General features: G+C 42.7%; 4 protein-coding genes, 1 long non-coding RNA gene and 1 pseudogene across 5 annotated transcripts; 3 read left to right on the top strand and 3 right to left on the bottom strand.

The window, feature by feature from the left end:
* Window positions 1-23284: 23284 nt before the first annotated feature.
* On the bottom strand, window positions 23285-28441 carry LOC136527464 (uncharacterized). The gene is given in 14 exon segments (XM_066520211.1): window positions 23285-23511; window positions 24358-24455; window positions 25115-25208; window positions 25291-25343; window positions 25792-25861; window positions 25960-26030; window positions 26106-26196; window positions 26466-26519; window positions 26632-26718; window positions 26811-26939; window positions 27342-27428; window positions 27515-27585; window positions 27891-28088; window positions 28091-28441. Coding segments are annotated over 14 exon segments (1437 nt in total). The 5' UTR covers window positions 28341-28441; the 3' UTR covers window positions 23285-23427.
* A 3042-nt stretch (window positions 28442-31483) lies between these two features.
* Window positions 31484-36713, top strand: LOC136527159 (U-box domain-containing protein 70-like; annotated as a pseudogene).
* Window positions 36714-38522: 1809 nt separating this feature from the next.
* Window positions 38523-61543, top strand: LOC136525622 (U-box domain-containing protein 70-like). The gene is made up of 10 exons (XM_066518550.1): window positions 38523-38908; window positions 38998-39068; window positions 39899-40134; window positions 56546-56631; window positions 56891-57114; window positions 57197-57263; window positions 57804-57920; window positions 58637-59080; window positions 59260-59363; window positions 61129-61543. Exons 1-10 carry the CDS (start codon window positions 38732-38734, stop codon window positions 61541-61543), a joined length of 1941 nt encoding a protein of 646 aa, XP_066374647.1. The 5' UTR covers window positions 38523-38731.
* Window positions 61544-84032: 22489 nt separating this feature from the next.
* LOC136527319 (MADS-box transcription factor 5-like) lies at window positions 84033-89411 on the top strand. Its single transcript, XM_066520006.1, has 8 exons — window positions 84033-84603; window positions 86969-87044; window positions 87825-87886; window positions 87995-88094; window positions 88233-88274; window positions 88357-88398; window positions 88691-88824; window positions 89181-89411. The coding sequence occupies exons 1-8, from the start codon at window positions 84419-84421 to the stop codon at window positions 89215-89217; spliced, it is 678 nt and encodes a 225-aa protein (XP_066376103.1). The 5' UTR covers window positions 84033-84418; the 3' UTR covers window positions 89218-89411.
* A 2540-nt stretch (window positions 89412-91951) lies between these two features.
* On the bottom strand, window positions 91952-92836 carry LOC136529371 (uncharacterized). Its single transcript, XR_010777273.1, has 2 exons — window positions 92675-92836; window positions 91952-92228 (listed from the first exon to the last, which is right to left on the bottom strand). It is a non-coding gene; the product is annotated as an uncharacterized lncRNA (long non-coding RNA).
* A 566-nt stretch (window positions 92837-93402) lies between these two features.
* LOC136529756 (small ribosomal subunit protein uS15-like) lies at window positions 93403-94800 on the bottom strand. Its single transcript, XM_066522830.1, has 3 exons — window positions 94690-94800; window positions 94417-94603; window positions 93403-93554 (listed from the first exon to the last, which is right to left on the bottom strand). Exons 1-3 carry the CDS (start codon window positions 94787-94789, stop codon window positions 93521-93523), a joined length of 321 nt encoding a protein of 106 aa, XP_066378927.1. The 5' UTR covers window positions 94790-94800; the 3' UTR covers window positions 93403-93520.
* Between the last annotated feature and the right edge of the window lie 27745 nt (window positions 94801-122545).

Here is a 122545-nt window from a genome sequence, read left to right as displayed (position 1 = left end):
CTCTCTCTGCTCCTTCTGTTGCACGCTTCGCAGCACCACGTGACCCCTCCTCTGTCTCAACCCCGAGAAGGATGAGGAGGGATCGGGCTACATCAAGTATGACAGCCCTGATAGGGGTAGACACACTCCACTCACTCCTCGAGAACTGAGAGGACAACTATCCCCTCAGTCATGATAGATGCCATCCCTGCACCACGCTACGCGGACAAGACAACACCGTCAGGCGGTGACGACCAGTACAACATCCCACCGTCCAAATATGGCCCGACGAGATGGGCATACGGCCCCACCTACTGCGGGATGGGGCACACAAGCATGACTTTGACTTTCAAGGCCGGCCAAGCCACCACGGACCTCGACCCCCGCAGCTCGAGATCGAGGTCACTGGCACCACGACCAGCAAAAAGGCCGACGACCTAGGAGAAGCTACCTACTCTTGTACTGTCACCATGACGCCACTAGGAGAACAAGAGATGATGATTGTTCATATATATTAATGCACATAGGTTGTCACTCAATTAGTCCACCTAGGTTCATATATTAACACATATTAGTCCACCTAGGTTGTCACTCAATTACCAAAACCAAAGGACCTTTCAATCTCCCCCTTTTTGGTAACTGATGACAACTCTACAAAGATATGGAAATGAAGCTCAAATGGATTTGAGTTGCTTGCCCAAGCACTTTTACCATGTGTAAATGATTTTGGAAAAGTACCACAACCCTAAAATGGTAGTGTTGACGGTAGTTAACATTCATCATAAACCATCAATATAACTTGTATAAATGGCTAAAATGGATCACCAATATAGACTTATGGGTTTAAACTAATAAATTCCACTGAGTTTTGGGGAATCTATGTTTCTAGAAGGATTTAATCAGAAAACCAGTCAAGGAGGAACCTATTCGTCAAAAGAAATCATGGAATTCCACCAGCGTAATCCACGTGGGAAGACTCTAGAAGACTCTAGAAGGCGAATCACCTGAAGCGAGACATGTGGCTCTGACACAGTGCGGCCGCCTGGCCCCTATGGGCCCTACCTATCAGCCTCATTGTTATATCGGTTCTTCACCGCCTTAAGGATTGAATGTCCGCCGTTCCTTAAAGTCGGTTTGATCCAAGGGCTCATGTTGGATGCTCTGGGAATGCCTCATTTGATCCTGTACCCCCCCTCCAGGGCATGCCTCATTTGATCCTGAGAGCTGAGAAGCCAGAAACCCTAATTCATATGTCCACCAAGATCAAGACTAGCAATTAAGCGAAGATTAGTCCTCAATATGATCTAGTTTTGTATTAGAGATAGTGAGATAGAGTGAGAGGGAAGAGTTTGGAGGAAGTCTTGGCCTATCGATGCTCTCTCCACAGGCTTGTACCCTGGTGGAATCAAGTTCTTCTTGAGCTTACTTCTGAGATTTCTCTGGTGCTTAGACTCGGTTACTCGTGGATGTACCCTATTTTTTGGATCGGTGGTAGCTCACGAGGGTGACTTTTATAGCCTCATTGAATCCTTTGTAGTCTACCTCTCATTAGTAGGCCTATCAGGACATTATTACTATAGGAAACATACTCTGCCTGTGTTTTCTTTAGTAATTTCCCCATAATTGAACAATAGAACATAAAGCTTACCAAAGTTTGAACTAGAAGACCTTAGCAGTCTCCTCTATGCTCCTATTATCTAACCTTGATTACGAAGTTATGATAAGTTAGATTTGGTTATTCTCACACACGTTTCCTTGAGTTCGATATAAAAATGGGTACTCCCAGTGAAGTGCTACATCGGTATAATATTCAGTGCGCATGCGGATTATTCTATGTGCATTAATTTATACCAACAAGCATTTCTAGGTGCCAGTTGCCTGGGAGAAACGGTTGCCGACTTAACTTCGAAACCTAGCTTATCCTTGTATCATTATTCTTTTATTCTTTTATCTTTTATCTTTTCCTTTTTACCATGGATCTGTGCCTGTGTTTAATTAATAGACCTACGCAAGCCTATAGCCAAAAGAGTCTTCAAAGCCTATCCTAACACCTGCCTATGATCTATGCACCCGTGTTTAATTAACATGGTTCAGGATCAATCTTTTTTAGGGTGAAGATGATGAAAACCCCTATTCCCACCTAAATAAGTTTGAGCAAACCTAGTGCATGCTTGCGTATTGCAGGGCATGTTAGACGAAACCTATGGAAACTTTCTCCTTTCTCTTTGACGGGAAAAGCTAAACGTTGGTATAATCTCACCATAGGGAGTAGACAAGAAGATTGGGGAGCCCTATGCTCTAGCTTTTGCTTACAATTCTTCCTCATCTCTAGGGTAGTTAGATTTCATTCAGATGTTCTATCTTTTAAACAAAAGAAAAAAGAATCTCTAGGCATGACATGGGAATGCTTTAATACTCTTATTAATACTGGCCCTGACCTTGCCATTCAAGACCATATTCTTCTTCAACACTTCTATATGGGTCTTGATAGGAAAACCTCGAAGCTTCTTAATACTGACCTTAGGAGGCTCGTTCTTGCATGTCTCTACCAATACGGGGAGAAGCATTCTTATGAAAATCTTAGAGAACATCCCTGAGGAAGTAGAAGAGAAACCTGTTAGAGGAAGAATCCTAGATAGCTGAAACCCGAATCCTTACCATGACCTATCACCAACTTCAGCCATCCCTAAATCCTGAACCACCTGAAAAGGAGGAACTTCAATTTCGGACTTTATGCTTGAATTCGAGGATGAACTTTTCAATGAATATGGAAATACCTTGATTTACCATACCATGAGACCCCTAGAAGTCTAGAAAATCATTGCATGAAGAACCTCTAGATCCTTCTGAGGAAGCTTTCCTTAAAAATACTACGAAAGAGCTAGTGTCTATTATAAGCAATGAATGGTTTGAAGAATCAGAGCTTTCCTCTAATGTGATTCGTTTAGATTCACCTTCTATATCCATTCGTTGCCAAATTAATAAAGCTCCTTTCGATGCTCTTTACAATCCTGTTGTGGGTGTTAATATCATGTCTGCATCTTTTGCTCTTGATTTATTGAAACACATGCCATTGACCCCTAATAACAAAGTTGTTCAAAAGTCTTTTAGGACACATTCTCCCAAGTTGGGAATTTTGTATGTCCCACCCTATCTAGGTAAAAGGAAGCAAAGTTCATTTGAGCTTCTATATCTTTGATATTATGGAGTTTGACTTGTTGATAGCACAACCAATTGAAAGACTTATCTAAGAAGGACAAATAGAGAAGTTGAATATAAGACTCTAGAAAAACTTTAAACTTTTGATAGCCATTACTTATTCTCTAAATGCTGAGAGTGAGCCAATTCTTGAGGAAGACCCAATGGAAGAGGTTAAGGTTGCATCTCTTGACTATTTGATCGAACTCAACCTTGAAGATGATGCCTAGTTCTTCATCGAGGAGGAAGATAAAAATCCCATGGAGTCTGAACCTCTAGATGAATTGCTATAACCACCTAAGCCCACCATTGAGCTTAAACCCCTAGCCTTCTGATCTTAGATATGCTTTTCTTAATAATGATTAGGATTCTCCTTTGATCAAAAGTGATAAACTTTCTCAAAAAGAATCCCTTCGTCTGCTAACTGTCTTAGAAAAGCATTGTTCTACCTTTGGCTATTCACTCCAAGACCTCAAGGGTATTAGCCCTGCTCTTTGCACCCATTGTATCCCTACAGATCCTAACTCTATACCTTCTAGGGAGCCCCAACGTAGGCTTAATAATGCAATGAGAGAGGTTATTAAGAAAGAGGTTTTAAAACTCTTGCACGTCGAGATCATCTATCCTGTGTTGCATAGTGAGTGGGTTAGCCCTATTAAAGTTATGCCTAAAAAGGGAGGCATGACTATTGTTGAAAATGAAAAGAATAAATTAATCCCCTAAGGAACCATCACTGGATGGCGGATGTGCATAGATTATTGAAAACTTAATAAGGCAACAAAGAAAGATCACTTTCCATTGCTCTTCATTGATGAAATATTGGAGCGACTGGTGAATCACTCTTTCTTCGGTTTCCTTCATTGGTATTCAGGTTATCGTTAGATTTCGATCCATCAAGATGACCAAAGCAAAACCACCTTTACATGTCCATATGGAACTTATGCTTATCGTAGAATGTCTTTTGGACTATGTAATGCTCCAGCTTCTTTTCAAAGATGCATGTTGTCTATATTTTCTGATATGATTGAAGAAATTATGGAAATTTTCATGGATGACTTTTCGGTTTATGGAAAAACTTTTGATGATTGCCTTGAAAATTTAGACAAGGTTTTGCAAAGATGTGAAGAAAAGCACTTAGTCCTTAATTGGGAAAAATGTCATTTTATGGTTAGAGAATGAATAGTGCTTGGACACTTGGTGTCTGAATGAGGGATTGAGGTAGATAGAGCTAAAATTGAAGTAATTGAACAGATACCTCCTCCGTAAATATCAGAGGGATCCATAGTTTCCTTGGTCGTGCTAGCTTTTATCGTCGCTTTATAAAAGATTTTTCACATATTGCTAGACCACTAACAAATCTTTTGGCTAAGGATGTTTCCTTTGAATTTGATGATACATGCTTGAAAGCTTTTAATATTCTTAAGAAAGCACTCATCTCTGCACCAATCATTCAACCCCCTGATTGGTCACTACCTTTTGAAATTATGTGTGATGCTAGTGATTATGCTGTGGGGGCAGTTTTGGGACAAACAAAAGATAAAAAGCATCATGCAATTGCTTATGCTAGCAAAACTCTAGTAGGACCTCAATTTAATTATGCAACAACTGAAAAAGAACTCCTAGCTGTTGTTTTTGCTATTGATAAGTTTAGATCTTACTTAGTAGGAGCTAAGGTGATTATTTATACTGATCATGCTACTTTAAAATACCTGCTCACTAAGAAAGATGCTAAACCCAGATGAATAAGATGGATTTTGTTACTTCAAGAATTTGACTTAGAAATAAAAGATAAAAAGGGAGTAGAAAATTCTGTTGTCGATCACTTGTCTAGAATGCAATTTGAGAATTCGCAGGAACTGCCCATCAATGATTTGCTATGGGACGACATGCTCTTCAAGGTCACAAAATCCAACCCCTGGTACGCAAATATTGTTAATTTTATGGTTGCAGGTTATGTACCACCAGGGGAGAACAAAAGGAAGCTCATCTACGAAAGTCGTCTCCACATATGGAATGGACCGTACCTCTCCAGAGTCTGCTCTGACGGCCTACTCAGAAGATGTGTACCGGTGGAAGAAGGCATCAAGATCATCGAGCGATGCCACTCATCACCATATGGAGGACATTATGGTGCATTCCGTACTTATTCAGAAATCTAGCAAAGTGGATTCTTTTGGCCAACCGTGTATGAAGACATGAAAGACTTCATCAGGAGGTGTGGAGCATGTCAAAGGCACGGGAATATCAATTCAAGGGATGACATGCCACTCACCAACAACCTCCAGATAGAGCTCTTCGATGTCTAGGGAATCGACTACATGGGACCTTTTCTGAAATCAAAGAACTGTGAATACATCTTGATGGAAGTTGACTATGCCTCCAAGTGGGTTGAAGTCATGCCATGCAAAGCTCCTGATGCAACGAACCCCAAGAAGATGTGTCGAGTTCATAAACCTGGGGTCCCTCGTGGACCGGCTTCCCTGCAAAGGCTCAGCCCAAGCAGACAGCACGCAATTCTTGGGCCAGCCCAAATACCTGAGCGACAGGCCAAGGGAGAGATCCAATCTTTGACTGGAAGACCAGGCCGAGGAGGAACAGTGCCCTTTTTTCTGACTCTGGCCCACCTCTCCGACCGGAGCGCTCGCTCTGGTCTCCAGTCCACCTCCGGACGGCCTCTCCGACCGGAAGGCCTAGCCAAAAGCACCGCTTTTGACTCTAACCCCATACTCTCCGACCAAGGATACGCCAATCCCCTGCTCACCGCTCTTCTCCGACTGGCACGACTAGAGATGATTGGGACCAACCGACCGGGGACGTCCGCTCGGTAAAATCTAGGAAACGTTCGTAGAAAGTAAGACAGGGCTTACAAAGTCAAACCATGACACCAGGATCATACCCTGTACAACTGTAGAAACAATACTCTATAGCCTCCCTAACACAAACAATGTTGTAGGCGCCAACCTTTTCCCTACAGTATTGTGGGCGCCATTGACTCCCTTACAGTAAGGCACCCCCCACATGCCTCTAGGCATCGACAGTGTTGTGGGTGTTAGGATTTACCGTATCGAGTGAACATGGTGAAACCCCTCACGTGCCTCTAGGCATCAACATCATATGCAGGTACCGACATCTGCCACACCTGAAGAAGGTGACACAACCTCCCACATGCATCTAACATTCTACAGTGACATCAATAGTATCGTGGGCACCTACAATCATCTTGTACCCGCCGGCATGGGCGACAAGGCTTAGAAGCAAATATACTCTCTCCCTCTCACTTGTAAAACCATCCCCTTCATCTATAAAAGGGGATGCACTCCCTCCAACATAGTTTAGTTCTCCCTAGTTAGCCCAAGTTGATTCAAGTCCCTTTAGATTCATTAGATCAACTAAGTTCACTAGCTCACAACCACAGAACCGCCAGGTTCGGACCTCGAGCACACGCTTAAACACTTAGCTCATAGTGGAGCTCTGGTCGCTCTCGATCCTTCCAACCAGAGCCCAACCAGACCCCTCATACACCCCATCTTTCTCCTTCTCATTTATAACCCCACTGCAAACTTCGAGCACCTAGGCTCAGGAATAAAGTCACCGACCGACTCAAACTAGACGTAGGGCATGTTGCTTGAACTAGTATAAACCCTGTGTCATTGAGTGCTAGGCCACCTCCGATCACAACGTATGGCAAAACTACAAATATTTACATGTTGGTCACTTTCTGCACCGACAAGATGTTTGAAGAAACAATATTTTCAAGATTCGGAGTTCCAAGGATGGTGATTAGTGATGGAGGAACTCACTTCATTGACAAGAATTTTCACAATTACTTGTCAAAACATGGGATCCGTGACAATGTCGCTACTCCATACCACCCTCAGACAAGTGGCCAAGCAGAAGCATCAAATAAACAAATCGAGAACATTCTACAAAAGACAGTCAATGAGATGGGGACTGCATGGAAGGATCGACTACCTAATGCACTATGGGCTTATAGAACAGCCTATAAAACACCACTTGGAATGTCACCATATTAGCTGGTCTATGGGAAGACCTGTCATCTACCTATTGAGCTAGAATTCAAATCTCACTAGGCCATCAAGCGATGAAACATGGACTTTGAAGCCGCATGAACTAAGAGGAAGATACAACTCTCTGAGCTTGATGAATGGCGTGAAAAAGCATATCACAACGCCAAGATATACAAGGAGAGAATGAAAAGATGTCATGACAAGAGGATTAAGAAGGAGTTCGCCCTAGGAGATAAGGTATTACTTTTTAATTCTAGGGTTAAATTATTCAGGCATAGAAAACTTCGGAGCAAATGAGAAGGACCATTCAAGGTGATAAGCACTTCATCGCTTGGAGCAGTAAGACTTCAAAATGATGAAGGTACGTTATTCAAGGTAAATGGCCATCGTCTCAAGATCTTTCTAGAACTTGAAAAAACACTTGGGGATTTGGATGAGGTAGATTTTCTAATTTTACCATAGATGTACACATCTGCCATCCCCTTACGTTTCCTAAAGGAAAAAAGTCTACTTAACCCCCCCCTAATCATACTTGGTCTACTTCACCCCCCACTATAAAACCGTCTGTTTTACCCCCTGAACTATCTAAAACCGTCTGGTTTACCCCCTGGGCGATTTTTCAGCGGCGGTTTTGCTACAGTAACAACAGTTGCTACAGTAGCGATGGGTTTGTTGCAGTGCCCGTGGTTTTTAATTTCCTTTTTGTATTTATTTTTGATGAATTTTTGAAAAATCATAGTAAATCATAGAAAAATTATAAAATAAAAAATCTAATTTTATTGGACTCCACATGAGTAGATCTACATAGTGAATATATAATATGGTATACTTTAGTACAAAATTTTTACTGTAGCCTTAGATTAATTGGAAAATCTAATTTTGTCTGTAATTAATTAGAATAATTCATAGCCGTAGCTTATATGGTCTAATTGTGGTGAAATTTTTATGGTACGCTAATTATTGTATGCTTGAACTATAGTAAAAATTTTGTACTCATTGGACTATGTATAACTTAGTTATAGATAAATTCTAATTAATTACAGACAAAATTGGATTTTCCAATTAATCTAAAGCTACAAAAAAAATTGTACTAAAGCATACCGTATTATATATTCACTGTGTAGATCTACTCATGTGGAATCCAATAAAATTAGGTTTTTCATTTTATGATTTTTCTATAATTTACTATGATTTTTAAAAAATTCACCAAAAATAAATAAAAAAAAGGAAAGTCAAACCGTGTGTACTGTAGCAAACCCATCGTTACTGTAGCAACCCGCTGTTACTGTAGCAAAGCCTCCGCTGAAAACCGTCCAGGGGGTAAAACAGACGGTTTTAGATAGTTCAGGGGTAAAACAGACGGTTTCATAGTTGGAGGGTGAAGTAGACCAAGTTTGATAGGTGGGGGGTTAAGTAAACTTTTTCCTTTCGTAAAGTGAAAATATACTTTTCGTGATTAGATAGGGATTAGAATCTGCTGCGAGAAAAATCACCATGAGAGGATGACATATGAGGTCACCCGGCCCCACCTAGAGGTCGCCTGACCCACTTGTCATCCATCTCGCGCTCGGTCAACTCTCTCATGCCTTTTAGATCCTTCCTTGTTAAAATCCCATAGTTTTTTAATGCATTCGGTTTTTCTTCATTACGAGACCCCATATAGATAGATCTTGACCCCTGCTGCAAATTTTCCCCCTATATAAATGAGCCTCTGCTTCCTCCATATCCATCCTATCAAAGCATTCTCTCTCCAACAGCAGCAAAGCTCTCCACCTTTCTAGTTTTCATGGCCAACAAGGAGATCATCCCCTATGGTTTTGATCCTAGCAAGAAGCCCGACGCGCTTGCGTTGACCGTTGTTCCTCCTAAAGTTACCCCCATTCGCTTAAGCCAATCTTACTTCACCCAAGCCATCCGTCGTCCAACCCTTGTTCCACCACCGTCGCGTCCACTTCTTGAAGACAAGCCACGTCAACAAGAGCCTCATCTCGACCTCTAGAAGCTGATCAAGGTGATGAAGGAGATCAACCTCCTTCCTACGAAGGGACATGAGGTGCTGACCAGAGTGAAGACCAACAAATTTGGAGACGTTATATGTGCAAAATACAAATCGGTCACCCCTCATAGCACCATTGATGGAGTTCGTGCTATGCCGGATCAAATCAAGGTTGTTCTACCGAAGGAGAAAAAAGAGGAAGGCGCCATCACCACCTATCCCAGAGGCTGAGAAGCATCCAAGGATGACTATGGCTCTCCTAGAGAAGAAGATTGAAGACCTCTCTGATGTCATCTATACCCTAGAGCAAAGGATCGATGAGGAACACGTTTATCGCAAGAGCCTACAACGCGATCTTAATGCTTGAAATCACTTTGTTGCTAAGATAAAGAAGCGAGAATTAGATAGTCGATAATAAGGCACGAGTGTTTAGGTCCCATGTTTAAAGATAGTATGTTTAGGTTACTTGCTTAGCTCAGATCATTAGAATATTAAAGATTGTGTTAGGTCATCAAAAGTTTATGTTTAGTTTGTGCTTGTGTAATAATGTGCCTTATATATTAATGGAGTATTATTATTATTATCTACTCTCTATTTCTTTTTGGATATGTGTTTATCTCCACATGTTGTGCATAAAGATATATAGGAAAACAAGTGAGGGGGAAGCACACCGCAACAACAAGACGAGACTCGATCGTGAAAATCACAAAATTCAGAAAGCAATGGACCAAGAACCAAGCTCACCAAAGTTGGACCAAAATAGGCCCGAGAGTGGGCCGCCCAACCTCCTCTATGGGCCGGCCAGCCCATCACTATTCCACCTCGTCTCGCGCTTTGTCCACAGTCAGGTTTGAGCCTAATACACTCTATTTTTATATGTTTCACTTTCTGTTTCGAACCGAATTAAGAATCCATTGATAAACAACTTTAAAACATGAGGAAAGATTATTTCAGTCATGACTTAAGGATAGACTCACATAATACTTTTCCTAGAAGTCATGCTATTGTTGAGAACTTATTATTAGGGACCCCATGTTACTTAAGTTGTTGTGGAATACGATATAGTAGAATAATGAGAACTAGATTCTTGATGTCTTGTTATTGGAGAATGTTATTTCAAAAAGTAAAAAGAATAGCTACACCTCTCCTTTGTCATAAGCAATGTCCTACTAGAGCCAAATATAGACTAGAGAAACCTTCTACATATACTATTTATCATTGTATTAAGTTTGGTCAAACCTTGTGACCCTTGTTGAGAAACTTATCATGCTCTCAAGATCAAGATCACGTACACTCCACATATATCTGCTGCTCCTACACTGGGAGTACGCAACAACATGTTTTCCATCCACCCAAAAACATTCTACTCCTACACTGGGAATAGACACAAAATATGCTTTATAGGATAAATGCTCCAAGTTCTTGTAAATGTCTCTCTTGACAAGTTTCAATTGCGGAAAGAAAGGCATGGGCTATGCAAAAGTTATTCATAAAAGAAAGAAAAAGAAAAAGTATTGAAAAAATAGACAAGTGTCCGAGATAAATAAAAAATGGGTACTCAAATGCCCGCTTGAAAAAGAGGGGAAAAAGATAGCGATGAATAAGATAGCCCATGTTTTCTTGCAAAAAGTTTTTCAAGTTTCAATCAAGAGAGATATGTTTCAAGGAGCATAATATAATTAGGTTAGCCACCATATATATCCACACACATGCACATCTCGATCCAAGAGTATGACATCTTTTTCCTTAAATCCTTGTTTTGACTTTACAATATATGCAATGCAAGTATGTTTTCATATTCATCCCTACCTAAGTTCCACATAAGCTTTTACAAGTAGGTAAAAAGAAGGCAAAGTCATCAATGCCTTGGTGAGGATCCAAATACCACATATATAGAGTGATTTGAGAGTACTACAAAAGGAGAAGGTAAGCTATGTTTTGTTTTCAAAAATCTTAAAATGTTTCTCCAATTGACTTGACTGAAGGAAGATGGTGATCTATTTCAAGCTGTTCCATTCATCAACCACCCAAAGTTTCATGGTAGACACTTTGAATCCTGCAGTACATGCATGACTAGGAATAGTTTTATGTTGATGCCTTGTCCCAAGGTTATGTCTTGAGTAATCCATCCTTTTATCGACGACGAGTAAAATCCAAAGTGTGGGGGAGTTTGTTGATGGCAGTTAACATTCATCATAAATCATCAATATAACTTGTATAAATGGCTAAAATGAATCATCAATGTAGACTTAGGGGTTTAAACTGACAAATTCTATGAGTTTTGGTGAATCTTTGTTTCTAGAAGGATTTAATCAAAAAACCATCAAGGATGACCTATTTGTCAAAAGAAATCATGGAATTCCATCGTGTAATCCACGTGGGAAGACTCTAGAAGACTCTAGAAGGTGAATCACCGAAGCGGAACATGTGGGGCCACCCAGCCCCTATGGGCCCCACCTATCAGCCTCATTGTTATGTCGGTTCTCCATCACCTAAAGGATTACATGTTCACTGTTCTTTAAATTGGTTTGATCCAAGGGCTCACATTGGACGCTCTAGGCTATATATACCAGCCTGCACCCCCTCCAGGGCATGCCTCATTTGATCTTGAGAGCTAAGAAGCTAGAAACCCTAATTCATATGTCCACCAGGATCAAGGATAGCAATCAAGAGAAGATTAGTCCTCAATAGGATCTAGTTTTGTATTAGAGATAGTGAGATAGAGTGAGAGGGAAGAGTTGGGAGAAGTTTTGGCCTCTCGGTGCCCTCTCCACAGCTTGTACCCTGGTGAAATCAAGTTCTTCTTGAGCTTGCTTCTAAGATTTCTCTGGTAATTGACTTCTAATTCAAGTAAGCATCTTGTTCATATTGTTCTTCAGGTTTGTGACTCTCTTTTGAGTACTTTAATCCTTGTAGCTTCTGGGTTAAAGTAGTATTCATAGTGTAAGCATGGTACTTAGACTCAGTTACTCGTGGATGTACCCTATTTTCTGGATCGGTGGTAGCTCACGAGGGTGACTTTTATAGCCTCGTTGAGTCCTTTGTAGTCCACCTACCGTTAGTAGGCCTAGCAGGACATTGTTATTATAGAAAACATACTTTGTCTGTGTTTTCTTTAGTAATATCCCCAGAATTAAACAATAGAAGGTAAAGCTTACCAAAGTTAGAACTAGAAGACTTTAGCTGTCTCCTCTATGCTCCTATTATCTAACCTTGATTGTGAAGTTAGGATAAGTTAGATTTGGTTATTGTCACACATGTTTCCTCGAGTTTGATATAAAACTAGGTTATCCTAGTGAAGTGCTACATCGGTATAATATTCGTGCGCTTGTGGATTATTCTATGCATTAATGTATACCAACAGGTAGTATTATCTCTCCCTACATATGTGCTATAGAGTTTGGTTCTAAGCTTGCACATATGCATAGATTGGGATTGTGGGAGAATAATTACTACCAAATGATGCTAAGGTGTATAGAATAAACCTTTGAAGCGTGATACCAATCGGAGTTGCACTTTTAACATCATCCGTAGCACCATGGTTAGCTAGACATCACTTGAAAACAAAAATACTAGATACCCCATAAGATCAACATTAGAAGCAACGTACTAACATTACTTGAAAGCATACCAAGTGTCTAGCTATCATCCTATGCATGCTAGTATTCAAATCATCATTCAACTTCTATTACTAGCATACACCACACAAGCATGCATATTAAATTTAAAACTTATGCAAATGCAAGTAAGCATATAAATATGCCCATATCAAATGCAATCGATCAAAGTTCATGAGCTTGCTCACCCTACTTGTGTGCTTCTCTTATTCAAGAATTTTGATCCCCTTCCATTTTTTAATATTGCTCCCTCTTTGTCCACGTCCAACTTCTACTTCTCCCCATGACGCATCTACATATCTTTGTTCCAATTTCTCCCCCTTTGTTATCAATTTTTATAAAAGGTGTGCTTCTTATTGATACAAAGAATTGCATCAGGGTAGATGGTTGATACTTAAATCTTGCATTTTTTTATGGACAGCACTTGTATATCCCTTGAGATACCTCATGTAGGATCTTTGACCTTGATACCAATTGTTGGGGCACCTCCCCCTATGTCATATCATGGGTCAGTCACTTGATGAACTTGAGCTCTTGTTAGTGAGGGAACTATCTTCTTTTGATGACCACTTAAAGTTGAGGATCACTTGTAGAACCACCATTCAATTTCTAGATACCACTTGTATGAACAATCATGGAATCACTTGAAGGATTTGTCAATTATATCCATTTCTTGAACACTTGTCATCTTCATGAGCTTCTATGTTTGACTTGAACTAGATTGATTTACCTAAACTTCCAAGTCTAGTTTGAACCCTCTCTAAGATTCTTCACACACATTAAGCGGTTATCTTATCAAGGTTGTACTTGTCACTTATTGGCGATCCAAAATAAGTCAAGTACTTAGGTTCACTAGCTCATAAACAAACTCACATACTACCACTAGATCATTTAATCATTCAAGCAATAGTGATAGGCTATGAATTTAAAACTTTTATTTGTTATGCATGATCCTAATAAGCATGTACTATATGTACTAACCGCATACTAGTAAGGAATGAAATGATCATGCACATTGCAATGATACCTTTGCTATGTTGATGAAGCGGATAGTCACATAGATTCTAATTTGTTTCTTCAATAGCAATATGAAGTCCAATTTATAAGCTTGGTCAAGAACAATATCAATAATTGAATTCCATTCTTCACCCATATGATTTGAGAACCACTAATGATCAAGTGCACTATCTTGATGTTGTGGTTGGCTTACATCTTTATTTAACCATTGCTTGCTTGAGAGCATCATTTATGAGAATACCACTTGAATTTTCATGATTTGCTCTCTTTTGGGTGTTGCATGCTTTCTGGATCAACTCTTTTGATTTTCTTCAACTGAGCATCTCAAATATCCCTGGATCATCATCCTTGTTTAGCCTTCCAAGCCACATGCTCGGTTCTCCCACACATTGGGCGGCATCCCACACATGGGCAAAGACGGTCTCTCCAAAGAACTATTCTTGACACTCCCTTTAAATGACTTGATTAATTGATTCTAGTGATGGACTTAATTTGATGAGTAACCTTGCATCATTCTTTAAGTTTTTTTCTTTCTACTTGTTTAAGTCCTTTTTGTTCTAGCAAATGATCTCCAATTATCACTAGAACTTGAACTTTATCTTCATCTTGAGCTTGATCTTGATCTTCAAATTTGAGTACCAAATGTGTGCCAAGTACACTCCACAGTCAAATTGCCTTGTACTCTTTGCTTGTCATGCTTCTAGCTCATCTTAAAACCAAATTTAGGTACCTCAACCACTGATAAACATGTTTTCAACTTGGGGACCTTTCAATCAAAGTGACTCCAAATCAATCCAATAATTGTCACTTTTTTGACAGATTTTGTACCCTTCAATGAAATATATATATCTCCCAATGTACAGATCTAATTTCCATGAAATTTGGTGGAGATGTGCTTCACTACGTAATCTAGCATCTGTAAAAATTTAGGCTTTATTTGACTTCTATATTGCAACCAGATTTCAAATCTTTTCATACTACTACATGCTGAAAACTGCTGCACTATAGCTGACAAGATCCACTCGAAAACCAAAACAATTCTTATCCAATTATCATGAAATTTCTACAACAACTTATTCAATAAGTCTAGAGCATGCATACCAAAGTTCAAGCCAATCCTAATAGATTTGTCACTGAAACTCAGACTTGATCTCAGTTAGCTCAGATTGTCAATTTAGGACAGATTTCAATCACTTGAGCTATACTTCATCAAATGTGAATCAAACTTAAAACTAACTTGTTTAAATACTTTCACAAAACATATATACATTCAATCCACTTATTAAAATTCATCTTATGAACTTATCCATTCAAACCAACTCAAATTTGATTACTAAGCAATTAATTCATTCAATCATCTTATGGCAAGCAACATATGCATATATATCCAATTCAATCAACTCATATGCGCCCAAATGAATTAGATCAAATAGAGATATACATTGATAGCTCATGACCTTTGAACTAGCAAGCTTCAACTCATATATTTGCAAACCATGAAGTATATCCAATAAATCATCCACAATATGAATATTGCACTTAAATGTTGTAGCACTTGGACTTCACTTGTTTTGACATAGCGTTGGAATGGGATATGGAATAAGCTTCATACCTTGACTCAACTCATGATGAATAATATGAAACCAATTGAATTAAGCCTCCAATGCCAATGGTACCTACAATCAATTATCCACTTTTTGATAGTACCCAAACTAGTTTGGATCCTCTCAAGTTAGGGGCAACATACCTAGGCATAGTCTTAGTATAAATAGCGGGATGTTTTGCAATTGCAACTAATGAGGTACCATTGTCATCTTTTCTAAGCATAGAATCATTATCAATTAAAATAGGCTTAGGAGGACATGAATTAGACATGTGTCCTTTTTCCCAACATGAGTAGCACTTTCTCTTTGTTTGAGTCTTCTCTTCCTTGATCATGTTGTGCTTCTCATTGCCTTGCTTCTCCTTGTTTGCTTGAGCCTTCTTCTTAAACTTGTTTGGGCAACCCCAAGCTAGGTGACCCAATTCATCACAACTATGGCACTTAATGTGAGCGACTTCCTTCATCTTCTCTTCTTTGCTCTTGCTCACTTTCTTTGTGTCTTGATTCATCCTTGGACGTATTGCTCTTTCTCTTGCCTTTCCACCCCTTCTTGTTTTCTTCTTTTTTATCATCAAATCACCACCATCTTCATGGTTGATCTTGATTTGCTCTTGGGGTGTCTTCTCTTCTTGCTCAACTTGTAGCTTTGATTGAGGCTCTTCTTGTTGCTTCACCACTTACTTGGTTGGACACATAAAGATGAGATGACCCCATGTGCGGCACTTGAAACACTTGACATGCTTTAGTCTCTCTTCTTCCTTCTTCAACTTGAGCTTTTCTTCATTGGGGCAACCATTTGTAAGATATCCCACTTCATGGCATTTCAAGCACATGAAATAAGATAGCTTCATTTGTTCTTGCTTCTTCATCTCTCTTTTATATCTTTTCTTGCCCCATCTCTTGCCTTTGATCTTGCTCTTGTTGAAGCCAATGCCACTCATATCACCAAAGTTTCTTTGACTCTTTAACATATGCTCAAAGGTGACTTTAGAGTTGTAGCACCTCTCTAACTTGTTGCTCAAATTCTTCATTTGTTCATTAAGCTCATTGTTCTCCTTCAAAAGGTTAGTCTCACAAGACATAGAAGTAGAACAAGCATCTATTTATGAAGAACATGGCATAGCTAATAATTTATCACAAGAGGTGGATACATTCTTCTTGCCTACATCATAAGGGTTAGCAACATTATGTGATTGATCATTTGACCCATGTGAAGAGCTCTCACTAGTTTTAATTTCTTCATTAGAAAACATCTTAGTGAGAAAAACATGGTCTTGTACCAAGTTATTATGAGCAACACTATGTTCCTCATGAACCAATTCTAGCTCCTCATGTGAACAAATAGTAATATAAAATAGATACTTTTGTTGTTCACATGTGCTCTTTAGAAAATAGTTTTGATTTTTTAATTTCTTGGTTTTAGCCATCACTTTTTCTAAAGCTTTGATCATGTAACCATATCTATTTAGAAGCTCCTTATATGAATCAAAATCAATCACATTTGCATTAGATACCTTAGTATCACCTTGTGACATGAAGCAATGTGATGTAGTTGGAGAGCTTGAAGAAACATCACTCTCATAGCCCAAACATGATCCATCATCATCACCATCAATCTTGTCAACTGATCTTGTGGTAGAATCATCATCATCATCATCACTTGATCATGAGGTGTAGCAATCTTCCACAATCATTAAATCATGATCATACTCAACACACTCAAGTGTCTCCTCCTTGGGCTCATCCTCATCGTCGGAGACCGTCCCATATTTCTTATTGAGATAACTCCAAATCTCATAGGCAGTCTTCATATCAATGATCTCTCCGAATATGCTCTCATCCAAAGATCTATACATGATGTCAATAGCTTGGGTGTCGAGATCTAGGCATTTCTCTTGTGCTTGAGTTAGATTATTTTCATCCAACACATGAAAAAAGTCTACATCTACCATCCACCACATTGGAGGGCAAATAAACTTAAAATTGTAAATAATCTAATTTTTCCACCATGCAAAGTGTGTGCCATCAAAAATACGTGAACAATCAACATCTAGCCCATAAGTTGCCATCCTCTCAGGTCAGTAAAGACTACAAATAAGAGACCAAGTTCTGATACCACTTGTAGGGTCGAGATAGCGGACTAGAGAGAGGTGAATAGTCCTTTCTAAAATTAATCACACCGGCTAACTGAAACAAATGTAGAATTAAAACTAACAGTCTAGCCAAGACTATACCCTTCTATCTAAGTTCTCTAGCACCTTATAAAGATACTAATTAAGCAACTAAGGTGTCAGGCTAGCTAGAGCTCACCTAACCAATTCTAGAAGCAAGGTCACACAAACCTATGCAACTAGTACTTCAAGCACAGGAGAGCTCCTACACAACTATTATACAAAAGCACAAAGCCTAAGCTCACTAGCAATGCTCAATAACAAGGCTACACAAGCCAAATTAGAGAGCTCAAAACACTTTGCTAAACAAACTAAGCAATGTGACTAACAAGGTTACTCGAACCAAATTAGTCACACAAGGAAGCTACTTCTATGCTATACAAGCAAGAAGGTAACTAGCAAACTACACAAGTCAACCAACTACAATAGCAACTACACAAGCACAATATATGAAAGGTAAATACAAGCTTGTGTCACGAGGATGCAAACCAACGGGAAGACAAGTTGACACGGTGATTTTTATGCCGAGGTTCATGTGCTTGCCAACACGCTAGTCCCCGTTGAGACAAGCTTCAAGGTTGCCACCGGTCCTCTTGCTAGTGGTGACCCGCAAGTCACACTCTCCCACATGAAGTGCTTACCACAAGCTCTAGCACTTGACATGGCTGGACCACTTGTCGCCCTTCGCGTCTCGCTCAACTAGAGTTGCTCTTCGCGACTCCCGTGGGGTGAGCACAACACCCTCACAAACTTCTTTGGAGCATCGCACAACCTTCCTTGCATGCTTCGATGGAGAACACACCACCAAGCCATCTAGGAGGTGGCAACCTCTAAGAGTAACAAGCACCACTGGCTTGCAACATAAACACCTAGTGCCACTCAATGCAATCTCGCAATGCAACACACTAGAAATCGCTTACTCACGCAATCGGATGATCACTATCAAACATATGTAAGTTAGAGGGCTCCCAAACACACGTACACAAGCCACCAAGGCTCAAGGGTGCTCAGCTACTAGCCCAAGGCCGGCCAATGTCACTACTTATTGCCCCAAGGGCTAAAAGAGTCGTTGCACGAAAACAAGCTTCGGGGAGGTCCGGACCTAGGCTTCGGACCCATGGCCCGGACCATCTACAGTGAAGGTCCAGACCCTCGGATCTCGCCATGTGTCCCCACATTTAACCACGCCCGTTAGATCCTAACAGTCACTATTTACCATATTGTGTGCATGGAACCGGACTCTAGATCTAGGGGTTGTTTGGTTCCTACAGGAACTCCTAAAATTCCTGTCACATCGAATGTTTGAACACATGCATAGAGTATTAAATATAGACTAATTATGAAACTAATTGCACAACTTGCGACTAATTTGCGAGACGAATCTTTTAAGCCTAATTAGTCCATGATTTGACAACGTGGTGCTACAGTAAACATGTGCTAATGATAGATTAATTAGGCTTAAAAAATTCATCTCAGAAATTAGCCTCCATCTATATAATTAGTTTTGTAATTAATCTATATTTAATGCTCCTTATTAGTATCTAAACATTCGATGTGATGTGAATTTTAGGAGCGACTAAAGAACCAAACACCCTCATTGACCAAATCCCTTTGGGGTTCAGATCAACAAAGAGAGGTTTCAGAGAGGTAAAAACCCTCCGGACCTAGTCTGGACTAAACTTCTAGACCCTCCCTCAGGGTCCGACGCTCCCACCAGGCGAACCCGCGAGCACCACGCGTACCGGCTCTCCTGCGCACGCCCAAGGGAAGCCACGCCTCAAACCAGATGCTGCCTCCCAAGTCCGACGTCGTTGCCTAACAGGGTCTGAGGCTACGGTGCCCTTGGTTCAGAAATGACGCGCGCATAGCATCGAAGCCGCACTGCTCCGATCGACTGAGCCTATGCCCCCCGCGCACTCGCTGCCTACCGATGCCGCTCTGCCCTGCTCGATCCAAAGTCGAGCCGCCAATGCTGCTCGCCACGCCTGCCGCTGTCGCTCGCCCTGCTCGATCGAAGCCGAGCCACCAACTAGAGTGTTTGGCTGAGCTGAAATTTTCACTGTTCAGGCTGGGAACACTGTTTATGCTAGAATGTTGTGAGAGAAAAATACTGCTTCGGCTAAAAAAATAAGCCAAATTTCAGCTCAGCCGAACAAGCAAAACGTCGCTAGGGACGGACTCCACTCCGTCGGTTCGAGAGACAAGTTCGGTTGGCTGGTTCGTATCGTTGCTGGTTCATGAAGAAATACTGCTGGCTGGTTTGTGTGAGAGAAAAATATTGTTCCGACTGAAAATTTACGATCGTTTACGACAAGCCACAGCCAAACGAACAACCAGAAGACCGCAGCGCGTGCCTAATGAAGAGCTACGAGGAGCCGGAGTCACGCCGTGCAGGGTCCGAAGCCACCGTGAACCAGCATGCATGTCAGCCTGCAGCCTGTTCGGTTGGCTGGTTTGTATCGTTGCTGGTTCGTGAAGAAGTGCTGCTGGCTGGTTTGTGTGAGAGAAAAATACTGTTTCGGCTTAAAATTTACGATCGTTTACGATAAGCCATAGCCAAACGAACAGGTTGATGGTCATCTTCTATTGATTAACTTGATATGTGTGGTCATCTTTGACTTCCAATATGGATAATTAGTGCCATCAAATTGGGGTGGCTTCTTGGTGTTGTTGATTTGAGCTATTTTTGCACCGAAGGTTGTTAAGCCTCAAATCACGGTGACCTCGGCTCTGATACCACTTGAAAGGTCTTAATGGCTAGAGGGGATGAATAGTCTATTAAAAAATTCTACAACAACACTTAACAAAACAGTTAGACAATTATGAGGTGAAGCAAGTGTTGCGCTAGCTACACAAAAGGCAAGCCACATATCACAATTCTAGTTTAGATAGTGTCTATTCACACAATAGCTATGACACTACTTTATGTTAGTGTGCTCTCAAATGCTAACTAAAGAGTCACACCAACTAAGCATGCAAGCTCTCACAACTAGCTACACTAAAGAGCTTGACAACTAGTTTGCGGTAATGTAAAGAGAGTGATCAAGAAGATTATACCGCCGCGTAGATGAAGGAACCAATCAATCATAAGGATGAATAATAATGAAGACCAATCACCTCGAAATCAATAATGAACACAATGATTTTTTACTGAGGTTCACTTGCTTGCCGGTAAGCTAGTCCTCGTTGTGGCGATTCACTCACTTGGAGGTTCACGCGCTAATTGGCTTCACACGCCAAACCCTCAATAGGGTGCCGCACAACCAACACAAGATGAGGATCACACAAGACACGAGCAATCCACTAGAGTACCTTTTAGCTCTCTGCCAGGAAAAGGTCAAGAACCCCTCACAATCACTACGATCGGAGCTAGAGACAATCACCATCCTCCGCTCGACGATCCTCGCTGCTCCAAGCCGTCTAGGTGGCGGCAACCACCAAGAGTAACAAGCGAATCCCGCAGCAAAACACGAACACCAAGTGCCTCTAGATGCAAACACTCAAGCAATGCACTTGGATTCTCTCCCAATCTCACAAAGATGATGAATCAATGATGGAGATGAGTGGGAGGGCTTTGGCTAAGCTCACAAGGTTGCTATGTCAATGAAAATGGACAAAGGTGTGAGCTTCAACCGGTTATGAGGCTTAAATAGAAGCCCCCACGAAATAGAGCCGTTGTACCCCTTCACTGAGCACAACGCGGGGTGACCGGACGCTCCGATCATGTTGACCGGACGCTGGACCTCAGCGTCCGGTCGCCCGACGACAGCCACGTGTCCCGATCTCAGCGGCCACTTGAGTTGACCAGACGCGTCAGTTAGAAAGTGACCGGACGCTAGACCCTAGCGTCCGGTCGTTTCCAGTAAGGTTCCAAACATGAATTTACACGACTGGACGCGTCCGGTCATGCCCGATCGGTCTCACCCAGCGTCCGGTCATTCAACGTCTCCTTTGGGCGCCTCACGTTAGCGTATGTCAGCATTGACCGGACGCACCCAGCCAGCGTCCGGTCGCATAGCGACCCAGCGTCCGGTCGTTTGATCGACGCCAGCATCTTCGCTGATACATATGACCGGACGCGTCAGTCCAACCATGGCCAGCGTCCGGTCACTCCCAGTGACCTCCATCTTTTCTGTCTAGAGCGCCGGTGGAGTTTCTTACCCTTGCTCCTAAACTTCACCACCCTTGATCAAATGTGTCAGCCACTAAGTGTATCACCTTGTGCACATGTGTTAGCATATTTTCACAAATATTTTCAAGGGTGTTAGCACTCCACTAGATCCTAAATGCATATACAATGAGTTAGAGCATCTAGTGGCACTTTGATAACCGCATTCCCATATGAGTTTCACCCCTCTTAATAGTACGGTTATCAATCCTAAATGTGATCACACTCTCTAAGTGTCTTGATCACCAAAACGAAATAGCTCCTATGGTTTATATATTTGCCTTGATTTTTTGTTTTTCTCTTTCTTCTTTACAAGTCCAAGCACTTGATCATCATCATGGTATCATCATCATCATGCTATGATCTTCATTTGCTTCATCACTTGGAGTGTGCTACCTATCTCATGATCCCTGATAAACTAGGTTAGCACTTAGGGTTTCATCAATTCACCAAAACCAAACTAGAGCTTTCAGCCGAGCAGGGGACCGAGGACGGCCGCCGCCCAGAGGGGCCCCACGAGGAGCGCCGTCTTCCAGGCCACCCTCGACGCCGTGGGCTGCTCTAGCACCCTCGCCACTGCCGACAGCACGTACCCCATCGGAGCTGGCCAGTCAGGCTGCGACGGGGTAGGGGACGGACGCAGTAGTGTGTGGGTGAGTGGGGGAGGAGATGAGACGCGCGACGTGGCGCGGTATGGAGCACGACCCAGGAATGGGGAGCCAAACATTGTGGGCAGGCACGCGTGTCGTGGGAGGGAGCGAGTTGTGGGGAAAGGCGGCAACAGCGAGGCGAAGTTCAGGCGCGGCGGTGATTCGAGAACGGGTACGGTCATGATGACAATTCGAGAGGAATGTAAGCAGAGATTTTTTTAATATATTTTTTAGCAACACGAGCGACCGTGCGATTGATAGTGTAAAGGTCTTTCGGGCGGACGAGGTCCACCAACGTGGGCGTGTGGATGTTCAAAACTGCTGCCTCCTGCGTCGCCAGCCGCTCGCACGATCTAGGGGATGTTTGGTTCCCCCTTCTAAACTTTAGTCGTTGTCCCATCAAATATTTGAACACATACATCGAGTATTAAATATAGACTAATTACAAAATTAAATGCACAGATTGAAACTGTTTTGCGAGACGAATTTTTTAAGCCTAATTAGTCCACGATTTAACAATATGGTGCTACAGTAAACATATACTAATGATGAATTATGTACTTTACTTTTTTACTAGTATCCAAACATCCCATGCGACGTTCCCATATGACACGTCCCCACCGGATCAAACACCCCGCTAGTCGAAACCGTCATAAGCTACGAAAGCCGTACCAAGGAAAAGCTTCGCCGAGCTGCCCCTGACCTGTTCCGTGCTTCGTCGTCGTCTACTCTCCTCGCAGCCGGAGCTCGGCCATGAATGCTCCAGCCACTGTGATCTTCACCTTCTCTGACCATTGTCGTTTCCGTTGGCTCTGTTGCGTCTCAACCGTTGATGAGAAGGTATACAGAGGACATACTTTAACTAAGTGATGCTGTTGGATTAGGAGTTCCAGTCACAATCGATAAAGAGAAATTATTACAGGGGACTGTTGTGATATCATTCCATCATGAAGCATGGTAAACGATGGGCGACAATATTGCTGCATTCACGCAGGGCTCACTAGAGGAAGCGATCGAACCATTCGCTTGCTGCCTTCACCATGTCGATTGTCATTTGATGGCCGATCCCAGGCTCTGCAATGAACTGACCAGTACAGATAAAAAAACGTTAGTTGACCCAAATAGTGAAAGTCCATATTTCAGAGAGAAACTAGAGCTGTCTGTTCATCCAAACCAGTGCCCTTTATGTGATCAAGTGCAGAAGATAATTCAACATATCTTTGACAAATTGTGTCTTCTCTAGAAAAGTTTGGTATATGCTCTTACGCTCTCACCACGAGTAATATACTACTACAGCACAAGAGGCACCACACTACTATAAGAGTCGTCAGATATGATGATTGCTACATTCTTCAAGTGTCGAACTTGAACCTGCCATCATCCACCTAGTACGGTACTGCACGGACGCATAAACACCATAGTCCCCACAACTCAACATTCAACTGAAGCTGACTCATCTTTAAGACGGAAAACATATATGGGAGTCAGGACTACCAGTAGTAGTTCCTAAACTGCTAGCAGAGTCAGTGCTACTTCTCTGTCAGTCGCCAGCAATAATCAGTTCTGAACCAGGCCGAGGCATTATTTCAAAGAATATTCTGGCTTGCATTCATAAGATATATGAAGATATCGAAATGCTTGATAGTTTTAGTTGAACAAGCACCGACATCCCTCCTTGTAAATGATGAGGATTATAATAATTTGCATGCATAGGCCCTCTACTGGGAGAAAACTCCCAAAGTCCATGATCTTCTCTTGGGTGGCTTTTAATTTGGGCCTAGATTTAGGTATGCTACAACTCTCCAAACTCTTATTTAAGATTATAATAGTGTTAGATGATGATTATTCAAACCAAAATTAAATCTTAATGATTCTAAATTAGTAAAAGTGATGTAAAAAAGGTGGGAAGAGACAGTAGTATGCACGGTACCATGAACTTCTCCGCAGAACCAGATTCTTCATAAGCCTTAGCAGCTCTTGAAGTAGCTTCTTCTAAACCACCTATTGGGCAGCGAGGGTCTTCAAAGCCTATGGACAAATTAAGTACAAACATCAGAAGATATACTACTCCCTCTACTTCAAATTGTAAGTCATTTAGGTTTTTTCCTAAGTCAATTTTTTCTAACTTTGACCAAGTTTATAAAACAATATATCAACATCTACAATATCAAATAAGTGCACTATCAAAATATATTTCATGGCGTATCTAATGAATTTCGTTTGATGTTATAGATGTTTGTGCATATTTCTATAAACTTGGTCAAAGATAGAGAAGTTAAACTTAGGACAAAGCTAAAAGACTTGCTCCTTCCATTCCTAGTTATAAATTGTTTTTGCTTTTATAAGTACATAGCTTTTGCTATGCACCTACATATGCACTATGTCTAGATACATAGCAAAGGCTATGTACCTAGAATTCTAGAAAAGCCAAAGCAACTTATAATTTGGAATGGAGGGAGTATGTATTAACTACTGAGTTATGCTAGTTTTGGGGGCCAAGCGCTAAATATAGTTCTCTGGCCCAATCATGAAACCCAAACATAATGCAGATCGATGAGATGTTCCAACTTTCAACCCTCACACAAACAGGTGGTGACACATGGAAGAAAGGTGAGGACTGTCTTAATAGTTATGGAAGTAGTATTGGTCAAACAAAAACATACAGCAACAAATATGTTGGCACTTACCATTTAGAAGGAGCAGCGGCCGTGGTGCAAGCAAAGGAAGTGAATAGGGGGCATCAATTTGCGAGTCCAGACCTGGTGCTATCTTTTCCCAAACCTGGTAAAATATGTAAAACAATGGTAAAAATGTTCATAAATTACACGTCAGAAATAATGAGTCAAATAAACTAAACACTCACCTTTTCAACAACTTGTGTATCTATTTCGCTCTTTCCTAAGTCAATTCTTGCTTCTACAAGAGCAAATAACAGAAAAAACAAAATAAACAATCACATGCAAATGGTTTGAAATAAATATAACAAATTCCAGCCATAATGCTACATTCTTTTGAACCATAAATACAACAGGTGAAGCCCCCACTATAAAATTTTATTATAACCAAAGAAACAACTGTACAAACAAAAGGAAAAAGGAGAGCATTATGACTGGCTACATTATTCAATGCCTAGAATGCTACATTATTCCAATGGCACAAGCATCAACGCTCAAATAGGTGATACAAAGAGATAGTGCATTCCTGCTATTTTGACTGGCTACACTTGCTGTAATATATTCATTTTCCTTTTCCTTTTTCTCCTTCCTTTCACAAAGTGATGCTATTTTATTTACATTAGTCAATAGGTGCCTTGCACCTCCTGTTCCCTTAAAAAAAGAGAGAGACATAGTGCATAGAATCCCACCTTCAAATAAAGGTTTTATGCTATTCACCCTAGCCTGCCACTTGTTGTTATCAATGGCCCACCGAAATCCCTAGCCATAGAAAGGATACAGCTTTACACAGAGGAAATCATAAAATTATGTGCAGTATTTATACCTATAAATTTATACACAATAAGTTGTATTTGAACCTGAACACCGATTATAGGAACAATGACACTATACCGTGTGTCCACAAAAGCAGCAAACCATGCGTGCATTCCTGTATGCTGCTAAGGTTAGTTAATGAAGTTAATAATCTTATTCAATATAAAGTTGACATCATGATCTGCAATACCTCCAAGCGATTCACCGGTAATCCCAATCCTACAGGGATCGATGTCCTCCCTCTCACTAAGGTGGTCTCCAAGCTTTATCAAGTCCCACACCTGCAGATGTCCAAATTTGGTTAAGATTCCTCTGTCGTCATAAATTCTATATCAAATAAAAAGAACTATAACATTTTAAAAAGTATGATATAAGTGTTTGTAAGGCACGATACAGTTATGTTACGAGAACCAGGACAAAAGAACAATTCCAGAATTACAAAAATCCAGAATCAAACTAACAAGTTCATAAGGCATGATACAGCCATGTTGACTTAAGGGCCCAGAGATGGCCTAGAGATTAGCTTTAAGAGCTGCTTTAAATATAGTACCGTGTCAAAAATAAAAGGCATCGTATCCCCATTCCGCCAAGCCGATTTCAGTGCCTGATTTTAAAAGTAAAAGTAGCAGGGTCAAGCCGAGCGAAATAAATGGATATCACTGTCAAATTTAGTGGGCACAATATGATGTAAGATGGGCCCATGATAAGTAGGTTACATCTATATAAGTGGTTTCATTGCTGGCCCTTTCACCATGATAGCGAGAGTCAATAGCAACACAAATGTAACCCCTGGAGGCATATCCCTGCAAAAGCAAACTGATCAACTAAAAGATAAAGCTAATACATTGTATAGGGGTATGCACTTCTTAGCAGAGTTCGAAAGAGGTTATTTTACCTCAAGCAGAGGGCGCAGCCATTCTTTGCATTTGTAAGAGCTGTGCAAGAATACAATAGCTGGTTTTCTTTTAGGGACAGGGTCATTAAGTTTCAGCAGAAGTACAGGTACTCGTCCTTGTTCACCTAGCTGTTTGGAAAAAAGTAATAACAATTTTCTGGTTAGGAAAAGAGAAGGAAAATAAAAAATAATAGTGATGCGTTGATTCTACATATTAGTGCAGGAATGCATGTGAGTCTGGATCTGAGAACCTCAAAAAAGATACCAACTATCAAGGTATGCCCAAGTATTCAAGAGAGGGGTGAGGAGAACAGGAACTTGTGTGCTTGTGTGTAAGTGCCTTGTGACCCCCATGTGCAGTAAGTGTGCACTATTTATCTATTATTGCTCTTCTCCTGCCTCTTAAGGCTGCTTCGATGTGATTGGCTCCTGTAGGCTGTAGCTGACAAGTTTCTATCTCAAGCAAGCAAACTGACGTTTGATATTCGCTCGCAAAGAAATTAGGACTGTTGGACTAATCTGGCCGCTTACCTCAGTGATTAAGTAGAAATTTTCTTCAACCAGCTTCTCCTTGAAGTTCTCCACTTCTTTACTGGGGCACGACTTCATCGGATTTGCCTGAAATATCCCAGAGATACAACAGGCAATCAACCGGGGGCATGTCGGTCTCACAAAACATCTTCGTTGAAATCAAGGATCCTGACCTCATTGGGCGACAGAGGCTTTTGGTACAACGGGTTCTTCACTGGACTCCCTTTCTCCACCGAGAGAGGCACTGACGAAAATCAACCCAATCGAAAGGCACAAGTTTCAGATATGGCATATCGTTTGAAGAATTCAGTGTGTAGCATGAACTGTGATTAATTGACTGTTAAGCTTATGCTTGCTGCATCTCAAAAGGTCACACTTTACTCGCTAATTGCTTCCAAGAAACACTTCAATCGCTAATAAGATCCTACCCAGATCAGCGATGTTTAACCGAGCTGCTTAAAGCACTACCAAAGTGTAGTTTGATTCTGAACATTCAAATTCCATCCCCAGCAGAGCGCTGCTCGCGAGTTGGGCGGGAGAGAGCCTGACCTTGGAGATCGCGGCGGCGGCTGAGCAGGACCTGGAGGAACTCTGACCTGAGCCCCGCGCCGGCGGCGGCGTCGGCGTCGGCGGCGGCGCTGGCGGCCATTTCTCTCCCCGGAAACGCATCGCCCGCGGCTGCTGTGGTGGCGTCACGGCTGCTGGGAGAGGGACTGGGTAGTCTGGGCTTGTTGTACTTGGAGCGGGCCCCTGCTGCATATTCAAGTACCCGCCCCGCTCCCTCCCCGAGACGGGCACGTGCGCGAGGTCATCGACGGAGCCCGCGAGGAGGCGGCCCGGACGCCACATGGCAGCCAGCGCGAGTGCGGCGGCGAGCGTGGGCGCTATGATGGCCCTCCTCGGGAGCATCGGCTGTGCCTGTGCGAGCCGCGCCGCGGTGGGGAGTGGTATCGGATAAGGTCTGCGGGCGGTGCTCACGGCTCGCCGGAGCGTCGCCATCGGAGCAGCGTGGCGTCGCGTGTGGAGTGGAGCGCGTGCCGTACAGTGAGAGCTCGTGTAGACAGCAGACCTGCAACTGCGATGTGACGTGCACCTCGGACTCCGACGTGGCGTTGCTGCTGGGTTACGTGTACCTCGGACTCCCGTGGCTTTGGCTGCTAGCGCCTACGCTGTCTCGATCTGTCCACGCCAGTCTCCAATAACAAACACAACACTCATCAATCGTCAAGACAAAAAGAGAAACAAACAAAGTTGCTGACAAGCTGGAAGGAGACTAGACAAACAAGCATGAGTCCCTCACAGTGTGGAGGCGATGCCAAAAAATGAATGGATCCCACGGTGTACGGTGATCAAATGGGCATCGGTTTGTGGAGCTGCAACGCTGAAAAAAGTTGGAACCGAAGCCATCAGTACACGTGAGGACCGCAAGAAATAAAATAAACTTCATCTTCTCAACCTTAGAGAAAGTATAATAGCAGGCGGTAAGCTGATTAAATACTAGGTGAAGGAGAGAAGAGAGGAAAGAGAGGAGAAGTTGGTTGTAAACTTATAGCCGGTTTGGACACAAGAACTAAAAAAAATTATGAAAAAGATAAGTTGATTATATATTAATAGTGATGAACTAACTACGCTGTAAAGAAACCTTATCGCCAGCAGCTGGCTATATTATTATCTTGCTCTTTTCCTTCAAGCGGCAAGACTAGCGCCTGGTTTGGAGAACTAAAATAGTTTTTTAATGATTTGGCACCAGAGCTACATGCTTTGCTCTCGGTTTTTCTGGCACCACTCTGAATTAGCATCACTTGCTGCAGTGGCTGAAGTGATGCCTCGATCTTCTACTCCTCTTAAAGCACGAAGTGGAGTGAGCCTCGTCTGGAATTAGAGAAGTCCGTCATGAAAGATGGCTCCGGCGCTCAGGTAGATACTGCTAACGAGGCTCCTCGATCGCTATTAGCAGGTGATCAGTCCATCCTTCACGCGCAGGAAAATTTCCAATGGATTCGAGTGGATGTTTCGTTTCCTTCATTTTGCGTAGGAATCGAAGCCTTTCTAGAGGAAAGTGACGGCTGGTTCCTACGATCCAAACGCAGGTGACGCAAAGTAAAACAGAGGAATCTTGTTTTTTTTTAAATTTCTATGGAAAAACTCCAATTCAAATAGGCCCTTAACATGATATGATTCGCCGGCTGTAGTGTATGACATGATTTGCTTGGGGCCCATAAATGGAAACACTTCTTTTTCTAGCTTGCTCATTCTTTTCTTTTTTTCTTAAAGCATGAAGTGGAGTGAGCCTCGTCTGGAATTAGTAAAGTCCATCATGAAAGATGGCTCTGGCGCTCAGGTAGATATTTCTAACGAGGCTCCTCGATCACTATTAGTAGGTGATCAGTCCATCCTTCACGCGCAGGAAAATTTCCAATGGATTCGAGTGGATGTTTCGTTTCCTTCATTTTGTGTAGGAATCGAAGCCTTTCTAGAGAAAGACGACTGGCTCCTACTATCCAAATGCAGGTGACGCAGGTAAAACGGAGGAATCTTGTTTCTTTAAAATTTCTATGGCAAACTCCAATTCAAATAGGCCCTTAACATGATATGGTTCGCTAGCTGTAGTGTATGACATGATTTTCTTGGGGCCCATAAATGGAACACTTCTTTTTCCGGCTTGTTCATTTTTTTTATCAGGTACAACTTGGATGCACATAACACACTCTCCACACTCACACCATACGCACACACACGTGCACACATACGCGTACGTGTCCGTACACACGTAAAGAAGAGATTGGGAGACGACATCGTCTCCAATGCACGGGAAATGCACACGCGTGCGAGTACCCTGAAATTTCTGTAAATTTTCCAGAAAAAGGTGTGATCACCAGAATTGGAACCCTGATGGGTAACGTCCCACTGTACCATTGGACCACAGGCCCATTTGCTATGGCTTGCTCATTCTGCCACTCGTAGGCCCCGTTCGGTTGGCAGAATTTTGACTGAAACTGTTCTGGCTGAATTGTTGGGAGAGAAAAACACTGTTCCAGCTGAAAAAAGAAGTCGAACAAGTCGAATATGGGGTAAGCCGAACGGGTCATAAATGCTCCACCGACCCCTAGTGTGATGGTGTCGAAATTCAGCTCGAACACAAAGTTCGACCACAATAGTATGTATTGTTCGATTAGAACGACTCACAGTTCTATTTGAAAACACACCGGAGCTGCTCTAACAAAAAAAAAAAACGTTGAAGTTAATGACCATTCGCTCAAAACTTCAGGCATGTTTGGAATATTTTTTTCTATAAGATTGAATTGATTTCTATAAATTTTCTAAGTGGTTTATGTGAAATTTCTACATTCCAAACAGTTAAAGAGAAACAACCAGTCTAGGAAAAAGGAGAAGATGAAAACAAGTTCAACCTGCAGTGACAACTTTACGATTCCCATGCATAAAGTCACGTTCTAGAGAAGTGGATTAGTATTTAGGTAAAAGAGTTAAATTCATATTCTTCAATCCATCGAATAAAAAGAAGTTGTCTAATATCCAACACTCGTGTTTTACTAATGCTGATCATCTATTTTTTTCTCCGTACCTTCTTTCTCCTCCAAACGCGCCACCACCACCCAACGCCCATTGCTCCGCCGTGGCGAGGTCGGGTCTCGTCAGAGCTCCACGACCACGCCTCGCCTCCCCCCCCCCCCCCCCCCTCCCGCCCCGCCCCTCTTGCTGCTGCCATGCCCATGGGCGCCTCTGCCCCGAGGTGGTCCGGCCACCTCCTCTGTCGTCGGAACCATAACACTGTCCTTCCACTGTCCCATCATCTGACATGCCTCCCTCGAGCCCTTTCTAAGGCCAACGAATTTGGAAAATAGAAGATAAGGAGAGGCAAGAGATGAAAAAGAAAAAATTCAAGCGTCGGATATTATCTCTAAAGCACTCGATTATTCTATAGCATTTCTTAATAAAAGAATAATATAAAAGTCAAATTCTTCCTCAACCGCAGCGGGCCACGAGCCCACGACTCCAGGAGGCGCTCGTGGCAGTGGCACTGTGAAGGCCAGGGCGGGGTCAACCTTCAACCAGGGTGTCCTACTTGGCAGAGAGACGGAAACCAAACCGCTGCACAGAGGAGAGACAGAGAGAGATTCTCGTCAAGTCGTCCACTCGTAGTCGCCGCCGCCGCCACCCGCCACGCACTACCACAAGCCACGGGCGAGGACCAAATGCGCTCGCAGTCGCTGTAGCGCCACCGCATCACCCATCCGTTGGGGCCTTGTGGGTGTCACGCGATGGAGGCGGACGAGCCGGCGGAGGAGGCGCGGCGCGCAAAGGAGGCCCGGCGCCACGGCGCGCTCCTCGACCCCAGAGACATCTCCTTCCTCAACAACCGCGCCGCCGCCTACCTCCACATGGGCAAGGTCTCTCTCGCGCAACCGCACCCCGAAGGCCCCAACCCCCTCTATTCTATACCCTCGCTGGCGACGCGGTGTCTGATGCTTAGGACATCTCCAGTATAACGAGTGCGTGAGGGACTGCGACGAGGCGGTGAAGCGCGGCAGGGAGCTCAGCGCCGACAACAAGTTGATCGCGAAGGCCCTAACGAGGAAGGCGGCGGCGCTGATCAAGCTCGCGGATTGCGCCAGGGACTACGCGCCGGCAATTAGGGCCCTGCGGCAGTCGCTGGACGAACACCGCAGCGAGGAGACGCTCGAGAAGCTCAACAAGGCGGAGAGTGCGAGGAATGAGCTAGAGGCGCAGGAGCAACTGCATGAGGCTGCCGACCACCATCGTGAGAGAGGTTTGCGTGTTGCTCGATTATGGCATTGTTTAATATGGGTATGGGAAATGGTTCCCATGTGACTGAAGACCATCATTAAAGAAAGGGATGAGTAGATACTGCTTCTAGCAACCTATGTTTTAGCATCATATATTTGATTGTGATATACATATAATACAAGGATACAACTGCTTAGTGCTCACAAACCCTGCAGGCAATGAATTGTTCAAGCAGAAGAAGTACCATGAAGCAGCAGTACACTACACTCAAGCTATGAAAATGAACCCAAAGGATCCTAGAGTAAGCATTTTTGGCTATTCCCCTGTTTTTCCTTCTCAAATAAATAGAACTAGATATTCTTGGTAAAGTCATACTCATACCTCTTTTGAATTTAGAGTGATTTCTTATAAACTAAATTTGCATCAGTAAATATGCCGTCTATGATCAGGCACATTTGGCATGCTTATTCATTCTAAAGTCATGTTCTAGGGCTTCCTCTTTCTTCCTTGGCACACTTAGCAATGGTATTTTTTTGGAAAGATCTTGGCAATGGTAATTTGTTATTTTGTTTTGATGTATATGACTGATGTTTCAGGTTTTTAGCAACAGAGGTCAATGCTACATCTATCTGGGAGCTTTACCTCAAGGCCTCGAGGATGCAGAGAAATGCATCGAACTGGATCCTACTTTTCTGAAGGGTTATGTGCGCAAAGCTAAAGTTCAGTTCCTGATGGAAGATTATGAAAATGCTATGGCAACTTACCAAGAGGGTTTGAGGTGTGACCCAAATAACCTGGAAGTACTTGATGGCTTAAGGAGGTAGTTTTCCAGCTCTCTTTTAGTCTTCTGGACATGATTATTTGAACTGACATTTTGTTTGTTGTTCTAGATGTGAAACACACATTAAGAGGGGTCATGGGGGCGCTGGTCGTGAGTTCTTTAAACAGATGTTGGTAAGTCTAATTTCTTTGAAAGAGTATTAACGATTACTTGGTTTTGTTTTGATTCTTGCAAAATTAGCATGCCTTCTTTGTATACTTTAATGTGACCTGTACTCCTTAGTGCAACAAATGGTACTTAACACATAAACTGTACCTTGACTATTAAGGTGCTTATCTGTAATTAATCTTAAGAAGTTGCACTTAAAAACTGTGAACAGGCTATATGGGGATTGTGAAATATAGTCAATGAACACCTAACTAATTATGAAATCGGGAATACCATCAACCCAATTTAGCCAAAACTTGGTTAAATAAACTTGGTATGTTATGAGGTCCAGACTCCAGTAAAATTTTAACTGGTCTGGTAGAGCTCAAGTCCTGTGCAGTTAGTAGTTTAGATTTGTGGTTTCATGCCCTGTGACCCTGTCTAGATTTCTTCACTGTGCCTTGACTTCCATATGGAATTTATATGCTAACAAAGTGCAGCTAAGGGTATTTAGAGGGTACATTCACTTATGGAATTGATCCTTAGTTTTTTTTTTTTTGAAAGAAAGGAATTAATCCTTAGTCTCTCTTGTGTTTTTGCATGGGTTGAAGGATGGGGGAAGGGTTCTATGGGATGTTATTCTAAATGAATACTTATCCAGTATCCTTTCAGGGAGGTTTTCATCCAGAAGACAATTTGCGTGATATACAAAAGGCATTTTCTACAATCTCATCCATGCAGGAAGCTTCTGAAGAGCCCTTGGGGCATACCAAATCTGAACGGATGGTAAATATGTAACTGAACTGAACTATTGTCATCTAAATAATTTACTGAAGCACCAAGTTAAATTATCTTGATTGGAGGCCCAACATCACAATCCAATCATTTTTTTCCTAATAGTTTCATCATGTTAAACACAGACTTCTCTGAACCTTGCTGACAATTGCTAGGGCTATGGCGGACTGGCAGTCATATGAAAGCCTTTCCCATTTTCATGATAGTACACAATTTTTCCCGTTCATAAACTATCCAAAATGAATACTTTTTTAATGGTTCTTCCAGAGAGAATTTTGTACAGAAGATGGTTTGGATAGATTCCAAAATGCAATGGAACAATTTGCAATATTCAAGAAGGAAGCTTCTGAAGAGCGCTTGAGGCGTACTGAATCTGAACGAATGGTAAATCCGTAACAAAATTTGCTGAAGTCTTGTCTATAAAATTTATTGTGGCCAAAATAAATTATCTGATCAGTGGCTGACATCTCATTTAATCATTTCTTTCTCAATAGTTGGATCATATCAAGTACAGAATATATTTACAGTGGGGGCCTCCCCTGCTGTATTTAATATTCAAAAAAAGTACAGAACAGATTCTCCTATATTGTTGCTACTGCTGCTCCAAGAAATGGGCCATCTTGCAACAGGCCACTGCCACTATGTTTACTGTTGACTTGCCAAGGCCATGGCAGCCATACGAAAATTTCATTCTTATTCATGATTTTTTTTTCTTTTAAAAAATCTAGGATGTCAGCAGGTTACTCTTTTAACAAAATTTTAGGCTATTACATTACATACAGTCAAAAGTAATCTATCAGGATGCTATGAATGAGAATGGTCACGTTTTTAATTTCTCAGGCTAGGACAATGGAGGGCTTGTATTTAAACCAGGTCCAACAAAGGAAAGAAACTGAGGAATTTCTTTCAAGGATACAACAGGAGTTGGAATGCTTTAAAATACAACATGATGAGGTCACTAAAAAGCTTCAGAAGTCCAATGAGCATCTACAACGTCAGCTCTCTGAATCCAGAGGACAGTATGACTGGCTTCTATCAGAGTATGATCACTTGCTACATGATAGGGATCGTGCAGTTCGTGAGGTTGAAGAGTTACGCCAGAAAAGAGGGCAGATGCTTTTGGATTTGGTTACATCAATGTACTTAGAATTTTCACCATCTGAACTGGAGTTTGCAAGTAAAAATTTCAGCAGTTCACTGATGATTGGAGAAGGTGCATTCGGATGTGTATACAGAGGTGTCCTCAGAAACATGACAGTTGCAATAAAGGTGATGAAACCTGATACTTTGCAGGGAAGATCACAGTTCGAGCAAGAGGTAATTTACCCACTTCATCCTGAAATCTTACTTTGCCCTTCTTACACGGGAAAAGTGGAGTTGATCTCTAGCTCCTTTCTGGTTCAAAACTGAAACTAGATAGAACATTTACTTTTGAAGGACATCCTCATTCCATGAATGATGAATAGATTATTTTGGATTTCTGTTGCAGGTTGCTATCCTGAGTAGGGTGAGGCACCCTCACCTTGTAACTCTATTAGGAGCATGCTCAGAATCATCTGCACTTGTCTATGAGTTCTTGCCAAATGGAAGTCTTGAAGATTTTCTCGTCTGTGCAGATAAAAGGCAAACTTTGCTGTGGCAGATCCGCATCCGAATTATTTCTGAGATATGTTCAGCACTAATCTTTCTGCACACGAATAAGCCACACCCAGTTGTTCATGGTGATCTGAAGCCAGCCAACATCCTTCTTGATGTTAACTTAGTCAGTAAGCTTAGTGACTTTGGTATCTCTCGCCTCCTAATCCAGTCCAGCACCAATAACACTACCCTTTATCGCACCATGCATCCAATGGGAACCCACTTGTACATGGACCCAGAATTTTTTGCCACTGGAGAGCTGACATGTCAGTCCGATGTGTATTCTTTTGGGATTGTGGTCTTGCGCCTTTTGACAGGGAAACCTCCTGTTGGTATAAAGAAGACTGTGGAGGATGCGATGATGAAAGGTGATCTGAACTCAGTAGTTGATTCCTCAGCAGGAGAGTGGCCTGATGTGCAAGTCCAACAGTTAGCACACCTTGCTCTTAGTTGCACGGAGCTGAGCCGGAGGTGCCGTCCTGATCTCTTGGGCGATGTGTGGAGAGTGGTTTTGGCCATGAGGGATGCTGCGTCTGTGACCTATACCTTCTGCCTCATCATCTAGATCAATGTCTGATAAAAACCGCACTCCATCGTATTTCATCTGCCCTATATCTCAGGTGAGCATAACAGGGATTTATTAGGCCTTCATTGAATATTTAAGCTGAATGTGTCATCTGTTTGTCTTTGGAAAAAAGCAGTGCATGAATATAGGCTTTATCTAATGACTAACCAGTACTTGTGTGGTCTTATTTTAGGATGTCATGAGCGATCCACATATCGCGGCTGACGGATTCACCTATGAAGCCGAAGCCATCAGGATCTGGCTCGACAGTGGCCACGACACATCTCCAATGACCAACATGCGACTAGAACACGACGAGCTCATTCCCAATCGCGCTCTTCGTTCTGCCATCCAGGAATGGCTGCAGCAGCAGAATACGGCCTTGTAGTCTGTTGTTCCCTGTTGGATCGCAGCGTGCTTCTCCACCACAGGTATCAGTAGGGTGCCTCTCTACCAAAGAGTGTTGGTCCCAGACACTAGTCGAATTATACTCTACAATTAGTTGCTCATCGACTGCTGGCGCCCGTACAGCTTCAGGATTTAACTAGCTATAATTGTGTAGTTAACATACTGATGCGGTGATGCTTGCCAAAGCCTTCATGCCCTGTTTAGTGTTTACCAAGCGTAGAAGATAAAATAGCAGCGTCTTTCCTAAGACTGTAGCTGCAATTCAGGTACAGACTGAAGGTCATTTACCTTACTTGATTCCTCTCACCAGCGTGTGCCTACTACTGCCCCTACGATCCCGGCGCAGTTTCTCCGACTTTGTTGAGGCAAAGTGACTTAAGGAACAGTAATTTGTCTCTCTGAACAGTTACCTGACTTCGAAAAATGCAGTAATATTAGCATAAAATCTGATTCATCCATCTGCGAACGAACAGCCTAAACATTTATCCAAAGTCACAAAGACATTCTTTCCCTGACTTTTCTTTAGCGAGTCAGAGAATCCACAATGTCTATCATCAATGGTATAGTGTTTTTTTCTCACAACAGTACTTTTTAGCATGGCTTTTCAGCGAAATGAAAGGGTCCTTTGGGCGGTTTGAGGCCTTGTCGGACTCTTGGTCACCGTTGTCCGAATGTCCGGTGCTACGAGGGAACAGTATTTTTTAATCCGACTTTTCAACGAAACAAACAGTTTGAGGTCTTGCCGGACTCTTGGTCTTGGCACCGTTGTCCGAATGTCCAGTGCTATGAGGAGAGGCATGTAGACAAGGAGCACAATTTTTTTTTTCAAGGACACGTGCTCTCCCACTGTACACACTGACATACGGAGTACGTCATAAGGCCTTCAGAATAAAGTCAAGCTACTGATCCTAGCTGGCTCAAGTGGATTATGTTGAAAAAGTCAAATTCTTATCCTTTAAAAGATTTAAAAAAAATCAAATTCTTCCTCAACTGCACTCGTGGGTTCGTGGCAGTGGCAGACTGTCAGCGCACTATAAGGTGGGGCCCACCTTCAATCCTGGTGTCCTACTTGGGCACTTGACAGAGACGGAAACCAAACCGCTGCATAAGGGGATATTTAACTTTTTATCATCATAACGGATGGCCACTCCTCCGATAGCAGGTTTAGAATTGGCGCTATAATTTTAGTAGCTGAGAGAGAAAAACGATACATTTTTACCACAATTGCTGGCGTGGCACGCCACCTCAGCTGGCCAGCGTGGCAGGCGAAGGAAAAATGACCGCCCCTACCCCTGCCCTCTCTATCCCTCCCCACGCGTGGCCCGACCCACTCCAGCTCGCCCTTCCGCTCCTCCTTTCTTCTTCCTCCCGCTCTGCTCGCCGACGCCGCCACCCAACGCCGCCGCACACCCCGCCGCGCCCAACGCCGCCCCCCACCACGAGCCATGTCCTCCCCTTTGCTTGCTTAGTGCTTTGCTTACTTGAACATGCCGATGCCGCCGATGAAGGTGACCCAGAGCCCCGCACCCCAGGCGGTGGCGAAGGCGAGGATGTGGACCAGCCTCGCGGCCGCCGCGGCACCGGAGCCGCCGAGGGGCAGCGCGTCGGGCGCGAAGAGGACCCCCGCGGCCAGGAACGCCGCCGCCGTCAGGAACCGCGCAACCCACCCCATCGCGCGTCGCGGCCCTTGGACCGAGCTCCCGACGGGTGCCGCCTGGCCTGCGAGTCATGGAGAACGGGGGGGAGGTCGGGAGGAGGAGCGCTAAGGTGCTCGGGAAGGACATGGCTCGGGGTGTGCGGCGGCGTTGGGTGGCAACGTCGGCGAGCAGAGCGGGAGGAAGAAGAAAGGAGGAGCGGAAGGGCGAGCTGGAGTGGGCCGGGCCACGCGTGGGGAGGGATAGAGAGGGCAGGGGCAGGGGCGGTCATTTTCTCTTCGCCTGCCACGCTGGCCAGCTAAGGTAGTGTGCCACGCTAGCAATTGTGGTAAAAATGTATCGTTTTTCTCTCTCAGCTGCTAAAATCGTAGCGTCAATTCTAAACCTGCTATTCGAGGAGTGGCCATCCGTTATGATGGTAAAAAGTTAAATATCCCCTACACAAGAGGAGTGAGAGATGCTCCCCTTGCACCGGCCGAAATCTCGTCAAGTCGTCCCCCCATAGTCGCCACCACCGGCAGCCGTAAGCCCGCCATCCGCCACCGCAAGCCGCGGCCCACGGGCAAAGACCAAATGCGCTCGCAGTCGCCGTAGCGCCACCGCATCGGCCATCCGTTGGGGAGTCAGTCACGCCATGGAGGCGGACGAGCGGGTGGAGGAGGCGCGGTGCGCCAAGGAGGCCGGCAACGACGCCTACCGCAAGTCCTTCCTCGAGACGGCTGTCGAGCACTACACCCGCGGCGCGCTCCTCGACCCCAGAGACATCTCCTTCCTTACTAACCGCGCCGCCGCCTACTTCCGCTTGGGCAAGGTCTCTCCCCCACCCTCACCCCCACCCCCCTTTCCATAATACATACCCTCGCAAGTGACGCGGCGGCTGACGATTTGGAGCATTTTCAGTATAAAGAGTGCGCGAGGGACTGCGACGAGGCGATGAAGCGCGGCAGGGACCTCAGCGCCGACAACAAGCAGTGTCGGCCCAAGGGGTAGGCCAGGAGGTGCGACGGTCGAGGGCCCAAGCGGAGGAGGGCCCAAACCTAGGTATACAAACCCTCAGGTCCTATAGTTTATTAGGCATTAACAAACTAATCAGAAGAGAGACGTAGAACTGGCCAGATGGCCCAAAAAGACAATATCGATATTTCTTTCCTAGTTTCCTTTTCCCATGGCCTACGGGTAGAGAGGAGGCGAGGAGTCACGTTGCACACATCACACTCTGATCGTGAGTTCGCGATGTGCGCCTTACACACGTGGAGCTAGCGAGCCACGTCGCCACGAAGAGCTAGACTACTGGAGACACGGACACGGCGCACGAGGACGATGACCAGGCAGGGCTCCACGACGACGACATCTTGATTCTTGGCTTCTTACGAATTGCGATCACCGATCAATTGTTTAGGCCCAAGGTATTTTTTTCCTTTTTATTTTTAATCCAAATTAATTATTTGTATAGTATTCTAGACTTCTAGTACTTTGTACCTATATAGTCATATTTTTCTTCTAATTTAGGTGTTAGAATTTTAGAATCTTACCTAAGAAACATTTGTCATGGATGAGAAAAGAAAACGAATATATTGTTTTTTTTAATCTACATTGTTCCTCGATAATTATTATACATCTGTAAATATATTGCTTAATCTATATTGTTCCTCGATAATTATTAGACATGTTAAATTAAAAATATGTTATTGAATTTGCTTTTATTTTACAAGTAAAATTAATGCCTATATATTATAAGATTTTATACATAGTCAAGAGAGGCCGTTACGATGAGATCGTCAGAGGGCCCATAAAATCCTAGGACCGGCACTGACAATAAGCTGGTCGCGAAGGCGCTGTCCCGGATGCCGTCGGCGCTGCTCGAGCTCGCGGCCTGCTCCGGAGATTACGCATCGGCGATCAGGGCCCTGGAGCAATCGCTCACCGAGCATTACTGTGAGGAGACACACGAGAAGCTCAACAAGGCGGTGGTAGTTAAGGAGCCTGAGGAGCAGGAACGATTGGATCAGGAGATGGCCGACCAACACCGCGAGAAAGGTTTGGGTGTTGCTCGGTTAAGTCATTGTTGAGTAGGGAAATTGTAACAGAACCGACCAAATCATAAGAACGTAAGTACAAAAATAATCACCGAAGTGATCAAGTTCCTCCCATAATCCCGGTAGTCCGGAAATCACGAAGGATTTCAACCAACTTTCGACATACAAACCAAGACCATAGTGATTCAACACAACACATCATCCGTTACAACATTTCACAAGTAGCATTCGGATTACATCCATCAGAGTTCAAATAAAATATTACAAACCAAGTTCGAATGTGCGGAAGCAACATAGTTTAGTACATAACTTCATAGTTTCAAATACATTGCCAGATCTGAGTCATTTCCCATAAAAGCATCATTAGGTACGAGAACTAGTAGAGACCGTGCCTAACGGTCTAGTCTTCATCCCCAGCCGAGAGAAGGCAATACTTGCAGCAACCAAAGTAGAACTGGTCATCTATAATAGGTGGGAGATAAACCCTGAGTACGAAAAGGTACTCAGCTAGACTTACCTGTCAAAACCATAAATAAAAGACATCAAGGGTCATGCAAGGCTTATGAGGTGGGCTAGCTGGACACAGTTGCATAAAAGAGCTTATGAGTATAGTAATCAATTTAAACTTCGCATCAAGTTATCATCATTTACTTGTCCACTAGATTTGCACCTGTACTAGAGCACTCACTTATTAAGAGCAAACAATATTAACCATAGCAGGTATAATAAGGCTGTCATCATCATATCATCATTTCTGAACCATTAGGTTATTTAGTGTATCTACTTTGGAGATAAGCCCGTCAAGTTCTCACTAACCGGGAGAGACGGCGACTCGAATCGAATTACAACTCAGCTGAGGCGTATTCCTAACTCTCACTCTGGCATACTTAGCAAGGGTAGCCGTGGGTCACCTTTGGGACAACTCAGGAACCAAATTCATGGGTTCGATCAGCGCCAGCACTCTCAGGGATTACCCTTCTACTAGGATGATCAGGACTTTTAAATCACCTGCCCTTGGACTCACGCCTACGGCTCCCTTCCGATGCGCACTTTATACTTATCGACTCCCGGCCTGAGGTGAGCTACTTGGCTTCGCGGTCGGTCTTCGGACACGGCCAACTAAGAGAGAGGCATGCGTTTAACATGAATAGGAAAGGCTCCAAGATTCAGTCCTTAATCGACATAGACGGAGTCACTGCAAACCGGCAAGCCTCCGTCCGGTCTTCATTTTAAATTAAGACTGGTTCTTTTCCATGATAGCAAATATAGCCAACCGTGTCATATGTATCTTCCTATATCTCGCAGGTGACAGGAAACCACCTGACTTCTACCGTGTTTAAGCAGGGCTAAGCACTACATGAGCCTGAGCTACATAGGATTCAGGGTAACAATATCTGAACAAGGATTGGATAACCAATGCAGCAAGTGTTTGCATCCAACACCTAAACTTAATGCAACAATATATATGTAACAATAATACTTTAACTGCATTTCGGAAATTAGGAGGGTTAATATGCTCCGGGGCTTGCCTTTCACAAAGTTGCACGGACGGTGATCCGGGCACTCAACGACGACCTCGTCTGGCACCTCTCCTGAGGGCTGCACCTCCTGAACCTCCAGTGTCGGCTGCTGCTGCTCGCTCGGTTCCTCGAATTCTAGCAGTGTCACACCCTCTAGTACACCTATTGCATGCCGATGCACAAGATAAATATCATGGATGCATAAAAAAGGACATGATGCTCATGATGAATGAATCACAGTAAGTGTTTACAAAAGTATCACTGGACACTCGTTTACCGAGTAAGAATAGTTCTATTCAAATCACTTTTAAAACAAGTATCTAACTTAACTTGAAGAACAAGATCAACTTACCTAACTTGCATAACCAAAGATAAAGATGCTCATCTTCAGTTAAAGGCCTAACACCTAGGAACATTACCACAAGTTTAGGAAATATTTAAGGCATACTTAAATCAAAGTTAAGGTTTTACATGCAACGAGTAGTTCCTTAATTCAATCATAACCAGAGTTCTATAAATCCAAATGACTTGCATGAGGACATTATAGAAAGCTTACGAAATTCTCTACAAATCATTTGTAAACATCAAAGCATGATTCTTACGTTAACCAAATCGAATTCCAGTAAACCTAGAATCTATCCAGAAATGACAGGGTTACTAACTTAATTATTTAATGATGATGCAAAAGCATAATTTGACCAAACCAAGTTTACCAACTTGTTGCACATACCAGAGGAACACTAGAAAGTATAGTGCCAACTTCTAAATAAATTATTTAATATCCTTTTCTAATTTATTTAGTTAATTAGGTGATTAAAGCGATATATAGTAAAACTATTCATAAAAATCTACAAAAATTACAGTAGCTATCTCATGCTTCACATAGACTACCATAAAAATTTCAAAGCCATTGGGCAAGCAGAACTTGTTGTACCCAAAATAACAAGTGGCATGTCTATTTTTAGCATAATTAGAAAACCTTATTGAAAAGTGTCAAGCAACAGATTTCTAATTTTTTCTAGCATCATTCTAGCATAAGAATAGCACTCACCAAATTTACCCTTACTGGATCTATAGAAAAATTATGAAAATTCACACAAGATCCACCCATGCAAACAAGATAATTTTCTATCTCCTACATACAGTGTCCAAAATATATGAAAATTTAACTACAAGCTATTCATGATATGAGTAGTACACCATAAAAATTTCATGCCATTTGGAGCTACATAGAAAAAGATATAATTATCCCTATTTCCTTCATGATTAAAAGAAATAATTAGCAACTCCATGTTTCATAATAGAACATAGCATAATTTATATTTTTAATAATAACTAGACATTATCATGAACTCAACAAAATTGGAACCACATCATTTGAAGCTACCAACTAGGAGATGCATATTTTTGAATCTATACACAAATCTGTGAAAAGAATAAACCAAAAATAAATTTGAAACCCTACTCTACTGCTGGGCCGGCCCGAACAGATCCGGCGGCCCACAGCACACGCGCTGGCACAGCCCAGACACGGTGTAGCCTAGGCTGGCTCCCGCCTCAGCCTCGGCGACTGACAAAAGGGGCCCGCGCGTCAGCGAGAGAAACAGGGGGAAGAAAAGGGCGGCGGCGGAGCTCGTCGCCGGTGACTCCCCCAGCGAGTCCAGCAGTACTACGATGTTCACCTCGTTCGTGCGCATCTAGCGGTGCCCTCAATCAAAGCTATTGCTGTGGCTACTGGGGGTGGTGACGACCATGGCGGCGCATGGCCACGGCATGGCCGGCTCCGGCGAGATGACGGTGCTACGACCCTAGTGGTCTACATGACGAGCTTCAGTGTCACATATATTAGCTAGCGCAAGGGATAGAAGGGATGGTAAGCCTACGGTGGCAGTTGGCCGCGTGGAGCGCCAACTCTGGTGAGGTCAGCCATGGCGGCGGTGGAAGGAACGACGAATACACGCTTACCAAGACTTAATTGACTCGATTGAACGATGGAGGTGGTAGAGGGGATCACGGCGAGGCTCTGGGCGAGCTGGGCAATGCGTTTTTGCAAAGGCGTGTGAGCTAGGCGAGGGCGAAGGCTTGGCCGGCAATGGCGGAGCTACAGCGGCTCGGCGCTGCGCACGGTGGAGGCGAGAGAGAAGCAAATGGAGCTGGCGAGTGCGTCGGGCAGGCGCTAGCCTTCTTCTGGAGCTCGGACGTGCGACGTGGATGCTTTGGCAGAGCATGCGTGCCACGCGGTGAGCAGCTCCTGCGCCGGTCGACCACGGTGAGCTCTGACCATTTTCTGAAACGGTGATTCAATGTTCAACGACTACGCCTGACAGCGTGACTTCAATGATCCGTAACTCCCAAACGGTGGCGATCTGGTTCATGGTCTAGTTAACAAAATTGAAGACCTAAGTGAGTACTACAACTTCTTCAATTGGAGCACGAGTTGGTTCGGCCTGGTTAGGAAGATACAAGTCTCCAAACATTGGTACACGACACTGTAACTCAACTTCAGGACTTAGAAAAATTCTAAGTATGAAATCAGCATGAAATTCTGACTTGTGGGCCATGTTTGAGTATGTTCTAGCCATTTTCATGAGATGATCATAAAACAACTTTTGTTCCTTGATAAATTAGCTACAACTTTGGTAAAGAGTGCACAGCTATGCAAGGTCTCTAAGCTGGTCTTTTGAATCAGTCAAACAGTGACACTCTAGGGGTCATTTCAAGTCAAACCTCCACTTAAGGGCAATTTTGTCATTTTGATCTACATGAACAATGTCCAAACCATTACCCTAAGTGTAATTAAGGTGTATTAGACCATGATCAACCACTTTACACAATTGTTATACCATTTCAAATGATCACATGTGATGAAACAACAAAACAAGCAATTCACCCAAATGTTGCAATGCAATGTTTCACATGTTTCATGACTTTGTTGTTATTTTATACTTGTCACATTACTACCATGTTGCCATGTTTCAAGGTATGAGAAACTTATGTTGCATTCACATGTTGCACTACTACCATTTTCAAGCAAATCAAGTATGAAACAATCAGAATTTGCGAATATTGCATATGTATGTTTCAGTGACAATGGCATGGTGACATGGATGATGCATATATTTAATAATGAAATGCACTTTTGTAGAAGCCAAACACCTATGGTGTTACAGCCCTCCCCCTTAGAAAAATCTCGTCCCGAGATTTGGAAAGCGTACCAATCAGTATAGAAAGCCGGATAGTTTTCCTTTAAATAATCTTCCCGCTCCCAGGTTGCATCCCGTTCACTATGATTACTGCAAACTACCTTGTATAACTTAACTACTCGTGTACGAGTCACTCTTTCTTGAGTATCTAGAACTTGCACGGGCTTCTCCTCATAAGAAAGATCAGATTTCAAGTTAACTTTCCTTGTTGCTATTCTTTCCTTGGGAATACGGAGACACTTCTTCAGCTGGAACACATGGAATACCGAGAATATAGCTCCCATTTCACGTGGTAGATCGAGTTTATAGGCTACTCTTCCACTTTTCTCGATAATGCGATAAGGTCCAACATATCGAGGCTCAAGCTTCATTTTAATTCCAAAACGTTTTACTCCTTTCATAGGGGATACCTTCAGATACACATGATCACCTACTTCAAACTCAATAGGTTTTCTTCTCTTATCAGCATAGCTCTTTTGTCTAGCCTGAGCGGTAGTCATATTCTTCTGTATAGTTTGGACTTGCTCTTCGGCTTCTTTTACAAAATCAATACCATGGAATCTTCTTTCTCCGGGTTCCACCCAGTTCAAAGGAGTTCTACACTTGCGGCCATAAAGAGCTTCAAAAGGAGCCATTTTGATACTCTCTTGATAACTGTTGTTATAAGAGAATTCAGCGAGAGGCAACCATTCCTCCCAAGAGCCTTTGCAAGAGATAAGACAAGCTCTAAGCATGTCTTCAAGAATTTGATTAACATGCTCAGTCTATCCTGATGTTTGCGGATGGTAGGCAGAACTACAGATTAAATAAGTGCCAAGATTCTAATGTAAGCACTCCCAAAAGTGAGCCGTGAATTGCGGTCCTCTATCTGAAATAATGGATTTGGGTACACCATGGAGATGTACCACTTGTTGAAAGTAAATCTCAGCATAATTGTGAGGGGGATAGGTAGACTTGACCGGAATAAAATTAGCGGATTTAGTTAGATGATCTACGATAACCCAGATGGAATCACAACCCTTTTTGGTAGTGGGTAATCCAACAATGAAATCCATGCTAATTTCTTCCCACTTCTAGCCAGGAATAGAGAGTGGCTGCAATAATCCAGGCCTCATGTGAATAGCCTTGACTCTGCAACAGTTATCGCACCTTGCCACGTAGGCTGTGATTTCTTTCTTCATCTTGGTCCACCAATAATACAGCTTGAGATCTTGATACATTTTACTGCTACCAGGATGGATAGACAATTTAAAAGAATGGGCTTCAGCCATAATTTGATTTCTAAGTTCTTTGTCTTTGGGTACTACAAGCCTATCATTAAACCAGAGAATTCCTTTGTCATCGACCCTAAAGTGCTTGGTCTCCTGATCTTTCATCTTCCGCTTGATATGAAACACACCCACATCAGTCTTCTGGAGTTCGATAATTTGACTTCTAAGAGAGCAATCCACAGTGATATTGTGGAGTACTATAGGATGAAGGAGATGTGCCAGATGAAAGTCTTCACTAACTAAGGAATTGCAATGGGTCTTTCTGCTTAAGGCATCAACAACTGCATTTGCCTTACCAGGATGGTAGGGCACTTGAAGGTTGTAGTCTTTGATTAATTCTAACCATCATCGTTGACGCATGTTCAACTCGGGTTGAGTAAAGATGTACTTGAGACTTTTATGGTCAGTATAGATGTTGCACACATTACCCAGCAAGTAATGTCTCCAAATCTTCAGGGCATGAACAACCGCGGCCAGCTCTAAGTCATGGGTAGGATAGTTGACTTCATGTTTTCAAAGCTGGCGTGAAGCATAAGCAATGACTCGGCCCTCCTACATAAGAACACACCCCAAACTGGTGCCACATGCATCACAATAGACATCAAAAGGCTTCTCGATGTCAGGTTGTGCCAATACAGGAGTAGAGGTTAGTAAGGTCCGCAAAGTGTGGAAAGCCTCTTCACACTTCAGAGTCCACACAAACTTCTCATCCTTTTGAAGTAGTCGAGTCATGGGCTTGGCGATTTTTGAGAAATCCGGGATAAAGCGATGATAGTAGCCAGCCAAACCTAGGAAACTTCGGACTTCTATGACCGTAGTAGGTGCCTTCCACTCTAGGACTTCTTGCACCTTAGTAGGGTCAACCGAAATTCCATCTCCAGATAACACATGACCTAGAAAAGGTATCTTGTTCAACCAGAATTCACACTTGCTGAACTTAGCATAAAGCTGATTGTCACGTAACCGAGTTAAAACAATTCTTAGATGTTCAGCATGCTCTTCATCATTCTAAGAATATACAAGGATATCATCAATGAACACGATGACGAATTTGTCCAGTTCCAGCATGAATACTGAATTCATCAGGTACATAAAGTGTGCCGAAGCATTTGTCAACCCAAAGGACATGACAAGGTATTCGAACAAGCCATACCGAGTAGAGAAAGTTGTCTTAGGTATATCTTTAGGACAAATTTTGATCTGATGGTAGCTAGACCTCAAATCGATCTTGGAGAATACCTTAGCTTTGGAGAGCTGATCAAACAGAATATCGATGCGAGGAAGAGGGTATTTGTTCTTGATGGTAACAACATTAAGGGGGCGATAATCCACGCACATGCGTAGAGACTCGTCCTTCTTCTTCACAAATATAGCTGGACAACCCCAAGGAGAAGAACTAGGCCAAATCAAACCTTTCTTTAATAGCTCATTTAACTGACTCTTCAGCTCAGCCAACTCATTGGGCGGCATTCTATAGGGCCTTCAAGAAATAGGAGCCATACCCAGAATGAGTTCTATCTTGAATTCTACATCACGGTCCGGAGGCAATCTAGGCAAGTCATCAGGGAAGACATCTGGAAACTCACAGACAACTAGTATATCCTCAATGGCTTTGGCTAGGGTAGCATTGGCTGTATTGTGGATAGAGATATCATGAGGTAACTGCACTAGAAAACCCTTATCCACAGGATCCCTCAACATTACCACACGGGTTGATGTATCGATCAACACTCCATTCTCGCTCATCCACTTCATTCCTAGGATTACATCGATTCCTACCCCCGGTAGAACTACAAGATCCATAAGGAACTCTCGATCCCCAATCTTAATCTTTACATCTTTAACTACTTGGTTAGTCAGGATATTATTTCCAGCAGCACTAATACAATAACCACCCTTGACAATTGTAATCACATTCATCTTATGCATAGACGCAAAAGTAGAACTCACAAAGGAATGTGAAGCACCCGAATCAAAGAGCACAACTGCAGGGTGATCATTAATAAGGAACTTACCAGCGGTGACCACTTCACCAGCAGGAATTTCCTCCACAATAGTGTAGTGAACATGCCCCTAACGAACGTTTCTCTGAGCATTCTGCTTGGAAGGATAGGGACACTTATTTGCCCAATGACCAGGCTAGTTACAGTTCTAGCATGGCCTGTTTACTGGCGGGACATTGAAGCTGCCCTGCCTAGAGGTATTCTTTGGCAAGGAAATTGTGTACCCCTTGCAGAAACCGGTTTTAGCTTGGTTCTTCTTCTGAGGTGGGCGGTACCGGACATTAGCATTGGGTGGACGATACTGGGTCTTGGATACCACTAATGCTTTGGACTGAGAAGCACCTGCCTCAAAGTTTCTTTTTATGGGTCTTGGAAGCAGCATATACCTTATCATTATTCTCCTGAGTCAGGGTGTCACTGATAAACTCATTGAAGGTGACACACTTGCAGTTGCCCATAGACTTCATTAGTTTAGGGGAAAGTCCCCTCTTGAAACTAGCTATTCTTTTGGCATCAGTATCGATGAACTCAAGAGCATACCTTGCTAGGTTGTTGAATGCCTGGAGGTATTCATTAAGACTCTTGTTGCCTTGGGTTAGCTTCATAAACTCGGTATGCTTAATGGCCATGAGACCAGGAGGGATAAAATGTCCTCAAAAAGCTATCTAGAACTGGTCCCAAACTATCTCAACATTTGCAGGGAAGGTGGTCCTGTGATGGGTCCACCAGATGCCTATAGGGCCTTGGAGCTGGTGTCCTGCATACGAGGCCTTTATACCTTCTATCGATCGAAGCAATCCAAACCTTTGCTCTATTGTGCTCAACCATTCATCAGCTTGTAATGGCTCTTCTGCCTCACGAAAGATAGGAGGCTTTGTGTCCATGAAGTCCTTAAAGCTGCTATACTAGTTCGGCTTGGGTCCCTGGCAGACATGTCGGTCATCACGGTTAGCCATATAGCGCATCACCTCAGCTAGCATGCGCTGACTTTCAACAACTGTCTGCATTAGCTCAGCTGGTGTGGGTGATGGAGGAGGTGGTTGTTCCTCATCTCCCATGCTACGACCGCGACGAAGGTTATAAGCCATCTGCAAAATGTATAGCCAATGAGCACTGACGATGTGGAAATTTTTGTAGATGAATTGTATAATTATGTCAAACTGATTCCATTGGAGAGAATGCATTTATATAATCAACAGAGGCACAATCATTCATCACAATCACACAACTCATCAAACGCATCAATTGACACATAAATGCGATGAACTTAACCAACAACGAGATCCATAGACCGCAAAGACAAAATTCAGCAAAAGCTCACATACGTGGAGCATAACACGTTTGATAGGTTACATCCAAGCCATAGTGGTTCCAAACTTTCGTCCAAAATAACATAGGGTCCAATATTACATACCAACGATTAACTTATTACAAAGCTACTCGTTCATGCATGATGATCAACAAAAGACTAGCTCTAGCACATTAGCTAAGTAGTAAGCTAAACTACGCATTGTTCTCGGAGTCAGTGTTGAAGATCTCTCCTCCATCTTCATCACTAGCAGGCTCTAACTCCTCATCTTCCTCCTCATCAGGTGGAATGTCCTCAGGTCCATTGACCTCAATGCCATCATCATCTTCAGCCATGATGACACCAGAGCCCATCTCATCCTCATCATCAGGTGGTAGGAGAGGGTGAAGCTGATTGTGTAACAGGTGAACCTCCTCATGGAGATGGTCATTGTACTCTTCGGCAACTGCCAACTGCTGCTCTAGCTCCACCTATCATGCTCTCAACACATTCTCTTCGTGCCAGGCTTCATTCCGTTGGTTCATCACATGAATCAACATATGTTCACAGTTGCGGTGAACAACTATCAACCTCTAAACCTCTAGGGTCTCTTAGTTCCATTCCTATGTTACTTGCTCCAAACGGTGCTGAGCTACATTCCTCTCAGCAGTCACCCGGGCCAGCTCTGTCCTTAGCCTTTCCCCCTCCGTAGGCTCAGGACAGGGCTCACGAGGAGCTAAATGGTGACGAGGCGCCCTGCCGCCAGCGGACTTGCGAGCAGTGAGTTTCGTGTGCGCCATCTGTAGCAAAAAGTTGCAACGTAAGGGGAGAATCATTTAAGGGATACGAAATTTAATTAGTCGGGACAATCATATTTTAAAGGAGGGAGTAATGCAAGAAATGCCATGTATGCTTGAACATGATGCATGCACGATCCGTACATCCTCACAAACCTAGAAAAATTTAAAGGCTAGCAAAATATACGATGGCATACATACATTCTCTCGTATACGATAGCTAGTCGATCTACAACGATACGTTGTTAGTGTACCTGCAGAAAATTTCATTTAAGCCCAATAATTTCCCAAAAAGGCACGTAAACTAAATACTTTCATACATACATCCACCGATGCATATACTCTAGTATCACAGCTACCCGTCAGAGATACCCACATTTAAGTACTCTCATAGATACATGATTGAACATGTAAGTATACGAGCAACCACAACTACTCTCCCCTAGACCGACGGTTGGACGGTCATGCTCTCACAACTCCCACTTACCAGAGCGTAGATGTATTTTGATCCATACATTACCACCCAAGCGGATGGCATCCATACAATAGCACGCCATATGGACAATAAAACAGAAACAAGTAGGAACCCCCAAGTTAGTACTTTAATAAGCCACCTAAGAGTCCTTATTTGGGCATAAGGGATATGACCACTGGCAATACTTAGTATTTTAATTTAGGATTTTCACAAATACTTTTGTTTTAAATACCTAAATGACATGTTTAGTGTCGAATCTTGCTCTGATGCCAGCTGTAACAGAACTGACCAAATCATAAGAACGTAAGTACAAAAACTATCACCGAAGTGATCAAGTTCCTATACTTAAGCTCCCATAATCCCGGTAGTCCGGAAATCACAAAGGATTTCAACCAACTTTTGACATACAAACTAAGACCATAGTGATTCAACAGAACACATCATCCGTTACAATATTTCACAAGTAGCATTCGGATTACATCCAACAGAGTTCAAATAAAATATTACAAACCAAGTTCGAATGTGCGGAAGCAACATAGTTTAGTACATAACTTCATAGTTTCAAATACATTGCCAGATCTGAGTCATTTCCCACAAAAGCATCATTAGGTATGAGAACTAGTAGAGACCGCGCCCAACGGTCTAGTCTTTATCCCCAGCCGAGAGAAGGCAATACTTGCAGCAACCAAAGTAGAACTGGTCATCTGCAACAGGTGGGAGATAAACCCTAAGTATGAGAAGGTACTCAGCTAGACTTACCTGTCAAAACCAGAAATAAAAGACACCAAGGGTCATGCAAGGCTTATGAGGTGGGCTAGCTGGACACAGTTGCATAAAAGAGCTTATGAATATAGTAACCAATTTAAACTTTGCATCAAGTTATCATCATTTACCTGTCCACTAGATTTGCACCTGTACTAGAGCACTCACTTATTAGGAGCAAACAATATTAACCATAGCAGGTATAATAAGGCTGTCATCGTCATATCATCATTTCTGAACCATTAGGTTATTTAGTGTATCTACTTTAGAGATAAGCCCATCAAGTTCTCACTAACCGGGAGAGACGGCGACTCGAATCGAATTATAACTCAGCTGAGGGGTATTCCTAACTCTCACCCTGGCATACTTAGCAAGGGTAGCCGTGGGTCACCTTTGGGACAACTCAGGAACCAAATTCGTGGGTTCGATCAGCGCCAGCACTCTCAGGGATTACCCTTCTACTAGGACGATCAGGACTTTTAAATCACCTGCCCTTGGACTCACGCCTACGGCTTCCTTTCGATGCGCACTTTATACTTATCGACTCCCAGCCTGAGGTGAGCTACTCGACTTCGCGGTCGGTCTTCGGACCCGGCCAACTAAGAGAGAGGCATGCGTTCAATATGAACAGGAAAGGCTCCAAGATTCAGTCCTTAATCGACACAGACGGAGTCACTGCAAACCGGCAAGTCTCCGTCCGGTCTTCATTTCAAATTAAGACTGGTTCTTTTCCACGATAGCAAATATAGCCAACCGTGCCATATGTATCTTCCTATATCTCGCAGGTGACAGGAAATCACCTGACTTCTACCGTGTTTAAGCAGGGCTAAGCACTACACGAGCCTGAGCTACATAGGATTCAGGGTAACAATATCTGGACAAGGATTGGATAACTAATGCAGCAAGTGTTTGCATCCAACACCTAAACTTAATGCAACAATATATATATGTAACAATAATACTTTAACTGCATTTCAGAAATTAGGAGGGTTAATATGCTCCAGGGCTTATCTTTCACAAAGTTGCACGGACGGTGATCCGGGCACTCAACGGTGACCTCGTCTGGCACCTCTCCTGAGGGCTGCACCTCCTAAACCTCCGGTGTTGGTTGCTGCTGCTCACTCGGTTCCTCGAATTCCAGCAGTGTCACACCCTCCGGTACACCTATTGCATGCCGATGCACAAGATAAATATCATGGATACATAAGAAATGACATGATGCTCATGATGAATGAATCACAGTAAGTGTTTACGAAAGCATCACTGGACACTCGTTTACCGAGTAAGAATAGTTCTATTCAAATCACTTTTAAAACAAGTATCTAACTTAACTTGAAGAACAAGATCAACTTACCTAACTTGCATAACCTAATATAAAGATGCTCATCTTCAGTGAAAGGCCTAACACCTAGGAACATTACCACAAGTTTAGGAAATATTTAAGGCATACTTAAATTAAAGTTAAGGTTTTACATGCAACGAGTAGTTCCTTAATTCAATCATAACCAGAGTTTTATAAATCCAAATGACTTGCATGAGGACATTATGGAAAGCTAACGAAATTCTCTATAAATCATTTGTAAACATCAAAGCATGATTCTTATGTTAACCAAATCGAATTCCAGTAAACCTAGAATCTGTCCAGAAATAACAGAATTACTAACTTAATTATTTAATGATGACGCAAAAGCATAATTTGACCAAACCAAGTTTACCAACTTGTTGCACATACCAGAGGAACACTAGAAAGTATAGTGCCAACTTCTAAATAAATTATTTAATATCCTTTTCTAATTTATTTAGTTAATTAGGTGATTAAAGCGATATATAGTAAAACTATTCATAAATATCTACAAAAATTACAGTAGCTATCTCATGCTTCACATAGACTACCATAAAAATTTCAAAGCCATTGGGCAAGCAGAACTTGCTGTACCCAAAATAACAAGTGGCATGTCTATTTTTAGCATAATTAGGAAACCCTATTGAAAAGTGTCAAGCAACAGATTTCTAATTTTTCCTAGCATCATTATAGCACTCACCAAATTTTACCCTTACTGGATCTATAGAAAAATTATGAAAATTCACACAAGATCCACCCATGCAAACAAGATAATTTTCTATCTCCTACATACAGTGTCCAAAATATATGAAAATTTAACTACAAGCTATTCATGATATGAGTAGTACACCATAAAAATTTCATGCCATTTGGAGCTACATAGAAAAAGATATAATTATCCCTATTTCCTTCATGATTAAAAGAAATAATTAGCAACTCCATATTTCATAACAGAACATAGCATAATTTATATTTTTAATAACAACTAGACATTATCATGAACTCAACAAAATTGGAACCACATCATTTGAAGCTACCAACTAGGAGATGCATATTTTTGAATCTATACACAAATTTGTGAAAAGAATAAACCAAAAATAAATTTGAAACCCTACTCTACTGCTGGGCCGGCCCGAACAGATCCGGCGGCCCACAGCACACGCGCTGGCGCGGCCCAAATACGGCGTAGCCTAGGCTGGCTCCCGCCTCAGCCTCGACGACTGACAAAAGGGGCTCACGCGTCAGCGAGAGAAACAGGGGGAAGAAAAGGGCGGCGGCGGAGCTCGTCGCCGGCGATTCCCCGGCGAGTCCAGCAGTACTACAATGTTCACCTCGTCCATGCGCATCTAGCGGTACCCTCAATCAAAACTGTTGCTGCGGCTACTGGGGGTGGTGACGACCATGGCGGCGCACGGCCATGGCATGGCCGGCTTCGGCGAGACGACGGTGCTACGACCCTAGTGGTCTACATGACGAGCTTCAGCGTCACATATATTAGCTAGCGCAAGGGATAGAAGGGACGGTAAGGCTACGGTGGCAGTTGGCCGCGTGGAGCGCCAACTCCGACGAGGTCAGCCATGGCGGCGGTGGAAGGAACGACGAATACACGCTTACCAAGACTCAATTGACTCGATTGAATGGTGGAGGTGGTAGAGGGGATCACGGCGAGGCTCTAGGCGAGCTGGGCAACGCGTTTTTGCAAAGGCGCGTGATCTAGGCGAGAGCGAAGGCTTGGCCGGCAATGGCGGAGCTGCAGTGGCTCGGCGCTGCACGGTGGAGGCGAGAGAGAAGCAAATAGAGCTGACGAGTGTGTTGGGCAGGCGCTAGCCTTCTTCTGGAGCTTGGACGCGCGACGTGGAGGCTTCGGCAGAGCATGCGCGCCACGCGGTGAGCAGCTCCTGCGCCGGTCGGCCACGGCGAGCTCTGACCGTTTTCTGAAACGGTGATTCAGTGTTCAACGACTACGCCTGACAGCGCGACTTCAACGATCCGTAACTCCCAAATGGTGGCGATCTGGTTCATGGTCTAGTTAACAAAATTGAAGACCTAAGTGAGTACTACAACTTCTTCAATTGGAGCACGAGTTGGTTCGGCCTGGTTAGGAAGATACAAGTCTCCAAACATTGGTACACGACACTATAACTCAACTTCAGGACTTAGAAAAATTCTAAGTATGAAATCAGCATGAAATTCTGACTTGTGGGCCATGTTTGAGCATGTTCTAGCCATTTTCATGAGATGATCATAAAACAACTTTTGTTCCTTGATAAATTAGCTACAACTTTGGTAAAGAGTGCACAGCCATGCAAGGTCTCTAAGCTGGTCTTTTGAATCAGTCAAACAGTGACACTCTAGGGGTCATTTCAAGTCAAACCTCCACTTAAGGGCAATTTTGTCATTTTGATCTACATGAACAATGTCCAAACCATTACCCTAAGTGTAATTAAGGTGTATTAGACCATGATCAACCACTTTACACAATTGTTAGCAATTCACCCAAATGTTGCAATGCAATGTTTCACATGTTTCATGACTTTGTTGTTATTTTATACTTATCACATTACTACCATGTTGCCATGTTTCAAGGTATGAGAAACTCATGTTGCATTCACATGTTGCACTACTACCATTTTCAAGCAAATCAAGTATGAAACAATCAGAATTTGCGAATGTTGCATATGTATGTTTCAGTGACAATGGCATGGTGACATGGATGATGCATATGTTTAATAATGAAATGCACTTTTGTAGAAGCCAAACACCTAGGGTGTTACAGAAATGTGCAATTAGATAAAAGAGATAATTTTCTGTGTGCCATTAAAAAAGATCGCAATCTCTTGTTTGTCTTTGGAAAAGTTCAGCGGTCTTCAGCGCCACTGCTCCAACTTTTTCATGCCCTTCATGCCACTTCTGTCACTTTGGGCTCTAACGCCATCCAACTGCAGGCGTGAAAAGACGAAAATACCCTTAAGTCTAAATATGTCATTAATTTTTTTAAGCATCTTAACGACTTCAAATGAAAAAACTCAAAACTAGAAAGTTGTAGATCTCGTCGAGATCTATAATTTTCATATAAAAATTATTTTCATTTAATTCCGCAAAAAAATATGATTTGATATGATTAATATATCTTAGAAAAATTATATTTTTTTGCCGAATTAAATGAAAATAATTTTTATATGAAAATTATAGATCTCGACGAGATCTATAACTTTCTAGTTTTGAGTTTTTTTATTTGAAGTCGTTAAAATGCTCAAAAAAAATTAATGACATATTTAGACTTAAGGGTATTTTCGTCTTTTTACACATGCAGTTTGACGGCGTTAGAGCCCAAACTGACGGAAGTGGCATGGAGGGCACGAAAAAGTTGGAGTAGTGGCGCTGAAGACCGCTGAACTTTTCCAGAGGCACACAGGGCATTACGATCTTTTTTAATGGCACAAAGGGAATTCCCCCATAAGGAATTAGATAATGTTGGTGGACTGCATTTGTTTATCAATCACAAAGGAAACACAGATTTTGGGGCGACAATACTCTCAGAAAGTTCCATTTACTTTTGTGTGGATTAGGCCTAGAACTTTGCTACTCTGCTGGTTACCACTTCCCATGTGAATGAACGACAGAGCACAAAAGAAATGGACGAGTAGATGCTTCTCCTAGTAATCTGTATTTTTTATCATTAGATATCCAATTCCTTTATAGTTATATGCCATTGCGATGTACCTCTGCTTACTGTGTACAAACGCTGCAGGCAATGAATTGTTCAAGCAGAAGCAATACCATGAAGCAGCAATACACTACACACGAGCTACGAAAACGAACCCAAAGGATCCAAAAGTAAGCATATTTATCATTCCCCTCATTTTCCTTCTCAAGAAACAGTAACTCCAGATCCTTAGTAAAGTAGTACTTTTTCTGAGATTAGAAACTTTTCTGATAAATTAGATTTACATTGGTAAAAACTACAATGTCATCTATAATCAGTCATATTTGGCATGCATTGTTCACTGTAAAGGCATGTTCTGGAGCTGGCCCCTTTTTCTTTGGCACTCCTGGTTGTAGCAATTAATTTTGTTATTTATGACTGATTTTTCAGGCATTTAGCAACAGAGCTCAATGCCACATCTATCTGGGAGCTTACCCTCAAGATCTTGAGGATGCACAGAAATGTGTTGAACTGGATCCAACTTTTCTAAAGGGCTATGTGCGTAAAGCTAAAGTTCAGTTCCTGATGGAAAATTATGAAAATGCTATGGCAACTTACCTAGAGGGTTTGAGGTGTGACCCAAATAATCTGGAGGTTCTTGATGGCTTAAGAAGGTAGCTTTGCAGTTCTCTTCTGCCCTTCTTGAATTATGAGACATGACATAATCTAAATTGATATCGTGTTTGGTTGAATTAGATGTGCAGCATGCATTAAGAGGGCTAATGGGGGTGATGTTGAGCTTGAGGACTTGAAAGAGATGTTGGCAAGTCTAGTTCCTCTCTTCGGAAGAGTCTTCCATTTCCATGATTGCTTGTTTTGTATTATTCTTGCGTACTACATGACTTTTTTGTCTGGTTTACTGTGGCTAGTAATCCTTAGTGCAACACATGTTGACTGTTGAGTAACACAGAAACTGTACTTTTACTAGCAACGTGCAACTTAAGAAGGAGCACTTAAAACCCAGGTTCTATTGGGATCATAAAGCAGTACCTTGTCACTTGTATTTTCACACACCCACTTCCATCCACATACTTTCTTCTATTTATCTGTTTCTGATCTGCTCGAGCTTATGTATAACTGATGCACAAATGGTGGTTGCATGGCAATGTGTTTTAATGCACAATTGGTTGTTTTATGCCCTTACCTTGACTCCACCATGCCCTAAGCTCAAGTAGGTCTACAAAGAGTAGTCGAGGGGCAACATTCACTTATGGAGTTAAAGTGAAAGCTATTTTTAGGAAGGATTCAATTTTCCGATTAAATAGCACTATACTAAATGATAGTATTTTAATGGTCCTTTCAGGGAAATTTCCAATCAGAAAATGACCTGCTTAAATTTCGAAAAGCAACAGAACAAGCTACAATACTCAAGAAGGAAGCTTCTGACGAGCGTTTGAAGCGTATTGAATCAGAAAGAATGGTAAACTTATAGCTATGATTCACTTGAAACTATAATCATTGTAATTATTTTTGTGGCTAAAAGTTATACTCTGGATTAGAAGCTAAAATATCACCATGCATTCATTTATTTTCCTGAAGGGCGGGCCTGGTACAAGCGGTAGAGTCTTACCGCCTGTGACCGGAAGGTCCCGGGTTTGAGTCGTGGTCTCCTCGCATTGCACAGGCGAGGGTAAGGCTTGCCACTAACACCCTTTCCCAGACCCCGCACAGAGCGGGAGCTCTCTGCACTGGGTACGCCCTTTTTTTATTCATTTATTTTCCCAATAGTATTATCATGTAGAGTGTGTGTGTTTTTGTTTTTTTGCAGTAGTGCTAGTGCTGTATGATGGCTGGCGGCTGGATTTAGTACTCTTATATATTTAATGCAATGATATGTAGCTATCCTGCAATACTCGAGAAAAAAAAATCTCATGTGGAGTAGAGAACAAAGATATTCTATTACGACTTATGGTGCTCTTTCTCCAAGCATTGGGCAAGCTTGGAACAGAGCACTGCCACTGTATTTGCAGTTGAATTGCTATGACTGTCTTATGAATATATTTTTATCCAAAAAAAACATATTAGCAGGTTATCTTGACAAAGTTTGTTGGCTGTTGATGTTATTGAAGCTATAGATTATCTTATCTTAATAATATGAATGACTGACCATTTTTAAAAAATAATAATAATCTGCAGGCTAGAACAATGGAGGAATATCTTTCTGGAGTACAGCAAGAGTCGGAACGACTTAAGAAACAATATGATGAGGTAATGGAGAAACTTCTGAAGGCAAACATGGATAATGAGCATCTGCAAGGTCAGCTCTCTGAATCCAGAGGACAATATGAACGGATTCTATCAGAGCATGATTGCTTGCTACACGAGAGGAATCATGCTGTCCGTGAGGTTCAAGAGTTACATCAGAAAAGAGGCCAGATGCTTTCAGTGTTGGTTACAGCAATGCACTGTGAGTTTTCATCGTCTGAACTGGAGCATGCTACTGACAATTTCAGTAGTTCACTTAAGATTGGAGAAGGTGGGTTTGGCTGTGTGTACAAAGGTACCCTCCGGAACATGACGGTTGCAATAAAGGTGTTGAAACCTGATGGTTTACAGGGGCAATCACAGTTTGAGCAAGAGGTAGGCAACCTCTACCCATTCTGAAATCCCACTTTGTCTTTGTCAACTAAAAAGGTGCTTGGTCTGTAGCTCCTTTGAAGCTTGCAGCTGAAACTATTTTTTTTATAAAAAAAAATCTTTGAAAAGACATTTGCCCATTAATGAAATGATGTATGGCTTTTTTTGGATTCCTGCTGCAGGTTATCCTGAGTAGAGTGAGGCATCCTCACCTTGTAATAAATGGCCTTGTAGTCTGTTCTCTGTTGGATTGCTGCGTGCTTCTCCACCACCACCTCAAGTACCAGTACTGTGTTGCTTCTCCACCGGACCACCACTACGCACGAGTTGAATTACTCCACTATTAGTTGCTCATCAACTGCTGCCTCCCGTACAGCTTCAAGATTTAACTAGCTGTAACTGTGTACTATCTACCATGTAACCGTCATAACGTAGCTAGTGTTGTTAACATACTCCTGCATGCCCTGAGCCCTGCTTAGCAAGCGTAGAAGAGGAAATAGCACCTTTGTTCCTTGTACTGTAGCTGCCAAGAAGTAGTCGACCTTTTTTTCTCGAACAATTTGGTGGTAGAGTACCGTACCTACAACTTCGTTGATCGAAGGCAGCGCCAGTTCAGCTTACAGACTTGTCGATCGACAAGCATCCCGATATTCCCCAAGTTAGCTGCCAACAGACACTTGTCTTGATGATGATGTCAAACACCTTCAAGGAACTTAGGAACATGTATAAAGTTATATATTTTGAGACTTTTCCCTGTGTGCCCTTATAAAAGATCGTAATCCCCTGTGTGCCCCTGAAAAAATTCAGCGGTCTTCAGCGCCACTACTCCAACTTTTTCGTGTCATCCATGCCACCTCCGTCAGTTTGGGCTCTAACGCCGTTAAACTGCAGGTGTGAAAAGACGAAAATGCCCTTAAGTTCAAATATGTTATTAATTTTTTTTGAGCATCTTAACGACTTCAAATGAAAAAACTCAAAACTAGAAAGTTGTAGATCTCGTCGAGATCTATAATTTTCATATAATTTTTTTTTCATTTAATTTCGCAAAAAAATATGATTTGATATGATTAATATATCTTAGAAAAATCATATTATTTTTTTTTGCGAAATTAAATGAAAAAAAAATTTATATGAAAATTATAGATCTCGACGAGATCTACAACTTTCTAGTTTTGAGTTTTTTCATTTGAAGTCGTTAAGATGCCCAAAAAAAATTAATAACATATTTGAACTTAAGGGCATTTTCGTCTTTTCACACCTACAGTTTAACGGCGTTAGAGCCCAAACTGACGGAAGTGGCATGGATGACACGAAAAAGTTGGAGTAGTGGCGCTGAAGACCGCTGAATTTTTTCAGGGGCACACAGGGAATTACGATCTTTTATAAGGGCACACAGGGAAAAGTCTCATATATTTTAGTGGACCAACTAATTTCAGTTTGCACGGTTGAACCCGGATACATCACATGATTGGTTATTTACCGGTACTGCTGTAACAGCTCTCCCAATATCCACAAAAATAATATTAGGATACCTAACACATGCTGTTATGACCGGCATCCAGTACTCCAGGCGAAGGCCCAGCAGTGGCTAGAGGATGCCGGCGGGTTAGGGGGCTCAAGGCCCATATTTATCATATTTTACATAATATTAGAGTTATTTTCTATTATTATTCAGAGACATATAAATACCTGTAAACTCTATTGAGGAAATTAAGCAAAAACAATTATTGTTTCCGGTCCTCAGGGAGCCGGGAGAAACCCTAGCCGCCTTCTCTCTTCCGTGAACAAAACTGTGGCACTGTAGCGCCGGTACTGTAGCCAGCCACCCTCTCCCTTCGCGAGATCACGGTGCCCCGCCGTGGTCCATCGCGGTTTAAGCCTCGACCCCCGATCACTCACCGCTACAACCTACGCTCGGTCAGAGGAGGAACCTCGGTTCCTATCACATGCATATATAGATTATTACCAGTCTGGTGTGGAGATGCTCTAAATCGCGTATCTCGATATAATGAATGAGAATGGTCAAATACTTATTTGTTTCTTTTTTTCAGGCTAGAGAAATGGAGGAATATCTTTCAGTGGTACGACAGGAGCTGGCACAACTTACAAAAACAACAAGATGAGGTCACACAGGAACTTTGGAAAGCCAATGATCATCTACAAGATCAGCTCTCTGACTCCAGAGGACAATATGACTGGCTTCTATCTGATCATGGCCAGGTGCTACATGAGGGACCGTGCAACCGTGAGTTTGAAGAGTTACGTCAGAAAAGAGGCCAGATGCTTTCAGCTTTGGTTGAATCAGTGCATTGTGAGTTTTCATTATCTGAACAGATAGGAGAAAGTGGGTTTAGATGTGCATACAGAAGTATCCTGGGGAACATGGCTGTTGCAACAAAGGTGTTGAAACCTGACAGTCCACTCAACTCATTTTATATCAAACTAGAAAAGGTGGTTGATCTCTAGCTCCTTTCCAGTTCGCAATGTCGAGAGCAACAAAACCTTTTAGTCCTGAGCAAGTTGGGGCAGGCTAGATATGGAAAGGAACATGAGCCACAACAAAAATGAAGAAGTTATGTAATTTAAAAGAAATCAATAGTAGTAGTAAATTTTTTTTTAAAAAAAAATCCTACTTCATAGTTTTGGCACATGGACTGCAGATTTCCACGTGCTGATATCCAAATCCAAGGACAATTGTTTGAGTAGTAAAAAAATTCGCATCGGAATTATTGCAGAGATGTGTTGAGCCCTGATCTTTCTGCACAAGAACAAGATTGAACCTCTCACCCAGCTGTTCATGGAAATCTCAAGCCAGTCAACATCCTTCTCGATGCAAACTTAGTAAGCTTATAGTGACTTGGGTATCTCTCCCCTCCTGCCCTCCTGGTCCAGTCCAGCACCAATGATACAGCGGGAATCCCCTTGTGCATGGCATGGACCCGGAATTCTTCCTTGCCACTGGAGACCTGACACCTAGCTCCGATGTTGGTCTTTTGACAGGAAAGCAGCCACCTGATGGTATAAAGAAAGAAGATTGTGGGGGAGGATGCGATGCGATGTGATGGAGAAAGGGAAAGGCGACCTGAACTCAGATAGTTGCTGGAGTATCTGTATCTCATCAGGAGAGTGGCCTGATGTGCACGTCCAGCCGCGAGTTAGCACGCCTTGGTCTCAGCTGCACCTGCACAGAGCTGAGCCGGAGGTGCCGTCCTCATCTTTCTTCTTTCAGCGCGCAACAGCAACATTATCTTCTTCACCGCCCTATCCTCGATCAGCGTTGGATGGAACCTGCAAAAACCGTCATGTTTCATTTGCCAAATATTTCAGGTGGATATAAAAACCGATATTTTTTTCACTATTGTCAGACACCTTTTTTTTTCTTTTCTGTTCGTGAACAGTGAACTTTAGCACTGAAGAAACTGAAACCTGAGCAGAATGTGCCATTTGCTTTGTTACTCTGTGAAACTCGAGTAACACGTGATCATAGCTTGGTCTGACGAATAACCACTGCTCGTGTGCATGTTTTCAGGAGCTCATGAACGATCCAACAAGGCGCTTCGTTCTGCCATCCAACCATCCTGGACCAGGAGTGGCTCCAGCAGCAGCAGAGAATGGCCAGTCTGTTCTGAATCTGACACTTTTGGTTGCTGGCTTGCTGCTGCGTGCTTCTCTGGCCTCCCAAAGTACCAGTACGGTGCCTCTACTACCAAAGTCTTGTGGATTGTGGTCCTCACTCGTGACAAATTGAATTGCCGCGTAACGTCTACTAATTTTGTTGCTCATCAAGACATCAACAGCTATCACCAGTAAGTACTGTACATCTCAAAGAAAAAAAAATGTTATCGCCAGTACAGTTGTACTAACATTCAACGTGTAACAGTGTCCCAAGGCATGTAGCTAGGAGTAATTTAGGGTTTAGGCCTAGTGTTTAGCTAGGTGGTACTCCTGTTCCATATGCTGTATTTTGGCAGATTTTTGTTGTCAATGTGGCCGAGCTTTCTGCTCTTTTATGCACAGTGGTACTAGTTAGCTTTGAAATCTAGACATGTACAAGTGTACAGTACTACTGAGGAGCCACAACTAGTGTTATCAACTTTTTGATGGAGTGAGGAACTAGAACTCCGGTGTACAAATGCTGAGCGAGGACGCGGCCAGCACTCTGGGCCAACTCGTGTTTGGCATTGATGCCGTGACAGCCTGACAGGCATGGTTGCCGCTTGCCGGTCCTCAATCAGAAATAATGGCTGTCAGTCGCCGACGCACTCGCACTGTAGTAGTATATTATTTGTTTTTTTTTATTGCAGTATATTATTTGGTTTGGCAGACAGGCTCGAGGTCGAGGCAAAGCGGATGCCGAATGCGCAAGCCACATGCACCAGCCACCAGCCCATTTACATAAGCTCGCGTGGCAACGGTGATGCACCGCACTAAATGCACTTGCACTTGTCTTGCTGCCTTTGGAACAAATAGGGTGGAGGACGATTCTAAAATTCTATTTTTTTATGGAATGACTTGATTCATAGGAGTTTTGGAGGAAGTTATGGAATGCATATAATGAGGTACAAGCTCTTTTTGCGTTGTGTTTATTTCTCTCTTTTAATTTGTGTTTCTCTTGGGATGTATTCAAATGCTCCATTAGAATATTTCCGGTGTTTCCTATTCTATAATTGCTAGTGACATGCAATTTCAAAACTTAGGCTTCGGGGTAGACACCCCCTGAGACCCGTTACCCGGTGAGAGGAGCATGGGACAGGTGAGGGTTTTTTTCACACCGCCGACCAAAAATTTGTCTGACCAAGTATTCGAACTCTAGTCACAGGGACGTCACCCGGAAGCTTGACCAACTAGTCTAGCAACCGGGTGACACGCAATTTCAATCCTATATTTTCTTATGCCTATGTTTTGGATATCTTGCCTTCCAAAGAGGCATGCGGAGTGAATAGTATCGGGAGATCGAGTGAGTTCTCACCGAGTCCTGCCCTGCGCGATGGGGCACTAAAGTCGGAGCTAAACACCCTGGAACATTGTGAAACGGATCCTTGTGAAACATGGTATCATTCCATGTTTGAAACTTCATTCTCAAAAGTGAAATGGAACAAGGTATATCGTTCTAAATGCAGGCTGGAAGTCGACGTAGATCAAATGCATGAAGGAGAGAAAACCCGACTAGGAGTCCAGGACGCTCGCATTAGTGCAGTTCCTCACCCTCACTGTACACATTGGATTCTATTCCATGTACAATTGGTGGGCCCACACCCACAAGAAACACAACTAGAAGTACTAAATTAAAGTATCTTGCGTGACTAACTATATACAAATAATATTAGTATTTATGATATCAAATAAATATCATTAGATTTTTTTTTTCAAAACGAGGCATTCTCCATTTTCAAATGACTATAAGAGCATCTCCAAGAATCTTTCTAAAGCTCGGTATCTAAATCATCATTTAAAGAGCCATTTGTATAAAATCGCTTTATATATCTTTTTATTCTCCAACAGTTTTTCTATACCTTGTTTGCACTCTAGAGAGTCGTTCTTGTATTCTATCTTTGGCTACCGAGAAATCCGGAATAGAATATGGCTATATTTAGATAAAAAGTTGTTGGAGGGTATTTTTTTCACTAAAGTCACTATTCCTATCCATTAGGAAGGATATAAAGAGTCTCTTGGAGTTGCTCTAACACTGTTAATGAAGTGGGAAATCAATCGAAGACAAGGGAAAAATGTACTTCAAACGATATTTTTCCAATCTCCCAAACACCCTCGGCCCACCCCACCGGCCCATCCCACCCACAACCATAAGTTCCAAAGTCTAGCTAAAAAAAGGCTTTATATTATTTTTTGACGTTGAAAAAGGAAGGCTTTATGTAAGGATATTGTTTTATAAATTATTTTGCGTTTAGAAAATTATGTATATTTTAATGGAACGAACATTTTTTATAAAAAACCATGGAATGATGAAACGAATAATATTTTAGGAGTTTTAAAAACTCCACGTGAGATCTATTTTTAATAAAAAAACGTGGCTATGCATATTTCGTTTGTAAATAAAACTATGTGATCGTAATTCCATAGTTTTGTAAAACTACACAATCATGGTCCAAAAACTCCAATCAAATCGAACTATGTAAGTGAAAAATTTTGTCTCGATGTGTATTTATATTTTCCGCATGATCATGATCGGCGCTACTTAACCCTGTTTTTTTTTGTGTGTGTGTGTGTGTGGTGAGGTGGGGGGGGGGGGGGGGAGTGCACGACCCTGCTGCCCCCTGGTTCCGCCACTAAGGGCGACTAGGTCAAGGCGATGCTAGGACGTGGGTGAAAGCAGCAAGAGAAAGGAGAACAACACGTCCATTTCGGGGTTTGATCTCCGACGGCCATGGCGGGCTGCGGTGATGAGATTTTAAAATTCATGGCTCATCGTTAACATTTCCTGGGTGAGGCCACGTCGGTTGGTTACCTAGGAGCTTAGAGAAGCCATATGCGCAAGGAATTCGACAGAGGTCGATGGTGGAGGTTGAATTTTTGAAAAGCATGGCAGGCGGTCGCGGCGTTGGGCGCACGATTTTTGTAGCCGAACGGCGAGGCAGGCAACGCTTCGGCCGGGGCTTGCACTTGCTTCTACAACACCGCTTGCCCTTTGTTCAGTAGCAGTGACGGATCCAGGATGAGGGGGTTGAAGCCGTTATCCTCAAACTCTAGCCTCTCCTCAAAGCAGTTGTGGCAAAAAAATTTGGAGGGACTCTAGGGGGCTCTATGGGATCAACGGCGGTAGGGGGCCTTAAGCCCCCTTGCCCCACCGCTAGATCCATATCTAGTCGGCGGAGTGGGGAAACAAAGAAGTTGAATGCTGAGTGAATAGACATTGGGTCACGCAGGGAATGGGTAGATCGAGTGAGCCCTGCCCTACGCGACGGGGCGAAGAAGTCGGAGCTGAACACCTTGAAACATTGTGAAACGTACATGGTATCATTCCATGATGCTCACAGGACGAAACTCAACCTAGATCAAATGCACAAAGGAGAGAAAACCCAACCAGGAGTCCAGGATGCTCTTATCAGTGCAGTTCCTCATCCTCACTGTACAAATTAGATTCTATGCCATGTACAATTGGTTGGCACGTACCCATGAGAAACAAAGTGTCTTGCTTGACTAACTATATATAAATAATATCAATATTTATGAATATCAAATCAATATCATTAGATTTTTTATTATTTTTAAAACGAGGCATTCACCATTTTCATTAATCAGATAACAGAAATACAACAATTTGAGAGATGTTCACAAAAGCAGAAACATTTCATGTATCAAATTTGTTATGAAATATATGTATATATATATATATATATATATATATATATATATATATATATATATATATATATATATATATATATATATATATATAATTTGTGTCATAAATGTTCCTCCCTCCGTCTCAAATTATAAGTCGCTTTGACTTTTTTAGATACGTTCATTTTACAATACATCTAGATACAACATATGTCTACATACGTAACAAGTTTTATGTAAAAAAATTTTTAAAGTGACTTATAATTTATAACGGATTGAATAATATTTTACCTATATTTAGTCAAATTTTAGATATTTTTTCAACAAAGAAGAATGCACTTAGAATTGCTTTTTTTTAGATGGAGGTAGTAGCAGATAGATCTCGTACGATCGTATCCTGGTTCGTAGAAATGACATCTCGCGCGCGCGCGCGCGTTCCACCCCGTTGCTCGGTCCCATTTCTGCGGAAGCTACCCTGGCCGTCAAGGCTCAAGAGCCCGGCCGGAGCGGCGGAGCCAACAGCAGCCAGGAGGCAAAGGTACGTAAAGTGCGCGCGTCAGGTTTTGTGCTTGCGCCCCTGCACTGTACACCAGGCAGAAGTCGACACGTGCCCCAAGTGGGGTCCACCCGGCCTCCGGCGAGCGAGGCGAGTGAGCCTGACTGCCTCTGCCTGAGTGAGTCCACCACACCCACAACTGCCACGCACAGGCAGGCATGCGTACGCACGGCGTGGCCAGGCCAGCAGATAGATACTGTAGTTGTGTTTGGTTGAGTGACCAATCTCTGTCCTGGCTCATTGGAGCCAATTTTACCAATTTGGGTTAGGGCCTGGCTAAGACCCTGTTTAGATTCCAAAAATTTTCAACCTAAAGTGTCACATCGAATCTTGCGGCACATGCATGGAGTACTAAATGTAGACGAAAAACAAAACTAATTGCACAGTTAGGTGAGAAATCGCAAGACAAAACTTTCAAACCTAATTAGTCCATAATTAGATACTAATTACCAAATACAAACGAAAGTGCTACAATAGTCAAACAGTAGCCAAACCCAAAAAATTTTGGGAACTAAACGCGCCCTAAGTCTGGCCATTCGTACCCCTGGAGCCTGGCTACCATCGAACGACCAAATCAGTCGTTCTTCTCGGGCCAGGCCCAAGCCAGCTCCGTCGGTCGTTCTCGTCACCGCCCTGCCCCTCACCGCATGCTCCGCCTCTATTCGTCCTCCTCCTGGTTCGCCCCGGTCCCCTCCACCACCGGCTCCTCCTCCCCGCGCGGAGATCCCCTCTCCTCCACTTCCCGGTGGTGGCAGGTGCCCCTCCTCCTCCCGGTGCTTGCTCCTACGGAGCTGAGCTCGTCGTCTTGCTCGCCTCCTCCCTGCCCCTGCTCGAGCTCGTCACCGCCCGCTGAACTCCTCCCCTTCTTTCGCCCAAGACCGTAACCCCGCCCTCTAGGTCGCCGGCGTAGGGAGCGGAGCCACCACTCCCGCTCCTCCACGCTCGCCGCTCCTCCACGCTCACGCCGCCTCTCCTCGCTCGCGCGGCAGCGTCACATGGCAGCGGCGTGCACAAAGGACATCGTCGCGGGACAATTGCAGCCGTCAGCTTGCGCCGCCCTGGCGCGCGTGTACGCCCCAGCGCCGGTGCCCGCTCACGTGCCGCCCATGTCCTCGACTCCTCGTGCCCGCCCGCGTGCCGCCCATGTCATCCGAAACCGAAGAGAAGGGAGCGGCCTGTCAGCGGGGAGCAGAGTGCGGAGCAGATAGGAGGTTGGAGGAGCCGTGCCGCGTCGCAGATGGACACACCCGACCGTAGGGGCAAAGGTAAGTTATGTGTAGGGGGTGCAAATGCACCACCAAAAAAATGCAAAAACAGTGAACTTGATTAAAATTTCACCATATATGCACCCCTGTTAGACTTGTCTATGCACCCACAAGGCAAGTGCACCACCCTGTAGATTGCTCTAGCTTCGTCACTGCCCGACCGTGCCACCGCGCAGTGTGCGGCCTCACGTGCCGAGGTGACCGCCGCATCCCCTCTCTCTGTCTCCTTTCCCTCTTCTCCCCCTCCTCCACTACACGGGGCAGTTCCCTTGCCTGCCTGCCATCTCGGATGAGGCCGCCGAGCCCTCCCTCCCTCCCTGCTGCTCCGGCAAACTGTTGAGGCGTGCTCATCAGGTGTCCGAGGAATTGCCTCAAAGTGGCGAAGTTACCTGCACAAGGAAGATGTGACTCTATCCAAGACAAACCAACCAACCAAACACACTAGCTTGCTAGCCAGGCTTAGATGTGTAAGCAACCAAACAAGTTTATTTTGACTTGCTAGAGACAGGCCTGAATTAGCCTGGCTTATTTCCTAATCAGGCTAGAAAAAAGGCAGGAAACCAAACACGCCTGTATCTATCTCCATGACCATGAGTCGATGACCCCATCCATCCGTCCGTCCGTCTCCGTCGCTGTCGCCGTCGAGGTCGCCTCGCGCCCTCCGTCCAAGCAGCCAGGGCACCCACCAGCAGCAGGCCCCAGCCTACAGGGCCGCGCCACACGCCACGCCACGCCACGCGCCGGACTGTCCACACTAGCTGCAGCAGGCCGGGCGCACGGCAGGAGACGATCAGAGAGGCACGCCCACGTACCACCACCAGGCTCAGCTGCTCGTCCGTGCTTCGCTTGCTGCCAGTGCCGACGGGATGAGGACCTGGATGATCAAATACGGTCGACGACAACCTTGGCCCGCCGGCAGGCTAGCTGTTCGCAGCAACAAATAACGTCCGGCTTGTCACGATCCCTCTGGAGATCGTGACGGATTTCACCGGGGCAGAGTTTGGGGAAGGAAGAACAGCAGGAGAAAGGGACGAAACGAACAGAATTGAGACCGGGAATAGCAACTTTAGGCGAGGTTCAGAGTTCTGTTCTTTCTTATTTGATTCAGTCCTTTACAACGCCCTTTATAGCAGGCGCAACACATCCTGACAACTGGGCCCAAGGCCCACACCAACCGCCGTACAGGCTCACCTCAACCGCCAATCCAGATTACAGAGTTCACCCCCACCTTCTTCACCGTTAGACTTGCCGTTCCTCCTATTGTCGGATTTCCATCCGCCTTCTCCTTGGCCCGAGTCCGCTTATAGGTCCTGACACGGCTGCCCACTCTGGCTCCGGTGGTGCACGGGCACATTACACTTGGGACGTTTTTAATTCACTCAATTGAGAAAAAAGAACGTGGCAAACAGCGAGTGTCAGAGACTACGTAGGATTTCATGGCTGGGCAAGATATGGGCATTCAAACTTTGGACGGTGGCATACAAATTCTGTCGATCAACACAAAGCGAAAAACTACTCGTTTTTGTTTCTGACGCACTTATTTAGCTCAACTTTAGAGTAGTTTTTGTCGAATGCTGTAGTTACAATGCCACGAGCCTCCCACCCCTGTGGTTCATTGGACTCAACTCCAAGACCTCATGCATCGTCTCGTGCGAAGCTTCCCACCGCCCCTACACAACTTATATAACCTTCGATGTGATGCTTTCCTTTTAAACTAAACTAGTGGATGACCCTTTAGTCCGGATTGATATTACTAACCATAACTAAAGAGTCCATAATAGTCCCAGTTGGTATTACCAACCCGGACTAAAGAGTCTTAAGACATTAGTCCGGGTTAGTAATATCAACCTGAACTAAAGGTCTTTCAACGTTCATGAAACTTAGATCCGAAACTATTACTCACTTTAGGCTTAGATCTAGTTTTAGCTAGGACTAATGTGCTAAACCAAAGATACATTCTCTGTTAATGGCTAGTGGTGCAGGGAGGCGCTTGTATCGTGGGCTGCTCACAAGTAGCTGACGAAATGGCACTAATCAACAGCAACGAAGCTTGAAAAAGGATTTGTTAGCAAAGTAGGGTACGGACGGTGTGCTTCAGCGGATTAGTAGGTGACAGTTAGTGTCCAGGGAGCCAGGTAGCGTCGTTCGGAAGAAAATTACTATATTAATTTATGAGATTATAGTAACTCCATACTAAGTGGTTTTATTATAACGTTATGGTAAATATCTCCATGTGTTATAGTAACCCAACTATCGTAAATATGTATTGATATTATCGTAAATTAGTATATAAAATTAGTATATAGCCATTATCTAAAAAATATATATAGAGTAGATATTGAGGTCGGAAAAAGCGACACATATACTATTCTTCTACACCCGATGGATGATGGCATCTAGCCTTCCCTGGATATGTAAATATAAATATAATAGGACGGATACTTCTCTTCTGTTTTGGTCATGCTTTCCTAGCTACACACAAGAGCTTAATTAGCAAAGAACCCTATATATAGGTTAGGTATGGTTATCTGTTCCAAAATCCAAGGTACGGTGTTTTGATTTTATCATAATTCAAAAATTTTAACCTTACCCTATGAGCATCTTTAAAAACTGTACTGACACATCCTCGATGTAAGAGACCGTGATGCCTAAGAGAAGAGGGGGTGAATTAGGCAACTTAAAGATCTACTTCTAACTATGACCTCTAATTTCACCTAGTCAAAACCTATGCAAGAAAATAATCTATTTAAATGTGCATCTAAAGTTTTGGTAGGCGTATTGCTATCTTTACCGCAAAAGAGTTATGCACCGTAGGTTCCAATCCTATCAACTAGCCTATCAAGCTAAGCTAGAAAAATAAGCACGCAACCAAGGTACATAATATAAATGCGGGAGGTAAAGATGAGGTAGAGATGCAAACTCCTGTCGGCGACTCTGGTATTTTTACCAAGATATCAAGAAGCACTCAAGCTTCCCCTTAGTTCTCGTTGGAGCCCCTCGCAAGGAATCCCTCGCAAGGGCCAAGCTCCCGGTCGAGTAACTTCGTGGATAGTCCCGGACCTTCCCCATGCGCAAGTGGGTCTCCGGTGTGCCTCTCCCGGACCGCTCCCCGCCGTCTTCACTATCAAGCTTATGGCCAAAATGTCGCGGGCTTTGTTCCCTTCGGTACACGGTGGCAGCCACACCACTAGCGTGGTTGGTGTGGTCTCGCAAGACTACAAGCCCCGCTGAGTACAAACACGGTGCGCACAAGCACCTTGGGTTTAGAGGTATGCAAACATCACTAGCAACTAGACCTAAGCCTAGAGCAAGCGTATATGAGCTTGGTCTAACTAACCTAAACACTTCGCAAAACACCTACGCTAATCACCAAGTGATCTTTAAGCTCTATGCATGTAGAGAGCACAAATGAGTTGGAGCAACACCCTTCTATCTTGCCTCAGCTCCCTCTAACACCAAATGGCCGGTTGGGATCCCTTTTATAGCCCTAAAGTGAAGGACTAGCCATTCCACCTAAGATGGTCATCTCTCCGAGGTCACCAGACAGAGCGGTGCCTGTCAACGAATAGGACGGTGCCCTGCCATGTCAGCTAGCCATTGGTCACTAACACCCGACCGTTGGGGGTACTGTTCATAGGATGGTGCACCGCCACCCTTAGGGCGGTGCCCAAGTCCCCCTCCGCTGCTCTCTGGAAAAATAGGGCGGTGGCACCGCCACCCCCTGTCTGGTGCACCGCCACCCCATGGCGGTGACCAGGGCGGTGCACACGGTGTTGTTCGGTGCTTGCCTTTCCTCCAGCTGTAGTAGCCCTCTGTTTGGTGGCACCGCCACCCCCTGACGGTGCACCGCCATGCCTAGGTCAGTGCCCCCTGTTGCTATTTCTTCGCGTTTCTTCGTTGGGATTTCTTCATCTTTGTTCTTGGACTCCTTGCTTCACTTCCAAGCTGTCAACACCTCCTCCAAAGTCTTCTTTTGAGTGTTGATCATTTTCTTCATGTTCCAAGCTTGGTCCAAGTCCGTGTTGCATCCTTTGAACAATAAAATAAACACTAGCAAACACATTAGTCCAATTTGGTCATGTTGATCATCAAACACCAAAATCTAAACTAAATGGACCTAGGTCCATTTTTCTTACGATCTCCTCCTTTTTGGTGATTGATGACAACACGACCAAAGCAAGCAAATAATAATAGATGCAAAAATTTAAAAACTATCTACTTGCTAGGATGCAATGCAAAGGCAAGTTTATATGATACTAAAGAATACAACTTGAGAAAAACTTTGGAAACTTATCTTACCCTTGCAAATATCCCCATGTGGCATTATGGATTTAAGCCTCCCCCTAACTCCATAATCCACTATTCTCCCTTTCTCGGACCATTCCCAATTAGGGTTCTCCCCTTTGATCTATGTGTTGGGCTTGCTTTTTGTCCTACAAATTCTCCCCCTTTAGAATCAAACACCGAAAAGGAAGACATTAGTAGCACAAGGGAGGGTCAAATCTTGTGATCATTTGTAGGTGGAGGGTGAAGTATATGCATAATTGGCAAATTAATGTATAAGGGAGTTTAATCTATATAATGCATGGAGAAAGCATAAATATACAAAATTGGAATCAACATAATGATATTGGTTTAGGAATACCACATGTAGAAACTAATTTGATTGACACCACTTGAAATAGGTGGTGGATATTTAAAGCATGATGCTTATCTGCGGGGACTCTATTTTCCTTGCAATGAGACTACTACACACATGATAAGCTTAAAAAAGTGTTAGTCTCAAAGCATCCAAGTTATAGAGTAACCTCCCCCTAAATTTGTGCACATAAGTATGGAATACTTGTAGGAGACATGCACATTGATTTTAGAATAAAAAATGCAGTATCACTTAAAAAATGACATCACATGAATGTGAGAATCATTTTCAAAAATGATATTTGGGGGAAATTGTCTATAATTTTGACTTTGGCACATATTAGATACACACTTGTAGAAAAAACTATGTGCCGTGCTCCTTAAAAATTTAAACCATGTAAGTTTGCTCCAAGGGTTAAGAGTGAAACCGAGCAACCCTACCATATGATTTACCTAGTGTATGCATGACAAAAGATTAAATTGCAAATTCAAACCTAGGCATGAAAAGGAACTAGATGCTAATTGAAATTGCAAGAGTATAAATCTAGTTACCTAACATGGGAAGGGAAATTTGGGTCCAAAATTTACACTAACCAACTTGGCAATTACCTTGTCCATCATGATGCACCTCATGAAATGCACCCAAACTATCCCACGTCTCCAAATTCCCTTGAGTCCATCGGACTTCTCACTTCCCCTTCGGGATCCAAACCTTTTTGGTGCCCTTCATGATTGAAATATTTTCCTTTGGCACCCAAATGAGTTTGGCCCCTTTGTTAGCTTGCTTGTTTACCTTGATGGCTACCACCTTGTCATTCTTGTACCTCTTCAAAAGGTAAAGTGTGGAGACCTTTTTGTCCACCTTGTTGGTGTAGGTGATGGAGAACTTGCTTGTTTGTTTTTTGTTTTTCTCTTTCTTCTTAGCTCCTCCCCCATTCTTCACCTTGCACTCATAGGACTTGTGGCCTTCCTTGTGGCATACGTAGCAAACCACGGTTTGTCCTTCATCAAGCTTCTTCACTCCCTTGACAGTGTTATCTTGATGAAGTTGGGGTTGCTCCGTCTTGCCTTCCACTTGAGTCAAATCCTTGGTGAGGCGAGCTGCTTCTTGCTTGAGTTGCTCATTCTCCAATGCGACCTCTTGTGAGCATGTTTCTACAACAATTTTCTCAAAACAAACTTGGTCGCAAAAGGGTGATTCTAAGCATAAATCATTGAAAGAAGTAGAGGTATCCTTTTTAGGCATGTAAAAGGTTCTTGTTTGGTTTTGGTAATTGAGTAACAACCTAGGTGGACTAATATGTGTTTAAGCGCAATACACAGATGATTAGTCTACAGGTACATGTGTGTGAGCAACTCATGCCATGACGGTGAAGATGGCTTGGATTTATTGCAAGGCTCACATATGTGATGAAGGAGCTCATTACATATGAGACATGACATTGAGTCATGTGACTAAGGTGGAGAAGATCAAGACAAGACTTGGCTTGAAGGACCGGTTGCAAGTGTGAAGGGCAATTTGAGTAATGACTTGGCGCTGATGGACCGAAGCAACGGTGAAGAGCAAGTGAGGTCAAGATCAATGAACCAACAAGGTCACGTGATGATATGAAGTGGATCATATCATTTGTGATATGGTTGGTGCATGTGTTGCAACAACATCAGAGAAGATGGAATTGAATGCGCAAGGCAAAGGTATAACCATAGGGCATTTCATTTCATCGGTCATAGGTGAGTAGAGAAGTTGATGACCGAGTTTAGGATAGATGGCTGTACTATCAAAAGGGGCAAACTTGCTTGCATATCGGTCATCTAGTGCCACTCGAGTGATCTAACTTTACATCGTTGCTAGGATCGAGTGGCATGGTGAATTGAGTGACTAATCCTTTGGAAAACATTTGTGAAATGCTAATACACATGCACATGGTGGTGTACACTTGGTGGTGTTAGCACATTTGCAAAGGAGAAGAAGTTTGAGTTGAAAAGGAGGATTTCAGGTGTAACCGGACGCTACTGAAACAACGACCGGACACTACTGAAACATGCGATCGGACGCGCCTATGCAACTATTCATAGACAGGCAACACACACGGTTGGGTGACCTGACGCTGGGTGAGTCTGGTCAGTGATGACCTGACATGTTCGGTCATCAAAAGAGCTCTCTAGAACCTCTCTAGAAGTGACCGGACTCTAGGAAAGTCGAGTCCGGTCATGGGTGAAAGGGGAGTCCAGTCATTAGGAGATGAAGTGCGAGTGAAGTAACTGTTGGAGTCCAATGGTCGGCTTTGAATGCTAGGGACACGTGGCGTTGATCTGAGAATCGGACTCTACGATCGGACGCTGCAACAACGACTGGACGCTATTGCAACTTTCCTCGAATGCTATTGAAACATTGTCTAGACGCTACTACAACATCCGACATGCGCATCCGGTCAGCTCAACAGGCGAGTCCGGTCAGTTTGAAAAGTGCCCAGTGAAGGAGTACAACGGCTCTATTTTCTTGGAGGCTATAAAACCAAGCATTGGTTGGCCTTGGATTGGTAGCTCAGCACCCTTGGGACTTAGTGTCCATGCTTGGGGAGTGCTAGGAGAGCCTCTAACTCACTTGTGCACATAATGGTTGCATCCTATTGCGAGTGAGTGTGATTCTAGTACGATTGCATCGTGAGGTTGCATCAAGTGGCACTAGGTGATTGAGTTATAAGCCGATGGTGCTTGTTACTCTTGGAGGTTGCCACCTCCTAGACGGCTTGGTGGCTTGTGACTCCATTGAAGCACGTGAGAAGATTGTGCGGTGCTCTAGAGGAGGATTTGTGAGGGGGATTGTGCTCACCCCGTGAGGATCACGAAGAGTAACTCTAGTTTAGCGTGTCATTGAGCTACCCTCACTTTTGGGGTAGATTCTTGTAGTGCCCGACGTGCGGGCTTGGCGGGTGATGCCAATTAGCCGTCGAACCACCAAGTGACTGGTCGACACAATGTGGACGTAGCTTGGTGGCAACCAAGTGAACCTCAGGAGAAAATCACCGTATCAACATTGTCTTCATCATCTTCTCGGTGGTTTGCATTCCACGAAACACAAGCTTGTATTACTTTCATATACATTGTGCTTGTGTAGTTCCTCTTGTGACTAGTTTAGCTTTAGTAGCTTGCTAGTTGCCTTCTTGCTTGTGTAGCATAAGAAGTAGCTCCCTTGAGTGGCTAATTTGGTTTTAGTAACCTTGTTAGTCACATTGCTTAGTTTGTGTAGCTATGTAATTTACGCTCTCTAATTTGGTTTGTGTAGCCTTGTTATTGAGCATTGCTAGTAAGCTTAGATGGCTTTGTGCTTTTGCTTACTAGATTGTGTAGGAGCTCCCTCGGTTGTGTGAAGTACTAGTTGCATAGGTTTGTGTGACCTTGCAAGCTAGATTGGTTAGGTGAGCTCTAGCTAGCCCGGCACCTTAGTTGCTTGTTTAGGATCTTTTCAAGGTGCTTGATAACTTAGATAGAGGGGTGTAGTCTTGGCTAGACCGATAGTTTTAATTCCGCACTTGTATCGGTTAGTCGACACGATTAAGTTTTAGAAAGGACTATTCACCCTCCCTCTAGTCCGCCATCTCGACCCTATAGCATGTCAAATATTGAACTTTTCTTTTTAGGTGTCTCGGTGGGGGTTGTACCGATGGCTCGTGCCATAAGGCACACTCGTGAAGTGCTTGATGATGAGTGCTTGTGTCCTCGTCTCTTGTGATAGTCTTCTTCTTCACTTGAAGAATCATCCCATGATCTTATTGATGTGAGGACTTTGTCCTTGCACACCTTCTTCTTTGTCTTGAGTATGGGCTTATTTGGACAAACTTTAACAAAGTGTCCTTTCTCATCGCATCCATAACATCCTTTCTTTCTTTGCTCATTTTTTGATCGGTGAATATGAAATCTTGAATTTGGATGGGCACACCCTTGTCATGAGCCTTTGAATCATCTTCTCCACCTTGTTGATAAGTTTGATTGATTCATTATCAAGGTCGAAGATGGAAGAGGAAGATCGATCATCATCATCATCCTCATCATCATCATCTTCTTCTTTACTTGAGGAGCTTGAGCTTGAGCTTGTCTCAACTTGCTTGCCCTTCATCTTCTTGTGCTCATCACATGTTAGAGCTTTGCCTTTGCTTGATGAAGAGGCTTCTTCTTGACCTATCTTGCGTGACATCTCAAATACCACTATCTTGCCAATCACCATAGCCGAGGTCTTGTTGCTCAAGTTCTCCATATTGTGGAGGATGGTGATAATGCTTTCATACTTCTTTTGTGGTAGCACGGAGATGATCTTCCTTATGATGTCCATATTATCTAGCTCTGTTAATCCTATTGAATGGAGCTCACTAATGGTTAGATTTAAACAAGAATACATATCACGAACAAGCTCATCATCATTCATTTTAAAGGAATCATAATTTTGTTTAGCTAGACAATGTTTTTGCTCATGGACATTACTTGTGCCGTTATGGAGCTCTTGGAGTTTTAACCAAATTTCATGTGCCGTATTTAGGGTGAACACTTGGTTAAAGACATCCATGCTAAAAGATTCAAACAAGCAATTTTTAGCTCTAGCATTGAAATGCATTTCTTTTTCTTCACTCTTAGTGGGTTTATTGGGATTTTTAATGAGTTTCATCCCATCACGAGTGACTCTCCAAACACCCAAATCAATCGCCTCAAGATAACAAGCCATTCTAGCTTTGTAATAGGGAAAGTTAGTGTCGTCAAAGTGCGAAGGCATAGAGGTATCCATCCCAACTACTCTAAATAGCGTTGGCTCAACGGCGATGAAGCCAAAGGTCCAAATTGAGCCAACCGGCTCTGATACCACTTGTAAGGGACCGTGATGTCTAAGAGGGGGATGAATTAGGCAACTTTAAAATCTACTTCTAACTATGGCCTCTAATTCCACCTAGTCAAAACCTATGCAAGAAAATAATCTATTTAAATGTGCATCTAAAGTTTTGCTAGGTGTGTTGCTATCTCTACCGTAAAATAGTTATGCACCCTAGGTTCCAATCCTATCAAATAGCCTATCAAACTAAACTAGAAAAGTAAGCACACAACCAAGGTACATAATATAAATGCGGAAGGTAAAGATGAGGTAGAGATGTAAACTACCATAAACGACTTCGGTATTTTTACTGAGGTATCGAGAAGCGCTCAAGCTTCTCCCTAGTCCTCGTTAGAGCCCCTCGCAAGAAATCCCTCACAAGGACCAAGCTCCCGATCAGATAACTCCGTGGATAGCCCCGGACCTTCCCCACGCGCAAGTGGGTCTCCGGTGTGCCTCTCCCGGACCGCTCCCCACCATCTTCACTTTCAAGCTTCTAGCCAAAATGCCACAGGCTTTGTTCCCTTTGGTACACGATAGCGGCCACACCACAAGCGTGGTTGGTGTGATCTCGCAAGACTACAAGCCCCACCGAGTACAAACACCATGCGCGTAAGCACCTTGGGTTTAGAGGTATGCAAGCCTCACTAGCAACTAGACCTAACCCTAGAGCAAGCGCATATGAGCGTGGTCTAACTAACCTAAGCACTTTTCAAAGCACCTACGCTAATCACCAAGTGATCTTTAAGCTCTATGCATGTGGAGAGCACAAATACGATGTAGCAACACCCTCCTATCTTCCCTCAGCTCCCTCTCACACCAAATGGCCGGTTGGGGTCCCTTTTATACCCCAAAGTGAAGGACAAGCCATTATGCCCGAGATGGTCATCTATGTGAGGTCACCGGACAGGGTGGTGCCTGGCACCGGACAGGGGCGGTGTCCTGCCATGTCAGCTAGCCGTTGGTCACTGACACCCGACCGTTGGTGGTACTATTCATAGGTGGTGCACTGCCACCCTTAGGGTGGTGACCAGGGCGGTGCCCAAGTCCCTCTTCGCTGCTCTCTAGAAAAATAGGGCGGTGGCACAACCACCCCCTGTCCGGTGCACCATCATCCCCATGGTGGTGCACATGGTGCTGTCTGGTGCCCGCCTTTCCTCTAGCTATAGCAGCCCTCTGTTTGGTGGCACCGCCTCCCCCTGGCGGTGCACCGCCATGTCTAGGGCGGTGCCCCCTCTTGCTGTTTCTCCGCGTTTCTTCGTCGGGGCTTCTTCATCTTTGCGTCTTGAACTTCTTGCTTCACTTCCAAGTTGTCAACACCTCCTCTAAGGTCCTCTTTTGAGTGTTGATCATTTTCTTCATGTTCTAAACTTGGTCCAAGTCTGCATTGCATCCTATTGAACTATAAAATAAACACTAGCAAACACATTAGTCCAATTTGGTCATGTTGATCATCAAATACCAAAATCCAAACTAAATGGGCCTAGGTCCATTTTTCTTACACTCAAGATTGATGAAGTCACCGTAGTCGTCGCCTCGCAGTCGATGGGAACATCGCCTACCGCTGAAAAATACAACGCCGTTAAATCCTGGAAACCACTAGGCATAGGCCCTTTTGTAAAAATTTTAAGTTACCTTTAAAAAAAATTAAGTTAACTAAGTTTATAGAAAAATACGTTAATGAACAAAATCAATAACTTAGACTAGTTAGCTTTATTAAATCCACCTTAAATGTATTTTAATAATATATTTGTTTTATGTGGGAAATGTTGCTATATATAATTTTATCTCTTTTTTTAGAAAAAAAGTGATACAGTTTTCTCTCTCTAAATTTAGACAAATTTAAAGAAGTAATTTCTCACTAACTAATAAAACACCTTACATTTGAAGCCTTACATTTGAAGCATAGGCCGGGAGTAGTAAAACTGATCCGAGCATTTGTTTGACACGCATTGCATACACCTGGCTAGAGGTTTGCCGAACATCTTCACTAATCAGTCGTCGAATTTGCCGTGCATGCATGAAGAAGAATAGTGTGGCCATAAACATATAAATTACCGTACGTGTAGTGTGTGCGATGGCGTGATGCCACTTTTCTAGCCTCATATATCGTTTCTAGAGAAATAACTTTGACTAAATATATATTAAAAATATTAATATTTATGGTTTCGTTTGGCTTGCTGAAACTTGGCTGAAAGTGGCTGAAAAATACTGTTCTGGCTGAATTATTGTGAGAGAAAAATACTATTCTGGTTAAAAAAAAGAAGCCGAACAAACCGGATTTAAGATAAGCCGAACATGGCCTATTAGTATAATTAGAAAGATTTTTGAATCTAGTTTTTTAATAAATCTATTTAAAGATATAAATATTACACATATTTTTTATAAATTAAGTCAAAACTTATGACACATATGTCAACAACGACCCTTGTACGACCCTTGTTTAGAGACGAAGGGAGTATAACAACAGCGCAGATCCACCTTGACACGCGTTGCATGTACGACAACATCCGCACGTAACTGAATTCCCAAGTCACGTGCCTTGCTAGATACTAGAATCTAGCTACAGTTTGTAATAGGTCAGATATCATCCTTGTCCTTGCATTGCCATCGCTATTTCAAAGATGGGAAATGGGATAAGTTCGACGTCACTAGTACTACTAAGATTATGAGTATATTTTATGTGATACATAATCATGTTCTCTGCTAGTAAAACCTAATTAAAAACGTGATGTCTGACTATCAAAACCATCTTTAGTAGGGTGCTGGACACATGTGCATGCATGTACACATAACACATGCTTCCTGGTGGTAATATTTAGTTGTAGGCATGCCTGTAATAGAAGGCAAAGCAGAAACTCCATGGATGTTTTTAAACATGAAACCAGCCCAGGATGATATATATATATTGGAAAGAGGACAATGCAACAAACCAAAGTACAGATGACAGTGTAAAGTCGATCGTAACCAGGTAGGGAATAAAGCAAAAGGAAACAGTAGTCACAAACAAAAATGATACCACAAAAGCCGGCTCGCCCTCGCCCTGAATAAAGCACGTACGTTAGGTGTCTCACTTCATCTTGGATCTAAGCTCAGGCGTCCTTCTTAATCTTGCCTATGACTCTGCTATGAGCACCTGAGGATTGCTTTTTTTTTTTTAAGATTCGGGCGTTTCTTTATTAATTCCTTGTGCACACACCTTGCTCCTAAACCAATTAAGCGTACTCCCTCTCTTCCCCAAATAAATCAATTCCTCGAATTTGTGTAAGTTAAACTATATTAAGTTTGACTAGCTTTATAGGAACGAGAAACATCTATGACATAAAATGAGCATATTATGAAAATATATTATATGGTATATATCTAATAATACTAACTTGATGTCATAAATCTTGACAGGTTTTTCTAGAGATTCGGTTAAAGTTTAAAAAGTTTGACTTAAGATAAATCTAGAAATCTATTTATTCATGACAGAGAAAGTACAAGTGACCCTCGCTGGTCTATGTTTTGGCACACTAGGAGTACAGTGATTCTTGCATTGATCACTACTTCATCCAAAAAGAGTGTACATTTAGATATAGTGATTGAAAAATAAAAAATAAATATATTTGACTAGATTTATAGAAAAAGTACTACCTTCATCCCAAAATGGAGGCAATTCTAATATTGAATTAAGTCAAACTTTCTAAGTTTATATGACTTATTAGGTCAGTGGATTTTGACTAATAAGTTTATCAAGAAATCTTGACTTAGCAATGAAGCTCAAAACCAAACACAATTTTTTTAGTGGGTGGGTGGGGGGGGGGGGGGGGGGGGGGGGGGGGTTACGGTGTAACGACTTGGCACGCTGCCTGAAGGCATGGACGTGTGTTTGTGGGTGATAAATTTTAGGAGGTGTATTAACACATACCGCGTTATTATTACATGATAAGCAGACCGGATGTAATTTCATCTTGTGAAAAATCTCCGTGTTCTTCATCAAGCTATGTACGTACTTGGCCTCACTACGGGATACAGTCGTTTCGCCGAGTGCCAGGGGCACTCGGCAATAGCCCAAAACACTCGGCAACTGCTTTGCCAAGTGTAACACTCGGCATACAACACACGACATCTTTTTGTCGGTAAACAGCTATTTGCCGAGTGTTTTTTGTCGGGCACTCGGCAAAGTCTTTGCCGAGTACCGGAAAAGTACTCGGCAAAGATTTACACTTGATAAAATAAAAATGCGAAAAAACCCAAAAATAATAGCAAATTTTTTTTTTCGGGGGAGGCCGCCACCAGCCAGAGCCCGCCCGTCTTCATCGAAGTCGGTGCATTTTTTGCGCTAAATTCGCGGCTAACGTGGCCGGCAGGATTCGAACTCACGACCTCTTCCTCGCGTGTCTACTGCTCTACCACTGCACTACACTGTCACCTGTGTCTGGATTCCGTTATATATCCTCATATATTATACTAAACCGAGAGTAAATTGCTTGTTTGAGGCCCTAAACGAATTCAAATCAAAAAGTGGTCAACTACAAAGTTTCATAACTTTTCGAGATTTACAATTTTCATTTAGGAAGTTTTTCCATCTGAGGTCGTTTGAAAAATTCGAATTTCAAATTTGAGAGATTCAAACGTAGTTTTGCATGATAAGATGATTTCAAATCAAAAAGTTGTCAACTACATAGTTTCATAACTTTTGGAGATCTACAATTTTCGTTTAGGAAGTTTTTCCATCCAAGGTCTTTTGAAAAATTCAAATTTTAAAATTTTCAAATTCAAACGTCGTTTTTGCATGACAAGATGATTTCAAATCAAAATGTTGCCAACTACAAAATTTCATAACTTCTCAAGATCTACAAAGTTTATTTTGGTCATTTGTTCATCCGACATAGTGGTAGTAACATTGTTCACAAATCTTATATATCTTTCTTCTACTTTCATGAAACTAATATGAGAGATGTATATTTTATGAACAACGTTATTGTCGCTTCGTCAAATGAAGAAGGACCAAAATAAACTTTGTAGATCTTGAGAAGTTATACAACTTTGTAGTTGAAAAGTTTTTCATTTGAATTCATTTAGGACCTCAAAAATTGCTTTGAAAAACTGATTTGCCGAGGGCAAAAAAAAAATGCACACGGCAAAATGCCTCTTTGCCGAGTGCCAAAACAAAGGCACTCGGCAAAATACATCTTTGCCGAGTGCCAGAAAAAAGGCACTCGGCAAACACGCATTTTGCCGTGTGCCGAAAAATAGCACTCGGCAAAATACATCTTTGCCGAGTGCCAGAAAAAAGGCACTCGGCAAAGACGCATTTTGTCGAGTGTTTTTTTTTTGCCGAGTGTATTTTATTTGGCACTCGGCAAAGACCGTCTTTGCCGAGTGCCCGATAAAATACACTCGGCAAAGCCTCCGGCACTCGGCAAAGTGTCGGTTTCTGGTAGTGCCTGCTCACTAGCCAAAACCAAATTAAAGTTGATGAAGACTAATTTTTAGTCCTTGTTGCATCGGATGTTTGACGCTAATTTTGAGTATTAAACATAGACTAATTACAAAACTAAGTGCACATATGGAGACTAATTTGCGAGACGAATCTATTAAACCTAATTAAGCCATGATCTGACAACGTGGTGCTACAATAAATATATGCTAATGATGGATTAAGGCCCGTTCGCTTCACTGAAAAAACAAACCGAAACATTGTTTTGGCTAATTTGTTGTGAGAAAAAAATAATGTTCCGGCTAAAAAACAAGCTAAAAAGTACGGATTATAAGACAAGAACATGGCCTAATTAGGCTTAATAAATTTATCTCACAAATTAATCCATATCTATGCAATTAGTTTTATAATTAGCTCATATTTAATCATGTTAATTAGTATCCAATGTTATAAGGAAACTTTAGTCCTGCACTGAGTCAAAGATGTTCCTCTTGAGGTTACCCGTTACCTTACGTAGCCCCTATAAGCCATCGACACGTAACCCTACACCCCTACGTCTTCCCGGCCCTATATATGCTACGCTGCTCGGCGTGTGCTCTCTCCCGTTTGCCCTACGCTTGACTCGCAGCAGCGGCACGCGTGACGCGCGCGAGAGGACGACGGCCAGGGTACAGCCGCTGCCATGTGGGCCATCCAAGAGCACACAGGTAGGCCAGGGACCAATCACGTCGCCGCTGGCTGTGTGAGAAAGCAACAGTGATAGGGAGAGAGAAAAGCACAGGAGACCTCCAATCCTCCATCGTCGCTGTCTCTCTCTCTCTCTACACAGGCCGATCGATGGACAGGTAGACAGAGATCGGCCGGAGAGGAAGAGAGAGAGAGACTTTCACTGTAAACAGACTTGCGAGAGAGGAGAGGGAGAGGGAGAGACAGAGAGTCAGAGACCGATCTCGAGAGAGGGTCGATTAAAGGGCAAAAAGGCATAGGCAGATAGCAGCTAGGAGCCATGGCCGAGCGCGCATATACTAGGAGTAGGAGAGGAGCAGCAAATTAAAGGCATATATAGGCAAATAGTGACCAGCGAGAGAGAAAGCAGTGCTACTGCTACGACTAGTGCTCGTAGCCGCTAGATACAAGGTGACGAGAGAGAGGGAGAGAGAGAAAGAGAGGAGAGGAGAGGAGATCTTGATCTAGTTCTAGTAGAGTGCTAGCTAGCAGTGAAGGAAGCTGAGCTAGCTAGGATAGGAAGGGGAGGAGAAGGAAGGAATCGAAGAAGAAGCAGCAGCAAGAAGCAGGCAGGATGGGGCGCGGCAAGGTGGAGCTGAAGCGGATCGAGAACAAGATCAGCCGGCAGGTGACGTTCGCCAAGCGCCGGAACGGGCTGCTCAAGAAGGCGTACGAGCTGTCGGTGCTCTGCGACGCCGAGGTCGCCCTCATCATCTTCTCCAGCCGCGGCCGCCTCTTCGAGTTCTCCACCTCCTCATGGTACGTGCGCGTCACCTGCCCCGGCCACCTGCCTTTTTTTTTTGGCGAGAACCCCACCTGCCTTCTTCAAGCACACGGTGGTCGTCGCTCCTGATCATCGATCTCTAGCTCCTCGCTCTTGAATCTGGAGAACCATACGTACATGCATGCTTGCGTGACATTTTGTGCCAAGAACTTCATGCATGTCACATCTCAAGCTCTTCTTGAATCTAGAGAACAATACATGCACACTGTATGATACTTGTTTGGAATTTATTGGTGTTCATCCGAGTCAGTTCTATTCATTTCCTTTTTTCCCCTTTATTTGTGGATAGGTCCTGATTAAAATTTCCCAGAAATAATATACTTATTGGTTTTGATTTGAGATTGGCGCTTTTTTGTGGGATTTCATGTGAAGGCTAGCCGTTTTCTTTAGATCTGTCTATGCCTCTCTGGCTCACACATGTATAGATCATAGCCTCATACATACATAGCTCCTGTATGTTCTTTTTTGCTGTTTGGGGAAATACCGGTTTGGTCATGTTATCATCTCAGCGCGCGCTCACCTTTCCTCTTTTGTGTTCTGCGCGTGAGTTCAGTAACTTCAGTTACATAACGTTTGCTATAAAGGGTCAGTCAACAGAAGAGGACAACACAGATGATCTCGATCTCTTCACAATCCGTTCGATCTATATATCAGCCTATTTGCTGGTTTCGGCCGAAGCGTCTCAGTCAATCAATAGTGTTTTTCTCTCTCTCAAAACAAACCAACATCAATCGGGCTTATTAGCCCAGAAACCAATTGCTGAACAGGCCGTATATCTATCTGTAGGCTGCAGCTCAACCCTCCTCGTCTCCTTTTTAGGGGGTATGTTCATCAAAGGAGCTAGCTATCTGTCTACCTGCTGGACTGGACCATTCTTAGAGGGTGTTTGGATCCAGGGACTAAAGTTTAGTCCGTGTCACATCGGATGTTCGGATGCTAATTAGGAGGACTAAACATAAGTTAATTAAAAAACTAATTACTTAGATGGATACTAATTTACGAGACGAATCTATTAAGCCTAATTAACCCGTCATTAGCACATATTTACTGTAGCACCACATTGTCAAATCATGGACTAATTAGGCTTAAAAAATTCGTCTCGCAAATTAGTCGCAATCTGTGTAATTAGTTATTTTTTTTGTTTATATTTAATACTCCATACATGTGTCCAAACATTCGATGGGACAGGGACTAAAATCCAGTCTAAGGAACCAAACACCCCTTTACATATCCAGATCTGGTTGTGGACATGAACACATCATTTTCCCCCCTTGTTTTATCATGCAATTTTTCTAGCTGTGTGCGTTATTATTACTGAGTCCCTAATAATTCTTTCCTTGTGTTTATTTCTCTTAGCTTGCTTGGATTTCACTGTTTCATTGAGACCCAACCTTTCTCTGTTAGCTCTAGATTCTACTGTTCCATTGGGGAACTGAGACTCTCTCTCTCTACGTCTTGTCAAATGTCTAGGTTCCTCTGTCGTCGCGCAAGCGGCTGCAGCAGGAGGCAAAAAGTTGCTGATGAGAGAGAGGCACATGTAAGTTCTCCGTACTACTAGTACTGATGAACAAGGTTCTGGTGTATCGATTGGCCCGTCAGGAGTTATCCCCATGCTGGTGTTTGAGTCGACCATGGACATGCATGCCTTTCACTCTTTTAGGCATGCAGGCAAAAGGGGCTATGCAAGGTGCATATGTATCCGGACCATATATGAACATCGTGTCATATCGTATGCAAAACAATACTACTCCTCTAGAGTATCATCTGACGGAGAGAGAAAGTACCAATTCTTTTATGTGTGTGTTGGCCTGGAGCTAGCTGATGCAGAGAAATCCAATGGAGGCTGCCACTGCAATGCACATCATGTGCCAGTTCCAAAAAGAGCTGTACTCGTACTGATGATGAATGCGTCGGAGGGAGTTGTAAATAAATAAGAATCTGATTCCAGTTGTCGAAACTGTATTCAGTCAAGAATTCGATTTTGTATCGAGAGGTGTATGCATGCATGTGTTGGTCCAACCTTGTTCATTTGTCTAGTTTAAGTACAACTCAGAATATGATGACTAATGAATATATATATCTTTGCTAATTTCTATATGTGGTTCTGTGCATAATTAATATTTTATCGTTAGTTAATAGGAGGGGTTATGTGATGAAGATATATGATTATTAGAGATTATATGCTACTGGTATTAATTTGGTTTTACCTTTCTCTTAAATATAAACACAAAGTATTGCATCAAACGTTTTATTTTATTTATGTAAGCACATATCAATTATTGTATAAGTTTGTTGGTGTCTTGTCCTCTTATTGATCCTCAATGCTTGATTTCTCAACAGCATGTACAAGACGCTGGAGCGGTACCGCAGCTGCAATTTTGCATCCGAAGCATCAGCTCCACTAGAGGCTGAATTAGTAATCTTATTACCGATTTCTTTTCGTCACCTTTAGTGCATGTGAATGCATTTCATGTATGAACAGAAGCATGTTTTTTTTATAGAATAAACACATCTTCTAAGAAAACAGGGCTTAATAATTATTTCTGAAAATATATAAGAGATATGATACGCAAAATAAATAATATGAAATGTAGGGAGATGTGTGCTTGTGGGTAGATAGTGTTTTCATCATTAACAAAATAATAAACACTATGTTTTTAAATAAAGTCTTATGAAAGCTTTATGGGTGAGTAATAAACACAAAAAATGATATTGCACGTATTAAACTTTGCTGTGGTAAATGTTGTATCTAGGATATTCTATCTAATAAATAATGAAATACTGCCAAGAGGTACTGACGGACATATAATACTTTCTAATTGAGTGTGTATAGTATCTCTACTGTTTATATTTTACACTTCGATCTTGTGTTTCATGTGCCAGCTAGCTGTGTAATATGTGAGCATGCACCTTATGCTAGCTAGAGAGGTGGTCCTATATCTCATCATTTGCATTTTGCCCTACATTTAAAATGCAACCAATCATGACATGCATATATACCAACTCCACTTTTGGTCAGTGCAAAGTCATATACATAATCAACATTTTCAAAATCAAATGTTATATATCTTAATTACTACTAGTAAGCTAGGTTTTATCTATGTGTGCGTGCACCAAAATTAAAGACATATTTCTTTATTTATTGATCATGATTTTTCTCAAACTAGTTATTAGACCTGCTTTTCTTATTCAACAGAATGATTACCAGGAGTACTTGAAGTTAAAGACAAGAGTTGAGTTCTTACAAACAACTCAGAGGTAAGACATTACTTTACCATTGGTGAGCAATGTTGGTTGGAAATTGGAATATATATCTATCACAAGTGGCAGTCTAATTAGCAGGTTTTTGGCTATCTTAATCTGCAGAAATCTACTTGGTGAGGACTTGGGTCCACTTAACGTGAAGGAGCTAGAGCAACTTGAGAACCAAATTGAGATATCTCTCAGGCATATCCGATCTTCAAAGGTAGCCAATGAAAATTGCATACTTGCATTTATGCTCAAGTACTTCAGTCAAGCTCAAATTTATCAATTTCCTAACCAGCGGTAAACAATGACATAAGAACAAATTTAGCAATTCCTAACCAGTGACAAACATTTACAGAACCAGCAGATGCTCGACCAGCTCTTTGATCTCAAGCGCAAGGTGATCCAATATTTTTTGTTCGGTTTTGGTCTCTCGTCCTAAAAGAATCCCGGAAATACTAACCAACAGTGGGATATTGCAGGAACAACAACTGCAAGATGCTAACAAAGACTTAAGAAGGAAGGTAATGCATAATGAAAGATACCATATCATGTAGGATCACTTCAAGAAACCCAAAAATACCACATATATACTGCTGCTCCGTGATACTGAAGCAGTGATGCATACAAAACACTAAACACACCCAAAAAAAAACTCCCATAAATGAATTCCTAACAATGGAAGGTATATGTGTTGCTAAAATTTCATAGCTATGAATTTAGGAATTTACACAGGTATTGTTGTTATGTACCTTTTGTACTCGATCAAGAGAAGTTTTATATGCTATCATTTCAAGTCTTCTATTGTTGTACCAGATACAAGAAACTAGTGAAGAAAATGTGCTGCGACTGTCTTGCCAGGACATTGGGTGTAGTGGATCTAGTGGGCATGGTGATGAAGCCAACCAAGAACGCCTTCAGCTTGCTCTTGATCCTTCCCTGCATATAGGGTGATCATTCTTCACTTATTTCAAGTACAGAATTTATACACTAGCAAATGATTAAAAATCAGTATATATTTCTTATTTTGTATAAATTATATAGTTCTTTTTTTGTTTCTGTATTGTCAGAATAATTCAACAGATCACTACTGAATTGGAAATTCGTAGCAAAAAAATATATGGAAAGGATTAACCTTAGAGTTTCTTAATAATGGGTGGTAGTGTAATTAAAATCAGTTGCCATCGTACAAAATGCTCTTGCATATTGTCAGTGGAGTGTTAAAAAACTGTAGTACCTGCAAAAAAAAACCCTGCAAAATGTGTTCTTCCATATTATCTGATCCTTTTACCCCTCCTATATGTAGGTATCAAGCTTACATGGACCACCTGAACAATGATTAAGTTGCTTCTTTGTGCCCTGTGCTCTAGTGCCCATGGATGTTCTATATATGTTGGACGTAATGCTTTTGACAAATCCTCTATATTTAACTATATCGGTCCTAGCTTTATGCTACTGTATGTACTAATAAACTAAGAAGTCCTATGACTCTTTTGTTCAAGATGAATGATCTGATCATGACTTTGTTGCTAAATAACTACCGTATCTCATTTTGGATTGATCGTCTACTGAAAAGCGCAGTGCTTTTGTGAGTACTTAATTAGCAACTAATATGTGTGATAAGGCTCTCTGATCCATGTGGTCTTGTTACATGTTCTCTTATCTTACTAGTGGGAGATCCGCCATAATTTCAATTGATTTGTGTTTTGTGTTATCACTTGTAGAGAAAAAGGAAAAAAATGAATCCACCTGATTCAGGCTTTTTAACATAAAAAATATAAATAGTCAAAAGTAACAGAGGCTGAGAGGCACACAGTACCAATGGAACATATGTGACATGTTTAGGGCCCTTATTACGATACATAATATAATTTTAGAGTTTATATTTTAAAATAATTAAATACTTAATTTAAAGCTTTATTGACATAATAAATGTTCTCAAGATATCCCAAAAGGCCAATCAGCTATTTATGTGGTACCCAGGGGGATCTGCCGGGGGGGCTGCCGGGGCTCAAGCCCCCCCCCCCCCCCCCCCTACCCTGGCTACGTCATTGGAGCCCCCCTTAGCCCTTCCATGAACTTTTCAGTCATTAACAACAGGGAAGAAGGTGCTGGAGTGCTCCTGACGGAGGTTGAAGATAGTTTCGAGTTGGGCTGTCTTCCTGGGCCAGCATATGTGTTTCATCGGCCCATAGTAGAGTGTAGAGAAGCTAGTTTCTAGCCCATTGGGAAATAGCTCTCTTTGTCCCAGCCCCCCTAAATGTATTTTCTAGATCCGCCACTGGTGTGGTACCATACAAAAATACAATACTTTATTCCCCATCCACCACAATTTTGTTTTTTTGTGTGCGACCATGCATCTGAACTAGTAGAACCATTTCCTCTTTTTGCATGAATTCTTTTTCCTGGCATCAATGCAAAGTTCAATATATGTCTTCCGGGCAGGGCAAGAGTACACCACCATCATGTCATTTCCATCTCTCTATCTTTCCCGCGAGGCATGAGCATACAGCATACTGCATACCATGTCACTTCTAGGCCCTAATCAACATCGTGGAATATGTGTTCTTGTCGGCTTATCCCATATTCGGCTTATTCGGTTTCTTTTTTTCATCTGAAACAGTATGTTTCTCTCACAATAATTCGGCCAGAACAGTGTTTTTTAGCCAGTTTCAGCCAAGTTTCAGACCAGCGAACGGGGCCATTGTCTATTTTGTAATAACCTGGGAATTTATTCAGTGATAAACTATAATGGTAATAGTGGAAATGTACTATCATCCGGTGTGTTGTCAAATAAATCACCACACGTAGTACAACATATATATGTTGATGGAAAAGTTATCACAAACTACAGGATCCAGACGTTCTTCACAAAGAGTGAGCTTTACTGCTGTGACTATTCTCATTTATGCCACGAGGAGTATATTACTTGGATGGCCGCGCTTTGCATTGTTAGATACGGAGTACTTCACTTTCTAGTCTCACAATTTTCCTCTGTGCTGACTTTGGTGCACAAGGTACCGCCTTGACATTGTATGTACATGTTCTTGTGGAAATGGATTATCGATGGTCTTTACACCCGAGTCCGGCAACTTTATTTCAATGCTTTTAGTGTACTCCCTCTATCCTAAAGAAATAAAATTCTTATTTTTCAAGAAGTCTAATAGTTTTAAATTTAACTAGACATATAACACAAAACAGTATACTAACATATTGTAGTACTCCCTCCATTTTTATTTACATCTCGTATTAGCTTTGTCTTAAGTCAAACATTTATATCTTTGACCTTCAATTTCAAAATATTATATTAGTTCATGATATAAGATTTATGTTTTTAGATTCACTATAAGAAATATATACTTTCATAACATATAATTTATATATTGTGAAACTATAAGAATTTTTTTGAAAGGGATGGTCAAAGTTAGAAAGCTTTTACTTCGGACAAAGCTACTGTGACAAGTAAAAAAGAACGGAGAGAGTACAAAACAATCATTTGTAATACCACTGTTGGGCCATGTACCATGGTGGCCGCTCATCATGCCATCGCGACATCGGACCCTCATGTCCCCCAACTCCCCAAGCCTACGAGTACCATACACTACTGGAATCTCGCTTTTTTCTGTGTGTACAAAAACACACAGAAAAATACGAATATTGTCAGAAAAATATTTTTCTGACGGTGTACCCTCAGAAAAATATCTACAGAAATATAACGACAGAAAAATTCAATTGTTCTGTGTGTTCGCCGTCAGAAATAATTTTTCTGTGGGTGTTACACGCACAGAAAAATTGTGTTAGCCCAGATTAAATTTAAATGTTGTGTGCGTTAATCCTCACAGAAAAAAGAATAGCCCGACAGAAAAATGATTTTTCTGTGGGTGTTACACGCACAGAAAAATTACCTTAAGCCCAGATTAAATTTAAATGTTGTGTGCGTTAATCCCCACAGAAAAAAGGAATAGCCCGACAGAAAAATCATTTTTCTGTCGATATTGTCCCGATAGAGCCATAGAGGCACACTCACAGGAAAATTTTTATTTTTCTGTCGGTCTCGGTTAACGCACAAAATAAGGGTGATCTAACAATGCATCCAGCATTCAAATTTCATATATCAAACTACTTAATATCAAAACATATAACCGAACTGTGTTAAAGATTGATCGCAGTTTCTCAACAACAAATGTGTTTAACCACACCATTGAAGGTGATTCTGCTATAACAAAGCAGCTCAATACAGCCAGGGAAAAGAAAGAAAGCCCATCAGCGCACACTATTGTATGAGTCGTGTAAGTACAGCTCGAGTTCTTCTGGCCAGGTAGACAGGTTCAATCTCCTACCATTACCCATGAATCTGAAAGTCACAAGGCTTCAAATTAGATAGAAGCTAGAAGCAAGCTCATCATTCCAAAAACTAATAATTTATTTACTAAAACAAAGAATAAATTCTCAGCATGAACAAGGAATGAAAGCATGAATTATCAGCAGGAAATTCAACAGCTAAAATTAGTAAGTGTTTTTGCTACAGCATCAAGTATGAAGTCATCACTGCAAATGATGTGTGGGCAGGCTTCAGGTCCTAAAGTTTATGGTCTCCAATGGCAAACTAGTGACCAAAAATGGCTATAGATGTATAGGAACCACATCAATTCATCTTGGATACGCATACGCTACGTGTTTCAACACAAGCAAAAGATGGCATCATCATGCAGTACCACAGATGATGCAGTCAAGGTAATATTGACACCATACCCAAAAAAACAGAAAACAATGTGACGATAGTTAAACGGATGATAATACCTACGGTATGGGAAAACATAGAGGCAGCCATCATCTTCTCCTCCCGGCAGCAGCAGCAGGTGCCCGTTCTGCTCCAGGTTGGCCCTGCCCTGCAGCTTCCTCTGGTATGTTGGCCGCTGCCGTAACAGCATTCATGACAATAAGACCAAGCGGAATGATGTACATCCACTGCAAAACAAACAAGTCAGACTGAAGGAACATGCATACACACACACAAACACGAAGATATTGAACAACATATGCCGCTGCAAAAAAGTTGATCACTAAATGCAAAAGAAAAGAACTTACTTTGGTGCCATTAGGAATTAGCTGCTGCAGCGTGCTTAGTCTTTCATTGATCCTCTCTCTTCTCCTCTGTTATATAGTATGACTAAGCCATCAGAAAACAAAAACTGCAGATTCAGTGATCATTGCGAAATTAACATTAAGTATTTCTAACCTTTGCTGCTGCTCCAGAACATGGACTGTAGGTGAGCAATCATCTCAGATTCCTCACTCTAAATAGAACTAATAATGCTATGCCAGATATCATGAGAACACAAGATTACTATGACACAATTAAGCAATGAGGTATACAGACATATATAGCAACTGGATCATGCAGACATTAAATAAGAAGCAACATCCACATCATTTGCCAAATTGCATATATTCAACTGAATTATGCACCCAAGCCAGCACAAACTTGTATGGCATTAATACATTCAAAATGATTTATGGATTCTCAAGTAAACATAAAAAAGTTGAGGTTCCTTGTCCATCTAACCCGCTCCAGACATATTAAGCATTACATAACTTCATATCTAGAACAAGTTCAAAGGTGACCACGCCAGCGGAGGATACCACTTAGGCCACCAGAGTGCTGGCCGTGGTTGACTCACTGCACAAAAATAAGGAAACAAGGTCAGCCATATGAAAGAAGTTTCAAAACGGAGTTCAAATAGATAACAATAACAATTGTTGTGCCATATGTGTAAATCAATCTGTAGGAACTTATTAGGATAACTGAATTAATCTGTTGGGCAAAGTTTAGTCTATTTGGCTATGGCAGAGATTGAATAAGATAAAACATTCACAGGTAAAATTAGCTATACAGTATAAAAACTGACTGAAACTCTCGTTTTTCAGTTTTGTATAAAACATATATACAAGTTTAAAACAAGACAAATGTATCACTGCAAATTCACTAATCTTTATTGAATTCACCAATTGCACTTGTATACTACGAATGATTTTACAAATATATAAAATTGGCACTCGTCAGCATTAATTATATTCAATAAACACGGACACTCACTGCTGATAGTATTTCAAAGGAAGTCAAATTGTACTTTGTCAATGTTGAGTATTCAGAATGAATACCAGCTGTGTTCCAGTGTGATAGACAACAAAATTGTGTCAATCCCCACTAACACACAAGCACACTAAACATGTCTATCTAGCATTGAAGTCAAATAGTATTTCCTCGATTTGTCATGTGCATACCATGACTACCATTAGATAAAAGTGTCACAATTGCCTAAATCTTCACTCCACTAACATGTCTATCTAGATTCAACTGACTAGGATAAGGGCATAGCAACTACACACACCACTACCATTTCTAGAATAACTGTTAAGTAGTGTTGGTTCACATTTACTCTCAGCACCAAAAACATCACCACGATAACTAACAATTCACAATTCCCATGGTTCAGTCACCAATAACAAAATAAGGCAGGAATGGGTTCTGGTTGACTTACTACTTCCAGGTGGGTGGGAGCTTCTTGGTGCGCTTGTAGTAGCGGGCAAGGCGGTGGATCCTGCTCTCAACAAGAATGAGCCTGAATTTAGAGTCCTTGTCCTTCCTGTTCCTCTCAAGATGCTTCCTAATCGCCACCGCCTTCTTAATGAGGAAGTAGAGATCCTCAGGGATCTCCGGTGCCAACCCTACACGCACACATCCGATAGCATCAACACACCACACTTCAGACGCCGCACATACGAATCGAGCAAGCAGAGTCACAAGTTCTCACCATGGGCCTTGAGGATGCGGAGGATCTTGCTACCAGTGACGCTCTTGATGAGAGGGATACCGTGCTGGTCATGGAGCAGGACGCCAATCTGCGACGGCATCTGGCCCTTCTTCGTAGCCTTGGTAATCATCTCCTCCACCTGCGGCTGTGCATACGCCCCATCGAAATATAAGTCCGACTGAAATAACGTATATAGCAACTACCAACTCAAGATAGAGCTATTCACTTAAATCATTTGGGTCATCTCATATTGGCAAATTCCCTGAATGCCTAGTATGTCTGGCTGGGTTCACCAATACCATCTTTGTTGACTACAATCACATAGTGTGCTCTATCTGTTGCCTATAGATTGTTGACTATAAAAATAATTTAATATTGCACCTAGTAGGCACTTAAAATAGAGAAGACAAAAAGCATGAACATCAACTAAGAGCAAAAATGAAGTGCATAGAGTAATCTTACATGTCACTTTCATCTTCCTTATTGATAAATTTACATTCTTTCTTCACAGTTTGTTTTACCGTGGTTGTTTAAATAAATGCATTTATTTCACAATCCAATTAGAAATTGGGAAACCCAATCGAACACACCAATTTCCACCAAATCCAAGTAGAATGGTCAACACAGTTATTTCATAGCCAGGTAGACCTTGTTGTCCACAAGCAAACAATATTTTCACTGCCGGTACGTATATTCAAGAAACATGAAGCTGGAATCAAATCAATTACGGGATTAAACTTGTGGTCTCGCAGATTGATTTTGATAAAACTTGAGTACAGTTCAACATTTTGAGGAGCAAGTTGTCTCTAAACAGTGGGCTCAGCTACAGTCCAAATTTATTTTGAAATCCTGCCTTGAGGAGTTGGTCCAACTCAAGACTAATACAAATTTTAACAAATTATTAGTATAAGTTTTCTTGAGACCATTCCCAGTGCTGGGAACATTAATGAAAAGTTATCTAGCACAAAGTTAGGACGAAATGGTACTTTTCCCTACAGATTTCAGGAAACAAAAATGCGCACACGCATGCAGATGTATCAGTGAATTGGTAGTTGGGTTAATGAGATTTTTCATGTAACTCTAGTGATTAAAGCTATGGATCAGAGCTTATTGATGAGAAACCATGAGAGTTACAACTAGCCTTACCAAGCAAATAACATCATACTCCATATAATTGGACATAAAACGAATGAAGCATATAAATGGAGGACTCTTGAAAGACAAGCTAGATTCAATTTCTTCCTACTGCAGAATGCAGATTAATTGGCTAATATAGCAGGTTCCAGGTTTACATAATTATATGCAGCTCAAAAGAACATACGTCATGAACTAAGTGCTTAACCATCCCCAGCCACTTCCAGAAGCAGAAACAGACCTTGCACAACCAGAAGGGTGTTTAAGTATTGTAGCCTGTGAGGTACAATTGTGTTAATGTCTTAAGGAAACAAAACTGCTGTAGAAAACTGCACCATTGCAATTTTTTGGTACCCACATAATCACATAGACCAGATAAAATGTGACTACGTACTCACTTTTTCCATAATATAAACTGCAATATCCTGTCGATAAAAACATGCTTTAAAATGTTGTGCTCCGGTAAAAAAAATGTATTAGTCAAATACTGAAAATAGGATAGTGTAGATTTTTCAACATATATTGCTCTGGTAAAAAAATCAGTACTAGTTATATTAACAAAATTCAATCCACATCATACAGCATACACATGGGATTAGATCAGATCTGTTCTGAATACACATAACCAAATAGCTTAAATTAGGGTTCGTTCTCAAATTTGCACAAAAGGGAAGAGAAGGAACATGCATACCTGGCTTGTGTTGTGGGTGCTTGTCGTTGGCAAAGGGCTCACCTCGGCCACTGGAAGGAGGCTACACTCGGAGCTGCAACTGCCCTGATGTGGTTGCGCTTGGAGCTGCAGATCTGGACGTCGGGCTGAGAAGGGGCTCCAGATCCACCATGCTCGGGAGGGCCCGCACGCCGTGAGGGCTGTGCTCGGGAGGGGCGGCGCACCATGAGGGACGCGCCCAGGAGGGCCGTGTCTGGGAGGGGCGGTGCGCTGGGGGGAGGCGCCCAGAGAGCCACGCCTGGGAGGGGCCGCGCGATGAGAGGGCCACGCCTAGGAGAGGGACGGCGCGCCAGGAGGGCTGCACCAACGCGTCGGCCGCGCGACGAGAGGGCTGCGTCCGGGTGTCGGGAGGGGAAGCAGCGGAGCTGGGGCGACGAGAAGAGAGCTGGCGGCGGATGGGTGGAGGAGGGTTGCGAGGGTGAATGCGGAAGGATAAGAGGCTTCAGTAGAGCTGTGGGGATTTAAGTTTAGGATTATTTTTCTGTGCGTATGTAATTTTAATGTGGGTAACATAGAAACCTACAGAATAATTGATATTTTTCTATGTGTGTGCATTGTTTTTCTGTGCGTTTTAAAAACACTCACAGAATAATTGCATTTTTTCTGTGTGTACTCTCACGCACAGAAAAATAATATAATTACCCTGTGAGTTTTCGTATTTTTCTGTCAGTATATTTTGGAACCGACAGAAAAATTATAATTTTTCTGTGTGTGCCGAAAAAACGCACAGAAAAATTCATCACCTACAAAAAAATATTTGAGTTTCCAGTAGTGATATGATATGTGTCGCTGTATTTTTTTCGATCACTGAACGAGATAGAATCACCCATGGCCTGTTGACCTTACATGTATCTACTTCGACATCGGTGTCGATTACACCAGACTCTAGCACCGCAACCATATGGCTAGGCTGGGCACACGATGCTGAGGGGACACCTTCCCACGTCCCATGTCGCTTCTCAGTCATCCCGTTCGCATGTCTTTATTGTCAGTTCGTCAGAGCCAATATCAGGACACCTCCGCTGACTTCCATGATTGTCTAGCCTCGTGCATACTAGTACTAGGTATGATTAGCCGATTGTGCGCAATCCACCCAGCTCCCGTGACGTCTTAGGCCTCAAATGGTTTTGTCGTCTCTTCCAGAAGTCAAAATTGATTTAATGCTTTTCAACTCTTAAAGCTCCACCTGTGCGATGTGAAACCACCTTTGTTAGTCTAAACTGCTTGACTATTGTTAGGCGCTACCGGAAACCGTATAATTGCTGAGTGTCTGAGGGTTTACCGAGTGCATTTTATCGGGCACTCGACAAATATCCTATTCACCGAGTGTTTTGAATTCAACACTCGACAAACATATAGCACTCGACAAAACCCAACTCTGCCGAGTGCCTAATAAAAAACACTCGGCAAACTACAACAAAACACTCGGCAAACGGACACTCGGCAAAGTACAAACACGTGCGCTGGGCGTGTAGCGGCCGTGTGACGGCCGTTGGGTGCGCCGCCCTGTCGTTAGAATTTTGCCGAGTGTCCGACAAGGTTTGCTGAGTGTTTTTGATTGACAATCCGCAAAATAATGTTGTTGCCGAGTGTTTTTTATTGGCACTCGATAAAATAATAATTTTTTCCTCTCCTGCCCTCCAAACTTATTCTACTCTCCACATACAACATGTGGTACTACATGTTAAAATTTGGTATATCTCGATCTGTTTGGTATATTTAATTAATTTATTGCATTTAGAGAAATTTTTTGGTATAAGTCAAATTTGAACTGCAAGTGATTCAAATAATGGAATAAAATGAGTGGAAAAATAATATTCATGTTATTAAGTGCATTTTGAGGCCTTACCCAGAAAATGAAAAGAAATTTCGAATATTTTGTTCAGGAAACACGACCACGAATGTGTGGCCGAATGATTTTTAAATTCTAAAAAAGCAAATGAAGTATGAAAATCACGAGATTTGTCAAAATCTCATGATATCATACGTGGAGGCTGTGGTAAAAAATTGAGAAAGTTTCGCACAATGTGTCACGTACGACGCTTACAAACCGAAGCATCTCCGAAGAAGAATCGTAGCGTTGAGAAAGATCCGGTAAGATTTGGAGTCAAAGTGACGGTCGAATCGGAATTTGACTTCAAAACTTTTTGTATAGACAATAGACAACATAGATTGGTTCATGTCAAATTTTGATAATTTTTCGGATCTGTTTGATAATTTTATTTTATTAACTGCAATTATAGGATTTTAATTGATGTAAATTGAATTTGAGCTATAACTATATAAAATAATGGAATAATATTCGTAGAAAAAACAAATATGCATTGTTGAGTGAATTTGACAAGGAATTTTTAAATTACATCGTAACAAATTTAGTAAAACACGTTGTGAAGGAGGATAGGTGGGCATGAAATATCAATTTATTTTGTCGAGTGTTAATTGTACGACACTCGGCAAACAATATAGTTGCCGAGTGTCATATAGTGGACACTCGGTAACATACCCAAGCCGGTCCCACTTACCAGTACCGTACCGGTTGGAAATTGAAAAAAAACAATGTCGAGTGCCCGCAATTTGGCACTCGGCATACCTTTACTTTGCCGAGTGCCAAATCGCGAGCACTCAGCAAAGCCCTTTGGTTTTTACCCTATCCAGCCGCACACTCACTCACACACACTCACACACTCACCCGCACACACACACCGTGCCGCGCCACCGGACCGCCACCCCCCCCCCCCCCCCGCGCGCCGCCGGACCGCCCTCCGCCGCCGGGCTGCCACCCCCCACCGCCGGGCCTCCGCCTTCCCGTGCCCCCACCAACGGCCACCGCCACCCCTGCGCACTGACCCCTCCTGACCCCCGGCGCAACACCCCTCCCGCCGCCGGACAATGGCCCGGCCACCCGGCGCCCCTGCCTCGCAGCGGCGGCCGCTGGGTTATCCCCTTCGCCTGGCCGTCCCCTCTCCGGGTAGCCCGCCCGTAGCCGGCGCCCTCCCCCGGTCCAGTGAGCCCCCTCCTCCCCTCCCTCCCCAATTTCTATTCCATTTCTAATATCAATTTTCCGTTAAATTATGTAATGTTGAAACCAATTTCTGTTGTTGATGATTTGTTTGCTAGTAAACCAAGATAAAAGGATTTGACTACATTTGAAATTAACCATTGAACTCACTGAATCCATCTAGATCCTTAGTGTTGAACTTCATCAGATGTTCAGTTGTAGCCAAATTGATATCGCTGAAGTAAAATTCAACCTGTGACGCTGCCAAATACATTTAATCTAATGAGAAGGTAGTAATACATATGGAAATCAAGCATCCAATGAATGAGAAACTATAAGGAAAACAGTAAAAGCTGAAAAAGTGAAGTTGGTACAGTGTACATGTTTCCAGTAATTCGAGGGAAGAAAAAAAACAAAATCAAAACAAAATAAATAGAATAATAAATAAGCGACGCTTCAAATGATGCAACACGGGAAACTAATAATTGCGGAGATTTAACTTTCCATTTTCTTGAGTATATTGTCCTAAAACGAAAAAACCGAGTAAACCGACACTTCCACTTACCATGTGTGCACTAGTTGCAATCTAAATTAATTTCTAAACAAATTTGTAATTTGTCCTATACGCTTACCATGTGTGCACTAGTAACCATTAGCTGTTAAGCTACCTAGGAGATAAGGCACAAGAACCATACTAGCTAGCTCTTGCAATCTCCATATGTCGAAATTGTTAAAACTAGACACACACATACAAGCAACATCACTTCAGCAAACAGTGATGTTGTACTATTAACTTGAGCATATTTCCATACCAATGATTGCCATTCTTTTAATGATCTTGCTATACACTTACTGGATTAGCGACAGTACAATCGACACGGCCTCTACTCCCACTCTCCCAAATCTGAGCAAGGAGCACGAGTTCGAGCCCAGCGATACGCCCATGACCAACCACTACACAGTTCTAGATGGAGGCTCTTCAGGTTATTTCTGTTTTATTCATCGTTCGTTGATTGTTACGTACTTTAGCTTTCATTGTAACATTGGGATGAAATATTATAGGTCCGGGTGGAAGTAGAAATGAAGCAGCGGGAGAAGATGGAGGCGAGGATGGAGGAGATGATTCAGCAGAGGGTGGCGGCTGAGTGACAGAACATGGAGGAAGAACAATGGCTGATGATGGAGCATATGATTCAGCAGAGGATAGAGGCCGAGCGGCAGAGGATAGAGGAAGAAAATCGGTTGAGGATGAACCAAATGTTCCAATGCATGCAGAATTTTGCATCGAGTATGGGTCAAGCTTTGCCACCGCCACTGATGCTATTCCCTCCACCTCAGCCATCCACAACTACTCCTGTGAGTCATTTGACACCTTATACTGCAGATTGAATACTTTGACTTAGAGAACTTTAGATGTTAGCTCAAAATAACTTAGAGAACTTTAGATGTTAGCACAAAATGACTTAGAGAACTTTAGATTGAATACTTTGCATGTTTTTGTGACTAGGTAGAGATGTAGAGTCACCTTATACTGCATCTTGAAACAACTAACCGAGTGCTCCCCAGGTTTATCTGTTACTGCTACTCTATATTTGATAAGACACATACAGTACTGTCATAGCCATATTTGATAACAAACTAATAGGACATGCAGCTAGCTAGCATTCAGTATTTAGCATTTCAATAATCAACATCAATAATCAGCTCTGGGTTCAATAAACAGCTACTTCAATAATTAGCTAGCTTAGCTAGCATTTCAATAAATCTACTTCAATAATCAGCTAGCCAGCTAGCTAGTATCAAAAATCTACTTCAGCCAGCTAGCATTTCTAACATGTTCAGACTAAGGTTCCTGTCGAGCAGCGGAGAAGTCACTAGATTCAAACTTTACATAGTGCTCCCCTAGTTTATCTGTTACTGCTACTCTATAGTCAGATTGCAGTGAGTTTTTTATATCTGCAGCTCACACATGCAATCTCTTCTCTTTTGTGCAGAATCAATCGACGGCATCAAATAATCAGCCTCAAGACCTAGATTTGTCGCAGTGGTTCCAAGGGCCTCCGCAGTGATTGCATTTGCATTTGTGGCTTATTATGACTTAGTTGTGACTTGTGATGATGGTTTATTATACTTGTGCTAATGGTTTATTATGAATTGTGATGATAGTTTATTGTGAATTATGATGATGGTTTATTATGCCTGTGATAATGGTTTATTGTGAATTGTGATGTTTTATTGTGAATTGAGTGGGGTCCATTATCCGTGACATATTAGTAAAAAAGGGGGGATTGGTCGCTTTGCCGAGCGTAACACTTGGCAAAGAGAGGTGTTGTCGAGTGCCAAGATAAAACACTCGGCGAAGAGGCCAATTTATGTTATTCTAGGAACCTTCTTTGCTGAGTGTTTTGACTTTGCCGAGTGTATTCTAATGGACACTTGGCAAAGTAACCATAAAATCTGGCCATTGCGCGCTTGTTTGCCGAGTGTATTGGGAGTGACACTCGGCAAAGTGTCTAAACTTTGCCGAGTGTTTTGGGCTTGACACTCGACAAAGTTTAGAAATGTTGCCGAGTGTTTTGGCGTTGACACTCGGCAAAGTTTAGAAACTTTGCCGAGTGTTTTGGGCTTGACACTCGGCAAAGTTTAGAAACTTTGCCGAGTGTGTTTCCGTCGTGCACTCGGCAAAAGCGCCGTCACCGTGCCATCCCGTTAACCTTTTTTTGCCGAGAGTTTATTTTTGCCGAGTGTTTATGTCTTTGCTGAGTGCCCAATGATTGACGCTCGGCAAAGAGCTCTTTGCCGTTAAAATATACGTCGTGTGTTTCTTTGCCGAGTGTTACACTCGGCAAAATCTTTGTCGAGTGTTTTTGGGGCTTTGTCGAGTGCCCCTGGCACTCGGCAAATCTACTTTATCCCGTAGTGAGGGCACGTATTTTCAAATTTTCCCATTCACAAGTTCATGTTGAGCAACCAATCTCTCTATCTCTCTCACATAATAAAAAACATCAACGCTTGCCTTAGGCCAGTCTCAATGAGGAGTTTCATGTCGTTTTTAAGACTGTCATGCCATATAGAATGAAATAAAACATGGATGCAACATGCACACTTAATGAAAAGTTTTGTTATATGGTTTCACAGATATTTAATTTCATGACTCATAGAGAGTAGGTAGTCGTGCTAAGAGAGTTTTATCCTCACTTTTTTCTCTTCTTTAAAACATTGTCATGCCAAAAAAGGCCTATGTAACAACCTATTTAAATGTAAATGAAACTCACGCTGAGACTAGCCTCATTACCTACACTGTTGTAGAAGAACACCACCTCGTGCATGGTGTCTGATTAGGGCATCGTGGATGAAAGGTCCTTGTGTGGTTTTGGTAATTGAGTGACAACTTAGGTGGACTAATTGTGTTTATGTGAGATACACAGGTGATTAGTCCATAGGTACATGTGTGTGAGCAACATATGTCATGAAGGTGAAAATGGCTTAGAGATGTTGCAAAGCTCACACATGTGATGATGAAGGAGCTCATTGCACATGAGACATGACATTGAGTCATGTGATCAAGGTGGAGAAGATCAAGACAAGTCTTGGCTTGATGGACCGGTTGCAAGCGTGAAGGGCAAGTCGGAGGCTTTGGAGCGATGGACCGTGTGGCGGTGAAGCTTGAGCAAGACTTGGCGTCGATGGACGAAGGCAACAGTGAAAAGCAAGTGATGTCAAGATCGATGAACCAATATGATCACGTGAAGATATGAAGTGGATCATATCATTGTTGATCATGTTGGTGCATATGTTGCATCAACATTGGAGGAGATGGAATGGAATGCGCAAGGCAAAGGTATAACCTAGGGCATTTCATTTCACCGGTCATAGGTGTGTAGAGAAGTTTGTGACCGAGTTTAGGATAGATGGTCGTACTATCAAGAGGGGCAAACTTGTTTGCATATCGGTCATCTAAGTGCCACTCGAGTGATCTAACTTTGCATCATCGCTAGGATTGAGTGGCGTGGCAAGTTGAGTGGCTAATCCTTTAGGAAATGATTGTGAAAATGCTAACACACATACACATGGTGGTGTACACTTGGTGGTGTTGGCACATTTACAAAGGAGAAGAAGTTGGAGTTGATGTGGATCAACTCGGTGAAGAAACGGAGATGAGAAAGGTCCCACAGAGTGGACCAGACTCTGGTCACACAGTGACTGGACGCTGAGGCTCAGCGTCCGGTCAGTGGTGGTAGTCAGCATGCAATGTCGGTCAGTCGACCGGACGCTGGCTCTAAAAGTGACCGGAAGCTGGAGGCAGTGTTCGGTCCTATTGTCGGACAAAGCAGTGTCACTGGAGAGTGATCGGACGCTGGGGATGCATCCGATCATGTCCGACCGGACACGTCTGGTCGGGGTCGGTACCTTACTGTAAATGACCAGACGCTGAGGGTCCAGCGTTCGGTCAGTTGAAGCTACTGCGTCCGGTCAGAAGATGACCGTTGAGATCGGAAGAATGCCGTTGAACGCAGGTGACACGTGGCTATCATCGGGCGACCGGATGCTGAGGTCCAGCATCCGATCAACACGACCGGAGCGTCTGATCGACCCGACTGTTGCCTAGTGAAGGGGTAACGGCTAGTTTAGCCCTTGGGGCTATAAATAGAAGTGGCCTTCGGCCATGGCTGGTGCTGAGCACCTTAGGGGACTTTGTGTCCATGCTTGAGAGTGCTTAGGAGCCCTCCATCTCATACATACTTGATAGTGATAATCCGATTGTGTGAGTGAGCGATTCTAGTGTGATTGCATTGTGAGGTTGCATCGAGTGGCACTAGGTGATCGAGTTGCAAGCCAGTGGTGCTTGTTACTCTTGGAGGTTGCCACCTCCTAGATGGCTTGGTGGTGGTCTCCGTTGAAGCCCGCAAGAAGCTTGTGCGGTGCTCTAGAGAAGAGCTTGTGAGGGGCATTGTGCTCGCCCCACAGGAGCCGTGAAGAGCAACTTTAGTAAAGCGAGTCATTGAGCCACCCTCACTTCCGAGGTATTTTCTTACGGCGCCCAACGTGCAGGCTTGGCGGGTGATGCCAATTAGCCGCCGAACCACCAAGTGAGCGGTCGACACAATGGGGACTAGCGTATTGGCAAACACGTGAACCTCGGAAGAAAAATTATTGTGTCAACCTTGTTCTTCCCGTTGGTTTGCATCCCCGTTACACAAGCTTGCAATAACTTTCATATACATTGAGCTTGTGTTGTTGCTTTTGTAATTAGTTAGCTTATGTAGCTTGCTAGTTACCTTCTTGCTTGTGTAGCATAGAAGTAGTTCCTTTGCGTGGCTAATTTGGTTTGTGTAACCTTGTTAGTCACATTGCTTAGTTTGTGTAGCTAAGTAATTGCGCTCTCTAATTTGGCATTGGTTGCCTTGTTATTGAGCATTGCTAGTGAGCTTAGTTGGCTTTGTGCTTTTGCTTACTAGCATGTGTAGGAGCTCCCTTGTTGCTTAAAGTACTAGTGGCATAGGTTTGTGTGACCTTGCTCCTAGAATTGGTTAGGTGAGCTCTAGCTATCCTGGCACCTTTGTTGCTAGATTAATATCTTTGCAAGGTGCTAGTGAACATAGATAGAGGGGTGTAGTCTTGGCTAGACCGATAGTTTTAATTCCACACTTGTTTCGGTTAGCCAACGTGATTAAGTTTTAAAAAGGACTATTCACCCCCCTCTAGTCGCCATCTCGACCCTTTCAATTGGTATCAGAGCTAGGTCTCTCATTTGTGGTCTTCACCGACCCGAGAGGATGGCAGCTTAAGGGCTAGATGTTGATTGTCCACACATTTTTTATGGCACACACTTTACACGATGGAAAAATTGGATGATATGCAATTTTAAGTTTATTTGCCCTCAAATGTGGTGGATGGTAGATGTAGGCTTTTCTCATGTGTTGGATGAAGATAATCTAACTCAAGCACAAGAGAAATGCCTAGATCTCGATATCCAAGCTACTAACATCATGTATAGATCTTTGCATGATTGCATATTTGGAGAGATCATTGGCATGAAGACCGCCCATGAGATTTGGAGTTATCTCAATGAGAAATATGGACGGTCTTTGATGATAATGATGAGCCCAAGATGGAGGCACATGAGTGTATTGAGCATAACCACAATTTGGTGATTGTGGAAGATTGCTCCACCTCATGGTCAAGTGAAGATGATAATGATCATATCACAAGATCACTTGACAAGATTGATGATGATGCCACAAGTGATGCCAATGATGATGCTACTCCATGCACACTTGATGGTGATAATGATGGATCATGCTCGGGGTATGAGAGTGATGTTTCTTCAAGCTCTCCAACTACATCGCATTGCTTCATGTCACAAGGTGACACTAAGGTATCTAATGCAAATGTGATTGATCTTGATTCATATGAGGAGATTCTAGATAGATATGGTTGCATGATCAAAGCTTTAGAAAAAGAGATGACTAAAACCAAAAAATTGAAAAATGAAAACTCTTTTCTAAAGAACACATGTGAACAACAAAAGCATCTACTTTATGTTACTACTCGTTCACATGAGGAGCTAAAAGTGGCTCATGAGGAACTTAGTGTTGCTCATGATAACTTGGTACAAGACCATGCTTTTCTCACTATGAAGATTTCTAATGGAAAAACTAAAACTAGTGAGAGCTCATCACATGGGTCAATTGATCAATCACATATTATTGCTAACCCTTGTGATGTAGGCAAGAAGCATGTATCCACCTCTTGTGATGATTTATTAGATATGCCATGCTCTTCACATACAGATGCTTGTTCTACTTCTATGTCTTGTGAGACTAACCTTTGAAGGAGAACAATGAGCTAAATGAACAAGTAAAGAAATTGAGCAACAAGTTAGGGAGGTGCTACAACTCTCAAGTCACCTTTGAGCATATGTTGAAGACTCAAAGAAACTTTGGTGATAAGAGTGGAGTTGGCTTCAAGACTAGCAAAGTCAATCATCAAGAAAGCCGTAATGACATAAGTGGTATTGGCTTCAACAAGAGCAAGATCAAGGGCAAAAGATGGGACAAGAGAAGATATGAAAGAGAGATGAAAAAGCAAGAACAAGAGAAGCTCTCTCATTTCATGTGCTTCAAGTACCATGAAGTGGGACATCTTACAAATGGTTGCCCCAATGAAGAAAAGCTCAAGTTGAAGAAAGAAGAAGAGAGGCTAAGGCATGTTAAGTGCTTCAAAGTGCCACACTTGGGGTCATCTTACCTCAATGTGCCCAACCAAGCAATTGGTGAAGCAATAAGTGAAGCCTCAACCAAAGCCACAAGTTGAGCAAGAGAAGACACCCCAAGATCAAATCAAGATCAACCATGAAGATAGTGGTGACTTAATGATGAAGAAGAAGAAAACAAGAAGGGGTGGAAAGGCAAGGCATCCAATGCAAACTCAAGATGCCAAGATGATGAGCAAGAATGAAGATGAGAAGAAAGATTATGCTCACATCAAGTGCTTCAAGTGTGGAAGTACGGGACACTTTGCCTCTAAGTGTCCTACCAAGCTTGAGAAGAAGGCTCAAGCAATTCATGAGAGGCAAGGCAATGAGAAGCACCACATGAGCAAAGAAGAGAAGGCTCAAGCAAAAAGAAAGTGCTACTCATGCCGGGAAAGGGGACACATGGCACATTCATGTCCCCTAGGTAACATTTCTAAGCCTATTTCAATTGTTGATGATTCTAAGCTTAGGAAGGATGGCAATGGTACCTCATTGGTTGTAATTGCAAAACATCCCGCTATTCATACTAAGGCTATGCCTAAGTATGTTGCTCCTAACTTGAGAGGACCCAAACTAGTTTGGGTACCATCAAAAAGTGGATGATTGATTGTAGGTACCATCGGCATTAGAGACATGATTCAATTGATCTCACATTGTTTATCATATGTTGAATCAAGTTATGAAGCTTAGTGCACATCCTAACCCAATGCCAAGAGAAAATTGAGTGAAGTTCAAGTGCTATAACATACAAGTGTCGTAATCAAGTTGTGGTGATTTATTGGATTATTTGATGGCTTGCAAATAATTGAGTTGAAGCTTGCTAAGTTGGATGATCATGAGCTAATCAAGGTATATCTCTTATTGATCATTTCATTTGGGTGCATATGAGTTGATTGAATTGGATAAATATGCAAAGTTGCTTGCTATAAGTTGATTGAATGGATAATTGCTTAGTAATCAAGTTTGGATTGATTTGTGTTGGATAAGTTCATAAGATGACTTTTAGTAAGTGGTTTGAATGGATATATGTCTTACGGAAGTATTCAAACAAGTTAGTTTCAAGTTTGATTCACATTTGGTGAAGTATAGCTCAATTGTTGAAATATGTCCTATATTGAAAATTTGAGTGAGCTGTGATCTTAGCCATGTTTGAGTAATCAAAACTTATTGGATTGGCATGAAAATTGGTGTACATGCTCTAGACTTATGGTATAAAATACTGTAGAAATTTCATGAAAATTGAATAAGAATTGCTTCGGTTTTGGAGTCGATCTTGTTAGCTATAGTGCAGCAGTTTTAAGCATGTAGTAATGGTGGAAGAATTAATATATGGCAGCAATCTAGAAGTCAAATAAAGCTCAAATTTTTACACCTGCTAGATAACTTAGTAAATAACATCTTCACCAAATTCCATGGTATTTGGATTTGTACTTTGGGAGATATACTTATTTCTTTGAAGGGTACAAAATCTGTCAGAAAAGTGACAAATATTGGATTAATCTAGAATCACTTTGATTGAAAAGTCCTCAAGTTGGAAACATGTTTACAAGTGTTTGAGGTACCTAAGTTTGGTTTTGAGATGATCTAGAAGCATGACAAGATATGAGTACAAGGCCATTTGATTGTGGAGTGTACTTTGCACACATTCGGTACTCAAATTAAAAGATCAAGATCAAACTCAAGTTGAAGATATAGTTTAAGTTTTAGATATGATTGGAGATCATTTGGTAGAAAGAAAAGGACTTAAACAAGAAGAAAAAATGACTTAAAGAAGAAATCAAGGTTACTCACCAAGTTATGTCCATCATTTGGATCAATCAAGTTATTTCAAGTGAGTATCAAGAATGGTTCTTGGAGAGAGGTCACTTCTTCCTAGTGTAGGGGCTTGCCGCCTATGTGTAGGTAAACCAAGTGTGGTACTTGAAAGGCTAACATGGAAGTGGTGATCCGAGGAACATTTGAGATGCTTAGTTGAAGCAATCAAAAGGGTTGATCAAGAAAAGCAAGCAACACCCAAAAAGAGAGCTAGTATTTCAAGTGGTACTCTCAAATTGATGCTCTCATGCAAGCAAAAATCAAAAGATAAATCAAGCCAACCACAACAAGAAAGTGCACTTGATCATAAGTGGTATTCATTTCATATGGGTGAAGAATGGAATTCAACATGATATCTATTGGTCTTCACCAAACTTATCATTGGACTTCACATTGCTATTGGAGTAATGAATTGGAATCTATGTAACTATCCTCTACTCCAACATAGCAAAGGTATCATTGTAATGTGCATGATCATTTCATCTCTTACTAGTATACGGTTGTGCATATAGTACATGCTTTATAGGATCATGCATAACGAATGAAATGCTTAAATTCATAGCCTACCACTATTGTTTGAATGATTACTTGATCTAGTGGTTAGTACATGCATTTGTTCATGAGCTAGTAAAATGCAAGTACTTGACTCAATTTGGATTGCTAACAAGTGACAAGTACAACATTGGCAAGATAACCCTTGCAAGAGGTGTGAAGAAGCTTGTCATTGGTTTAAACCGGACTTAGAAGCTTAGGCAAATCAATTTAGTTCAAGTCAATCATAGAAGCTCATGATAAGTGATAAGAGTACAAGCACAAGACAACAATGCAAATGGATATCTAGTTTGTATATTTCAAGTAGTATCTAGACTCAAGTATTTCATCAAGATTTCATAAGTTATGTCTAGATCAACTCACAAGTGATATCCTATAAGTGGTACTCATGAAGATAGCAAATGTTCAAGAAATAGTCTTTATTGATAAATCAAACAAGTAGTTCCCTACTAGAAGATTCTTTCAAATGGTATCTACTTCATACAAGTGGTATTACATCTATATATGATATCAACCATGAAAGACGATGGTTCCACAAGTGATCCTCAACTTTAAGTGATCATCAAATAAAGAATGCATCCCTCATCCACAAAAGCTCAAGTGTATTAAATAGATGACCCATGCTATCACATAGGGGGAGGTGTCCCACAAATTGATATCAAGATCAAAGATTCTATGTGTGGTATCTCAAGAAGCCCTACACAAGATTCAAGTGATACGACTTTCAATTGGTATCTAAAAGTAGGGTCATTCTAACAATCAAGTGATGTCCATAAAAAATACAAGACTCAAGCCTCAACCATCTACCCCAAAATGTATACCTTTGCATTAATGAGAAGCTCACCTTTTATGGAAATTGATAACAAAGGGGGAGAGATTGTACAAAGATATGAAAGCTTGATTGAATGGGGGAGAGATTAAGATTGTACAAGGGGAGAGATGAGATATAAAAGAAATAGAGGTTGGACATGGACATGGACAAAGAGAGAGCAACATTGAAGAAAAGAGATGGATCAAAATTTCTTGGACAAGAGAAGCACACAAGTAGGGGGAGCAAGCTCATAAACTTTGATTGAGTGCATTTGATATGTGCATATTCATGTGCATGCTTGCATTACATAAGCTTTCAAATTCAATATGTATGCTTGTGTGGTGTATGCTAGTTGTAGAACTTGAGTGATGATTTGATAACTAGCATGCATAGGATAATAGCTAGACACTTGGTATGCTTTTCAAGTAATGCTAGTACCTTGTTTTTAATGTTGATCTCACAAGGTATCTAGTGCTTTTATTTCCAAGTGATATCTAGCTAACCATGGTGCTAAGGATGAACTTAAAGGTGCAACTCCGATTGGTACACGCTTCAAAGGTTTATTCTATACACCTTAGCATCATTTGGTAGTAATTACTCTCCCACAATTTTAATCTATGCATATGTACGACCTTCAAATCAAACACTCTATCACATATATAGGGGGAGCTAATACTACCATCTCGGGTTTGTGGTACTTGTCCAAAATCATTTTCACATGGTAAAATTGCTTGGGCAAGCAACATGAATCCAAAAGAGCTTAATTTCCATATCTTTGTAGAGTTATCATCAATTACCAAAAAGGGGGAGATTGAAAGGTCCTTGTGTGGTTTTGGTAATTGAGTGACAACCTAGGTGGACTAATTGTGTTTATGTGAGATACACAGGAGATTAGTCCATAGGTACATGTGTGTGAGCAACATATGTCATGAAGGTGAAAATGGCTTAGAGATGTTGTAAAACTCACACATGTGATGATGAAGGAGCTCATTGCACATGAGACATGACATTGAGTCATGTGATCAAGGTGGAGAAGATCAAGACAAGTCTTGGCTTGATGGACCAGTTGCAAGCATGAAGGGCAAGTCGGAGGCTTTGGAGCGATGGACCGCGTGGCGGTGAAGCTTGAGCAAGACTTGGCACCGATGGACGAAGGCAATGGTGAAAAGCAAGTGATGTCAAGATCGATGAACCAATATGATCACGTAATGATATGAAGTGAATCATATTATTGTTGATCATGTTGGTGCATGTGTTGCATCAACATTGGAGGAGATGGAATGGAATGCGCAAGGCAAAGGTATAACCTAGGGCATTTCGTTTCACCGGTCATATGTGTGTAGAGAAGTTTGTGACCGGGTTTAGGATAGATGGTTGTACTATCAAGAGGGGCAAACTTGTTTGCATATTGGTCATCTAAGTGCCACTCGAGTGATCTAACTTTGCATCATCACTAGGATTGAGTGGCGTGGCAAGTTAAGTGGCTAATCCTTTAGGAAATGATTATGAAAATGCTAACACACATACACATGGTGGTGTCCACTTGGTGGTGTTGGCACATTTATAAAGGAGAAGAAGTTGGAGTTGATGTGGATCAACTCGGTGAAGAAACAGAGATGAGAAAGGTCCCACAGAGTGGATAGGACTCTGGTCACGCAGTGACCGGACGCTGAGGCTCAGCGGCCGGTCAGTGGTGGTAGTCAGCGTGCAGCGTCGATCAGTCGATCGAACGCTGGCTCTGAAAGTGACCAGACGCTGGAGGCAGTGTCCGGTCCTATTGTCGGACAAAGCAGTGTCACTAGAGAGTGACCGAACGCTGGGGATGCGTCCGATCATGTCCGACCAGACGCGTCCGGTTGGGGTTGGTACCTTACTATAAATGACCGGACGCTGAGGGTCCAGCGTTCGGTCAGTTGAAGCTGCTGCGTCCGGTCAGAAGATGACCGTTGAGATTGGAAGAGTGCCATTGAACATAGGTGACACGTGGCTATCATCAGGCGATCGGACGCTGAGGTCCAGCGTCCGGTCAACATGACCGGAGCATCCGGTCAACACGACCAGAGCATCCGGTCGACCCGACTGTTGCCTAGTGAAGGGGTAATGGCTAGTTTAGCCCTTGGAGCTAAAAGCATCTAGGCCCCTAGTTGGGTTTCAGTGATTAATGACAATACAAGATTACTATGACTAACGTGTGTTTTGTAGAGGCATTTAAGTTAGGTCATGGTAATAAAGATCGATTAGGCAATCAAAGTTGTCATGCCCCCTCGTTGGAAATCGTTTCGGTTTTCAAAGGATGGATGACAAGGTTAAGGATGACTAGTTCTAAGTGTCGATTGGAGTTGGGGAGACACTTAGAGTAGTTTAGGACTTTGTTTTTCCTTTGGCCATACTATTAAGGGGGGTATGGATGGGTAGCTTGACCTAGTTGAGTCGAGTGAGTTAGGTGTGGTGCACACTTGTTAAAACTAGCTCTAGGTAGCTCCTACGAAGCCCTTTGATCCCATGGAGCAAACTTCATTCACAAATGATCGAGAGTTGGAAGTGAATGGAGGGTCAAATACTGACCGGACGTTGGCTCCGGTGCGACCGGACGCTGGCCGTAGGGTCCGGTCAGTTCATTGGACTGAGGAGAACAAGTCTAGTGTGACCGGACGCTGGAAGGTCAATGTGACCAGACGCTGAGGGCTAGCGTCCAGTCGACTCTAGTAAGGATCTAGACTTGAGAAAGTATGACCGGACGCGTCCGGTCAATACTGACCGGACCCTGAGTATCCAGCGTCCGGTCGAGTACAGTAAGCATCCAAGAGCGATCGGACGTGTCCGGTCATTACTGACCGGACCCTGACAGTGTTCGGTCATCACTTAAAAACTGTTGCGCGGGTTGACTGACCGGAGCGTCCGGTCAGCATGACCGAAGCGTCCGGTCACCCCGCAGAAGCTCATAACGGTTTGTTTTTAGGTTGTCTTATAAATAGAAGCTCCACTCGTGTGTGGAGTCACTTTTGCTCATTCCAACAGCTGAGAAACATGTTTGTGAGTGCCAAGAAGAGCAAGGTCCTAGTGAGGTGTTTGTGATTTGAGAATCCAAGAGTGAAACCTCATTAGTGAATCAAGAGTAGACAAGTGTGCATCCATCGTCTCATTAGGCTTCGCGAGGTCAAGTGAGAGTTCATGCTTGTTACTCTTGGTGATCACCATCACCTAGATGGCTTGGTGGTGATTGGGAGCTTGTTGTTCACCCGGCGGAGCTTGTGGGTGACCCAACTCAAGTTGTGAGCGGCTTTGGGTGATTCACCGCGATGGAGTGTCGAATAATCAACCCGTAGAGAGCACTTGATCCTTGTGCGGATCAAGGGGGAGCTACACCCTTACGCGGGTGCTCCAACGAGGACTAGTGGGGAGTGGCGACTCTCCGATACCTTGGCAAAACATCGCCGCGTTCCTCTCTCCATTTACTTTGAGCATTTACTTTAAGTATTTACTTTGAGCAATTCAATACTTGTCTTTACATTCATAGAATTGTCATGCTAGAGTAAGTTTGGAACATAGGTTGCAAGTCTTTTGTGCGTTAATTTGATAGAAATATTTTTCTAGGCACAAGGGGTTAATTGGGCTATCCGTAGGATTTGATTATTCCAAGAAAATTTAGAATTAGCCCAATTCACCCCCCTCTTGGGCATCTTGATCTTTTCAATTGCTATCAGAGCCTCGTGCTCATGTTTTTAAGCTTAACCGCTTAGAGTAAGATGTCTCACAGGGATGGACCTCCTCCTATCTTCGAGGGGGATAATTTTCCATATTGGAAAATTCACATGGAGGCATACCTAGAAGCTCTAGACGTTGGAATACTTAGAGCCGCCTCTCAAGGGTTCCCAACACCTAAGAATCCCGCACAACTTCAAGGCAATGAAGTGAACTATGAAAAATGGAATGCAAAGGCTCGCAACACCATCTTTAGAGGTCTTTGCAAAGATATGTTCAACCGCGTAAGGAACCACAAAGACGCCCATGCACTATGGTCGGACGTTTGTGTGCTCCATGAGGGAACTAAGAGTGAGCGTGAGGAACGCTATCATCTTATGATTAAAAAGCTAAATTCATTTGAGATGCTTCCCAAAGAATGTGCTAATGAGATGTATTCACGTTTGAATGTTCTTGTAGAGGAAGTCAATGGGCTTGGACTTACTCAAATGTCGCCATCCGACGTTGTGAGAAAGATCTTGAGTGTCCTTTCCATTGACAAATATAGCCATATTGTGACCGTGCTACACCAAGGTGATCTTTTCACCGCTACACCGACACAAATCTTGGGAAAGATCAATGCTCATGAGATGTACATGCACATCACCCCACAAGATGGCTCATCCTCTACAAAGAAGAAAGAGAAGGACTTAGCATTCAAAGCTAGCCAAGATAAGGGCAAAGCAAGACTTGAGTATGAGAGCTCAAGTGATGAAGATGATGAAGAAAGCCTTGCTCTCATGGTGAAGAAGACCGCCAAGATGCTAAAAAGGCTAAACAAGAGTGGCATCAAGTTTGACGGCAAGAAGAAAAAGTTCTTCACTAGCTCAAGAAGAAAGCCAATCTCCGAGATGGATTGCTACAATTGTGGCAAACTTGGCCATCTAGCTCATCAATGTATAAAGCCCAAGAAAGACAAGTTCAAGAATAAGAACAAGGGCAAGAAAGATGACTCAAGCAATAAAGATGAAGATGAGAAGAAAAAGAACAAGCCATACAAGAAGAGAGATGGCAAAAAGAGGGACTTCTACAAGAAGAAGAAAGATGGAAAGGCCTACATTGTTGGTGATTGGCTCGCGGACATTGATTCATCAAGTGGATCATCCGATGATGATAGTGATGATGAAAAGGTGGCCGCCATTGCTATTGATCTTGCATCTTCATCGCCATCATTGCCATCATCCTCTACACACCTATGCCTTATGGCCAAAGGTGAACGCAAGGTAACTAAGAGTGATGATGAACATTCTAGTGATGATGATAGCGATAGCGATGATGATGACTCACCTACATATGATGATCTTGTCAAAATATTAAGAAAATACACTAAGATCATTAGAAAGAGTAGAGCTACAAATGAAAAGCTTGATGCTAAAAATGATTCACTCTTAGCTAAGTGTGATACATTGGAAAAGGCTAATGATGAGCTTCGAGAAACTAATGATGCTATATCATCCAAACTCAAGGAGATCAAATCCTCCAAGAAAGAGCTTAAAGATAAACATGATAAACTTGAGTGGGTGCACAATGAACTCATCACTAGCCACAACAAGCTAAAAGATGAATACACTACTCTTAAGATTAATCATGATACTCTTGTTATTGCTCAAGAATTTTTACCAAATGAGCCACATGATGCTACTAACCATGTTGTCAAGATTGATATAGCTACTTCATGTGATGATTTAATTGATGAAAGCATTGAGCATGGATCTAGTAGCAAAGGCAAGCAAGTGGTTGAGTGCAATGACTATGAAGAGTATGTCAAGCTCAAGAGTGATAATGAAAAGCTCATGAAAGATCTTGAAGAGATGAAAAGTCACAACACCATTGTGCTAGAAACTCTTGATCATGACAAAGAGTTGATCCTTGAGAATGAGAAGCTCAAAGAAGAAAACAAGAAACTCAAGGAAGAGAAGAATAATGATATTCTCAAGGAAGAGAACAAGAAGCTCAAGATGGAGAAAGAGCATCTCAAGGTGGGATTGAGCAAGTTTGCTAGAGGCAAGCATCTCCAAAGTGAGCTACTCATGAATACCGTCATGAAGATGGATAGAAGTGGCATTGGATATATGGCAAGTGTAGAGAAGAAGAAGGCCCAAGCTCAACACCAACAATCAAAGCCAAAGCCAAAGCCAAAGAGATATTTTGAGTGTGGACAAGAAGGCCACTTTGCTCATGAGTGTCAAACTCCACCACCACAACCCTTGCCCAAGCATGCTAGACCCTTTGCTTTCAATGCTCACTACATGCTTAGAAAAGATTCTAATGGAAAAATGAAAGTCATGTTCTTAGGACCCCCCAACAAGAGTAGGCCTAAGAAGATTTGAGTGGCTAAGTCACTTGTTGAGAAGGTGAAGGGCCCTCAACAAGTTTGGATTCCTAAAGTTTAAATCTCATGTATGTAGGTGAACTATAAGACCGGTGGAAGTTATTGGGTTATTGATAGTGGTTGCACTCAACATATGATTGGTGATCCTCGTATGTTCACCTCACTAGATGAAGAGGTAGATGGACAAGAGAAAATAACATTTGGAGATAATTCAAAGGGCAAGGTTAAAGGATTGGGCAAAGTGGCAATATCAAATGATCATTCCATCTCCAATGTGCTCTATATTGCTTCATTAAGCTTCAACTTGCTATCCGTTGGGCAATTGTGTGATCTTGGCTTTCAATGCTTATTCACCAAGAAGGAGGTTGTTGTATCCAAGGTAGATGACAATCAAGTGATATTTAATGGATTTAGATACAACAACTTATATCTAGTTGACTTCACCTCCGAAGATGCAAACTTAAAGACTTGCCTATTCACCAAAACAACACTTGGGTGGCTATGGCATAGAAGACTTGCTCATGTTGGGATGAGCTCACTCAAGAAGCTTATGAAGAATGATTTGGTGAGAGGGTTGAAGGATGTGAAGTTTGAGAAGGGCAAGCTTTGTAGTGCATGTCAAGCCGGCAAGCAAGTTGCAAACACTCATCCAACCAAAGCTTTCATGTCAACCACAAGAGTGCTAGAACTCCTACATATGGATTTATTTGGACCAACAACATACAAGAGTTTGGGAGGAAATCTCTATTGTCTTGTGATTGTGGATGACTATTCAAGGTATACATGGGTGTTCTTTCTTCATGACAAATCCGAAGTTGCATCTTGCTTCAAGAAGTTTGCCAAGAGAGCTCAAAATGAATTTGAAGTGAAGCTCAAGAAGATTAGAAGTGACAATGGGAAAGAATTTGACAACACAAATATTGAATCCTATTGTGATGAAGTTGGAATCAAACATGAAGTCTCCGCAACCTATACTCCTCAACAAAATGGTATAGTTGAGAGGAAAAATTGGACTTTGATCACTCTTGCAAGGACAATGCTAGATGAGTACAACACCCCTGAAGCTCTATGGGCGGAAGCAATCAACACTGCATGTTATGCATCCAACCCTCTATTTCTTCAAAAGTTCCTTGTCAAGACACCGTATAAGTTGCTCAATGGGAAGAAGCCGGACGTCTCCTTCTTTAGGGTGTTTGGTTGCAAGTGCTACATCTACAAGAAGCGGCAACACCTAGGGAAGTTTCAAAGACGTTGTGATATAGGTTTTCTTGTTGGTTACTCATTGAAGTCCAAAGCATATAGAGTATTTAATCATGCCACCGGCTTGGTTGAAGAAACATATGATGTGGAATTTGATGAAAAAGATGGGAGAGTAGAAAATGAAGATACTCATATCTCCCATGAGTAAATAGTGGTACAAGCACAAGATGTTGATGCTCCACAAAGTCCTCCTCAAGTGGTCAATAGAAGAAATACACCTCTCCTACAAGATCATCCATAAGATCTCATCATAGGGAGTCTATCAAAGGGTGTAATAACTCGATCTCAAAAACTTACTTCATTTATTGCTCATCACTCTTTTGTCTCTTGCTATGAGCCTACCAAGGTAGAAGAAGCTCTTAAAGATCCAGATTGGATCAATGCCATGCATGAAGAGTTGAACAACTTCACTCGCAATGAAGTTTGGACTCTTGAAGAGCGACCAAAAGGTGCAAGAGTCATTGGAACAAAGTGGGTGTTCCGCAACAAGCAAGATGATCAAGGTGTTGTTGTGAGGAACAAGGCAAGACTAGTTGCAAAGGGGTTCTCTCAAGTTGAAGGTTTGGATTTTGGAGAGACCTTTGCACCAGTTGTAAGATTAGAAGCCATCCGTATCCTTCTTGCATATGCATCACATCATGAAATGAAACTATATCAAATGGATGTGAAAAGTGCTTTTTTAAATGGCTTTATTAATGAACTAGTCTATGTTGATCAACCTCTCGGGTTTGAAGACCCTAGATACCCTAATCATGTTTATAGGTTGTCCAAGGCACTATATGGGCTTAAGCAAGCCCCAAGAGCTTGGTATGATTGCCTTCGGGACTTCCTTATTGAGAAGGGCTTCACCATTGGGAAGGTTGACACCACACTATTCACCAAGAAGCTTGACGGGCATATCTTCATTTGTCAAGTATATGTTGACGATATCATCTTTGGATCATCAAATAAAGACTCATGCAAAGAATTTGGTGAATTGATGTCGAAGGAGTTCGAGATGTCAATGATTGGTGAGCTTACATTCTTTCTTGGTTTTCAAGTCAAGCAAATGAAAGAAGGCATCTTCGTCTCTCAAGAGAAATATACAAAAGATCTTCTTAAGAGATTCAAGATGGATGAATGTAAGCCAATCAAGAAACCAATGCCTACAAATGGACATCTCGACCTAGATGAGGGAGGTAACCCGGTTGATCAAACTCTCTACCGTTCTATGATTGGTAGCTTGTTATATTTAACCGCATCTAGGCCTGACATCATGTTTAGTGTGTGTATGTGTGCTAGATTTTAAGCTAGTCCTAAGGAAATACATTTAATTGCCATAAAAAGAATCCTTAGGTATCTTAAGCACACACCAAGCATTGGCCTTTGGTATCCCAAAGGAGCTTTATTTGAATTAATTGGCTATTCCAATTCGGATTACGCCGGATGCAAAGTTGATAGAAAGAGCACATCCGGAGGGTGCCATTTGCTTGGTAGATCACTTGTGTCTTGGTCCTCTAAGAAACAAAATAGTGTGGCTTTGTCCATCGCCGAAGCAGAATACATTACCGCGGGTGCTTGTTATGCACAAATATTATACATGAAACAAACTTTGCTAGACTATGGAGTAGTTCTAGAGAAGGTATCTCTTTTGTGCGACAATGAAAGTGCGGTAAAACTTGCAAATAATCCAGTTTAACACTCTCGCACCAAGCACATAGATATCCGCCATCACTTTCTAAGAGATCATGTTGCTAAAAATGATATATCACTAGAAGGTGTAAGATCCGAAGATCAATTAGTAGATATCTTCACTAAACCGCTAGATGAGGCTACTTTTTGTAGATTGCGGAATGAGCTCAATGCACTTGATTTTAGTAACTTCACTAAAAACTGAGCTTGTGTTGTCCCTTGCATTCATTGTAATATACAACATGCTTAATTTGTGGCAATGCATATAGGGCTTATCTAACATGGTTAAGATAACCGCTGAAAAGCATGTGAAGAAGCTTAACCTTGGATCAAACTTGACAAGCAACTAGATCTACTTACAAGTATTGCATATGCATGAATGTTGAGTTGTCATTTTGTTCCATTTGCCCATTTATCGCCTATTTTCTTAAAAAGAATAATAGCCTAAGGCAAAATATTTTGAAAAATATGAGGGTTTGAGAGAGGTCACTCACATCAGTCCTAATTGGTGCTTATTTGGATCTTATTCAAGTTGGGACTTGATTGGGAACAGGCAACGCAAAGGAACCTTGAAGATTTACTAGAAAAGGTGCACCGGACGCTGCACCAGACGCTGCTGTCCAGCATCCGGTCAGTTCACAGGAGGTGAACTGTTGCCGAAGGAGTGATCGGACGCTGCATCTATGCGTTCGGTCAGGAGGGGATCCAGCGTCCGGTTGATCGAAGGAAGAATAGGTTGTACTGACCGAACCCTACCTGCGTCCAGTCATGGACCACCGGACGCATTCGGTCCCGATTCTAGAGGATTTGGACCTCTCTGGAATCGACCGGACGCTGGGTGGTAGCATCCGGTCGCTACCACCGGAGCGTCCGGTCAGTGGGTCTCACGCGGCTTCAGGATTTTTTTTTCCGTTTCCTTCTCTGTCGTGTCGGGGGATCTATTTATTTCGGCCGTACCACGCCTGTTTCCCTGTGACCTAGCCCAAGCTGCCATTGCCGCCGCCTCCTGCACCTCCATAGCTCGCCATCGCATAGCCTGCGCCGAGCACCTGCCTCCACTGCTAGCCGCCGCACAGCAAGCTCTGCCCGAGCCTCCCCGCGCGCCACCATGCCACCGCAGCACTGCGCCCCTGCTCTGCCTCTTGCCAGAGTTGTCGTGCCCTAGCCCGAGCAGAGCGCCGCCTCTCTAGGTCACCACCAGGCAGTGCCTTCCTCGCCGTCGTTTTCTTCGGTAAGGACGTGCCTTTGAACCCGCATTAAGTTGCTAGTGACCTAGATTGAGTTCATCTAGCATTGATTTCACATTATGTCAGGGCCATTGATTCTCTACTTACCCTAACCCTAGCTCGGTTTTGAGGATCCCCCACGTGACATCTCATCTTTTCTTGGATCGTCGTTCGTCAGGTAGAAAGCCATTCAATTCAAGTTCGTATCTACATTGCTTTCTCTATTAGGGTTTCGCATCTATAAGATATATTGTATTTATTTGTATATCCATCTATTCTATCGTGCAGCGTGTCGTGCCGCTGAGTTTCGTGTGACAGTTGTCAGATAACTCGGGGCCAAGCTCGTGAGTACGGACCGAGGCCAAGCCTCGAAAGCGGCAGTTTGACAGTTAATCTTGGTCAGTGACAGCTCATCATCTTGTCAGTTCAAATGGCTCGCACTAAGAATGTCGGAGGTGGTCCAGGCGATGATGATCGGAGGCCCCTGCCTCGCTAGCCTACAAATCCAAAAGGCAAGGCAACAAAGAAGGCTGCATCCAAGAAGAGGAAGTACCCAGATAGAGAGACAGCCAGAGCAGCAGTAGTTGCAGAGGCAGTAGACCATGCTGAGAGAGGTGGTGCCCGTAGCAGAGTTGTCATTGCAGATCAGCCGGTTTCACCAGCACTGAGAGCTGCGCTTGAGGAGGTTGAGCGTCGTCATGGTAGTCCAGCTAGGACTGCCACGTTTGTAGGACAACGGGTTGCCATTGAGGAGGGTCAGTCAACAGAGCAGGAGCTAGTTCAGTAGACTCAGGAGGGCGAGCAGGCACAGCAGACCCAGGAGGCCGAGGGAACAGAGCCGACACCCTAGCTTCGCCGCTCTGGACGGACCCATGTACTAGTCTCGCTGAGGCCACCGACACAGCAGAGGGGATCACGTCCACCACCTAGACCACAGGGTCCACCTCCAGTGGTGCATCTCGACTTGAGGGCCACCACAGCTAGATAGGTTCAACAGCTGTAATTTGTAGAGTTTGAGGTTTGGTTTCCTTTGAGGAGGGATGAGAGAGCAGCTGAGGGTTTCTACACGCCACTGCAGGAAGATTTCTACAATGCTTATCTCAACAGTGGGGCAGTGTTCAGATCTCAGAGAGTCTACCGCATAGAGTCTATTGTGGCAGCAGCCGGAGAGCACATTCAGCCTTACTTATCATATTTGCCAGGGTTGACAGATTTGATTGGACGGATGGGAATATATGTACCATCTTGGGTACGTCAGTTTTATGCTTCACTCTTCATCGATCCACATCACAGATTTATTCACTTTGCTTTCAGAGGCAGAGACTATAGAGTGACAAGTGGGAGGGCCAGAGAGATACTGAGGCTACAGGATCAACCTGTCAGGATGCATGAGGTTTGTTATGGACAGCAGGAGCCTCCCAGGCATCCTCATGGAGGGTTGGTGCCCCCTACAGATTTAGTGCGACATTGCTTCAAGAAGCCCTTTGGTGAGGGGTTGAGCAGGAACCCCAGTGACTTAACTCCTACAGCGAGAGTGCTAGAGGCCATTATCAGGAGGACACTGCTTCCTAGGTTGGGATACAGAGAGGGCCTAACTCGCTTATAGCTCTAGCTTCTTAATGCCCTAATGCAGTAGACAATATTTGATATCTGGGACCTCCTTCTTTCAGAGATGGAGGATACAATAGCTGAGGGATTCAAGGGTCACAGGCAGCTTCCCTATGCTCACTGGATCACGTTTCTCATCCGTAGAGTAGTGCTTGATAAGCCCCCAGGTATGATGGATGAGTATACAGGTGCCACCACAGAGTTCCCAACTTACAACTTGTCACAGAGGATCAGACACAGCACTCCTCAGGCACCCAGACAGCCTAGCCGTCATCCTGATGTGCTAGAGTCCGCAGCTCAGCAGGATGAGATTATTAGAGGGATTGCAGCCACTGAGGAGGAGCTAGAGGCACAGCAGGAGGTGAGCGAGTATAGTGACAGCTCTGACGATGACTACCAGCCTATTCCTCAGATGCCTCCATGCAGACACGATGCAGAGGCTGGTAGCTCTAGTTCTACTCCACCTGCTCCGCAGATAGACCCCGCTCTCATTGCTATTCTTGAGCGGATGCAGCAGACACATGATAGATAGGCATAGGAGACAGCTGCTACTTTTGCCCAGTTTCAGGCTCGACAGGACGAGTTCTAGAGGTAGCAATAGGTCATGCAGCAGCAGTAGCAGCAGATGCATCAGCAGCAGATACTCTTGCAGCAGTAGCTTATGGGTTTCATGCAACATGTAGTGACAGCTCTTGGGGCCCCATAGCCACAGCCTTCGCC

This window comes from Miscanthus floridulus, chromosome 19 (assembly GCF_019320115.1).
Source record: "Miscanthus floridulus cultivar M001 chromosome 19, ASM1932011v1, whole genome shotgun sequence".
NCBI classification, from domain to species: domain Eukaryota; kingdom Viridiplantae; phylum Streptophyta; class Magnoliopsida; order Poales; family Poaceae; genus Miscanthus; species Miscanthus floridulus.
This window is presented reverse-complemented; position numbering and strand designations above follow the sequence as displayed.

Bases quoted from the DNA above. Each gene is read 5' to 3' on its own strand.
- LOC136527319 (XM_066520006.1), top strand. From the start codon at position 84,419: ATGGGGCGCGGCAAGGTGGAGCTGAAGCGGATCGAGAACAAGATCAGC. The intron at 87,045-87,824 runs GTAATCTTATTA...CTTATTCAACAG, and splicing joins CTCCACTAGAGGCTGAATTA to AATGATTACCAGGAGTACTT. The intron at 87,887-87,994 runs GTAAGACATTAC...CTTAATCTGCAG, and splicing joins TTCTTACAAACAACTCAGAG to AAATCTACTTGGTGAGGACT.
- LOC136529756 (XM_066522830.1), bottom strand. From the start codon at position 94,789: ATGCCGTCGCAGATTGGCGTCCTGCTCCATGACCAGCACGGTATCCCT. The intron at 94,604-94,689 runs GTGAGAACTTGT...GTGTGCGTGTAG, and splicing joins CCGCATCCTCAAGGCCCATG to GGTTGGCACCGGAGATCCCT. The intron at 93,555-94,416 runs GTAAGTCAACCA...ATTTTTGTGCAG, and splicing joins CTCCCACCCACCTGGAAGTA to TGAGTCAACCACGGCCAGCA.
- LOC136525622 (XM_066518550.1), top strand. From the start codon at position 38,732: ATGGAGGCGGACGAGCGGGTGGAGGAGGCGCGGTGCGCCAAGGAGGCC. The intron at 39,069-39,898 runs GTGTCGGCCCAA...ATAAAATCCTAG, and splicing joins CTCAGCGCCGACAACAAGCA to GACCGGCACTGACAATAAGC. The intron at 59,364-61,128 runs GTACTGTGTTGC...TCTTTTTTTCAG, and splicing joins CACCACCACCTCAAGTACCA to GCTAGAGAAATGGAGGAATA.